We start from the raw sequence: 144179 nt of genomic DNA on the forward strand, positions 1-144179 counted from the left end.
GTGACAGCAGATGCCTCCGATGTTCTCATTTTCACTTCAGATCTCACTCCAGATGCTTTGGTTGCGCAGGATGAGGGTTATGCACATAATTGGATCCTTGATTCTAGTGCAAGTTTTCATGTCACACCGCATAGAGAGTGGTTTTCCTCTTATGCACTCATGCATGGAATAGTCAAGCTTGGTGATTCCTATGAGCTTGACATTATTGGCACTGGTGATGTGAAACTTCAGATGCATAATGGCACTACTTTTGTGCTGCAGAATGTCAGACATGTGCCCAAGCTTACGAAAAGCTTGCTTTCTATAGGGCAATTGGATGATCTTGGCTACACTACAGTTTTTGGTAATCGTTCTTGGATGATCCGCAAGAACAACCTTATCATGATGAAAGGCAATAAAAACGGATCCCTGTACTCTTTGTTTGTTTCGAGTGTCGACGAACACTCTATCTATGTTGCCGAGCTGCCGTCTCCTCAGTTGTGGCATAGCCGGCTAGGGCATATTAGCCAAAAGGGAATGAAAACACTTCAGCGTTTTGGCTACTTACCTGTGTTAGATTACACGGACTTTCCATTGTGTGAGCATTGTCTATATGGCAAACAGACTAGATTGACATCTTCGCCATTGAATAAGAAACTAGGTGAACCTCTAGACTTGGTACACAGTGATTTGTGTGGTCCAATGCCACATAAAACTCTAGGGGGGGCAAACTACTTTCTCACATTCATGGATGATTCTACCAGAAAGGTGTGGGTGTATCTCCTTAAGCGTAAGGAAGAAGTCTTTTCGACATTCCAAAAATTCCTCGCCATGGTTGAGAACCAATCAGGAACAAAGCTCAAAGCTTTTCGCACGGACAATGGTGGAGAATATGTCTCCACAGAGTTCAAGGATTTTTGCAATAGAAGAGGCATTCGGCGGCAGTTTACTGCTCCATACACACCTACACAAAATGGGATAACTGAAAGAATGAATCGTACGATTCAAGAGCGAGTTGTCTCTATGATGTCTATGGCGAAGCTTACTCCAGAGTTTTGGGGGGAAGCTGTTCTGACAGTAGTGCACATCATGAACAGGTCACCTAGTTCTCCTTTGAATTTCAAAATTCCAGAGGAATTATGGACTGGCAAAAAGCCCAGCTATGAGCATCTACGTGTATTTGGATGCGAGGCATATGCACATGTGCCCAAAGAACTTCGTCGAAAGTTAGATCCCAGATCACACAAATGCATCTTTATTGGCTATGGTGCAAACGGAGAGATGGGATATCGTCTCTGGCACCCAGAATCAAACAAAGTCATTCGTAGCTCACATGTGATTTTCAATGAATCAAAAATGCACAAGAAACCCATCAAAGATGTTGAGTACAGACGTGTTCGTTTTGAGGATGTAGCCTCCGAACCAAATAGGTTCAGTAGTGTTGCACCTACTCCTCAAGTGCAAGATACTACTATTGCTCCGGAGAGAGCAGAGTCCAGCAGTCAGGCACTTAGACTCTCTAAGAGAGTATCACGTGGGCCCGAGCGGTTTGAGCCGGGTATACACCACATTTTGGTCACTGACAGTGGAGAGCCAACCTGCTATAAAGAAGCTATACAAATGGAGGATAGCGTTAAGTGGGAGCAGGCTATGTAATCATAATACAATTCGATTGTGGCTAACGAGACATGGGATTTGGTTGAATTACCAAAAGGCAAAAATGCTTTACCTTGTAAGTGGGTATACAAGAAGAAGTATACAGCGGAAGATCCCGAGCCTAGATACAAGGCTCGTCTAGTTGCCAAGGGTTTCAAGCAGCAAAAAGGTGTGGATTTTGATGAGATTTTCTCTCCAGTAGTCAAGATGACTACACTTCGCACCGTGCTTGGCTTGGTTGCTATCCAGGACATGGAACTTGTCCAAATGGATGTGAATACAACATTTCTTCACGGGGATCTAGATGAAGATGTCTACATGAAACAACCAAAGGGATTCATATGTGAAACCCAAAAACCAACGAGGACAGAATTGGTTTGTAGACTTAAAAAGGCACTCTATAGCCTCAAGCAAGGTTCAAGGCAATGGTATCAAAAATTCGACAAATTCATGCAGTCTCAGGGTTACATTAGAAGTCAAGAGGATCACTGCTTATACACAAAAAAGTTGAACGATGGTTCTTTAATCATCTTGATCTTGTATGTAGATGATATACTTATCGCAGGCAAATCAATTGATGAAATCAATCAGTTAAAAAAGATGCTAAGCACTCAGTTTTCCATTAAGGATTTGGGAGATGCCAATCACTTTCTTGGTATGCACATCAAGAGAGACAGGCAACGTGGAATTCTTGAATTATCTCAAGAAAAGTACATTCACAAAGTCTTGCAACGTTTTAATATGCAGGGGGGGAAGTCACTGAGTACCCCAATGCAAGCATACTCCAAACTTAGCAAGGAAGACTCTCCCAAGACAGTGGCTGAGAAAGAGGAAATGGCGAAAGTACCATATTCTTCAGCAGTTGGCAGTTTGATGTACGCTATGGTAGCCACAAGACCAGACATTGCACATGCAGTGGGGGTTAGTAGGTACATGGCAAACCCTGGCAAGAAGCATTGGGAAGCAGTGAAGAAAATCCTCAGATATTTGAAAGGTACAGCTAGCAAGTGTTTACGCTTCGGAAACAGTGATGCATCTATTGTAGGTTACACGGATGCGGATTATGCGGGTTGCGTGGATCGTAGAAGATCCACATCTGGCTATGTGTTCATGTTTGCTGGAGCAGCTATCTCTTGGAGATCGTGTCTCCAAGATTGCACGTCTTCATCTACCACTGAGGCAGAATATGTTGCTGCGTCTGACGCCAGCAAGGAAGCCATATGGTTGGCTCGTTTAGTGGGAGATTTGGGCATTCACGAGGTTCCAGTACTACATTGTGATAGTCAGAGTGCCATTGCTTTGGCAAAGAATCCAATGTTTCACTCAAAGTCGAAACACATAGAGGTCAGACACCATGTCATACGAGATGCGTTGGCTGGCAAGCGTATCGAGCTTGTCAAGGTTCACACTGATGACAACCCCGCAAATGCTCTCACAAAGAGCCTAACCTCGGAGCGATTTACACATTGTATAGAACTTATGGGTGTAGGATGAAGCCTCGGCAATGCTTCATCAATTTTGTATAGACTAACTATACTAATGCCACTATTGGCCACCATGACCTTCAAGCGGGAGGTTGTTGGGGTGTAGGCCAGGTGGCCGTGGGAAACCACCCTTTTACACTTAAGTTCACCTATTCAATATAGGGAGAGAAAGAGGATGTGTTGACTCCACTCTTTCTTCTCCACTAACCCACACAGGCTGCCTGTGCATCTCCCCCTTCCCCATTTCTCTTCTTCCCCTCTCTTGCACACACTCTGTACGCGCTACACGCGCTCATCAAACACTTCCAAAAATCATAGACATGATTCCACTTGGGTCATGGAAGTTGACAAAGACATGTACATTTCCTACCAAGTAAAAACTCTAGAGCTATTAGCATTGCGTTTTGGAGATAATATTTACTGGATTTATGCATTGCCTAGTACTGTTCTTAGAGTTCATAATAAAGAATGGTAAGACATATCCAGTTTGAGTGCACTTTATCAACCATAGATAGACACTCGAACAAAGTGGGTAGTCCAAGCATTTGAAGATATGGTTTGAGCACATCTTAGCAAGAAATGAACTAACTATAAAGAGTATTTGCTCACATAAAAGGATTTTTGCAATAGTTCCAAGCATGTATTGGCATACTTTAGTCCCTTCATGTTAATGTTTGACTTTGTACCTAGGTCCATTATCAATGTGTTAGCCAATAGAGAAATCTAAGCAAGTTGAGGATTTTCTCCATAATCATACGGATATGCTAAAAATTTATCATCACAATGTGCAACAAGGATAAGATTGTTACAACAAGCGCTATGCAAATGTAAAGAGGTGACCTATCACCTTTAAGAAAGGTGACTAGGGTTTCCTATTAGTTGTAGAGCATTTGAAAAGTCTCCAAGTTGTCTCCTTGGTATTGCATACCTGTTGCAAAACTCAAGAAGCTAGATTAAGGAGAGCTAAAATTTCCTAGAAGTTATACTTACCTACTAATTCATGCGTCCGTTTGATGTTCCATGCGAGTCTTTGAAGAACTAGCTTAACACAATGGACAATGTGGTTGACACAAGCATGTCAGTATACTTTATCGAACCTCTAATTTGGCCTCATGAGTCATAATATATTTCGGATCACCACGAGCAATGTACATGACCTTATGTAAGAAAAGAATTAATCATCAAATGGAAAGACCAACCCTAGGAAGGTTTCACTTGCGAAACATTAATGTTCTCAAGAAGAGATTTCTCACAAAAAAAAATTGAGGACAAAATGTATTTTGCAAGGGGGGAGTATTGTCAAGACACGTGTCTTATTTCAGGACACTCTAAGGGGAATCAGTAGGCAAGGGGATATAGATAGGAGATGCCAATATACAAGATGATGGGGTGATGATTTACCCGCAAACTTTAGCCTACAAGTTACGAGATGTGGTCTTCAGAGATTTGGACCAAGGGAGATGCTTAGCCATGACATCACAAAATTAATCTTTAATTGCACAAGTTTGGTCATAGAGTATATGTTGAAAACTCTACAAGATGTCTAGCATACGTGCTTAATCATCGTTGGTTTTTAAAAAGAAAGCTAGTGTCAAAGCATGTAAGCCTCTTCCAATGGAGGAACCACAAGATCTTGACAATCCTCATTCCCTATTTTTTTTATTTTAATGGTGCTAATAAAAGAAAAGTGGATAAGTATGTGACATGGATTATGACGTGGCGGTCTTGGACAATGTCAATTCAAATACTAAGACTGGCGATCCAAAGATATAACGCTAGGAAATGTGTTAGGCTCCTAGGCTCTTGTGCTTGGAAGAGAACGATTCTTACTACTTGACTCGAAAGGCTACAAGAATGGGATAAAGAGGCTAGGCTCTTGGGCTTAGAAGAGAACGATCCTTACTACTTGACTCCAAAGGCTACAAGAATGGGATTAACGGTTTAAAGCCATAAAATGAAACATGTACCAATGGAAAGCAAAACAAAGGTTTGTAAAGGGGATCGCTCATTGGGCATCTTATGAAGAGTCAAAGGAAAGAGGTTCTCAAAGAAGGCCATCAATTTGATTTCTTCAATTTAATATCTCTATTGTCAAGTTAAGGTCACTTCATTAAAACAATTGAAGTATTTTAAAGTGTTAGCGCGCGCGCACACACACACACACACACTCTTCTAGACCTTAGGAAACATGGGGAAGATGTACAATTTCCCCTCTCCCTTAGACATAAAAAAATGTACGTATGAAAATGGGAGATGAACAAATGATTAGATGTGCAGAGGCTATCCCAACAAGTACAATTATAACCAAAGAAGTGGAGAAAGTTTGTACATTAATGAATTTCTTGCCTCTCGAGATCATCTCAACCATAGGCCCAACATTTAGAGCTAACTATCTGGGAGACTTAATGGAGCAATTCAACATTACGTGTTGCTACTCCTTTGCTTACTACCCTAAGGGCTAGTGGAAAAAACAATGGAACAATATGTAAAATAACAACCAAGCAAGTGGGTGACGAACCCAAGAATGGGGATAAGCATCTTTAGTGCTACAATATGTGCCTATGGGACCTATATGAGAATCTTTATGGTTTCACTCATTCCCACTGGCATAACGTCAAGAAGACCTTCCTCTAATTGAGCTTGAGTTGACCATTGAGTGCTAGTCAAAAAGAAGCTATCGACTGCTTCATAGTGCAAGCAGAGGCTAGAAGGAGATTCAACAAAGATCTTGAGAAGAAGGGCCATGAAGATGGTGCAAAATGAGAAGGTCCTTTCTCGATTTTGTGAAAGCGTTTGAATCGTAGCTATCACTTGTTAGATGTGGATGGAAGCTTTATGGGACACAAGAAAACGGTTGGAGCCTGAAGCTTGATATTGTAATGCACAAAATCCTTCGTGGTGAACCACATATTCTTGTCTCCTACCCATTATCATAAACGCACCATACACCTTAATATCTTCTCTTGTTTAGGGCCTCATAGACCCTTCCTTCTTACAATACAAGTAAGGCGCACTTTGACACTTGGTTGATTTCTTCCCTACCTAAAATGGGAGCATTTCTCTCGCTTCCTCCCATTCTCCCTCTCTTTCCCCATTACCTTGGTCCTACTAGTGGCTCAAGCAGGACTCTCATACATCCAATCCATGCCCATCTAGAGAGAAGTTGACTAATCCACACACACACACACACACACACACACACAAAATGCACTTCATTTGGCCGATAAAGATTCGAGGAGTATAGTGTAATGAGGGCATTTGGAGGCTTGAAACATGGAAGCAAGGCATAGCTAGACGTTGGTGGTTGGCTCTTCTTTGCTTCCTCCAATTAAGAAATGATAACACACTATAGTCTCGTATCGGATGAGAGACTCATTAATGATATTGTGCAAATCGACGCCCATCAATGAGAGTATCAAGTTATCAACTACTTCGTCAATAAGCTTTCAACTAGTCCGTGAGAGATACTACTCCAAAAATGCGGGCCGGACACATCTGTAAGTGCGGCCAAATGAAGGAGGTGGACAAGAAATTCTCCCGCCCACTTGGAACCCCAGCTCGTTGACACTACACACCTACTTCGCCACTAGCTCTCTGCAAGGTTTACTGACGTTTGTCATTACTGGCTCCTTCCCCTCGACCACCATCGCTTATCTACTCGACGGCGCTAGCTTACTCATCTGCAGGTATTCTGCAGACTCTGTGCGTGTAGCTCTATACAGACGTTGCTGTCTCGGGGGGTTTTTTCAGAGCCTCTTTGTCTCCTGCAAATTAAGCCCAGTTCATTGTTTGGTTTTCGACGAGGCTATTCGACGGTGGGGCGCTTCATTCTACGAAATGAGGGGCGCCATTGCCCTTAGTGCAGACAACGAGATGTCTTCCTCGAAGAAAGTTTCCTGGGAAAACCTACAAAGACTTTGCCAGGTTAGCCTCTTTTCCATTTCTCCAGGTTAAGGCTAGGAATGCTCAATCAACCAAAGCCCTCAGCTTTATGATCACGCGTTGGAGGAATGCTCAATTAGTTTCTAGCCCTCAGTCCTAAGATCACACTTTTTAGAAATGGACAGTTAGGCTAGCCGTCTTTTGTATTTTGACCAGCCATAAGATTTGTCTTTATGAGTTTTGGACATAACCTTTCATTGCTCTACCTGTTTTGTGTATCTCTTGTGATTTCTTAGTTGATGGATGTAACTTCATTCAAAGTTGTTAAAGGTAAGGCATACAACATTTTGTCTTATCTGATGCAATAAGATTCAACATTATGTTTTCTTTATCTCTTGTGATTTCTTAGTTGATGGATGTAACTTCATTCAAAGTTGTTAAAGGTAAGGCATACAACATTTAACCATCATTGACATAGCAAACAAAATCTGAGTAGCATTGTTACTTTTGGAGAAATATTGAGTGAGTCCTAAGTGCTTAGCTTAATGATCACACTTATCAGGCATGCTCAATGAACCTTAAGTGCTTACTTTTATGACCGCAGTGTGTATTTTTTGCTCAAATACTTTTAGAATGAATGTTGATTGTATGTTGGCTCCCCTCTGAGTTTTGAGCATTACACTGTCCATTGCTGTATTTGTTTTAAGCATTTTATTCTGTCATTTCTCAATTTAAGAAGATCCAAAATTGGATTACCTTTGTCTACTTTATTTTTATTGATTTCTTCATCGAAGGTTATAAGTTTAGGTGAAATTTGTCAAATGGTAAGAAAAAAGTGTAATTGGACGATGAACCAGGCTACAATTGGTGAAGAAGACTCTCGATTGTGGATAGCTGCAAGGACTCGAACACCGTGTCATGGATCTCGCTTCAAATGTGCCCCGCTTAGTAGATAGTGTCTTTGTTTGTAGATCTTTATTGAGGGCTAATTGGTCAGCAGTTCATATGCAGCCCAATGTAAGTCTACAGGCTGAGAATGCGTGTGTGGCTCCAAGCTCTTGGCTATCTCTACTTAAAATGCAGGAGGAGAGAAAGCCATTGATACAGAGATGTAGATTGGAGAGATAGAGGTGGTAAAAGGTGATTGAGAGAAAATGTTGGCCAAAGGGGATATATAAAGAGAGAGAGAGATTGTGATGGTCAAACGCTAGCTAACTTTACTCGTCAATGCATCAAAGGCAAGAGGTATAAGGGTTTCTATATAGGGACCCCATCTGCATGCCTGACTCACACCATAAGAGCCCACGACCTACAAATGTAGGGGTGTTTCATAAAAAACCTACAATAGCCACTAAAATGCCACGTAGGTACATTTATGCCATATAGACACATTTAATATTTATGCCACATCGTCTGAAAGCGACACATGGTTACACACTACAAAGACAGACTTTGACTCCACCAACACCGAGCAATGGGGTTCTTGCCTCAACATGCATGGCTTGACAGGCAAGAAACGTTATGTCTACTCTACATATGACGCGGGAGACACTTCATTTCGTAATCTGCTCATCTGAGCCACCATCGGATAGGAGATGAAACTCTAACCACTCCCTCTTAGCTCTTGGGCGGCAAATAGAGATCTAGGTTGAAGGGATAGTATCTTTTGCGAAAGAGGCTCGATGAAGATGTTAGCTAGGTTGTCAAAAACAATTTACAAGCGGAATGGTAGCATCTCTATGGTTGTCTCTCAAACAATGTGATATTATATTGTACTAAATAGCTATACAACTTTGGTTGTCTAAGTAGTTTGTTGTGGAAAAACTATCTTCAAAGTTGACCTCCTGAGCCAAATAGACTCTCGACTCTCATGTAGCACTACAAGTAATGTGGTAGTCTCTCTCTTTGGGAGATAAGGTAACAACAGGTGTGCCTCTTATTGCTTTAGAAATTGCTCTTGCTCCAAAGGTAATTGTCACGAGCACATCTAACCCTATGTGCATGTGGACAAGCTACTTCAGGTCCAGGGTTTAGGTCCGCTTAGGAAGTGTTCTGGCACCTTTGTGAGCCTGTTGGTAGGCCGTGCATGTCCAGGCACTTAGAGTAGTTGCATATCCTCTTGTTGCACACAACATGATCATCAGCATGACAGTCAGTACCCATCATGAGCATTTTTCAGTGCAAAGAACCCATTTTCCCTATTTTATTCATTTTCGCTCATTATTAATAAGTGACTTTGTTGGGAAACTGGGTAGGGCAATTTTGCCAAGACATTATATAAGAAAACCTAGCGCTAGCACTTTTGGTAGAAGAGGCAGCAGAAGTCCACCAACTTACAATGCACCTTCTCAGCAAGACCGGCAGGTGACCTAGCGTTTCCAGCCAACAACAGATCAAGACCAGCGTTTTTGGCTATAGTTTAGCCTAGCGTTTTCAACAGTAGCAGATCAGCCACGACGTTAGCAGAATCCAGATTCAACCGTAGCATTTTTGCAGATTGCAGATTGCTCTAGCGTTTTGCAGATTGCTGGCGACAAGTCAGCCCCTAGCATCAACATTGTCAGTTTTTAGCACTTAGACTCCACATAACCAATCCCTAGCTTCGTAGATCTCACCTACCGCAACAGATCTCACCTACCCACAACAGATTCTCACCGCACCGTCAGATCAGCCAGCGTTTTCAGGTTCAGTTTGCTATTCGCAGATTTCAGTATATGCGTTTTCAACGCATCTTCGCCGCGTGGTCGCCATCGTCGTCCTCGTCGACACAATGTCAGAATTCAACAGTTAACAGATTTGTAGATTTCAGGCCCTACCGTTTTAGATTTCAGCCCGTCTCGTCGTCATCATCATTGTCGTCGACATCGTCGGCAAGTCCATTGCATTTAGACCATGTACCAGATTTGTGCAATCAATAGCATAGACCTCTCTCACCATAGAGAGGGGGGCCCTTGGAGGAGGGTTTGACAACCGTCTGGTGTCATTCTTCTCTCTCTCTCTCTCTCTCTCTTTCTCTCTATCTCAGCACTTTTATTCATAGTGTCATTCACTTTGTTTGTGATCATTTCCACTCTCTCACTAGAGGAACGGAAGGCTCTCCCTTTCGTAAGTAAAAGGAACCCTTGAGCACAGTTCGAACTTCGGAGCACTCATCTTGAGCAAAGTTATTCACTTCCGTTGCACCTTACATTGGTATCAGCGCTTTGGCAGTGTTCCGTATCACTCAAGGAAAGAACCACAAATTTTCTTTTTGCTGCTTGTGGTCGCACGTAACCCAAGTCCATTTGGGCGTGTCGATTCCCAATCGTGTTTTTGAAGAGTGACAGGTAACCCAAGAAAGAAGGGCTTGTCCGGCCTCCCCTTGTTCCTCTTTTCACTCATTGAGAGCGGACCGTGCACTTAGCGGCCGGCCAATCAACGTGAGGTGGCATAAAGCAACCTTGGTGTGAGCGCAAGGCCGCTAAGGGGTGCACCGGCAAGGAAGAGTCGAGCTCGGGTAAGAGAAAAGCCTTCTCTAACATAAATTGCAAGCTAAATAAAGAACTCAAGAACCTCAAGAACTGCTAGAACTCAAGGACTCAAGAATCTCAAGAACCCAAGAAACTCAAGAACCCAAGTTCCTCGTGAACTTAAGTACCCAAGATCTTAGTGTATGGTCATCACTCGAAGCGGAATGGATACTTTGCGTGGAGGTGATGAGCATGGAGGTGGCGAAGAAGAATTTTCCCTACCAAGAGTTTTTTCCGATCCTCCCCCTTCCCCATCTACGCCACGGTTTGCACCAAATCCTATGGAGGCTTTGGTCAAGACGATGATGGACATGGTGTTACAACAAGAAGCGCAACGCACTGCCTTGGAGCGTGAGCGCGAAGAAAGAAAGGCAACCTTGGATCGCGAACGTGATCAAGCACGCTTGGCGGCCGAGGTAAGAAAGACAATCTTGGATTGCGAGCGCAAAGAAAGAAAGGCAATCTTTGATCGCGAGCGTGAAGAAAGAAAGGCTCAAGCAGAGATTCAGACTCCAACAACCCCGTCACAGAGAAGATCACATTCTGTAAGTTTGACGGTAGGATGGATGCTACTGTTATTCATTCTTGGTTGCATCAATTTAATGCTTACTTTGTGACAACTAAGAAGACATGAAATAGCAAGGTTTTAACAGTAGCCATGTATCTTGTCGGTGATGCAATTAATTGGTACCACGCATGGCAAGAGGCACAGTTTGACCGTGCACCTAGAGGAAGCCGAAGAAGGCGCGTCTCTTTCTTTCAATTGGGCCGACTTCCAAGACAAGCTCAAGGCGCGGTTTATGCCACCTCAGTACCTAGCATGGTTGAAAGACGATTGGCGCGGTCTCAAGCAAAATGGTATGCGAGTTATGTCTTTCTCTAATCGTGTTTTGCAGCTCGGCATCCAATTATGCAAATTGGATGATGAGCGCAAAGAGGCATTCCTTTATGGATTGGCGAGTATATCAAGTATGATGTCGAAGTACTCGATCCAATAGATCTCAATAATGTGGTAGCGATTGCTCTTGGACAGGAGATGAAGCACAATAAGGGAAAGCCTAAGGAGAACAAGTCTTCTCAAAGTACCCCTCAAACTCCTCAGAACCCACAGAACGGTAAGAACAATACTTCTCTAACCAATCTTCCACTAGTCTTTCGGAAAAGCACACTCAAAATGAAATTAAGGGTAAAGCTAACACACTTGCTAAACCTAAGCTCACCCCAGATGAAAAAGCAGAACAAGGAATCATAGGAGGATACATAACGGCAGACGAACAAGTCATTTATTTTAAGGAAGGTCGTTGTCATCAATGTCACGTCAAGGGCTATATAAAGAGAACATGTCCTAAGAATGAATCCAACGAACCTAAAGAACCCACAGAACCCACATCCTCTGTTAATGCCATAAATGAGAACACTCGTGTGTCCCAAGTTTCTCGTGATCCTCTCATTGATGAGTCTCTCATCAAGTGTTATGGTCACGTGAATGGTCAAGACATGGTGGTCTTGTTTGATTCTGGTAGTATGCATGATGTGATTGGTGACTCTTGTCGAAAGAGCCCGCTTGGAGGTTAGCAAGACATCTCCTCTCGAGGTGTCGGGCTTCACTCCCAATATGAACTCTCTCATTACACGAGAGTGCCTTGATGTGTTATTCACTGTTCAACAAGCGTCCTTCCGCAGAAAGTTTGTGGTTTCTCCTCTTTTAGGATGTGATGATTTTGGGCATTAGATGGTTTCTTGAGCATAACCCTCTCATTGACAATACTCTCACTCTAAATGCCAAAAGTGACTCTCCCGTCATCATTCGTGGAGGGAGGAGGTGCATTCTTTACCTCTCATTCTAATGTGCAGGCGAAGATTGAAAATATACAAGAGGAGGAGACTCTCTCAGTCTTTTCTTCTCCAAAGCACGACACACATGTGTTGCATGATACAAATGTGATTATTGTGAGAGTGCGTGTGCGGAAGCGTGAGAGGAGAGAGAGATAGTAGACACAAACACCAGAGATGGTGACGAGGGGGCGATCAGCCCCCCATCCCCATGACTACCATGAGCAGAAGACCCGTACAATGATTAGACGTGTGATCTCTGTGAGATGAGAGATGTGGAAGTGGGTACCCCTTGGCCCCATAAATAGGCGTCCAAGGGGAGGTAGGGCAAGGCCTGATGAAAATCCCCACGACCCAATAGAAAAATGATATATGGAAATATATGTGGGCGCTCGGACAAAAGTGGGTGGCCGGCCCCAAACTCGGAGGGTTGGACCAGGTACAACCTAGACTATGGGTGGCCAGCCCGAAGACATTCTAGCCGTACATGTATGGCCTAGACCTGTGAAGCAGCAGAGTGGTGTAAGTCTAACACCCCCTCTCAGCACCTGATGCTGAACAAACCACGTGAAGTCGAAGATGTGAGGCAAATGATGAAGACGTTTGTTGCGTGTCTGCAGCAGTCTTGGATGTCCCAATTGCCAGGAAATCTCCGTGGAAAGATGCAGTTGCGAGCAGTGTAGCAATTTGCTTTACTCCGTCGATACAGGATGAAGATACTACGTGAAGGTCCCGAATTGAGTGTGAAAACAACTCCTTGTTGTAAAAGAAGTGCCAATAGACCTGCAAGTGTCTTGCCCAATAGGATCAATGGTGTTTGTAGTCAAACCGTCTGGAGAAAATGGAGAAGCCTAGGAACCGTCATGAGAATGACCGGAAGCCTGTCAATGCATGAACCTATAACCCAGTGTGGCCAAGTGGCTAAGCTGTGAAAAACTCCAAGAAGGCCATATGTAGCAATCTGCGTCGTAAACGTCCTCCGAATCAAGGAAAGCCAGACTAAACAGTTTGCACTGTAGAAGCTACCGTAAGCTGTAGCAGTCATTGAGAGATTGCACAGACCACCACCGGATGGTGTCCTGTAAGTAGGGAGGGTAATGCAAGATGAGGGGAAAGCCAGACTCCACAGTTTGCACTGTGAAGGGCTTTCGAGAAGAGGTGTGGTTAGACCAAGCTGTTTGCACTTTAATCATCCTGTATGAAGAAGGGAAGTGATTGAGAAGTCTGCGCTGCAAAGAACCTCTGAGAAGAGGAAAGGCCAGTCCAATTTGTTTGCATCGTCTTGCCTGTATTTCCTGCCTCAAATCCTCTGATGTCAACCAAAACAGAATCCGCGTCAACAACACCACCAAACCACATCTCGGTGTGGCTCTTAATGTGAATGAGCTGGGAGTGGCCTACTCTCCAGGTTGGGGGATAAGTCTGTTGTAAGGTTACCGAGGATGAGTGTAAGCAACTCTGAAGGTAGCAATCCAACTGATCAAGAGTGTAGAAGAGCAAATGCACTACCATCCAAGCCAAGCTCCGGGTGACTCCGGATGTAGTTGTGGGATGCCTGATCTCCCGCATCTCACGGGTAAACTCTCTAAGAGAGTCCAAAGCACCGAAGTCCCTCTCCAGTATGTAGATCCAAGCAATGAACTTGTCCAAGAAAAGATCTAAGATCATCTCTCTGAAGTCCATGTAGATGCTCTTGTGTAAGCAAGTGATCTGACGAGTCGAGGTCAAGTGGTAAGTGTTTGTCCACCCAAGATGGTGGTGTCTTCTTTGGGAATGTCGTGATCCCATATGCCATGAGCATGGCCATATCTCGTGTGAACTCCTCTAATGAATGCATAGGTGTATCCATAGCAAACCACAAGTCACCACCCGCTTTGAAGTGGGCAGCGGCCGAATGATGGCTGGAATGAATGGATCTCCCAAAGATCGTACGCCCGTAGATGATCAAGCCGATCTCGAAGATACATGTACTGCAGCAGTCATAGAGAGACCGCATGGACCACCACTGGATGGTGTCATGGCAGGAGGTAACTTCATCCTCTGTGAAAAACACAAGCCAAGTGTCTATTGTCCACCCAAAAACGTTGCGAGGTGATGAAAACGCTGTTGTCCAGTGATTTTCAGCGTGAAGTGTATTGTCCACCCAAAAACGCAACTGTGAGGTGATGAAAATGCTGCTGTCCAGTGATTTTTAGCGTGCTCGTACGCTCCCGGCATGGTCCAGAGCAGTGCAGAGGGTCTGGGAAGGTGTAACAGACTTGGACACTCCAAGTCAAGAATCTACCACGACCACCAAATAACCACTTCAAAACAGTTCACAATTTATTCGACATTGGCTCGACGGAGTTCCGTGCCTAGAGATATTGGCCCCAAAGACTGGCGCCCCTTTCGGTATCTCTTTTTGTATTAATCTGGGTTCAAAGTACAAGAGTGCGGGCAGGGGCTCACACTCATACTCTGCGTCCAGATGCTCTGAGTTGTGAGAGGCTTTCTCACATATTTAAAGTTACAAGGGATGCCAAAAGCAGAGCCCCAAAAGCTGGAAATCAAAAGCTCAAAAGCTTTATAAAAATAAAGCAAGGGTTTTCTCTTTCTCTCTCTCTCTCTCTCTTGCTTAATTAGAAATAAAGCAAAGAGGCTTCTCTCTCTCTTTCTCAACTTGCCTAGGAAAAGCAAATCGAAAAGCTGAAATCAAAAACTGCCGGCCTGCTGCTAGAAAATCACGCTGCAATTCGCGGGGGTCCGTACAACTGCCACGTGTCAGGCCACCTCAGCAATTTTAGGGTTTTTGATTTTTAGGGTTAGGGGTTCAGCTAATTAGGGTTTTTGATTTTCTTGCAGAGCGGGCAGCCACGACAGAAGGATGGTGAATCCCTGGCACACCCCCCAAGGGGCTGAAAACAGAGAAAACAGCAAGGTGTGATGGTTGTAAACTTGTAGATTTGAAGAGGAACTTCATCGGCAAGGCACAGGATGCCAAGGCCGGGTAGGTGGTGGCAAGATCCGGGGACCAGAAGCTTAGCAATGTCCTCTTGCTGCAAAAACGCAGGTCAATTTGCAGCCCACTTTTGTTGCACTTTTTGGCACCAAAAACCTTCTGTTTGCTGAAAAAACAAAGGCCTGATGGGTACCCTAGGTGCCCAGCAGCTTGTGGAAGGTGTCAACGATACAAAGTGACCAAGAAAAGGGGTTGAAAACCCAAAAACGTAGATTTGTCTGAAAAACGCAGATGGAGCAGAGGAGGTTTCCGACGATGAAATGATCAAGGAAGTGAAGCGCTAGCAACCTGATGCAAAATGGTTGACTTGATCTGCAAAAACGCGGGTGGAGGGGGATCCTTCGCGAGAAAAAACGCTGATCTCATCGCGCGCCTGGTTGTTTACAAAATGCTGGCAGAATTTGCATGAAAACGTTGGTTATGCTGATCTTGGGAGGAGAACGTGATGCGAAGATGCGTTGTCCCAGGCCATGGAAAGCCTAAGCTGTTGATACCATGTGAGACGTGAGCCCTGATACCATGTGAACTGGTGACTGATACCATGTGAGGAGAGTGCGTGTGCGGAAGCGTGAGAGAGAGAGAGAGAGAGAGAGAGAGAGAGAGAGAGAGAGAGAGAGAGAGAGAGAGAGAGAGAGAGAGAGTAGACACAAACGCCAGAGATGGTTGAAGAGGGGACGATCAACCCCCCATGACTACCATGAGCAAAAGACCCGTATGATCTCTTTGAGATGAGAGATGTGGAAATGGGTACCCCCCTGCCCCCATAAATAGGTGCCTAAGGGGAGGTAGGGCAAGGCATGATGGAATATGTGGGCGCTCGGTCAAAAGTGGCCGGCCGGCTTCAAACTCGGGTGGCCGGAGCAGGTACAACCTAGACTATGGGTGGCCAACCCGGAGACATACTAGCCGTACATGTATGCCCTAGACCTGTGAAGCAACATAGTGGTGTAAGTCTAACAATTATTCACAAGGATGATGATTTGCATGATAAAGATGTGATTGTTTACAAGCATGATGGTTTAGATGATCGTTTTTCCAGTGAAGCTAACCTCATTGCAGATACGATCAATCACATAGAACCGATCTTGGCTCTGGAGTCGAGGTCCAAAGAACCCACTAAGGAAGTATTGTGTGTATGCATGATTAGTCAGCACGCATTGTTCGAGTGTTTCATTCGTGAAGGTTTCTTGTATTTTCGTCACTGTCTTTACGTGTTCCCTTTTCGTAGGCATGTCGTATTGTACGATGCACATGATTCACTCATGGATGAGCACGGATGTATGCGGATCACTCTCGAAAAGGAGAAAAGTTTGCATTCAAGGAATTCACATTCCATGTCTCTTCCTTGGCATGACACAGTCTCAGAAAGAGCACAAGAAAGATCGACCATCAAGCATCGGCATTTCCGTTGTCATTTGCCACAGTTGTTAGGCTTAGGTTGGAAAGACATGTTTCGATTCCATTTTTTGCGTGTATTTGGTGAACGATTTGACACTTCGTCACTTTGTTCATCTTCATTGCATGTACAATCATTTCGGAAGCATAGTTTTTTTCCAGTTACTCTACATGGAATGGGTATGTTCATGATTTTGTGTTGGAAGTGGGTTCATGAATTTTCCTCCTCGGAGATTCTTGAAGAAGGTGGACCTACGTCCATAGCCGAAGTTAGAGCATTGAAGCAGCGACAGATCCGTTTGTGTCGCTTTCGGCGCGGCTCAAAGAAGCAAGCGTTGCAAACCTTTATGAAGTTCAAGTATCGCACGACCCATGCATCAGAGTGGGCCGGCGAAGAGTCCTTCCCGGGATTCCAGACGTTGTTGGCGATCTCCCTCGACGCCATACAGTTCGGTACTAGTACCTCACTTTGAAAAGGAGGGGATGTCACGTGCACATCTAACCCTATGTGCATTTGGATAAGCTACTTCAGGTTTAGGGTTCAAGTTAGCTTAGGAAGTGTTCTGGCACCTTTGTGAGCCTGTGCATAGGCCGTGCATGTCCAGTCACTTAGAGTAGTTGCATATCCTCTGGTTGCTCACAACATGATTATCAGCATGACAGTCAGTATCCATCATGAGCATTTTACAGCGCACAAAACCAAATTTTCCTATTTTATCCATTTTTCACTTATTATTAATAAGTGACTTTGTTGGGAAACTGGGTAGGGCAATTTTGCCAAGACACTATATAAGAAAGCTAGCGCTAGCACTTTCTTGCAGAAGAGGCAGCAGAAGTTCCTATGCTTGCAGTGCACCTTCTCAGCAAGACCAACAGAACTCCCTAGCGTTTCAACCATCAAGACCTTCTGGCGTTTAGCAGATCCCCAGATCAGCCTGGTATTTTTGCATAGCCCAGATTCAGCCTGGCGTTTTTGCATTTTGCAGACTACCTTAGCGTTTTGCAGAATTACGGTAACAGATAGCCCCTAGCATCAGCGTTTTCTATTTTCAGTACTTAGACTCCGCAAGTACAGCCCCAAACCTCGCAGATCCCACCTTCCCGCAACAGATCCTCGCCCCACGGTCAGGTTAGCCAGCGTTTTCAATTTCAGCTGTTGTCCACAGATTTCAGCATTTGCGTTTCAGGCAAGGTTGTTTCCGTACGTACGTACGGTATGGTTCCGTACCGTACGGTACGTCCGTACGGTATCCGTACGCACCGTACGATTCCGTACGTATCCCCCCCCCCCCCCCAAAAAAAAAAAAAAAACCTCTGGAAAAAAAAAATCGCCAACCGTGCCTATTCCCCGTGGTCGGATTAGGTGGGCGAGGCCTTTAATAAGTCCACCTATCCTATACTGGTTATTATCACAACAGAGAATCAGAGAGTAGAACAGAGTCTCTGCACAGAGACCAAGGAAGGATTTGCTGCCACCGATAAGGTTCTTTCTCCCTCCCTCCCTCCCTCTCTTTGTGTTTGGAGTCTGCAAGGAGGCACTCTAGAGTCCTGACCTCGCGAAAGATTGTAAGTTTTGTATTCAACTTGGAAGTGTGCATTAATTGTGTTGCAGAGTTATCTAGCGGTTACTTAACTTGTGGGGTGATTTTAAGTGTTTTTTGAAAGTTGTGGCTATGTTTAAGTATTGTGCAGTGTTTTTAAACTAGATAGGTTGTATATAAATTTGAAATTCTTTGTATTTTTAGCTTTTAAAAAATATACTACGAATTTTACGTACCTTATGGCCCAATCCATACGGTACAACGTACAGTACGTATCGAACACGTACCGAATACTACGTACCTTACAACCTTGGTTTCAGGGCATTGTCGTCGCGTTGTCGCCATCGCTGTCCTCGTCGACACAATGTTAGAATTCAACAATTAGCAGATTTGTAGATTTCAATCTCTTGCGTCTTCAAATTTCAGCCTGTCTCGTCGTCGTTATCATTGTTGTCCACATCGTCGGCAAGTTCATTGCATCTAGACCATTGTACCAGATTGTGCAATCAATAGCATAGACCTCTCTCGCCATAGAGAGGGGGGCCCTTGGAGGAGGGTTTGACAACAGTTTGGTGTTGTATTCTCTTCTCTCTCTCTCTCTCAGTCTCAACACCTTCGTTCCTAGTGTCCTTCACTTTGTTTGTGATCATTTGCACTCTCTCACTAAAGGAACGGAAGGCTCTCCCTTCCGTAAGTAAAAGGAACCCTTGAGCACAGTTTGTAGCACTCATTTGGAGCAAAGTTCAACATTATCTTCCGTTGCACCTTACACGCAACGCACCACCTTGGATCGCGAGCGTGATCAAGCGCGCTTGGCGGCCGAGGAAAGAAAGGCAACCTTGGATCGTGAGCGTGATCAAGCGCGCTTGACTGCCGACAAAAGAAAGGCAATCTTGGATCGCGAGTGCGAAGAAAGAAAGACAGAATTGGATCGCGAGCGAGACGAAAGACGGTTAGCCTTGGAGCGTGAGCGTGAGAAAGCACGCTTGGCGGTTGAAGACAGAAGGGTAGTCGTGGAGCGTGAGCGTGAGCAAGCGCGCTTGGCGGCCGAAGAAAGACGAGCGGCCTTGGAGTTAGAGCCTGAGGCGCAGAGAGACGAACGCATGCAAGAGTTGGTCCTACAGGTACTCACCTTGAAGCTTGAGCCGGTCAAAGATGTTGGTAGTTCACTGTTCATCAAGTAGCTCAAGTAGAGATTCAGACTCCCAACAACCCCGTCACAGAGAAGATCACATTCAATAAGTATGATGGTAAGATGGATGCTACTATTATTCTTACTTGGTTGCATCAATTTAATGCTTACTTTGCGACAACTAAGAAGACATGAAATAGCAAGGTCTTGACGGCAGCCATGTATCTTGCCGGTGATGCCATTAATTGGTACCACGCATGGCAAGAGGCACAATTGATAGTGCACCTAGAGGAAGCCAAAGAAGGCGTGCCCCTTTCTATCAATTGGGCCGACTTCCAAGACAAGCTCAAGGCGCGGTTTATGCCACCTCACTACCTAGCACGATTGAAAGACGATTGGCGCGGTCTCAAGCAAAATGCGAGTTATGTCTTTCTCTAATCGTGTTTTGCAACTCGGCATCCAATTACGCAAATCGGATGATGAGCGCAAAGAGGCATTCCTTTACGGATTGGCGAGTATATCAAGTATGATATCGAAGTACTCGATCCAATAGATCTCAATAAGGCGGTAGCAATTGCTCTCGCACAGGAGACAAAGCACAATAAGGGAAAGCCTAAGGAGAACAAGTCTTCTCAAAGTACCCCTCAGACTCCTTAGAACCCACAGAACGGTAAGAACAGTAAGAATGGTAAGAACGGTAACTCTTCTAAGGAATCTTCCACTAGTCTTTCGGAAAAGAATACTCAAAATGTATCTAAGGGTAAAGCTAACACACTTGCTAAACCTAAGCTCACCCAGATCCAAAAGCCAAACAAGGAATCATAGGAGGATATATAACGGCAGACGAACAAATCATATATTCTAAGGAAGGTCATTGTTATCAATGTCATGTCAAGTGTCACGAGGACGTGGCAACTGCTAACCTTAGTTGTTGGTTTCTTTCCAATGATTTTAGTTTAATTTTTGAGACCCTCTTTTTGAAGTTGCAAATGGTCGGAGATTGTATGGCCAATGTGAACGGTCGTTTCATCCGCAGATGGGAAGGTGGTCGGCACTGGAATTCGTATAGTAAGAGGATATCTAGGCTCAGTCCAAGGTCATGTAGGTCCCCTCGTCGCACTTAGCAAGTTTGTGGATACTAGGAAGTGAACTCAATAAAGGCATAAAGTCAAGGTGGGATCACTAACAGAAAGTATCCGACAGTTGGGCCACATTGCACTTTTGGATGCGGTCCCAATGAGGATAGATGGTCTTAAGACCAATGGGAGCCCAACGGAAGCACGTCCTAAAATTTAGGGAACTGCTATTTTGGGCCATGAAATGTGTTCGCGTCATTACCTCCGGTATGACAATACTCTGCTGCAAAGTCAACTGATGCACCAATTGAGAGATTTTTAAGCAGGAAGCCCAATGCGGGGAAATTGCATGCATGAGTGCCAAGTGGCACTTTTAGACCAATTTACCAAGTTTGGGAGAACAGAACTCGTGACTGACTTTTTGGAGCAGTTTTGGAGGTTGATAACTTTGATTTTCAGCCATTTCTCTCCATTTTTGAGCTTCTCATGACTTTATCTAGGACCAAGGAGCTCATTTTTAGCATTGGAAGGCATCAGATGCGTGTTTACAAGCTGTTTTGCTGCGTTTTCAGCGATATGCAGGTCTTGGCAGCCATGGAAATCGTCCCCTTTTTGCATCTATTTGTTCACAGATGCATAACAGGTGAAGCGTAGAAGAGGGGGCGCTCGATTTATGCTGGGGGGATGCTTCATTGAGAACCTGTCACACAGGTTAAGAGCGATGGAGTGCTTGCTTTCCTCTCTATGTACAGTCTGGTGCTAGGAGTGATGACCTGACTGCTCTCTCTCTCTCTCCCCCCTACGTACAGTTATGTGATGCCCCACAAGAGGGCTCCTCATTTGACTGATGTACAGCTGTGAGGTTTCATGCTTTTGTGCTGAGGCAAGAGCCTCCTTGAGCAGGAACAGGGGTAGCTAATTGTTACTCTAAAGAAGGCATCGGTGAGGGTCATAACATCACTAAACAGGTGCATTTTTAACGCTATGTACGCGCTGTGTTTGGATTTTTTTGCAGCCGCAACGACATCAGAAGCATTGGGAACTGTGCCCCATTGTTAGAGGATAGTTCGGGGGACTGTTTAGGGCTGAAAACAGTTGAAAAACCAGTAAATACAGCCTGCTGAATTTACTGTTTTTGGGCAAGAATCAGAGGGTTTATGGAATTAGAAGCGAGTTTCAGGTGGGGCATTGGTTTCGGGCAAGTTTTGGGGTGGTTATGTTACCAAAATTTTGCCAGAATAGGTGGTATCTAGCGGGATACAGGTAAAGGATTCCCAGAACTCTTCTTTGTAATTTACCCTCCTAAAGAATAAAGAAATACCGAAAGGGGTGCCAATTTTGGGGCCTACAGGTTGTCGGCGTACACTCGGAGCATTCTAGCTTCTGAGCCGTGTGTGTGCTTAAGTGTTAATTCCCGTCGCATGTTACCTTTCGAAAGTGCTCTGTGTGTGTGTCTAATGTAAAGAATTTTGGGTGTGAGCCAAAGCCTACCGTCCCTCGGGCCGGTTTCATCAAGGGTCATATAAAGAGAACATGTCCTAAGAATGAATCAAACAAACCTAAAGAACCCACAGAACCCACATTCTTTTTTAATACCATAAATGAGAACACTCGTGTGTCCCACGTTTCTCATGATCCTCTCATTGATGAGTCTCTCATGAAGTGTTATGGTCACGTAAATGGTCAACACATGGTGGTCTTGTTTAATTTTGGTAGTGTGCATGATGTGATTGGTGACTCTCTTCTCGAAAGAGCCCGCTTGGAGGTTAGCAAGACATCTCCTCTCAAGGTGTCGGGCTTTGCTCCCGGTATGGACTCTCATTAACGAGAGGGCCTTGATGTGTTATTCACTGTTCAACAAGCGTCCTTCCGCAGAAAATTTGTAGTTTCTCCTCTTTTAGGATGTGATATGATTTTGGGCATTAGATGGTTTCGTGAGCATAACCCTCTCATTGATTGGGCGGACAATACTCTCAATCTAAATGCCAAAAGTGACTCTCCCGTCATCATTCGTGATGAGGAGGTTGTTCATTCTTTACCTCTCATTTCTAATGTGGGGACGAAGATTGAAAATAAACAAGAGAAGGAGACTCTCTCAATCTTTTCTTCTCCAAAGCACGACACATGTTTTGCATGATACAGGTGTGATTGTCCACAAGCATGATGGCTTAGATGATGATGTTTCTAGTGAAGCTAACCTTATTGGAGATACGATCGATCACGCAGGACTGATCTTGGCTCTCGAGTCGAGGTCCAAAGAACCCACTCAGGAAGTATTGTGTGTTCGCATGATGAGTCAGCAGGCATTGTTGGAGTGTTTTATTCGTGACAGTTTCTTGTATTTTCGTCACCGTATTTACGTGTTCCCTTTCCACAAGCGTGTCGTACTGTACGATGCTCATGATTTACTCATGGATGAGCACGGATGTATGCGGTTTTCTCTCGAAAAGAAGAAATGTTTGCATTCAAGGAATTCACATTCCATGTCTCTTTCTTGGCATGACACAGTCTCAGAACGAGCACAAGAAAGATTGACCATCAAGCATCGGCATTTCCAATGTGATTTGCCACAATTGATCAATTTAGATCTGAAAGTAAAGTTTCGACTCCATTTTTTGCGTATGTTTGGTGAACGGCTTGGCACTCCGTCACCTACATTGCATGCGCAGTCTTTTCGGAAGAATCGTATTTTTCCTTTCACTCTACATGGAATGGGTATGTTCATGATTTTGTGTTGGAAGTGGTTTCAAGAATTTTCCTCATCGGAGATTCTTGAAGAAGGTGGACCAACGTCAATAACCGAAGTTGGAGCATTGAAGCAGCCACATATCCTTATGTTGCTTTCGGCGCGGCCCACAGAAGCAAGCATTGCAGATCTTCATGAAGTTCAAGTATCGCACGACCCACGCATCAGAGTGTGTTGGCGAAGAGTCCTTCTCAGGATTCCAGACGTTGTTGGCGATCTCCCTTGACGCCATACAGTTCGGTACTAGTACCTCACTTTAAAAAGAAGGGGATGTCACGTGCACATCCAACCCTATGTGCATGTGGATAAGCTACTTTAGGTCCATGGTTCAGGTCAGCTTAGGAAGTGTTGTGGCACCTTTGTGAGCCTGTTCGCAGGCCGTGCATGTCCAGACACTTAGAGCAGTTGCATATCCTCTGGTTGCACACAACATGATGATCAACATGACAATCGGTACCCATCATGAGCATTTTTCAGTGCACATAACCCATTTTTCCTATTTTATTTATTTTCACTTATTATTAATAAGTGACTTTGTTGGGAAATTGGGTAGGGCAATTTTGCCAAGACAATACACAAGAAAACCTAGCGCTAGCACTTTTTGGCAAAAGAGGCACCAAAAGTCCACCAACTTACAATGCACCTTCTCAGCAAGACTAGTAGGTGACAACCCTGGCGTTAGCAGATTCCAGATTCCAGATTCAGGCCTAGCGTTTTTGCATATTACTCCAATGTTTTTGCAGATTGCAGATTCCTCTAGCGTTTTGTGGATTCTCGGATCTGATTCGAAAGATCTTCAAAAGCAGGTTCACTATGGATTGTTATTTTTTGGAATATATTGTGGTTTCTTTCTGCTAGATCTTGGAATAGCCTATTTGGAGCAGAAATTCTTGAAGTTGATTGATACAGGCTATGTATGCTCATGTGGATATTATGCTGCGCCACTATTGGGGCGATTTCTTATTATCCCATTTGATCCTGGGAGCTATTGAAGAGCAACTTGCAGATTCAAAGATATCATTTATTTTCCTCTAGCGTTACTTATGCACACGGCTTGACCATCAGCTCTCTTTAGGGAACCTCGTCAAGCTCAAGTATGCCTTACTCTGTCTGCACACGAATGGTCGTCAAGTCCTTTGCTTCAAGTTCTGGTAGTAGAACCTTCTCAAAAGATTTGAAGATATTATAACAATTGTCCAAAGATGTCAACTGGAAGCTAGCCATGTAAGCTTATTGATCACATAACCAAAAACACTTCTGTCTTAGCATACATCCAAAAATAAATCTATTGCCAAGTAATCTGCTACAAGAAAATAAATGATATCTTTGAATCTGCAAGTTGCTCTTCAATAGCTCCCAGGATCAAATGGGATAATAAGAAATCGCCCCAATAATGGCGCAGCATAATATCCACATGAGCATACATTGCCTATATCAATCAACTTCAAGCATTTCTGCTCCAAATATGCTATTCCAGGATCTAGCAGAAAGAAACCACAATATATTCCAAAAAATACCCATCCATAGTGAACCTGCTTTGGGAGTGCTACAAACTGCAACCAGTCTCCAAGGGTGTGGGTTGGATTCTTTGACATGGGACCCCAAGAGACATGGGGTCTAGTGCCAACCATGTGACCTCATTGTGTACCGATCAATGGGTTCTAGGTAAGAGGTTGCCTCAAGCGTATAGCATTCGAATTTGACATCTTTATCTCCAGCTTTGAACGTCTTCTTCTTCTTGTGGCGTTGAGACCGCTTCTTAAATATGGCTTTGGAATCTTTGTGCATCGGAATTCTGCATCGACTCTTCATGTGATCCTCGTCTTGCTTTTCAGCTTGGTTGTTCTACAACCTCGTCTGGATGCAATTGAAGTTCCTCATTAGGAATGATATTATCTAGACTCTTCATAAAAGAGTAATTTGGCGAGTAATTCAACGAAGGGATTGATTCTTCTTCGTGCTTTCGAGAGGTTCCCACTGCAGGATCTCTCTGAGGCTGTGTTGGAGCCGCAGTTTGAGGTACTCCCTGAGTTGGCATTGGGGGATTTTGAGGTGGCTCTTCCACCATCTTTGTTTTCGCTTTTTCAAGGGTCTTAAGCACTTTCTGCACTTCTGGTTGAGCAAGAGTTGCTTGGAATTTTGCCATTTGTTACCCGAGCCACTTGAGCTCTTTTGCTTGTCTTGCCATCTCGGGTCTTTTTCTGCCAAGGATCGTCTCTCATTAAGAAAGGAAACGAGAGGACCTTACCACTGACTCAGAAACGGAAGCGTGCACTTAATATTGTAAGGATAATTTACTATTTCACGTAGGATTTTGCATGACATAAAATTGAGAAAGCAATGCAGAAATACGACACGACACTAGGGATCAGAAGTTGCGTTGGTCTCCCCCTTGAAGAAGTTTTGTGTTATTTTTTGAATTGTTACAAGCACGAGAACTCGAAACAATATTCACTGTTTGTGTCCCAAACACTATTTGGATGTATAAAATACATAGATTTATAAGCCTATCGACTGAAATTCATCATGCATGTAGCCGAGGAAGGCTATGTCTGCTTCGTATTGGAATCTTTTGGGTGGAAGAAATTTCTACTGATATCTGCTCTCGTAAGGGATGCCCACACGAGTTCTCCTTGGCTGAAATCTGCTTGTGGAATGTGTCCGAGTGTTGAAACAGCCGGTAGTGCGCTTGTTTGAGTGCGGCTATATCATGCAGGGACACACACAAGCTCCTATGGTTGCACTTACCTTCGCCGCGCGCTTCGCAACCTTTGCACGGCCTTTATGGACGGCGCCAGGGCAAGAAATCGTGAGGAGAGAGAAAGTGGGCTGAATTGAGAGCTGAGAAAGGAGGCTTTGTGTGTGTGTGGAAATTGTTGCATAGCACTTCCAATTGGTAGCTTTAGTATCTTATAGGCCTAGTGCATGCTTTTACTTACTAGATGGCGCGAGAGAGAGAGAGAGAGAGAGAGAGAGAGAGAGAGAGAGAGAGAGAGAGAGAGAGAGAGAGAGAGAGAGAGAGAGAGAGTCTCATCAGGAGGTGTATTTTTCCTATTGTCTTCTTTAAACATGTACTACATAATATTTTTATTTATTTTATTTTTACTTGTTTTCCTCAGAACCCTTGAAAAATTGCAAGTGGACATTGCATGGCCATTGTGAAACGGCTGCGGATGAACGGGTTTCTCACATCGGGAATCTAGGTCGGTCAGTCTTGTCTTGGTCGGGTCAGTTAGCATTGAATTCTGATGAGTATGGAAGCTTGTGTACGCCAAATGAAATTTGGGCCAGTCGGCAAGTCACAACTTTATAAGTTGGTGGGTACTAGGAATTAAACCAAAAGGAGCAAACTGGACACATGGCAGTGTCACGATTGTGACTATGTTAACAGCATTACATCTACTCCTAGTTGCAGATACGCGAAGTGCCATGCCAAGGAGGACCCCTACGTTTGGATGGTCACACCTGTTTGCCCGAAAGACGTCTCTTCGCCAAAAGCCACACTCCTTCGACGACTGGTTACACCCCTTCGCTCTACAGGTGCGACTCTTCGCCCAATGGTTGCAGCTCTTCGCTGAAAAGGATGTGTCTTTACGTCTAAAGTCATGTCTCTTCACCAGCATACGTGTCTTTTCATTTGTCTCTCTTCGTCTCCTATATAAAGAGCCTATTGTACTTAGTTTCAAGCAATCATCAATCAATCAACACAGAGTCTTCTGAGTCTTGTTTTTGAGTTCAATTCAAGTTTCTTAAGTCTTAATCATGAGTTTAAGTACTTAATTAAGGATTAGTACCTAGAATCCTTACAGTGGTATCAGAGCAATATTTTGTCTCGAGACCCGAAGGTTGTGAGCCTCTCACCCTCGCCGCTACCCTCTCCCGGAGTTGCATGGAAGTAGAAGAAAGATGGTGCCCAATTGCCTACGTGTATGAGTAACTTAAATGTATTCTATTCCAATTAAATACATATAGAACAAAGGACAGAGATGCATATGTGGGTGTGTGGGAGTGCCACGTATTCGGCCTCTTCATCAGGTGGTGTCCCTGCGGGATTGCGCTTGCAGCTCTTCATGTGAAAGGACGACACCTCTTCACCTTGCTGGCACCCTTTCGCATACGGGTGCGCCTTTCTGCCTATGTACCCCTCTGTTGCAAATTTCCGAAACGCTGACTGCGTGTACCTTTTCGTTAGAGATTTCTAGCATCGCATCCTCTCCCAAGCGTCAACAAATTTCCCCAAGCGTTGCTTCACCAAAGCGGCAGCAAGTCGAAAACGCTACACTTTATTTTACGCTGGGCTGAAGTGCTGAAACGTTGGTTGAAAACATCCCAGGCTGGCACCTTTTCGCTCTTCGTTGGTGTTTTGCGTCAAAAAAGTCCCGGCAGCATACATTCTCAAAACCAGCTGCAAGGTTTTAATTAATTACACAAGCCCATGCTCTTGATTTTAGTTGGCCGCCCAAATCCAAATTTTTTAAAGCCCATGTGAACTCACTCACTTGATCAAAATAAACTCCAGCGAATGGCAATCCTTCATGCTCAACCAGCCAATCCGCATGTGCTACTTCGTTTCTCCAATGCTGAACTTTCTGGAACTCTCTCTTTATGTGCAACATGGCTGATGACGGACTTCTTGTACCCACTCTCTACATCAAGTACATAAAGCCTATTTTGGAAGAAATCTTATCCGAAAATTCTCCTGCACGAGGTGATCACCATTTCCGATTTTCCAGAGCCAGAGATCATAGTTATTCTCGATTTGGCAACATTGGAACCCGTTCCAGAGTCAGTTCTTGTTTCCAAAATACCAGTTCCAGAACTTGTTTCGAGAGTTCCCTTTGAGGTGTAACCATGCCGAATTCTTAGGACGGAGGTGGTCAATCTGACGATGCCATTACTCTTATCAAGGAGCAGATGGCCACACTTTCCACAAGCCTCGCATCACTATACACTCGCTTGGATGAGATGCAGACGCAAAATGCTTCTTGGAGTCGTCCTACGACTTCTCGGACAACTAATGATTCTTCTCCACCACCTTCTTCCGAAGCTTCAGTGGACGAATCAACCAGATCCAACTGAGAAGGTAGACAATCGCGAACTTCAATTATTTTATAAATTTTTTAATGCTGCATAGAAGAAGAAGCTTGATGTTAAACTGCCGGAACCGTACATTGGTCGCCGCGACAAACGCGTGCTGGACCAATGGCTATTCAAAATGGAGGTCTACTTGTCCAACATGGACTTGGTCGAGAGTAAAAAAGTTGCACTTTGCTAGTTCTCTGCTCAAGGACACATCATTTCTTTGGTGGCAACGACGAGTTGCTGATGGTAAACACACATCTTCTTGGGATAAATTCCGGCGTGCTATTCGCAAGGCGTTCGAGCTTGCCAATGCGGATTTTCATGCTCGATCCTCTCTTCGCAGCTTGAGCTAGACAGGTTCCTGGCTGCGTACATCACAGAGTTCCAAAGGCTAACTCTAGAGATAGAGACCCTTAGTCCCTCTGATAAACTTCACAACTTTATCGACGGACTCGAACCCAACTTGAAGGACTATGTACACAAATACAATCCTACCACCTTGGATGCTGCAATTGCCTATGTGGAGCGTCTTGGCGATAATCGACGCCCTACACAGAATTTTCTCCCTGGTGACAAATCTTCAAACAACGCTCGCTTTCCACAGTGCAATCGCAGAGAGCTATAGCCAAAGTCAACAACATTAGCCTCAGTTCAGGCAGCAAGCAATGCAACCTTATTCAACTTCAAGGTTCTATTCTCAAGATCGACAATCTCGAATCAGATCTTCTTCAAATGTTCCTCCACTTGATCGTGGTAAAGGACGTGATTTTTCTCAAGATTGGAATTCCAATACTCAGCAAGGCTCTTCGTCAAATGCTCCTTCGACTTCAAAGAAGGATGGTTTATGTACAATTTGCAGTGGTGACCATAGATGGTATCAATGTCCAAAGAGACCCAATCCGTCTAATTTGAAAAGAAATTCCAACGTGGAAACATCAATGAACTGAACAACTAGATTCTACTAAGGATAAATGAAAATCTATGGTCAATACGATTCGCGTCTCAGAGGGTACGACTATTCTTATGAAGCATGCTCAGTGTGGTTCTTTAGTTTTGGAGCCTCTCTCAAAGCAAGTTTTGATCCTTCTTGGAACTAACAATGGTCACTCCATCAACATTTTGGTGGCCAGCGGATGCTCGAATAATTTCTTCAGCACTCAAAAGTCCAACAGCTTGGCTTACCAACTCAGAAGACATCTCACTTATATGATGTGGAATTAGCAGATGGATCAATTTTGACTTGTGATCAGACAGTTCGATAGTTGCAATTCGAGATTCAAACTTATGCAGATCAATTAGATTTCGAAGTCATGCCTTTATCTTATTACGACATCGGCTCCAGGCGGGATGTATTTCCACTGTGTCTGGCGGGCCACTTTCTTGGGCAGCCACCACAAAAATATTAAATTATAGCTTTTCTAAGCGAACTTGGGACACCATCTTATTCATATACTTGTTCTAAACTATTCTGCACTGCGTCTAGCTACTGTTTTACTTATCGTACTATTTGGACATGGATAAATTTTCACATGCCACATTGCATTGGAAAATTCACCTGTTCCAAATTGGTACCAAAATTCATAAATTCATTCTGTGTGCACAAAAATCATTTTCATTTATACAGATGTGCCGGAAGATATGACAGTCATATGGAGATCAATGTGAAGTTGAGGAACTTAATGAGATCTTGGTACTCGAACAAGTTTTGGCACATAAAGAAAAGTCAAGGGAAAATTTGCAAGACATTATTTTGTCAGGTCCAGCGGTATTGAAATGGTGAAGATCTAGGTTTTACACTTCCGCAAATCATTTACTTCTTTTCCTTGCGTTAGTGATTGCTTTAGCATGAATGATGGTTTCTTTTACTTTTCCTAGAGAGAGAGAGAGAGAGAGAGAGAGAGAGAGAGAGAGAGAGAGAGAGAGAGAGAGAGAGAGAGAGAGAGAGAGAGAGAGAGAGAGAGAGAGAGAGAATGACACCTGATGGGGTCCCAACCAACCCTCTCAAGGGCCCCCCACACAGTTGCCGATGTGGTATTTGCTTTAGATTGGGTAAATGGAATGTGCACAAATCAAGTGCAGACTCTATTGACTCGAATGGTGAATGTTGCCGTGCTAGCTTCTCTAGACGATGCACCTTCGGGACTGATTTGATGTACCTTTGGATCTTTCTCAGTGTGGAATTGCGGATGGCCACCAAATGGTAGATCTGGGGTTGAATTGCGCTCCCGATGTGAGAGGAATGAAGGTCTGAAGAAGCAGATCTCAACGAGGAGTGCAAGTGAGAGGAATGAAGGTCTGAAAAAGCAGATCTCAACGATGCCGATGATGGACAACAATGGGAGCACTCGATGTGGCAAGGGAATGGCCAAGAAGAGGCTCAATGGGCTGCAGAAGTACCGAACCGCATCGGGATGGCTGGCGCTTACTGATCTCGCACGTCTCTTGTGAGGGAATGGGCTGAAAACTGAAAATGTTGGCTAATCTACAGCGAACAAGCTGGCGCTAGGGTTCAAAGGGCAAATTACTGGCGGATCTGTTATCGAAAATGCCAAGGTTGATGTGGACTCGAAAAATGCTAAGGCTAGTGTGCTATTGCAAGACGTTGAGGCTCTTCTCCAGCTATAGCGCTTCCAAATCCATCTTAAAACGCTGGCCTAGCTGCTCCTTATATATGACTTTTGGCTAGGTCGGGAAGTGTGGGTTAGGTCGGGAAAAATGTGCAAATGAGCGCACACGGGGACAACTCAATGCTCAATGAACCATTTGACAAATCGATCGGACCGACATGTTCCTCTAACTTAGACCTAATGCTCATCATGTTAGATGCCCATAGTATTGTCATAACATCTGTCAAAATGCGTGTATAAATCATTTATGCAACAGGGTTGCAAAACTCGAAAATTGTCTCTAGAAGTCAATGAAGCATGTCCACATGGCATATAGAGCCATGTGCACGTGACATCCCCTCTTGCTTAAGGTGAGGTATTGGTATTGAACTCCATGCACGCCATAAGATGGTCTCCCTTCTCTTTGGGCAACCTAACCATAACCAAACCTTTCTTTGCTTCTACCCAAGTGTTGATTTTTAGTGGATCCCCAAGGAAGGCTCCTGTGACTTGTAAGACCTTCCAATATGGGGTAGAACGGTGCACCTCAAGTGCATTCATTGCATCTGACATTGGTATGAAGGCTCTCTCTCTTGAAAAATTTCCCTTCATTGTTGTACTAACCATAACCGTAATTTCTTCTCTTGTATTTGAGTGTTGACTTGTGATGGATCCTCGAGGAAGGCTCCCCTCATTGTTGAAAGTACAAGATCTTTCACTTTGGGGTAGAATGGTGTGCCTCTAGCATTGTAAAAGGAAAAAATTCTACATCGGGTCTGAAATCAAGGTGCGCCTACGAAGGAGTAGATAGAGCCTTGGAGTAATGGCTATCACCACATTTCCTTGATTTTTCCATTGCATGGTTGTGACTTGTAGTGGCATGGATGCCTTAATAGAGAGATAATCTTCACAAGCAAAAACCTAGTCAAATAGAGAGCATCAAGGAGTACCCAACAATCCTACTAGCTCTCTCTCACCTTCACCAAGATCCCATGGAAGTTATGATGAGGATGATAATGGACATGATGATGAGCCAAGAGGAGGTGGCAATAATCATAGAGTTTTTGAGATAAAGAGCTTTGATACCAATATTAAGTGCATGGTGTAGTGAATGATAAAAGTGACAGAGATTTAGATATCAGACTAATGTAGACGCCCCTGCCTTATCCGGTGGTGCTACTACTTAGCTCTTTGGTTCTTCGCTTAGGAAACGTTCCTTAATCTTTAGAGAGAGGTAGAGAGAGGGAGGTTGAAGGTTAGGCTAGGAAGAGATAGAGAGATTTTTAGATCACAGAGGGTTCCCCACTATGTCACTAGAGCTTTATATGCTTCTAAATTACGCACATGATGTGGATAAGAATGGTACCTTGATGCCCATGCGATCACGATAATACCTTTAAGGCAGATCCAACAAAAGGACAACTTGGAACCGTCCACACACTCTCGCTTCAAACTCACCCTACCCTATGGTTGCAAGTTACTCAGGCGACGAGGCACCTCTTGTGGGCTCATTCGGAACAACTTTTAGGTGCTAGGTGCCAAACTGAAATTGGATGTAAAACTCTCTTGAATGTTTCTTCAAACTTTGTCACTTCAGGTTGCTCTTCAGGCTTCCCGTCAAGTAACACCTCACCCTTAAAGAGTTTCAAAAGACTCACATGAAAAGCATTGTGAATCTTCCAAGTGTCTGGCAACTTGAGTTTGATGGATACATAATTTATCTTTTCTTGAATATGGAAAGGGCAATAATACCTCATGCTAAGCTGTGGAAAAAGCCGCTCCTTTCCCTTTCGTTTCCTTAGGCGTGCCTTCTCAAAACGTAAGAGCACCCAATCATCTTCCTTCAACTACAAGTTGCGTCTATGTCTATCTGTTGCCTTCTTGTGCCGCGTTTGAGACTTCTCTAGAGCCTCACGAACCTTGGCAAAAGCATTGTCCAAATCCTCGTGTACTGATCTGCTTCAAACATCTTGTCCTTGGTGCTTAAGAATGGAGGGACCTTCTTAGCACCTTCGATTACCTCAAATGGCGCCTTCCCCGTCGAAGAGTGAACCGTGTTATTGTAGGCAAATTTCACCAAAGGCAAATGTTTTTCCCATTGAGTTTTTTGATCAGAGATATAAGACTTAAATGAATCCAAAACCATTGAATTGGCTATCTCAGAGTGCCCATCTTTCTGCAGGTGGAATGATGATGAGAACTGCAACCACGTGCCAATATTCTCAAATTGCCCTCCAAAACAAACTCGTGAATCGGGGATCTCTGTCCGACACTATCGTCTCAGGCATGCCTTGTAATCGAAAAATTTGAGCAATGAACAATCTCACTAACTGATCAGGCTTGACCGACTTCTTTACTGGAAAAAAGTGAGATTGCTCGCTAAATTTGTCAATGGACTATCCAAATGCTGGTGGGAATGGGTAAAGACTGTAGAAGTCCTTGTACCTAGTGCCTGTCAAACTTGACCTTTTGGCATTCTAAACAATTGCGAACAAAGTCATTCACATCCTTTTTAAGCCTCTGCCAATAGAAGTAACGCTCTACACCCTTCAATGTGGTATCTATGCCATGGTGGCTTGTAAAAGGTGGACAATGGCACTCTGTCAAGACCTTTTCCCTCAAAGGCTGTGTAACACACATCGTTTTCCGCATCAAATAGGTGTCCTATATGGAATAGCCTGAAATTGTCTCCCCATTTTGTATTCGGGTAAAAATGTTAGCAAAGTCAGAATCTGTGGCGTACTGGTCAACCATATCCTCGAAGCTTTTGTGATGAATCGCGGAAATAGCCAGAACCAAGGGCATTTTGAGACAATGCATCTGCCACTAAGTTCTTCTGTCCTTGAACGTCGACAATCTGAAAGTGAAACTGTTACCGGATGTTAGCCCATCGCATCTGCTTTTCTGAAAGTTGCTTCTCTGACAAGAGGGAGTGTAAACTCTGATGATCCGTAAAGACTATAAAATCAGCTCCGAGTAAATAGTGTCGCCACTGTGCAAGAGCATGGATGCGAATATCTCTTTCTTATAGATCTGTGCTACCAATTTTGACCGTGAAAACATCTTGCTTTCGTAATTAATGACATGGCCTTCTTGCATCAAAACTGCTCCCATACTATGATCATAAGTATCACAATAAACTTCGGGTGGCTTTTGCAAGTTTGGCAAATCCAACACTAGTCCGATGGTCAATTTTTCTTTGAGTGTGTGAAAAGCAGTCACCTCTGTCGGTCCCCACGTGAAAGGGACTCCTTTTTGAGTCAGTAAATGCAAAGGGGAAGCTATCTCTTCAAACTTCCGAATTAAGTCAGCCCAATCGTCGATAGTCTCAATTTTGGCCGGGTCCATCTGCACTTCTGTTGGGACGATGTGCCCCAAGAAATGTATCTCCGGTAAGAAAAACTCACTCTTTTGGCATTGATAACCAATCAATGCTTCCGCAATGCCCGAAAGACTTGTAGCAGATGATATTTGTACTCTGCTTCATTCTTGGAGAAAACTATTATGTCGTCAAAGAAAGTGCCTAAAAAAGCTCGATACTCTAGGAAAATCCTATCCATCATCTGATTAGACGTTGCTGAAGCATTCGTGAGTCCAAAAGGCATCACCAAATATTCATATAAACCAAAAGTTGTCCAAAAAGCTGTCTTGTAGACATCCCCCGAGCGATTCGGATATGATGATATCCACTTTTCAAATCAATTCTGATGAAGCAAGAGGGTGTCGAGAATATCATCGATCCTTGGAATAGGGAATCAGTTCTTGATGGTGATTTTATTGAGAGCTCTATAGTCAATGCACATTCTCCAAGATTTGTCTTTCTTTAGTACTAGCAGTGCCGGAGAACAAAAAGGTGATGTGCTAGGTTGGATGAGACCCTTTTCTAGAAGTTCTTTTACTTGGTTCATTATTTCTTCATTCTGGGCTTGGCTAACTCGATAAGGTGGCCGGTTCGGTGGTGTACTTCCAGGAATCAAATCAATCGTATGGTCCTCAGGACAAGGTGGAGGTAACTCGCTTGGTAGGCCTTCAGAGAAGCAATCAGCTTGTGTGCACAGAAATTCTTGTTGTTCCTTATCCAATTCAGACATATTGGTTTAATGTTCATCATTCAATTCTTTCACGTAGATCTAGTAAACGAAAAGATTGGATTTCATTAATTTGGAAATGGCCGAAGCCGATACAATAGGGACGGACTCGGCCTTCAATTTTACGTCAAGCACAATTTTCTTGCCCTTCTCATCAATCAAAGTCACTTTCTTAGCTCTATAATCAACCTTGGGGTTGTCCTTGTGGTACCAAGGGATTCTTAGGAGGACGTCACACCCTTCCAAAGGCACGATGTAAAAGTCCTCATGCCCTAAATACCCTGACAATGCAAACGAAGTCTACGAATGACAGGTGTCATGGCAACATCCCGTCCGAGTGTCGCTAGAACTGCCTCCGCCTGTGGCCCCATTCTTTTGTGCGTAATTCTAAGTCGAGCCGCCTATTCGGTAAAATGAAGTTGGCGTTGGCTCCTTTGTCAAAGAAGATGAGTGCTTCCTGATCTCGTACTTTGCTCCATGCGCGACAAAGCTTTGTGCTTTTGTCCATTTGATTTGGATCGGTTCCCATACAATCTGGTACCAGTCCTGCTTTCATCTTTCCTTTTCTGCCACGTTCTTCAATTGCTCTGGAGCTCTCTGGCCTATCTTTTGATTGTCATTGTTGTGCCTTTTTGGGGCACCTTGCAGAGATGTGTCCTTGCTCTCCGTAGTCAAAACACTTCCCCTCCTTGAGGTAGTTTGATCTCTGTTGCTTGGTCAATCGGGGCCGTGCATCCTTCTTTTTTTGAAACTTTCTTCTTCTTCTATTATCATTTGTTGAATTCTGTCCAGTCCTTGGTGTCGAAACTTGATCAGTGGGGTAAGTCAGGTTACCCGAATGCTTAGCAAATCGTTGATTAGCATGTCCCATCAATTGTTGTATGGACTCGAACTTCTGCTCAATGCAGCTATCTTGGATCTCTTTGAGAAGTCCTCAACAAAACTTCTCAATTTGTTGCTTAAAAGCGACTCTTCTTAAAAGAAAAGGCTGGTAGAAAAGCATCCCAAAATCTCTCACAATAAGCATCGAAAGTGTCAGCCTTGGTCATCCGAAGATGGTTCCAAGCGGTAATCACATCTCGTTCGTACTCCTGAGTCAGCCAAGAGGAAATAAAGAGCCGTTTGAACTTTAACCACTTAGTCGGGGTTTCTTTCCTTAAGAGAAGAGTGGACCACCACGTTCGTGCATTTCCTTTCAAGAATGATGTTGTCCTCGTAATTTTGGAGTGCTATGAGTAGCGCCCTCCAAAAAAAGCTATGTCAAATTGTTGAATAAAGGCTAAAGCCTTGGGAGCATTTCGAAACCTTGAAAAAGATCTAAACTTTACTGCCTGTCCACCCTCCTTAAATTCCTTGGTCTTTTTTCCCTTGTCTTCAAGAAAATCATATTGGTTGACTTCGTAAAAGTGCTTCTTCTTTGAATAGAACATGTGGTCATCAGAGTCTGAACTCTCAGAAGAGGATAAATCCATATCATAACTTTCAGAAACATGTCGAGATCTGCGGTATGATCTGCTCTCCTTTGCCTTCTTTTGTCACCCCTAGGTCCCCTGTGTTGTGTGAGAACTCTAAAGCGTGGACTTGAAATCAGTCAAAGACTGTGTGCAAAGTCCACTCTGTGTGATCCTTGCCACACAACGGGAAGGAAATGCCTATCGTTGTATCCAAAGCCTCAATGCCGCCGCTAGGAGGTTTCTTGAGGGACGATGTTATTGGTGTGTCATTGTCTTTCTGCCAATGCGTATGCACTTCGTCAATTGGGTGCCATGTCAAAAATTTGGCCTACCTGGATCCTTCGCAAACTCAAGTATTTGCTTTGCGCACTCATCAACTTGCTGTTGACGTTGCATCTCCATTAGCTGATACTGTGTAGGCCGAGGTGGCTTGTGGCAGGAGGAGTCGTCTGATTCTTGCTAGAATCCATGTGTGTCACGGGAAAAGGGATCGGATTTCCCGGTAGAAGAGAAATCAATTGAGCTGTGATACCACTGTAACAAACTTGGACACTGTCACCAGCGTGTGACTACTATCTATCCTTTTTGTTGATTTCTTTCTTATTATCTATTTACTTTCACTTTTTGGAAACACCCCTCGGGAAATCTAACTGCCCTGCATTGCATAGCTAGTGTGGAACTGTCCAGAGGGAGTCCAGGCCTGAGGGCAAGAGAGCACTAAGGTTGGACAAGGACTATGGTTAGCCAAGTGGGGTCATTGACTAGCCAAAGTGGAATCCTTTGCTACAGAGGCTACATTTCAGTTTTGGATGTGGCCGCAGTGTACAAAGAGGGTCGGATGACCTAGAAAGATACAATGGCAGCATCTCCTAAAATTTAGGGAACTGCTGTTTTGGGACTTGAAAATGTCTTCGCGTCATTACGTGCAGTTTGACATGGGGATCATTTTGTTACTCTGTGGCCAAGTCAACAGAGGCTGCAGGTGAGATATTTTTAGACCCGAGGGTCTAAAGCGGGAAAATGCACAAATGAGTGACACTTGGCACTTTGAGGCCAGTTTACTACTTATAGAGAAGGCAAAAACGTGATTTATAGTTGGGAGGCTCATTTTGCAAGTCTCTGTCACAGGTTAAGAGCTATGGAGTGCTTGCTTTCCCTCTTATGCACAGTGCGGTGCCAGGAGTGATGCCCTGCACGCTACGCACTGCCCTCTCTCTCCCCTTTGGCAGTATGTTATGCCCCTCTAGTGGGCTCTTCATTTGACCAATGTACAGTTGTGTGGGTTCATGCGCGATTGCCGAGGCAAGAGCCTCTTGCACAGGTACTGGATTAGCTAGCGGCTAATCCCCCCGCAGGTACAGGTGAATTCGGAGAGGTTTCACGCCAGAAATCTCGTCCGATTCAAAGGGCAAGTAGCCCTACAGGTGCGGGAGCTCGAGGACTTGCTAGGGATGTGACCGGCACGCAGAACGGAGCCCGAAACAGTGAATTACAGCCTGCTGTGTATTTTTGCAGGTTTAGGGTTTTGGCCCTAAACGGACCCTAATACCCCCAGGAGGTTCGGGGACGCAAGGGGACCGCTGTACAGGCGATCTGGAGCATTTTCAGGGCTGAAAACAGAGAATTCAGCGTGCTGCAGATTCTCGCCAGGTTTTGCAAAGTGCCCGTATGCGTCGGGAAAGTCAGTCAATGCGTGGGAATACTGACCGTGAAGGGTTCTAGTACAGTTATGTTGCCGAAATCGGGCTGGAACAGTGGAAATTCAGCCGAGTTTGTGCGGGGCAGCTTGTAGGAACCACAGCGTTTATTCCCTCTTTTGAACAATAAAGAAATACCGAAAGGGGCGCCTAAGTTAGGGGCCAATCTGGTGTCCGTCTACTCATACAGGTGCAATCTAGCAGCCTGTATCCCTCTCCCCTTTGTTGTGTCTTGAAAGTACAGGTAAAATAGACGACTAATAATGGGTGAAAGCTAAATCAAGGTTTAAAGTAAAGTCTACCGCCCTTTTTGGATTGAACAGGCCGGTTTCAGACACCCCAAGTCTGGAATATGGCACGATTCACGAGAGAGAATCACTTTAAAATACTTTACACTTAATTCACAGTTCAATTGAGTCGACACGGCCCGATGTAGTTCCGTGCCCAGAGAGATTGGCCCCAAAGATTGGTGCCCCTTTCGGTATTTCTTTTTGTATTAATGCTTGAGCAAAGTACAATTGCCAACGTGTTTCCTTTGCTCACCGGCTCGTCAGCGCTTGTGAGCTAGAGAGAGCCCATGGGACTTATTTGAAGGGCCTTGGCCATGGGAAAAGCAATACATGAAAATCTCCCCAACTCAAAAGCACTTGGCTTCCCAAAAGCAGTTAGCCCATAAGGTGGAATTTTGTACGGCCAGCCACGTCAACACAACCAGGGTGTTTTGCGAAAATCCGTACGGCCAGCCACGTCAGCATCCATCGCGATCTGCGGCTTACGTACAACCTGTTTGCCGGTCAGTCTTTTAAGTTTAGTGTCCCTAGGGCCCTGTCGGTAGGTGCCCTATAAGTTGGGACAACTTATGGACATGCCACGTCATTAGTTTATGACAATGGTGGGCGGTGGGACATATGGAGGAGATTTTTTGCTATAGATCCGAGATCTATTGGTTGCCCCGCAAGGAGATTTACTCGTGGTAGAACTTGCGGATTCACCTTCTCCGCCACACCTTTGACATGGTATAAAAGCCAAGGTAATTGTACTGTGCAGCGGAAGTGAATGTTGGTGAATGCTCAGGATGAGTGCTTAGTTCGTGCCCAAGGTTCCTTATATTGAAGGGGAGAGAGAGCCCCCCTTTACTTCAAGAGAGTTGTGCAAAGACCAAAACAAATGAGAGTGGAAACTGTGAGTGAAAGTATGAGAGAGAGAGAGAGAGAGAGAGAGAGAGAGAGAGAGAGAGAGAGAGAGAGAGAGAAGATTGACACCAGATGGGGTCCCAAACCCCCCTCCAAGGGCCCGCCTCTCTATTGCTAGAGAGGTATTTGCTTTAGATTGCACAAATGCTTGTACAACGGTACTAGATGCTGAGATGCTTGACAATGCTTGCGGAGGATGCTTGGTACTACGAGGCTAAAGGCTGAAAATGCAAAACGCTAAGGATGCTGCCTGCGACTGGGACGAGGCTATGGCTGATCTGCTATCGCCGGGGACGGCGATGGGCTGAAAACTGAAAATGCTGGTGATGCTTATGGGCTGAAATCCAAAAATGCTGATGGTGCTGCTACTGAACTGTGCCCACGACGAGGCTAGGGCTGAGTGCTGAAAGCATGATTGCTTTGGCTGAAAACACTGATGGCTGAGTCCAAAAACACTGATGTTGCTGATGCAAAAAACACTGGTACTGCTGGGAGAAAACGTTAAGAGATGATGCTGATGCTGCGGGTCCTGTGGGCACTGCGGGTACTTGGCCTCTTTTCCTGCCTCTTTTGCGCTTCACTAGTGCCCATAGGGCTGCCTAAATAGGCGCGCTTTTGCTTGGTCGAGCAATTCCAGATTCAGCCCCACGATTTATTAAAAGCCCAGAAGTCATTTAAAATAAAATGCACTTACAAGGGTGTGATTCCCACGTGGTAAGGCGAGGTTTGCATGCGGCTTAGAGGAGGTGCTTGGACATGCACGTCCTGCGTACAAGCTCACAAGGGTGCCGAACACTTCCTAAGCTGTCCTAAACCCTAGAATTAGGAGTTACAGCTTGTCCACATGCACATAGGGTTAGATGTCCACGTGACATCCCTCCCTTTTCAAGGTGAGGTACTGGTATCGAGTTGCATGGCTTCCATATAGTCCACCAACAACTCGGGGGAGTCTGCGAAGAATTCTTTGCCGGCCCACTCTACTGTGTGGGTCTCTGCGATATTTGAACTTCAAGGATGTCTGCAATGCTTGCTTCTTTGGGCCGTGCCGAAAGCGATGCAGAATAATCTGCTTCGCCTTCATGTCTTCCTCTTCGTCTACGATCTCGAGTTTGTCTTCTTCAAGAATCTCCTTTGGGAGATTTCCCTCAAACCACTTCAAACATAATATCATAGACACATCTGTTAGTTGTGCAGTGATTGGAAAAAGACTATGCTTCCTAAATGACTGCGGATGGAATGCAGATGGAAAATGTGACGGAGTGCCAAACTGTTCACCAAGTACATGCCAAAAATGCGATCTAAACTTGACTTTTTGACCTAAAACCATCAAGTGTGGCAAACCACAAAGGGAATACCAATGCTTGATGGAAAATCGTGCGAGTGTTTTGTCTTTGACTAGGTCTTGCCAAGGGATGAGTGTGCATAATTGATTGACAATCGTGAAACATTCTGATTTCCTTGCATGCAAACTTTCTACCTCTCCTAGAGTGCTATTTATGCTTCCGTGCTCATTCGTGAGTGAATGATGTGGACTGTGCTAGATGGCTTTCCTATGAAAAGGTAACACATAAAGATGGTGAAAATACATGAGACCGTCACGAATGAGAGACTCGGACAATGCATACTTGTTAGACTTACACCACTCTGCTGCTTCACAGGTCTAGGGCATACTTGTACGGCTAGTATGTCTCCGGGCTGGCCACCCATAGTCTAGGTTGTACTTGGTTTAGGCGCCCGAGTTTGGGGCCGACCACCCACCTTTGTCCGGGCGTCCACATATATTTCCATATATCATTTTTCTGTTGGGTCGTGGGGATTTTTATCAGGCCTTGCCCTACCTCCCCTTGGGGCACTTATTTATAGGGCCAAGGGGGTACCCACTTCCGTATCTCAGAGAGACTATACTGATTGTACTGAGGGTCTTCTGCTCATGGTAGTCATGGGGGGCTAATCGCCCCCTCTTCCTACATCTAGCGTTTGTGGTCTACTGTCTCTCCCTCTCTCTCTCTCTCTCTCTCTCTCTCTCTCTCTCTCTCTCTCTCTCTCACGTTCCGCACACGCGCACTCTCACATGGTATCAGCAGCTTCAGGCTCTACCTATTCTGAGGCGCTACATCGCATCAGGCTTTTCTCCTGAGGGCTGGATCAGCCAGCTTTTTTGCAACTGGAGCCAGATCTGCCAGTGTTTTTACATCAGCCTGGCAAGTGCAAAAATGGGAGCCATTTCTGTGGCGGAGGATCTCACCTCAACCTGCGTTTTTTGCAAGAAATATCAGATCTGCTGATTTTCCTGCTAGCGCTTCACTTCTGGGACAGTTTCGTCGTTGGAAATGCCCCTCCTTCATTTGCGTTTTTGATCTTCATCTGTGTTTTTGGACAGGTGCTGCGTTTTTGCAGCAGGAGGGCAGCGCTCAGCTTCTGGACCCTGGCTCTCGCCACCACCTACCCTGCCTTGGCATCCGATGCCTTGCCGGCGAAGTTCCCCTCTTCAAATCTACAGATTTCAACCATTCCCCACTGCTGTTTTTTCTCTATTCTTAGCCTGTTTTGGGTTGCTACATTGATTCCCCGCCCTCCCTACACGCTTCACACCCCTCTGGACACTGCCGGAGCGTACGAGCTCGCTGAAAATCGCTGGCCAGCAGCGTTTTCATCACCTCGCAGTTGTGTTTTTTTGGGTGGACATCAGCCACATGGCTTGTGTTTTTTACAGAGGATGAAGTTACCTCCTGCCAAGACACCATCTGATGGTGGTCCATGCGGTCTCTCAGTGGCTGTTGCAGTACACGGTATCTTCATCATCAGCTTGATCATCTACGGGCGTACAATCCTTGGGAGATCCATTCATTCCAGCCATCATTCAGCGGTTGCGCACTCCAGTGGGGGTGGTGACTTGTGGTTTGCTATGGATACACCTATGCACTCATCAGAGGAGTTCACATGAGATATGGCCATGCTCATGGTATATGGGATTCCAACATTCCCAGAGAAGACACCACCATCTTGGGTGGACAGACACTTACCACTTGACCTCGACTCGTCAGATCACTTCCTTACACAGGAGCATCTACATGGACTTAGGGAGAGAATCTTGGATCTCTTCTTGGACATGTTCTTTGCTTGGATCTTTAGATTGGAGTGGGACTTTAGTGCTTTTGACTCTCTTGGAGAGTTTACCCGCAAGATGCGAGAGATCAGGCATCACTACGCGACTACATCGGAAGTCACCCGGAGCTTGGCTTGGATGGTAGTGCAATTGCTCTTCGACACTCTTGATCATTTGGATTGCTACCTTCAGAGTTGCTTACACTCACCCTCCGGTAACCTTACAACAGACTTATCCCCTGACCTGGGCAGTAGGCCACTTCCAGCTCGTTTACATTGAGAGCCATACCGAGATGCGGTTTGGTGGCGTTGTTGGCGTGCACTGTGTTTTGGTTGACACCGGAGGATTGGAGGCAGGAGATACAAGCAAGTCGGCGTAGACAAATTGGTTTGGCCTTTCCTCTTCTCAGAGGCCCTCCACAGCGTAGACTGTTGAGTTTGGCTTTCCCCTCATCTTGGATTACCCTACCTACTGACAGATACCATCTGATGGTGGTCCGTGCGATCTCCCTGTGACTGCTGCAGCTTACGGTAGCTTCTACAGTACAGACTATTTAGTCTGGCTTTCCGTCATTCGGAGGACGTTTATGGTGCAGATTGCTACATCTGGCTTTCCTGGAGTTTACACAGCTTAGCCACCTAGCCACACTGGGTTGCAAGTTCATGCATTGACAGACTTCTGGTCATTCTCATGACGGTTCCTGGGCTTCCGCATTTTCTCCAAACAGTTTGACTACAGACACCACAAATCCTAATGGGCAGGACACTTGCAGGTCTATCGGCACTTCTTTCGCGACAAAGAGTTGTTTTCACACTCATTCAGGACCTTCACACAATATCTTCACCTTGCATCGGCGGAGTACAACAGTTTACTACACTGCTCTTTGTCACAGGTTGAGAGCTTCAATGGAGTGCTTGCTTACCTCTTATGTACAGTGCGGTGCCAGGAGTGATGCCCTGCACGCTACGCACTGCCCTCTCTCTCCCCTATGGCAGTATGTTATGCCCCTCTAGTGGGATTTTCAATTGACCAATGTACAGTTGTGTGGGTTCATGCACGATTGTCGAGGCAAGAGCCTCTTGCACAGGTACCGGATTAGCTAGCGGCTAATCCCCTGCAGGTACAAGTGAATTCGAAGAGGTTTCACGTTAGAAATCCCGTCCGATTCAAAGGGCAAGTAGCCCTACAGGTGCGGGAGCTCGAGGACTTGCTACGGATGCGACCGGCACGCAAAACGGAGCCCGAAACAGTGAATTACAGCCTGCTGTGTATTTTTGCAGGTTTAGGGTTTTGGCCCTAAACGGACCCTAATACCCCCAGGAGGTTCGGGGACGCAAGGGGACCGCTGTATAGGTGATTTGGCGCATTTTCGGGGCAGAAAACAGAGAATTCAGCGTGCTGCAGATTCTTGCCAGGTTTTGCAAAGTGTCCGTATGCATCGGGAAAGTCATCCAATGCGTGGGAATACTGACTGTGAAGGGTCCTAGTACAGTTATGCTGTTGAAATCTGGCCAGAACAGTTGAAATTCAGCCAAGATTGTGCAGGGTAGCTTGTTGGAACCACAACTTTTATTCCCTCTGTTAAAGAATAAAGAAATACCGAAAGGGGCGCCTAATTTAGGGGCCAGTCTGGTGTCGGTCTTCACATACAGGTGCAATCTAGCAGCCTGTATCCCTTTCCCCTTTGTTGTGTCTTGAAAGTACAGGTAAAGTGGGCGACAAATTAAATGGGTGAAAGCAAATAAAGTTTAAGTCTAAGGTCTACCGCCTTTTTTGTATTGAACAGGCCGGTTTCATGGTTCCATTGTCGGGATCAAATCACTTTTCCCCATAGAAGTGAGCCTTGGTTAGTTTGGGCTTGAAGACACAGGGGATCGTAGACCAGACATAGGAAATTGCAATTATGGCTGATAGACCAGATGATGTGACTGAAGAGGTTTCCTCTTCGCAGGGTCAACAGACACATGAAGTGGGTGAGTCCTCAAGACCACCACAGACGGATGATGATATATTCAGGACCCAATTGGCTACTGTTGTGGCTATGTTCACACAAGTAATGCAAAACCAGAGGCTTTTAGCCTTTTTGCAACCTTCTCTTCCGTCTCAGCAAGTTGGGTCACTGGATCATATTCAAAAGCCTATTAAAGCTCAAGCACAGGTGATTCATACTGCAGAGTCAATGGAAACACTTGTACACTTGACGGAGAACATGTAGTCTCCACAACCTGTGCCTAAGGTGCAAGAACAGGTGGTTGAAATGCCAGTCTTTCAAGCTGTACCAATTGAGCCAGCCACCTTTCAGCAGCCTATAGCTGGTTCTAATGGGCAGGGAAGCAATCTACTGGCTATGCAACAAGTCTTCCCACCACCTTCAGTACACCGTGGCTATTTTGGAGGTGGATCAGTATTCCAGAGCATGGCTGGTCATGCACCTGGAAATCAATTTTACACTCCAGGAACAATGTTCGGGGGTGCTCAAACAATGATGCCTAACCCCATGTATGGTGTCACGGGCATGCTACCAGGGTTTCAAAGCACTCAGGGCCAATTTGCGATGCCACAGACAAATTTTGGTATGGCTGGAATTACAAATCAACAGCCAAATATGGCATTTCCAAGTCAACTTAATAGCGGTCAAGGAACACAGATGAACCCTAACAATGTTCCCATGTTTCAGTCAATTCCATATGACAACTTAACGCCGTTGGAGAAGCCAACTCTGTACAAAGAAGGTGGCAAAGGTGTGGCATTCACGACCTTTACAGGGTTTGATGACAGGAAGAAGGCTCTCTCATTCCTCCAGCAGTTTGACAAGGCCTATGCAGGGGGAAACTTTAGAGAGGCTTCAAAGGTCCGCAAGGCAGCCACTTTCTTGATAGGGAATGCGGGACAGTGGTGGACAACTTTATTGCTTCAAGGGCATGCTCCGTCCACATGGATTTACTTCAAGCATATTTTTGCAGGAGCATGGTTATCTGATGACTTTGAAGCAGATGTCATGACAGAATGGCACCAGCTTAATGCTGCCACTTGCAAGAATCTGGATGACTAAAATCGGAAGTTTTGGAAAGCTCTACTTCCAGTAACTTCCTACAGGTTTGTGCCATTGACAGAACAGATTGAAAAATACTGTTGTGGCCTACCCAAAGGATTGAGAAAGTACTGCACGAAGACCAAAGTCACTACTTTGACGCAGCTCATCGAGGTAGCAAACACTGGCAATGGTTTGCTCAAGGGAGAAGATTGTGAATTTAATACTGGCGTCAAGGAAGGATCAGCCAAGAAAAATTCAGCGAAGAAGTACGTTGCCAATGAGGTTCCTAAAGCGACTCAGGAGCCAGCCAACGCACGGAAAGGCAAAGCTACGGCTGAATTAGAAAAGGGACCAGCAAAGAAATGGAAAAGACGTTTTCCTCGCAAGTCGGAAGAGCAAAAGAAGGTCCTGAAGGCAGAGAACAAATGCTTTATTTGTGAGCAGCCTGGCCACATTGCTTACAATTGTCCTCAAAAGAAAAGGCCAGCTGATTTTGAAGACAAGGAGGACAGGAAAGGAAAGAGGCCCATGGCTGGTCTAGTGCCAGATATGGTGGGCGACAAGCCAAATTCAGATGCAAGTGAGCTTTGCAAAGCATGGGGAAAGGTCAGGGATCAAACAATGCTTATCTTCTTTGATCCAGGTGCCAAAGCCAACTTCATTTCCCCAGAATTGGCTTCAAAGTTGGGAATCAGACCTGAAGAGATGGGGTATACAGCAGAGGCAGGTTTGGCATGTCCTGGCCATACAGAGGCTGTGACACCCATCATCGGAAAGTTGCGCCTACATATCCAGTCCTATGTAGATGCTGAAGAATTTTACATCATGCCACTGGATGGATGTGATGTGTTGCTAGGTATTCCTTGGTTGTTTCGTGTACAGGGAATCATGGATGCCTACAACAAAAAGATCACTGTACAGAGCAGGGGAAAGACTCACATTTTGGATGTAAAGCTTAAAGGGGAGTCTATTCCCACTTTATCAGCTTCTGCTATTACTTCTGTAATGAAAAAGCATCTTTTTGTGTACTTGGTTTTTGCACGTGAAGTGTCAGATTATGATGAATCAAATTTATCTGTGTTAGATAAACAAAGGTCAATGTTTTTACAACAGTATGGTGACTGTTTTTCCGATTCATTACCGTCTCAATTACCGCCAGAGAGACCCGAGGACCATGCGATAGATTTGGTGCCAGGCAGTAGCGCACCAAATAAGCCTCCGTACAGGGTTAGTGCGGCTCAGCAGAAATAGATAATGAGCCAAGTACAGGAGCTGTTAGAAAAGGGGTTGATTCAGCCCAGTTCATCTCCATTCTGTTCTCCAGTATTGTTGGTGTAGAAAAAGGATGGCTCATGGCGTATGTGCATCGACTACCGTGCACTGAACAAGAATACCATCAAGAATAGATTCCCTATACCTAGAATTGATTATATTCTGGACAAATTAGAAGGAGCAGCTATGTTTAGCAGGATAGATCTAAAGAGTGGGTACCATCAGATTCGCATTAGATCAGAGGATGTGCACAAGACTGCTTTTAGAACAACGTTTGTCCTTTACGAATTTTTAGTGATGCCCTTTGGTCTCACAAATGCTCATGCTACGTTCAATAGGATAATGGACAGAATTTTCAGTCCACACCAGCAGTTTGTTGGTACATTCTTTGATGACATGATAGTCTACTCAAAGAATGAAGAGGAGCATAGGCATCACTTGGCCATTGTGTTCAAAGAGCTACGCAGCCATAGGTTGCTCATCAATGCAAAGAAAAGTGAATTTTTTCTGGAGGAGATTCACTACTGGGACACATTGTCTCAAAGGATGGTGTCAGAATGGATCCTGCAAAAGTTGAAGTGATCAAGTCATGGCCAGATTTGAAGACGGTGCAGGATGTCCGAAGCTTCTTGGGACTATGCTCCTATTACAGAAGGGTTATCCGAAATTTCGCTGAGATTGCTTCACCTTTACATGCTCTTCAGAAGAAGGCGACTTCACCTTCAGATGGACACAAAAAGAGATTTCAGGTTTTAATCTCTTAAAGGAAAAGATGACTTCAGATCCAGTCATTGTCTTGCCAGATCTTAGGAAGTCATTTGTTGTCCAGTGTGACGCCTGCGGTAGTAGCATTGGTGCAGTGCCAATGCAAGATGCCATGGTAGTAGCCTATGAGAGTAGAATCTTGCAAGGGCTAGAAAAGACTATGCAAGTCTATGAAAAAGAATTGCAGGCCGTGATTCATGCGCTCTTAAGTTGGAAACACTACCTGCTAGGTGCAAATTTCGTTGTCCAAATGGATCATCAGACCTTGCGATACTGCTTGACACATGCAAAGTTATTTGAGAAGCATATGCGATGGGCAAATATCTTGTCCATGTTCCATTTTCAGATTGTGCATGTGGAAGGCAAGAAGAAGGTTGTGGCTGATGCCTTGTCAAGGAAGCCACAAATTTCAGCTGTGTCAATTCCTTATCATCATGAACTTGATGATATGAGGGAACATGCAAATGATGAAGATTTTGCAAGGCACTTTGAGCAGCTAATCGATGGACAACGTCATGAACACTATCTTCTCAAAGATGGGTTCGTGATGATGCATGGCAGATTGTGTGTCACAAAGCCATTGCGACGCAAAGTTATGGAAGAGAGTCATGTCCCACCATATGCAGGGCATCGTGGTATCGATGCTACAGTTAAAGCGGTTGCAAACATTCTTCTACTGGCCTACATTGAGAAGAGATATGGACGCCTTTGTGCGAGAATGCCTAATATGCCAGAAGGTCAAGTTTGACAGGCAAAAGGCACTAGGGTTATTGCAATGACTACCTATTCTAGATAAACCATGGGAAAGTATTGCTATGGATTTTATCTTTGATCTTCCGAGAACGCAGACAAGAAACGATGGTATTTGGACCATCGTTTGCAGATTCAGCAAGCAGGCTCATTTTATTCCTGTCAGGAAGAAGATAAAGCCAAATCAGATGGCACGCTTGTTTATGAGCAATATTTTCAAGTATCATGGCATGCCACAGTCGATTGTTAGCGACCGTGATCCACCCATGACAAGTTTGTTCTCGAGAGGCTTGTTTGAGAATATGGCCACAACGCTCAAATTCTCTTCGTCATTTCATCCCCAAACAGATGGGCAGTTAGAAGAGGCAAATTCTACTGTCCTAAATCTGCTTAAGTGCTACGTGTCAGAGCATAAAGGAAAGTGGGAGCAGTATTTGCCATTGGTGGAGTATGCATACAATAATACAGTGCATTTATCAACTGGCAAGGCACCTTTTGAGATAGTTGAAGGTGGCAAGAAAGTTCCTCCCATACTGCATACAAAGGACAAGATATTTGAAGCAGATAAGTATGTTCAGAACATGGATGAAATGTACAAGAAGGTCAAAGTGGCCTTAGAAAAGACTCAGGCAAAGCAAAAGAAAGCAGCTGATCGTCACCGTCGTGAAGTGGTATTTTCACTTGGTGATTGGGTGCTTCTGCGCTTTGAAAAGGCAAGGTTAAAGAAAATGAAGGGCAAGGAAAGACTGTTTCCAAAGCTCAGCATGCGTTACTATGGACCTTTTCAAGTATGCGACATAATCAGTGATGTTGCATATAGGCTGAAATTGCCTGAGAGTTGGAAGATTCACAATGCGTTTCATGTGAGTCTTCTCAGACCCTATGTGGGTGATGTGCCAGAAGATATGCCAGCTGAAGATGAGCTGGAAGTCGAGGAACTTTACGAGATCTTGGTCTCGGAATAGATTTTGGCACATAAAGAAAGAAAAGTGAAAGGCAAGGTTGGTAGGCGTTACTTGGTGAAGTTCAGAAACTATCCACCAATGGATGCTAAGTGGATGGAAGAAGGTGAACTTGCAGAGTCACCAACTGTGTTATCACTTTACCTTGAAGCCTTCGATTTGCAACCTACCTTGACCCCTTGACTTTCAAAGCTACATGGATTGTCAGTGTGACAATGGCTTCTGAAAGAAATGATGTACATGGTATTTAAAGTGAGCTCAAATCAAGTACATGTTACATGAATGTTAGAGCTGTACAGATTGTCAGTTTGGCAATTTCTCTTACGGAATGTCCAAAAGTGTGGTTAGTGCTATAGAAGTGAGTATTTCTTGTCAGTTTGTCAAGGATATAGTAATTGCTTCTATTAAAGGGTACATGTGTAACTGCATTCTTAAAGTGTCGGTTTGGGTATGCTCGAAAGTGTTACTGGATCCAACATGTGCTAAAAGACAGTGGCAAAATGCGTAGCTACCATTTTGTCATTGGAAAGTTAATGACTCAAAGCAATGGCACAGTGCGAAGCTACGAGTATGTCATTGGGACAAGGTTCACACGGAAGCAATACATGTGTCGACAAGGTGTTGAATACACCAGGGTTGACAATGAGCATGTATGTGTCGTACATGTGTCGACAGGTGTTGAATACATCAGTGTTGACTGTGAGCATGTACGACATAGATGCAAACGAGGACGTTTGAGATTTCAAGAGGGGGGTATGTCACCAGCGTGTGACTACTATCTATCCTTTTTGTTGATTTCTTTCTTATTATTTATTTATTTTCACTTTTTAGAAACACCCCTCGGAAAATCTAACTGCCCTGCATTGCATAGCTAGTGTGGAACTGTTCAGAGGGAGTCCAGGCCCGAGGGCAAGAGAGCACTAAGGTTCGACAAGGACTATGGTTAGCCAAAGTGGGGTCATTGACTAGCCAAAGTAGAATCCTTTGTTACAGAGGCTACATTTCAGTTCTTGGTGTGGCTGCAGTGTACAAAGGGGGTCAGATGACCTAGAACGATACAATGGCAACATCTTCTAAATTTAGGGAACTTGTATTTTGGGCCGAGAAATGTGTTCGCGTCATTATCTCCGGTATGACTAGGGGAACATTTTACAACTCTGCCGCGAAGTCAACTGGGCAACCGGTCAGGATATTTTTAAGCAGCTAACCCGAAACGGGAAAATGCTTGTAAATGCACCAAGTGGCAGTTTCTCATGAACTTGCCTCATGCATGAAGAGGGGGCGCTGATTTTAGAGAGGGGGGGGGGACTCATTTTCTCTCTGTCACAGGTTGAGAGCTTCAATGGAGTGCTTGCTTACCTCTTATGTACAGTGCGGTGCCAGGAGTGATGCCTTGCACGCTACGCATTGCCCTCTCTCTCCCCTATGGCAATATGTTATGTCCCTCTAGTGGGCTTTTCAATTGACCAATGTACAGTTGTGTGGGTTCATGCGCGATTGCCGAGGCAAGAGCCTCTTGCACAGGTACTGGATTAGCTAGCGGCTAATCTCTCGCAGGTACATGTGAATTCGGAGAGGTTTCACGTCAGAAATCTCGTCCGATTCAAAGGGCAAGTAGCCCTACAGGTGCGGGAGCTCGAGGACTTGCTACGGATGCGACCGGCACGCAAAACGGAGCCCGAAACAGTGAATTACAGCCTGCTGTGTATTTTTGCAGGTATGGGGTTTTGGCCCTAAACGGACCCTAATACCCCTAGGAGGTTTCGGGGACGCGAGGGGACCGTTGTACAGGTGATCTGGCGCATTTTCGGGGCAGAAAACAGAGAATTCAGCATGCTGCAGATTCTCGCCATGTTTTGCAAAGTGTCCGTATGCGTCGGGAAAGTCATCCAATGCGTGGGAATACCGACTGTGAAGGGTCCTAGTGTAGTTATACTGCCGAAATCAAGCCAGAACAGTTGAAATTCAGCCAAGATTGTGCGGTCAGCTTGTAGGGAACCACAGCTTTTATTCCCTCTGTTAAAGAATAAAGAAATACTGAAAGGGGCGCCTAATTTAGGGGCCAGTTTGGTGTCGGTCTTCACATACAGATGCAATCTAGCAGCCTGTATCCCTTTCCCCTTTGTTGTGTCTTGAAAGTACAGGTAAAGTGGGCGACAAATTAAATGGGTGAAAGCAAATAAAGTTTAAGTCTAAGGTCTACCGCCCTTTTTGGATTGAACAGGCCGGTTTCATTGTACCTGGTCCGTTGACTGCCCGAGTTTGGGGCCGGCTGCCTACCTTTGTCTGGGCGCCCACATATATTTCTATATGTCATTTTTCTGTTGGGTTGTGGGGATTTTTATGAGGCCTTACCCTACCTCCCCTTGGGCACCTATTTATAGGGCTTGGTGGCAAGGGGTAATCCACTGCCGTATCTCGCAGAGATCATACTGATTGTACTGAGGGTCTTCTGCTCATGGTAGTCATGGGGGGTGATCGTCCCCTCTTCCTACATCTAGCGTTTGTGCTCTCTCTCTCTCTCTCTCTCTCTCTCTCTCTCTCTCTCTCTCTCTCTCTCTCTCTCTCTCTCTCAACCAGCGTGACCTAGCCGGTAGCAACCTCTCTCTGCGTGCGCTCCCCACTAGGTTGCAGGGGAGCGCCTGGCTAGGGGGGGTGATCCTAGCCTGTCCCCCCCCTCCAACACAAGCAAGGCTCTGCCCTTCGTCCCCCACATTCACATCAAGGCCCGCCTGACAGACTGTCGCTTGCTGCGAGGAGACAGGCCTACGAGACACCCCGATTTCCACCCTCCTACAGACTGCGAGACAACTACCGATTGGCTTGCCTTGCAAAAACTACACCGGGGTTCCCACCCTCCTACACAGGTTGCCATTATGTCCAAGCTACCAAAAGAATCGCAACAAGCCTCACAGTCCACATGTGGCATGTCTACACCAACATCTCGCCCGCGGAGCTTCCTCGCTGTGGCCGTTGCCCCTCGAAAGGATTCCTCCGCCCGCCAAGAAACAAGGATCTCAGCTCTCGAAGCTCAGATCCGAGTCCTCATAGAGGAGAATGCATCACTCAAGCAACGGCTACACAAACTCTAGAGCTCGCAAGAAGCGGAGAGTCAAACTCTGCTCGCAAAGGCACAGGCGGTTGAAGCCTCCCTCGTCCAGGTCACAGTTGTTCAAAAGAAAGTCCATGAAGTATCACATGGAATTACAAAGAAGATCAACTACGAAATACAGTCGGCCTTTCAAGAACACCAACTACAAGAATCTCTTAGCTTCAAAGTGAGAATTGGGGGACTTCCCTCGCCTTGGTGCACTGATGAGGACACACTAGAAGACGCGATCGCCAAGCTCAACGGCATCCTCCAACCAATCACCATCGAGCCCAACACTGTCTCTTCGATCAACGACACAAACAGACGTGTGCCACTTGAATACTGCATCATCACCTGCAAGGCAAAAGAGGAGCAAATGAAGCTATTACGCCAATCGTGCCTCCTCAAGGGAACCAAGCTTTGGCTAGCAGAGGAATTGATGTTGGGTTAAAAGCCCTGAATGACCTTTTATTGTACATTTTTATACTTTGTCCAGGTTCACATTGAACCTGGACACATTTTTTAAAGTCACTTATAATAAAAGTGGGATGGCCACAAAAACCATTATTGTGGGTTTTCCCAAAAAACGAGCGTGTCCTCTCTCTCTCTCTCTCTCTCTCTCTCTCTCTCTCTCTCTCTGTTTTCGATTACTTGGGCTAGCTCTCTGTTGCACCTTGCCCCCTGCTTCTTGCTCCAATCCTGTGCTTCTTGCTCCAATCCTGCACTACATCGCCACCCGTATCTACCGGTACCCTCTGCTTCGCGCTTTCAAGTGGTATCAGAGCCCTAGGGTTTCAAAACAGCCTTGTGCAGTCTGCTAGACAACAAGTTAAACTTGCTCTTCCGCGATCAATTTCGCTTCCATCACGAAGTCCCTTGCTTTCAGGGTCGAAAAGGTCATCAAAACAGCCAAAACAGCCCAAAACAGGCTATTATTAGGTCAAAATAGGTGATTTACAGGTTATTGCAGGTCAAAACAGCAATATGCAGGTGTACCAAAGTTGTGGGATCACATGTATTGATGTTTGTCGCGACAAATTGAGTTAAAAGCTGAGTACAGGTGCTTGAAATTGCACATTTCAGCTGAAATTTCAGATTTGGATTGTTTCATGTAAAGAAAGTGTGGCTCTTTGTATGCAAAGTCTTGTGGTTGCTACTATTTGCTGAAATTTTTAGCCTATTGCATCTCTCTTGTATACACAATTGTGGTTGAATTAAGATGGCTTCTTCCTCTTCTGTATCTTACACTAAAAGTTTGATGGAAATCAAACGGTTCGATGGTCAAGGCTTCGATCTTTGGCAAGAACGCATGCAAGGTATCCTTTTCTTAAAGGATTGTGAAGATGTATTGAAACAGAATAAGCCACCAAGTTTGTCTGACGAAGAGTGGGCCAGGTTAAATAAGAAGGCTATGACCTACATCAAAATGGCTATCAATGATGACATTTTGACGGACATCAAGCGTTTAGACTCTGCTTATGCTATATGGCAAAAGCTAAAGTCCAATTATGAGAACACCACGCTTGTGAACCAGGTGCATTTCATGTGAAAGTTGGTGAATATGCAGCTTGATGACTTGAAGTTAGCTTCTGAGCATTTGAGTGCTTTTACAGGTGTGTTAGAGTCAGTTGCAAGACAGTGGGCTTCAACAATTCGATGATAAACTGAAAGCTATTATCTTGCTTATGACATTGCCAGATACTTGGTTGTCTCCTCGAGCAACAGTCCCACCCTCACGTATGACGGTGTGAGAGGGTCTATTCTCAATGAAGAGATTAGACGCAAGTCTAGTGGGGAAGGCGGCAGTTTTGCCTATACTGCCAAAGGTAGAAATCAAAAGCTTGATGCGAGCAACATGACTCAAAATAGAAGTAAGAGCAAGACAAAGGATAAGGATGTCACTTGTTATCCATGTGGTAGAAAGGGTCACAAGAAACCCGATTGCAAGTATTTCAAGAAAGAGTAGGAAAGGAAGAAGGAAATGCAAGATAAGAAAAAAGAAAGATGAGAAGAAAGGGGAAAACTCAGTAGGGGATTCCTCTAGGGATGCTAAGAATGCAAATGTATCCTCTAGTGTGGTCATTGAGGAGTTGTCAGACGTTGAGGAAATTTTGGTTGCGGCTTCATGCCTCTCAGATTTGGTGATAGCTAATGCAGAAGACATGCTTATCTCGAAGAAAGATGTCATTGATGTATTGCTTCGTACTAACGATGGCCTATTTCAATCATGGATAGTGGATTCTGGTGCTTCTTTCTATGTGACTCCATCTTTGGAGTGTTTTGCTACATAGGTTGCAGGCAATTATGGCAAGGTGTACTTTGGTGATAATTTTGCTTGCTATATTGAGGGAATGGGTACCATACGTTTGGCTCTTAACAAGGGTCAAGAGCTTGTATTGAATGATGTCAAGTTCGTACCAGGCATTAAGAAAAGTTTGCTACCTGTTGGCTAGTTAGATGCACATGGTTTTACTACCATCTTTGTTGGGAGTTCATGGAAGTTGCTTAAGGGCTCTATGCTTGTTGCAAAAGGGTCTAAAAGAGGTACTTTGTACTATCTTTGATGCAAAGCTTTGCCTGGCAAGTTTCTTGCTGTTGTTGAAGTTGCTTCATACACGGAATTTTGGCATAAGAGACTTTGCCATATGAGCCAAAGGGGTGGTGTCTCTCGTAAAGCTAATCCTCTTGATCTTATTCACTCCGATGTATGCACTATGCCTGTTAAGTCTTTTGGTGGTGCATTGTATTTTGTTACATTCATTGATGACTGTACTAGGAAAAGATGGGTGTATTTCATAGTCACAAGGGATGCATTTCGGGACGGGGAATGGGGGACGTGGCTCAAATGGATTTTTTAGTGTAAAAAAGAGGACGGGACGGCAAGTGGGGACGAGAAGCCCGAAAAAGAGCGTCCCCTGTTACTATGGTGCATTTGTTGAAAAGTAAAAGTGAGACTTTTAATTCTTTTAAGAAGTATCATGCTTTTGTCACTACGCAAAAGAGTACTAAGCTTAAATGTCTCAGATTTGATAATGGAGGAGAGTATGTATTTGTTGAATTTCAACGTTTTTGTGATGAAAATGGGATTAAAACGGAGTTGACAACCCCTTATAATCCGTCTTCTAATGGTGTGGCTGAGAGGTACAACCGTACTTTGTCTAAGAGAGTGCGTTGCATGTTGTCCACCACTAATCTTTCCCAAGAGTTTTGGGGGGAGGCATTGAAAACTGTAGTTCATATTTGCAATCGCTCTCCGAATAGTACGTTGAAAAATGACATTTCAGAGGAGGTTTGATCTGGCAAACCTGCCTCTTATGATCATTTGAGAGTATTTGGATGCGAAGCTTTTGTTCATGTACGCAATGACTTGAGAACAAAGCTTGATATGAAGTCCATTAAGGGAGTCTTCGTAGGTTATGGGGAAGCAGGTGAAATGGGCTATAGAGTTGGGTTACCACAGTTTAGAAAGGTAATACGCAGCCGAGATGTAGTGTTCAATGAGGCAAAATTGCTGAAGAATGCTACAAAATCTGATGCTGACAAGAAAACAGCCAGATTTCAGCCTTTCGTTCCACCCATTGATGTTGAAAAAGAGTCTAATGATGCATTACCGCAGGCTGAAATTGATAATCAATCGGTTAACCTTCAGTCAAAAGAGGTAGGACATGATATTTATCCGCCTAATGAGGATGGGCAGCCACCTGAATTGGCTGAAAATGATTTTCAGCAGCATGATAGAGCTTAAAATGAGTTGTCTCATGATGTAAAACGGTTGCCTGAGAATGTAGATCATTGGCTACGTAGGTCAACTCGTTTGAGAAGGAAACCGTAGAGATTTAATTCCTCTTTGCATCATGTAATGTTGACAGACGAGGGTGAATCTCTTACTTATAAAGAGGCTAAGTCATGTGAGTCAAGCAGTAAGTGAGAGCTTGCAATGCAAGAGGAAATGAAATCCTTGTATGCAAATGATACTTGGGATCTTGTGCCATTGCTTAAAGGGAGAAAGGCTCTTCCTAACAAATGGGTGTACAAGATTAAGATTGTGGATGAAAAACCCAAATACAAGGCAAGATTGGTTGCAAAAGGATATGCACAGAAAGAAGGAATTGATTTCAAGAAATTTTTCCCATGTTGTAAAGCTTTACAACTTTACGTGCCCTTTTTGCTCTCGTTGCGGTGCTTGATTTGGAATTGAATCAAATGGATGTAAAGACAACGTTTTTGCATGGTGACATTGAAGAGGATATATACATGAAACAACCTAAAGGTTTTGTAATTCCTATACGTGAGGAACTTGTATGCAAACTGAAAAGGGCTCTGTATGGTTTGAGACAATCATCACGGCAGTGGTATAAGAAGTTTGACACTTTTATGCTCTCTCAAGGCTTTAAACGCAGCCATGCAGATCATTGTTTGTATACAAAAAGGGATGAAGATGGTAGTCTCATCATACTTGTTCTCTATGTTGATGACATGCTGCTTGCCGGGAAACATAAGATTAGTCTTGATGCTCTGAAACGTAAGCTAAATTCAGCATTTTCTATGAAGGATTTGGGTGATGCAGAGCATATTTTGGGCATGCGTATTAAAAGAGATAGAAAGCTGAAATTGTTGTTTTTATCTCAAGAAAGGTACATTGAAAAAGTACTTGATAGATTTAATATGGTTGATGCTAAGCCTCTTGGAGTACCTTTACCTCCATACACTAAGCTTAGCAAAGCAGATTGCAAAGGATGAGATAGCATTGAAAGCAATGAAGGGAATCCCTTATGCATCAACTTGTGGTTCTCTTATGTATGCTATGATTGCCACTCGTCTCGACATTGCTTATGTAGTGGGAGTTGTTAGTTGATATATGTCGAATCCTGGCAAAGCGCATTGGGAAGCTGTCAAATGCATTCTGAGATATTTGAAAGGTTCACAATCAAAGTGTATTTGTTATGGCAAAAGTGACTTAAAGCTGCAGGGATATTGTGATGCAGACATGGCAGGTGACATGGATACGAGTACTACTGAGGTTGAATATATTTTAGCCACAGAGGCTTCAAAGGAGGCCATTTGGTTGGGCAGACTTGCAAAAGAACTTGGCATGCCTGCTCATACACTCGTGTTGGGTTGTGATAGCCAGAGTGTTGTCTACTTAGCCAAAAATGCTATGTTTCATGCGCGTACCAAACACATAGATGTGCAGTACCACTTCATACGACAAGTATTGGAGGATGGTCTAGTCACCTTGACTAAGATCCATACACACGATAACCTTGCAGATGTTCTCACCAAGAGTCTCGCGAAGGCTCCACATGAGCATTGCATACAAGTGGTGGGAGCTGGTTGATTTAAAGGCGTCATCTATGCCTTTAAGTGGGAGATTGTTGGGTTAAAGGTCCTAAATGACCTCTTATTGTACATTTTTAAACTTTGTCAATGTGAACCTGAACACATTTTTTTAAGTCACTTATAATAAAAGTGGGGTGGCCACAAACACCATTATTGTGGGTTTCCCCAAAAACGAGCGTGTCCTTTGTGTGTGTGTGTGTGTGTGTGTGTGTGTGTGTTTTCGATTGCTTGCGCTAGCTCTCTGCTACACCTTGCCCTCTGCTTCTTGTCCCAATCGTGCACTACATCGCGACGCGCACCTACCAGTACCCTCTGCTTCGCGCTTTCAATTGACTACCAACCAGCCGAAAGTCAAAGCAAGCGAGCTCAAGAAGATACACGAAGCTCGTAAGCAAGGCAAATGGGCGGTCTACCGGGGTGGTAAAGCGGTCATCCAAGAGTTTCGGACTCCTAAAATGACGCCTCCATCCCTTGACCCCTCTTAGTTTTCTGTTTCCCTTAGTTTTGAACTATTTTCTTTTACCCTATCGATGGTCCCTCAGACCTTAATTGATTTGTATCCCACCCCTTCACTTGAAGGAATCGTTGTACTGTTTTTTGTTTTGGTCCCATAGGTCATATCTGACCTCAGTGGACGATAGATCAATCTCTCTCTCTCTCTCTCTCTCTCTCTCTCTCTCTCTCTCTCTCTCTCTCACGCTTCCACACACGAGCACTTTCACAATAGTTACTTTTCATGCGAACAAAAGATACTTCTTGAATGGGTACTGTGAATCTCGACTCGAGAGCCAAGATCGGTCTTGCGTGATTGATCGTATCTGCAACTGGGTTAGCTTTCTAGGAACACAGTCAATCAAATTGCCAAATTGCTCACAAGATTGGAACCGTCTAGCTTGACGGTCACTCCAAGGTGTACTTGGTACAAAGTGGAGCAACTTGAAGGCTTGATCTCTATCACACACAAAATGCGTGTCGTGCTTAGGAGAATGAATGAAAGAGAGGGGTTCCTTTTCATGCAAGAACTGATTCTTTTCTGGACTGTGGGAGTGTGTACTAAGAAAGACTATGGGAGTGTGTGTTTTATCCTCGTTCAAAACATGAGAGAGAGATTAATGACAAAGACGGAATATTCTTATCACAACGAAGAACCACGAGAGTGGCACCTTCGATTGTGAGAGAGAAAGTGTTTTCTTTTCAACTAACTTGTGGATTATAATCTTTAAACTATTTGATGCCAAAAATCATATCACATCCTATGAGAGGAGAAACCACAAACTTGGGACGAAAACTGACATTTTGAACTAAGACTGTCACATTACGACATTCGTGTGCGAGCGAGGAGCGCATATCAGGAGCAAATCCAGAGATCACAATGGGATCTATTGGAAGAGCTTCTAAACGTGCGCTCTTCACAAGAGAGTTACTAATCACATGATGCATATTACCATAATTAAATAAGATCACCATGCGTTGACCATTCCAATGACCATAACACTGCATGAGAGACTCATCTACATGATCATTAGAAACTTGGGACACATTAGCGTTCTCATTTATGGCATTAACTGATGATGTAAATTCTGTTGGTTCTTTTGTGGGTGCTTTGGGTTCTTTCTTAGGACAAACTCGTTTCATGTGACCCTGAGTCTGATATTGAAAACATCTTCCTTCCTTGCCACACTCGTTCGTTCTTCAAGACTTAACCTCCTACTATTCCTTGAGCAGATTTTTCATGGGTGTCAACTTAGGGGTTCCCTGAGTTTTAGCCTTTCCTTTACTATCACTGTGAGGTGAAGAGTGCCGTGCTCTAGGTGTAGAGGAAGATTGAGAAGAGGAAGAACTATCGCTGTTCTTACCATTCTGTTGGTCCTGAGGGGTACTTGACTTGTTCTTCTTCGGCTTACCTTTGTTGTGATTCATTTCTTGCTCGAGAGCAATCTGGACGGCGTCATTGTAGTTGGTAGGTTGGAAGACTTTCACGTCGTACTTGATGTACTCGTCCAAACCAAACAGCAAAGCCTCCTTGCGATGCTTGTCCGACTTATGCAATCGATCGCCAATCCGCAAAATACGGTTAGAAAAAGACATAACAGGAGTTCCATTTTGCTTGAGGCCTCGCCAATTTTCTTTTAACTGATCAAGGTATTGTGGTGGCTTAAAATGAGCCTTGAGCTTGTCTTGGAAGTCGACCCAACTAACAAAGAGGGGCATGCCAGCCGCGGCATGCTCAAGATGCTCAACCAATTGTGCCTCTTGCTAGGCTTGATACCAATTAATGGCACCACCCGCTAGATACATGGCAACAATCAAACCTTTATTGTTGTTGGTTTTCTTGTTAGTCGCAAAGTAAGCATTAAATTGATGCAACCAAGGATGATTCATAGAAGCATCCATCTTACCTTTGTACTTACTGAATGTCAACTTCTCATTGATTGGATCGTTGGAGTTGTCGTCTCTACATGTGCTATGTGATGACTCGCCGATCTCCTTGAGTGGCTCGCTCTTCGGGGAGAGTACCCGCTCTTTTATGCGTTGGTCCGGTGTGCCTCTCGCTCTAACTTCATAGCTGTCCTCTTTTCTTCAGTCGCTATGCGTTGAGCTTCGCGTGCTTGCTCATGCTCAAGCTCCATAGCTACCCTCCATTATTCCCGTTCTCTTTCGATGGTGGCCGGCATAGTGTCTTGTTGTAGCATCATTTCCATCATGGACTTCATCAAGGCCTTTATAGCATTTGGTCATTGGTGTAATCCGTGGCGTAGATGGGGATGGAGGAGGATCTGGAAACAATCCTCCTGGTGTAGGGACTTCTTCTTCTCCAATTCCACTCTCATCACCTTCACATAAAGGATTCATTCCACTTTTGGTGATGACCATGCACTTAGTACTTGGGTACTTGGGACTTGGTATTGCTTGCAATTTGCGTTTAAGAAGGCTTTTCTCTTACCCAAGCTCGACTCCTTCTTGCAAGCACCTCTTGGCGGCCTTGCGCTCACACCAAGGTTGCTTTTTCCCACCTCACATCGATTGGCGTGCCGCTAAGTGCAAGGTCCGTTCTCAATGAGTGGAAAAGAGGAAGGAGGGGAGGTTGGACAAGCCCTTCTTTTATGGGTTACCTGCTACTCTTCAGAAACACAGATTAGGGATCGACACACCCAAGTGGTCTTGGGTTATGTGCGATCAGAAGAAGGGGATTTTTTTTGTGTGGTTCTTTATGATTCTTTCCTTGAGTGATGATATCGAACATTGCCAAAGAGCTCTGATACCAATGTAATGTGCAGTGGAAGTGAATGATGGTGAATACTCAGGATGAGTGCTCAGTTCGTGCCCAAGGTTCCTTTTACAAAGGAAAAAGAGAGCCCCCCCTTTACTTCACAAGATACCTGCAAAGACCAAAACAAAAGAGTGGAAACTGTGAGTGAAGTACTAAGAGAGAGAGAGAGAGAGAGAGAGAGAGAGAGAGAGAGAGAGAGAGAGAGAGAGAGAGAGAGAGAGAGCGAGCAAATGGGGGTTTTGGGGCCCGCCTCTCTATTGTTGGAGAGGTATTTGCTTTAGATTGCATAAATGCTGGTACAACGGTACTAGATGCTGAGATGCTTAACTATGCTTCGAGAGGATGCTTGGTATTGCGAGGCTCAATGTAACAGGAAACGGCAGCAGACAGCCGAAACGTTCTGAAACGGCGCTTCGGATGAGTCCCGTTCCTGAAACGGAGTCGAGAACGGAACGATGTCCCGGAACTGTGTTCCAGGAACGTGAGGCGGAACGTGCAAAAGTAGGCATTTGGGGGCAGATTTGGGCCTGTTTGGGAGACATATTTGGGGCAGTTTGAGGGCAGGTTTGAGGTTGTTTAGGAAGGTGATTTGGGACTAAGTTGAATGGAGGTAATTCAAGCCTTACTTTAGTCGACCGTTCTGGCCCTGTCCCCATCCCGTTCCAGATCCTCATGTTCGCGTTCCGTGTAACTATGGGGAGGCTCAAGGCCGAAACTGCAAAACGCTAAGGATGCTGCGTGGAAGCTGAGATTGGGACGTGGCTATGGCTGATCTGCTATCACCAGGGACGGTGATGGGCTGAAAACTGAAAACGCTGGTGATGCTTATGTGCTGAAATCTGAAAATGTTGATGGTGCTGCTACCAAACTGTGCTCACGACGAGGCTAGGGCTGAAAACGCTGATGGATGAGTCCAAAAACGCTGACGTTTCTGATGCAAAAAATGATGGTACTGCTTGGAGAAAAGGTTGGAGATGATGCTGATGTTGCAGGTACTTGGTCTCTTCTCCTGCCTCTTCTGCCCTTCAGTAGCGCCTGTAGGGCTGCCTAAATAGGTGCGCTTCAGCTTGGTCGAGTAGTTCCAGATTCAGCCCCACGATTAATTAGAAGCCCAAAAGTCATTTAAAATCAAATGCACTTATATGAGGTGGTTCCCACGTGGTAAGACGAGGTTCGCATGCGGCTAAGAGGAGGTTCACATGCGGTGGATTGCTTATGCTTGGTGCTAATTGCTTATGCTAGGTGCTAATGGGTTGTGCAATGAGGGTATGCAACTACTCTTAAGTGCGTGGACATGCATGTCCTGTGTACAAGCTCACAAGGGTGCCAGAACACTCCCTAGGCTTGTCCTAAACCCTAGAAGTAGGAGTTACAGCTTGTCCACATGCACATAGGATTGGATGTGCACGTGTCAGTGAGTGATTCAAATTGGGGTGGTGATCCTGGTGGACGATGGTCGACTACAAGTTACACCTTTTCATTTGGATCAAGAGAAATTCTCAAAAGGAGTAAGAAGCAACCCACAGTTGCCTTACTAGGCCGAGTATCCGGTTGTTTGTAGTGCTACATTCGAGTCAATGTGGTTATGAAAGCTACTGTTTAAGGTTGGCTTGCCGCAGTAAACAACCGCGATCTACTTTGACAATCAAAGTTGTATAGCCATTGCGAGGAACTTAATTTTTCATGCCCGACTAAGCATATAGAGATACGGCTCCATTTTTTTCATGAGAAGACCATGGATGGCTCGCTTCGACTAGAGTATTGTCCTATGTCAAATAACCTTGTTGATATCTTCACCAAACCTCTACTACAAGCGACATAACCTCTTTATGCCAGCTCCCTTGGCTTGGTTCCTTGTCTAGGAGCGAAGAGGGGGTGTGAGTTACATCTTTTATTTGATTGTGGCTCCACTATCTCGTAGGAGCGGTTTAGGGAGTGAGGGCTTTTCTGTGGCTGTGCCCGGCCATACCTGAGGTAGACGTACCTTCTTGGCAGTACTAGTTACGTGTTGTGCCCACCCGATAGGCTATGGATCCTTGTTCCTAGGTTTTTCGGGGGTCTCGAGTCTGAAAGTTGTTTGCATTTTCCCCTTCTATGCTCAATCGGGGACCAATTTTGGTCACTTGGGCCAGTTTATTATCAACTGACATCATGTGGCATATTTGTCGGGCGCCCGAGTGGTTTATTTGTAATTTTGTTTGGATGAGAGTAAGGAAAAATCTAGGAGTCCCTATATAGGAACCCCACCCCCTTGTACTTCATTCATTGTGTCACTTGCAGATCTAGCCAGCGTTTTGGGTCTACTGCTCTCTCTCCTCTCTCTAGCATTTTCAATCACTTACTATCTCTCCTTTCACTTGTGATCTCTCTCTCTCTCTCTCTCTCTCTCTCTCTCTCTCTTTCTAGCACTTCACTCTCCCGTACTCCCCTCCCCTTTCTGTACTATTGTACAGTACTGGACCTCAAATCTGAACTGAACGTATTTTATGGTTCAGATTTGAGGTCCAGTACTGTACAATGTTTTTTTTGTGCCATCTCTATCTACCTTTCACTACTTACAGTGAGCAGGGTGGAAGCATGAGTGTTCTCTAGGGGAGATATTTCCCTCTTGTTTTTGAGGACAAAAATCTTCATTGAGGGGCCAGCAATGTCAGGGCAAGTGTTCTATCCCAAGGGAGCTGGCAGGTAAGGGGCCATATAGGATGAACATATATGTAGGATGGTTGGGTGGTGCTAGCCTATGGGGTTGACGGACGAGGGCTAAGGGAGCCGCTCATCAAAGAGCTTGGCTATGGAAGTAGCCCAGCCACACTGCTCACACCGATATGCCCCTTCCTGTTGTGACATCCTTTGTATCAAATTCTTCAAGCTCATAAGACTCAAAGAAGTTTTCATGGTGTCACACCATGTGGCATACCTTCTTTTCGTGACTGTCGGAAATGTAAGGCATAGTTACCCGGAACGGGAAATTGGAACGGGGAACGGCAACATGCATGAAATACCATTCCCTGTTTCGGATACTCACGTTTGAAACACGGAATAGGAATCCGGAGCGGGACATAGGGATGGGAACGGGGAACAGAGACCTGAAAATGGCCATTCCCTGTAACTATGGTGTAGGGACCTTGACTGGCTTGTTTGCTGCATTGAAATATAATGGAGACCAGTTTTCTAGCGTGGAAGATGATCCAGATTTTCTTCAACTTTTTCTACACCCTTCTCCATTGGGTAATGAGAGATTTGGGCATGTGAAGGGGCCTAAACAACAGGTGGGATAACGCCAAACTTAGCCCGCAACAACAACGGATCAGCACCAAATGGATGATAGAGAGAATGGGGCATGTGAAGAGGCTGCAACAACAGGTAAAAATGAAGGGGTAACTGAAACTAGCCCACAACAGCAATTGGTCAGCAGCAAATGGGTCATAAACCTACCAGTAATACACTCCTTTTTATTCCTTTTTTCTTGGGTGAAAAGGGGTAGGCCTTCTTGAAACGGTTTGGAGTCAAAATTGAAATGCTTTCCAAACTAATGCTACAAATGAGTATCATTGTGAGTATGCTGCATATGATAAGAAATGAGCCATCATGTAGTGAAGTTAACCAAAAGTATGCTTATTTTTGCTGGTTGGCTAGTAGAGTTACAAGCTCAGTGTTAAGTGGTGTATGCCAAGCTGCCACTCATGCACGTCTGCTTCCCTAATGTCCCTAATGAATTTGGCTACCTAGTTGGCTACCTAGTTAGCAATAGACTTTAAAGCCAGCATGTGTACAGGCTCCTTTCAAAGACTTACTCAATTGATTGTCCCACCTCAATCTCTGGAGGGGCTGGTCCCTCGTCTTTGCAAAAGGACAAAGGCCAATTTGATTGTCCCACCTTAAAGGTGTCAAGCTCTGGAGGGGCTGGTCCCTCGTCTTTGCAAAAGGACAAAGGCCAATGCAGAGGTCCTTGTTAACATGCCATGCTTGTTGGAAGGAATGATTGGAAAGAATTCCTCATAATTGTGCTGCTCAAGTGTGTGGTGAAGTGGATGCATGACGGGGCTACTTTTGATGGGAGTGAAGTCTTGCTGTCCAGTCTGGTGGTCAGTGTGGACATTGTCTCAAGGGGATTTAACCCCGACCAAGCTATGGAATTCCAAGCTCTGTCATCTTTGTAATGCAAGTCAAGACTCATCAGGATGCTTCTGCTAGTGAGGGGAGTGAAGTTACTGTCCTATCTGGCGGTATATTCTTGAAAGGTGATATTTCCCCCACCAAACCCTGCAATTGTCCAGTGTGATGCTAAGTGAGCTGTAGAGCAAGATGTTTCTCTACCTGTAGGCTGTGAAGGTGATTGGCCAACAGGATGGATGAAATTAATGGGCTGAAGTGTTTGTAACAAAAGGGTGCTGTACTGGAGAGCACTCCTCAAGAATCATGCATAACTAGGATGAACTGGAACAGTTTGAGAGGAGGCTTGAAAAAGTTCTTAGGGGTGGGGGGGGGGGGGGGGGACTGCAGAGGTATGGACTGCAAGGATGATGGTTCAAGGTTGGAGAAGAAGGGATCAGGGTGAGCTTAAGACAGGATTGAGGGAGAGCCAATGGATGTTTTGGGAAGAAGCTTGGAGCGAGGAGTGAGCTGAAAGGCTGGGGAGCTGAGGGATTGGAGAGAGCTGTGATGGGATGGAGCTTGGGAGGTGGGGCGGAGGCTGTGGGCAGTGGAATCTTTTACATGGTCTTCAGCAGCTAGAAGGTTCTGGTTTTTAAGTACAACTTTTTAGCTAGCTGTTTCTCAGGAATAAACTCTACCACTGTTTCAACCAGTGAACAAGAATCAAAAGTGTTAGAGCTTGCACACACATACTAGTCAGTTGCACTAGGGCTGAATCCTTCTGATATGATTTGTTCTTTTGGAGCAGGTGCGCTTGTTTGCAGCAGAAGATGCTCCATCCTTATTGGGGACGAGTGTTCAAGAGCTTTACCAAGCAAAAGAGACAAAGTTTCTGCATGCTGCAAAACCCGTCTCTGAAAGTGATTTGCCGCCAGGATTTGTGAACTTTGCAGCTAGACAGACTGGAAGTGGTGCGGACCTTAGTCTAGGAATGGATTCACAAGTACAATGGTGCTGTCCTGAAAAGGCGAGTTTTATCAATGGCACCACATGCCTTTGCATAAGTGAACTCAAATCTAAGTGCTCAAGGTGTAGTTTTTCCTTGAGCCCCATTTTGATTCTTTCTTGTTTCATGCTCAGTTTCTCTTAAGGTTAGCATGGCAAGTTGCGACGGGTAGTCAAAGCATGGAGGTGTTTGCAGAACAGAGTCGACAGCTTGGGGTACCTGAAGCCACTTACCCACATCTTAATTTGATACCTGCCAGGTGAAATGGGTGTTAACTCTTGCCAGAATGTTGCAATGTTAAACCCTGCTCAGCATCTGCTTCAATAAACACAGTTTCACTTTTTGTTGATTTAATAGTCCTGGGGAGCCTCCAGAAACAGCTGCAGAGGCTAAAGTCACTGATGTTCCTGAGATACCAGTATTTTCTGTGGATGATGAAGATGAGCTTGAAGAAGGTTTTAATCCAGGTAGACTTTATTGTATTGAAGGGGCCTTTTTCTGGTTACCGCATCTTTATTGTCGAAGTTTGCATCTACTGCATTGGATGCGCTTCATGTGTTTTGTGATGGTTCTGTTGGAATAGGCGGAGATGTAGCTCAGAACCTGAGGAAAGGTGCCGTGAAGACGGAGAGGCCAGGCAGTGTATCTAGTGGCCCTTCAACTTCTTCGTTATCATGGTCAGCTGGCCAGGTCGACCAAGGAGCAAATAGCATTTGCATGAGCAATGCGGATCCAAATGTCGCGGCTGCAGCTGCCGCAGCATATGCGGTGTTGAAAGCAAAAGAAAGGGGTACATTGGTTGATCATGATCTACTTATAAAAATTCTGACCAACCCTATTCTTATAAAGACTCTTCTGGCATCCAAGCAAAGCGTAGGCCTCCAGCTTAGAGACCTTCCAAGGGCAGCTAGTGAAGGAGTGGACAAAGATATTGACCTTGGAAGGAGTGTAGGCAACACTTCTTTGGGATCAAATCTGTTTGGCTTGCCTGTCTCATTAGGAAGCAAGACAGTTATTTCGGCTAGTGAAAGCATGCCCGAATCTACGAACTTTCATGCTTGGAATGCATCCAGTCATATTGGGAGCTCAAGACCTTTCTTGGCCTCTAGAGCTGACGACAATTTTTTTGCCCGGACAGAGATGCAAGGGATGGGCTTCCCCCCAAGTCAAATGTTACCCAATCGACAAGATGCATTTAAGGATCTAATGCACCAACATGGATTGGAGAGAAGCAGGATTGAAGGTCTATCAAGAGGACTGACAGAAATGGATTTCATGGGTAGTATGAAGCCATTATCTGCAGGTGAAAGGCATCGACCTGTTATTGGGCCATTCTCACAGGTGGGACCTGGGAGCCAACACGGTGGTGTATCGGTACATGGGAGGGGTGATGGATTTCCAAGTGCTAGATATGGGGGGGAGCAATCACAGTCAAGGTTCCAGAAACCATGCATCTATTTCAACACACCTAAAGGCTGCCGTCGAGGAACGAGTTGCTTTTATCTGCATAATTCGGCTTCTGAGCAGCCGTATAATGAACAGCCAAGGACAGATTTTTTTCAGTTTCAAGCTGCCAAGAGGCAGAAATTTGGGGTGCCAGAGAGAGAATGATGCGTCTAGTGAGGGTTTGAGCACGGGACTATGTTGTATTTGTGTCGCAAAATGGTGTGGAGGGCTGTAAGATGCGCTGTACCAGATGTTTTTGAACTCATTCCCAGCTACTACATCAGGTGGGATTCTTTCGAGAGTGAGCCTTAACCATCAGCGCCCCCTTGACATTGATGAGCTGGCTGCTCTTAAATTGCTGTTGTGCTTATTCACACTGGCAGTTATTGTGAGCCCATCTAACATCAGGTGGTCCATGCTACACCTGCTATCAATGCTCATCAATGATGAAATGCAGCAGGTCTGGCTAGTTTGAAAACGAATCGGTTGGATTCAATATCCTCGTCTTTTTCAAAGCCTCGATGCTCGCATGGCGGGCAAAAATGTTTAATGACAATGTGTAAGGAACAAATGCTGACCAATTTTTATTCATGGAATGACCCATGGTGTCCCCACATTCTTTAATTTCACATAAGGATTCCTCCGGGACAACGTTTCTCGTAAGGTCTATTGCTGATAATTAGGCAAGCCCTATCTGCTGTTGCTTCTGAAATGAAAGCTTTGTATGAATTGGCAGAAGCAAAGAGCTTTTAGTAGGTAATTGCTTCATGGATGATTATGGGGTCTGCTGAAATGAGAGCTTTGCTTGATTTGAGCCTGGCTGGGCAGAGCCTTAATGTGCCATGGATAGGGTTGTCGTGCTCGCTAAAATGATTTGCAATGGTGTTCTCTTCAGGTTGTCACTGCTGCATACAAGTTGCTTGATGATCTTTAACAAATCCATGCTATCTTGTGATCTTACCTCTTGACCTTTGGCGATTTGCTTGAACTTCACATGCAAAGATTCTTGGATTCTAATTTTAGCCACAAATACAAGATGTTTGAGGAACTCCAAGGCAATGAAATTGTCCTCCAGTAATTTCTGTATGTAGACAACAAACTAACATTCATCTATGTCAAAACATATTGTTTTCACTGAGTTATTGTTATTGTTCTTTGCTTGCCTCTTTGGTAATGTCATAGGTGCATCACGATCATGCACATCATACTCACTTTGAACTTTAATTGGTGGTGATGTAGTGCATGGTCCTTGAGGCCATGGTATTAAAATGAGATGGAGTGAGAGAAAACTTTATATAGAAGCCGCTAACACTTTGGAAAGAGAACTTGCGTAGCTTGGTTGGGGGAGAGCCAACAACCTTAAAAGTAGAGATGCCACATGGGGAGAATGGTGGGCAAGTGTAAGTAGTATTTTTTGTCATCAAAATTGTTAAGTCACTTCTGTGAGCAAAATCCTTACATGAAAATTTTCTAGTCATTGTCTTTAAAGCCGTTTTTGCAAAATCCTTGCAAAAAAAGACTTGTGGAGTTGCATGCAATAGAGCTTGCAACTAGATGATTATGTTTTCCTTGAAACTATAAGCATATGCAACAAATAAGTCCCAAATTATTTGAACATTATTTCTTATAGCAAACAATAGTTGCTTTTTGTTAGTATACTTGCAAAGTATGTTGCACAATTTATAAGGGCTTGATATGAGGAGAAGTCAATAGTGCACATATATTTGGTGAATTTCAATTTGCACGTGGATGAGACCTTTATTTTTGATCATGAATTGTATAGAGAAAGTTCAGGACCACCTTCTCGTTGGAATACATTGGTCATAATATTCTTTCTTGTTGGAATACATTGGCCGGTCGGTGGCCGGAAGATAATAAAAAAACATTCAGTGGATGGTCGGCAAGTGAATGGCCGGTGGCCAATGTTCTTTGGTCGGTGGTCGGATTTCAATGGCCGGTGGTTGGGATTCAACGGTCGAGTTCTGCTTGGACTTGGCTACCTAAGGGTGGCTACACATGGGCATATAGAGGCTCCCTTACATCTATATAGGGAGGCCTTCTCTATGAGCAATTGTGTACACTAAACGTGCACACACACATCTTTATTGAAAGATAGGCAGCCCCTTGTATTTCCTACTTGCTCTAATTGTCTAAATCGCCATCTAAGCTTTACCTTGAGAGCGCATGGGTGGATGATGCCAAGTGCTAATCAAATTTTTGATTTATCACTAATCTACTTTGCATCGTAACTCTCTTTACTCTCGTTGCTAATAGATCCTATTGTATTTTGCATTTCTTACATTTTCAGAATCCAACAATTATGCTTAGGAGTCATTTTCATTTCACAACTAAACCGAGTTAGGTTTTAGTCTAAATAGTTTGATCAATACTTTGGAAATACCTAGGTTAGATAAAGAATCGATAGACTATAAGGGTGAGATCCTTGTAGTGTGTAGGACAAAACATTGCAGTATTCCACAATATGATAAAGTGTAATAGCTCTTTGCTAGAGCTGCAACAAAATCTTTCTATGATAAAGAGTCATGTATAATCTTCATAAGGCCAAGGTGAGCATGACGAGTCTATACTGAGGAATGCATAGTTGAGAAGAACAAAGTATCCTTCTCTAAGACATCAATGATGTGATTGCTTATGTCTGCAACCTCGAACTGCTCGTGAATGCCAATAATTCTCTTCAGTGCCATCACGAAACTTTGGACATACAATTGCTATTGCAACACCAAATTGAGGGTAACTGAAGAACGCTCCCCATGTGGGGGGCACCAAAGAGTTTGAGGAGTACCCCACTACCTCCATATAGCTTTCCTGCCACAAACCTTGCAACAACTCCAACACAATAAGCTACACCAAACATAGGAAATCATACACCCTTTTGCTAAAGTCCATGAATTGTCATTTAAGGTTGATATACTAATACATAGCTAACGGATATATTAAGGAGTTAAACAAAATATTAGATGGTGATGCCACGAACAACAAACTCCCATATGCAATTTCCTAAAATGGTAAGAAAACACAAAAAACACGATAAAAAACCCAAAAAGGTATAGAGAAAGCTTTTGTTTATTACTTACGATGTTGCAAAAATTCTACAATTAGAATTTGGGGAATCTACTCAAAGCATGAGAAGCTCCTAGTTGTACTAAAACCCCCAAAGAGACTCGTAAGTTGTGCAATTCTACGCCATATGAGAAAACTATGATCAATATTGTGACTTTTGACTCCCAAACTCAATCTTGACTTCTTCTATTCCTTTTCCTCTCTCATGCAACCACTAGAATATAGCTTCTCTTCTTCTTTCACTTAGATCATCACTTTTTTTTTTGAAAAGTGGTCGCTTGTTCTCAAGGATTTCATTAACGTGATCACGAGCTTGTGAACACGTTAATATCGTTGAGTGATCACACATGAAAATTACATGATCACGTTAAATATTCTCTTGGTAACTTGTAAAAACCACTTGTGCGAGTAAACCTGTTGGGATTTTTTATATTCCCGGCAAGCTCGCCGGAAAAAAGAAAAAGCCTGACAGACCCTTCTGTATATAGTAAAAACTTTACCATGTTTGGTATTTTGACTAGGCAAATCCCCAGGGAGTGTATCCTAACGCGGAGTACAATTATTTCTCCTTGTAAGATGACCTAAAGTTTCTGAATCACATGTCCTGTTTCTGAGATAAGCGGGATTCTTAAATACGGTAACCACTTCTTTAAAAATTAAAATCCTTTACCGAAAACAAAGGCACAATTCCAAAAAAAAGGAATTTCTTAAAAGTCATGCTCATTGCGACGAAGCTACTGGTCCATAAAGGGGCTAAAGTTGATTTTAGAAGATGAGCATATTTCAAAAATAAGTCGTTAGCCAAGGGTTGGATGCCGTGTACTAGTGTACTGGGTATGTAGAGATCCTTCAAGTCTTGCATTTCACACCATCATAGGTTTTAATTGATGTATATTATTTGTCATTGCATGATACAAGAGCTTCAATCCTTAATCGTGTGTAAAAAACTTTTATATATTCAATTGAATGTATAAGGAGGCTACAATCCTGGATTGGGTAACATTAGTCCTCAATGTGTAATTGTATTGAAAAGTTCATAGTTTTGTTTGCTGCATAATGTTAGATACAGAGTGCATTGTGTATTGTGAAAGAGTATTGGTGCATGAGGTTGAAATCATACATTACTTTTGTTTGTGTTTTGCAAATGATTATCATTGTTCCAATGTCTAAGTTAATTATCCTTTGTTGCATGTGAAAATAAGTGAAAAAAATCACTACATATAGACAATGTGATGTTTTTAAATATGGCTTATTGGCTACAAATCAAAGAGTACATAAAAGTAATCCTCAAGTGTGTAATTGCATTAACAAATTCATAGTTATGATTTATAAAAAAGTAAGATAATTGTTTTTATAGCTGAATATAAAGTTCTTTTGCCTTCAACTATTAATGCAAGCAATGGACCAAAATGTCGGGACAAGTGGTACGAAGTCAAGAAAGAAAAAAAAGTAAAAAAAAGTCCCTCGGCAAAGAGTGGGAATTTGCTCACAACATATGTGGTTGATATCAGGAGTGGCAATGTAAATTTTACTTCACCATAAAAACAGGCGGAGCTCCATGCATTAACAAACCATTTTTTGGGTAACATTAAAAAGAGTTGTCGCAAATGCGATCCTCCTGAGGCACCTACACTTGCAAAACGTTTGAGAGAAGAGATTGCAAAGAAGGATAACAAGACAGAGAGGGTAGAGAAATCTGTCATGGATGCATGCCAAGAGCAGCCATAGCCAACTACCAATTATAATGATCCTATGGTGACACCAATGAACACTACACAACAACATGTGCAAGGGAACACAATACCAAACAATGTTACTTTTAAGCGCAATGAGGTTGGGCTTGGACAAATGCGACAAATATCATTGCACCAAAGCTTTCGAACGTAGATGCTAGAAGTGGCACAAAATTAATTTATTTTACTAGGAGTGCATTAGTCATGGTTGACAGCCATCATTGAAAACATGCATGGAAGAAAATTAGTGAATACGGTCTATGATTTTCAATTCCTTCGTATCATATGATACAGAATGATCTCTTGGACAAATGTTATGCCGAAGTAAAAGAGCGTGTTTCCAAAATAATTCTTGGGAATATATCGCTTTCAGGATGCACAATTGTGAGTGACGGTTGGTCAAATATTCACATAAGACCACTGATCAATGTTATGCTGGTTTGTTTAAAGGGAGAGACATTCGTAAAATCTATTGACAATTTCATGCTATTAAAAGCGGCAAATATATTGCTAAGGTTTTGATTAATGTAAGTAAAGAAATCGACACTGAACATGTCCTTCAAGTAGTCATGGACAATGCAAAGAAATGTAAAAATGCTGGTAACATAATCAGAAAGTGCTTTCCACACATTTATGCCAATGATTGCAATACGCACAATTTGAACTTGGTGCTAAAAGATTGGTATAGTAGTGAAGAAACTACACGGTTTGCCAAAATAATTGATTGAGCATGGTAAGTTGTGAAATTCATCTTATAACGACAAAGAGGCTTGATTTGTATAGGATGCGCATGTCAGTTATGTTGAATTGCCTGCTAATACTCAGTTTTGCATGCACTATTACACATTGGAATCACTCCTATGCAATAAGTGTGATGGAATTAGGCCTGCAGGAAAACACAAACAGCTTGGAGAAGACAAAGGAAGCCATAGAATGATGGGTGTCTATACAATGCACGGGGGAAAAAACCTCATAGTGAGAGAAAACAATACCCCGTTGGTCCTAAGTGTGTTTACACACAGCACTACCACATGTATATGGTAACAAATCCCCCCTCAGAGTGATGCAGTGAACAAGAGCTAGCACATAGAGTATAGGGATGTGCCATGCCCTGAGGACATGATCAGTTCACAAAGAGGAGTAAGCCCAAAGCTTTGCAAAAATCTTCAAACTTCTCACAAAACAATGCGTTTGTGAAAATATCTGCAAGGTTGTCCTGTGTTAGAACATAAGACAAGCTGATAGTGGCTGAGAGCCTTTCCTTGACATAGTGGTAATGCACATGAAAAATTGGGTTTCTCGCAACTACCAATGCACTTTGACTGTCAGTGTAGATAGTGTTGGAAGTATACTGTCCAACACCCAAATCAACTATAAGCTGTCTGAGCCATACACACTCAACCGTACTTTTGAAGACTGCCTTGTACAACTCAATTTCAAACCTGTTTCTATGGGAGTGGCAATAGGTTTGCAATCCTCAAGTCCAAACTTACATAGCAATGTCTCTATGTAACTTGTCTGACACAAGGTAAACCACCATCACACTGCTTAAACTATATACCCAAGTAATGATACAACAGCCCTAAATCTTCATCTTGAAAGTAGCATTCAAATCAACTTCAAATTCAACAGTATGTCTCTCATTTGGTCCAATGATCAACACATCATCCACATAGAGAACCACAATGAGAAGTACATCAACCTCACACTTTACATACGATGTGCTTTCTGTTGGACTGTTTACAAAAGCCTCGTTTGACCAAATGAGTGTCAGCCTTCTCATACCAAGCAAGGAGATTTTACAAAGCTTTCTTACATTTACACACTTTATCATCCTGCCATTTAATGACAAAACCGCGAGGCTAGGTTACATTAACTTTCTCAAATATGTCACCATTCAAGAAAGATGTAACAATGTCTAACTGATGTAGATCCCAATCAAAATGAACTGCCAATGCACATAGAAAACGTACAATAGTCATACGATAAGAGGGTGCAAAAGTCTCTTCATAATCTATGCCTTTTTGTTGTGCATAACCCTTTGCAACAAGTCGAGACTTATAGCAATCAATCTCACCATCCGACTTGCGTTTCAACTTGTAACCCACTTTGTACCAATGGCCTTTTTCCCAGGAGGCAAATCACACAAGTCCATGTGTCATTTTCTGTAAGTGCATCATATTCTGATTGCATGGCAGCCATCCGATTTTTTGAATTTTTTGCTTCATCAAAAGACAGAGGTTCCTCAACATCACATAAGCTAGACACAGCCAAAGCATAACAATATGATATATAAGATGCATGGCGTGAACTAGAACGAGTACAAACTAGACAAAGATGCATCCAATTTACTGTCACGTAAAGTATGCAACAACCATTTTGGCATACCTGTAGCCTGGTCATTCTCAACCGTTTCCTCATCAAGTACATCATATACATCTGCATAAAGATAGGCTGATCTGTAACATTTTTAGAAACCCCCATAGGTTGTACATTTGCCTCATTTGAATTTACATTCGAACTTCCACCACTGAAAAGAGGCAACAAAGTGTCATAAATGTCTTGTGAGCCTACATTATTGTCTCTTATACATGATAGTAAGGGCTGAACAGAATCTTCCACAAACACAATATCCCATGAGACCAAGATACGCTTTGTTGCAAATGATACAACATGTAATCTTTTCTTTCAGAACTGTAACCAACAGAAATACATTTGACAGCCCTATCATTCCCAATTTTTTGCATTGTGTTTATGGCACCAAAGCATATGCCAAACAACCAAAAACGCGTACGGGCTCAATAGAAGGCTCTCTATCATGCCATGCTTCATAAGGAGTCATAGATTTTAAAGCTTTTGTAGGACATCTGTTGAGTACATAAGTGGCACACATGATGGCCTCAAGCCAAAACAAATGTGACAAAGCTTGACTTTTGACCATACATCTTGCTATCTGCGTAAGTGACCTGTCGTTCTTTTGAGCAACACCATTTCGCTGAGGCATATACGACACTATAGATTGGTGTATTATCCCACAAAAATGAATTAAATTCATGAGACATATACTTCCCCCCCTATCAGAACGGAGGGTTCCCATAGTACGTTAAGAGACATTTTCAGCCATAGCCAAAAATTTCTTGAAGCACATAAACACTTCGGACTCTGTCTTAAGTAGACACACCCATGAATGCCTAGAGTAATCGAAGTAAAGGTAACTGCCCAAGGATGGAGTTTACATGGGTCCACAAACATCATTATGCACAAGCTACCACCTGCATGTGGCCCTAACCGAACCATCCTTTGGAAACTTTGAACACTGCATCTTACCCAAAAAGATCCTTCACAAACATGTTTGACAAGTGCTTCAAGAGGTGGAAAAGAAGCAACCATATCAGATTTTTGCAAATGAAACAAACTCACAAAATTCAAATGACCAAAACTTGCATGCCAAAGTTTTGCATTTGAAATAGCCTTAGAAACCACAACAACATTTGCAAAATCCTTCCCACACTTGTCATACAAAGTGAGCTTATACAACCCACGACATAAAATGCTAGATGCAACAATTTCATCACCAAAATTGAGATCATGTTCTGTACATCTGTCATCCACAAATTTGACTACAAGACCAAGTCTAGCAAGTGTCGATAGAGACAAAAGATTCTTCTTGATCCAGGTACATACAATGCATCAAAAAGTGTAAAAGGAAAGAACTACCATTTGCAGTAGTAAGCACATACTTTCCAACTCCCTGACCTAAATAAGAGGCGTTGTTGGAACAAGTGACTCAATTCCCATGAGAGACAAACCCAAGAGAGGTAAAAAAATCATGACGTGAGGTAATGTGCTTTGTAGCACCACTATCAAAGTACCACACATGAGAATCTGCAGCAAACTGACATGCATGCATCATGGTTAGTAGGATCATAAGTACACTCTACACTAAAAGACCACTTTGCATCTACATTAGCATCACAATCTCCTTCCGCAGAAGACTCCACAATAGCTGCAGTTGTATTGGACCCTGTAGTTGATCCACCCTCTTTCTTCTTAGCCTCTTTTGCCTTCAATTTCAGACACTGCTTGATCAAGTAATCATTAGCTTTACAATAATGACAACACAGCTTTTTTTTGCCTTTATCATCAGAATTCCCAGACGAATTGCTCCCAATAGAAGCATTAGAAACATGTGATTTTCCACTCGCAGAAGAACAATGAGAAGTGGCTATATTGTTGTTACCACTTTTTCTTTGAGCAACAATAAAGGCTTGTTCAATTACATGCTGTCTAATCCTATTTTTTTAAAAAATAAAGTGACTCTTTTAGTAGCAATGTGCATAATGCATCAAACTTGACAACTTCTAGATTTCCTTGGGTCATAAGTCTCCAAGTACTAGCAAAATTTTGGTAAGAAACCCACATAGCATCAAGGACAGTCTGCATAAGGGAAATGTCCGAAATAACCACCTGCAGAAATAAGTTGTTCATTGATATCCTTGACACCAGCAAGGAAAGTGTCCATATCAGCTTCCTCATGCATAATCTTTAACTCCAGCTCTTTATGTAGCAATGCAATTTTTGCCTCATTGCCACTTGCATAAAGACCAACTAGAATATCCCAGGCCCGTATTGCATATTTTGCTATGAGGAGTAATCATGCGCATAATAGAAAATGCAATCAATACATGAGCCTGCACATCTTTTACATCCCAACGAGCTTGCTTAACTGTAGGAAAAACAGCTCTGGTAGCAGCAATCCTGCCACCAAAACCTGCAACATCCTCAACATGGCCTACTTCCTCAGAACTAAAACATACATCAATGCCCTGCACAATATTCTAGACACCCTTTCACACAAGGACATGCTGCATCATATAAGACCACGTAGGATAATTGTCCCCATCCACAATCTATCCTCAACAACAAACATCTTGAACACATCTGTGTTGTTGTCAGCCATGGTAAATGCTGCACCTGATGTGAAAGCTGCCAAGAAGAGGAGAAACACATCTGTGTTGTTGTCAGCCATGGTAAATGCTGCACCTGATGTGAAAGCTGCCAAGAAGAGGAGAAACAAAGCCTAAACAACACATGCTATATAGCTCAAACCATAGAAGTTTGTAAGGAACTATTATGCAAAAAACGACATTGATAGAAATTTTGCACAAAATGACAAAATAGCATGTGCAGTACTGCCAATAGTGGAAACGGAGGCGGAAATGATCCCAAATAAAAAATCCGAGAAGACACAGCTCTATGAGTTTTCCCAAAGTATTTTTCAACCTGTTGACACTCTCCAAAGCTCACTAAAATCGAAGAAAGTGAGCAAGCGTGTGCTGGAGTTGCTGGCAACTAAGCCCGGGAGGATGCAACCTGCTCTGAAACCAATTGTTGGAATTAGGGTTGCACAAAAATACACACAGCTTGGAGAAGATGAAGGAAGCTCAAGGCATACCATAGAGAGTGTATTACTTAGCTTGCAATGGAAATATAAAATAGCCCTAGAGTGATGGGTGTATATACAATGCACGAGGAAAAAAACCTCCTCGTGAGGGAAAAAATGCCGCGACGGTCCTAAGTGTGTTCACACATATCACTACCACATGTAGATGGTAACAAAGTGTTATGTTATTGATATATTTAGCTGCACGACTTTTGAAGAATGATAGCTTGACCAATTTGAGCGAGTGAAAAAGAATATTACGAGTTTATGTGGATCCACAAATAAGCCTGCTTGGTGGAGGAGTGTAAATGGATGCATACCACGTAATGATACGCATTATGTTTGGGATTTGCAACCTTGATCAAAAGACGCCAAATCTGGGCAAAGTGTGGATGACTTGGTGGATAGTCCAACAAAGTTTAGAAAATCCTGAGGAGTTTTAAAGATTTTGTAGTAGAGAAGGAGTGGCGAAAACCATTCTCTGCAAAAGAACAATATCTTTTGTCTAAGTACTTTCATGCAAGGTGGAAGAGTGCTCATAGTCCACTACATGATGTGTCTTACATGTTGGACCTTGGGTATTGGAATTTAGATTTGTTGTCAAATACAGAGGTGGTCCACGATTTCTATCAGGCAATTAATATGTTCTACTCCAATGTTCACGATCGGATTCATTGCATCAAAGAGATGAGTGCATTCAGACTAAAGGAAGGAACTTTTTTGAATGAATTTTTCCAATCGATGGCAAAAGAGCAACCTGCATGGAAGTGGTGGATGATGAACGGTGGGGAGTATTACTTGACTCTACGTCCTCTTGCAAGGAAAGGTTGGTGTAATGTGTAGCATATTCGAGCTCTGAGAGAAATAGGAGTATGTACAAGTATTTTAATAACACAATCCACAAGAGATTATTAGCAGACAGAGCTAAAAGTTTAGTTTACATGTTCTGCAATGAAAAGATATAGCATCATATCAAAAGTGCTCATGACAAGGAAGAAATGCCTCGTTGGGTCTATGATTGTCAAATTGAATATGAAGGTGAGTTCAATGTTAGTGTATCACAGTACACGATAAAAGAAATAGAAGAGAATCTTGTGATAGATTAGACGATTGAACCGAGTAGAACAGACTCAGAACAAAACATTGACTACACATATTCACCATAAGATGAACTGAGATTGTAAATATGGAATGTAATTGGAGCTTATATTCTTCAACATGTTTTGATTGTACACAATGGTTCTTTGAGGCAAAATTACAATATTTGTTGTTGTCGAGTGTGGCCTTCAGAGTGTGCTTCTTAGAACCGAATAGATTTCTAATTGCACTAGGGGTGTCTTGTCTGGCTTGCTTGAATTTATACTCATTTTCCATTCCGAATATATAATATACTCCTTGTGGAATTCCTTGAGAACAAATTCCACATCAACTATTTTTTTGCATTAATTGAACTAATCAAATTAGGTGATAATAATGTCCACACGTCAATGTGTAGTATCCACTCCATCCATCAAAAGTATTATAGCATATTGAGTATGGATTTAATGAAAACGCATCTGAGTGTGATGCGAGGACAATAGGAAGTTTTTTGGAAAAGTTTGGTGTGAAGGACCCTTCGACACAAATTCAAGAGGGAATCCAAGAACTAAAAAAGCCTCATTTTGCTACTAGGCCGGTACCGCTAAACAAAGTCGAAGAATATTGTGAAGGAGAAGATGGAAACATGACTCTTCTTGTGGAATTTCAAGGTGTCACCACAATGGAAATTCTTAACAGTGGAGTTGGGGTAGCCATTGCTACAAAAGAAACATGAAAAAAAAAGGAAAAACCGGCTTTAAGAGCAACACGAATGAAATTGCAGCTTGCAGATGGGTTTATGGAGAAACCCCTAGGGCTTCTAGAGAAAGTAATTCTCACCTCTTGCAGAATTGAATATGAGTATACATTTGCTATTGTTGATTTTGGCAAGAAGAAAAACTATGACATCATACTTGGAAGATCATTCATGAGACAATTAAAATGGTCCAGGATTGGGGTTATGACCATATATACCTGAGAAACTTGGAGACAACAACCAAGATTAACCTAAAAGACCATAGTTACAAGGATGTAACAAGAACACTAATTGAGGAGTTTGATTCAACTACATTATCTGGATCTAAACTCCGAGCATGGTTAGTTAAGTCCAAACAGCTATAGATGTGCGGAGGTTCAGATTGAGGAATCTTAAAGCGCGATGAGTGCATCTTAGAAAGGGTTTTAGAAGACAAAGACTACATCTGAGAGCCCTTTCCAGAAGAAGAACTAGAGCCCTTAGGATGGGAACACATTTTGGCTACTTTAGATGTGTGCGTAGTGGATGAAGGTCCCACAAAAAAGTTATGTGACAAGGATAGCTATGACGTGATCCCATATTATATGTTCATTGTAGTTGAAGAACAAGGTGAGAGTCAAGCCTCAAATGAACCCAAAATAGGAAAACATGACGAGGATGAAGAGGAAGAGTTGTTTTACGACTCTCTGGAGAATTTCAAGTATGATGACGATGTGGATGACAAATGCTCTAACAACTCGAGCAACCAAGAAGAAACCATAGCAAATGTTAGGTTTTATGAATTTCCAAATTGAAAACCTAGGCGACAACAACGCTACACAAAGAAAAGAACCTTAAATGTGGCCAGAGAAAATCCGATGCCAAGAGTAAAAGGTAAAACACGATTCTGGGTGCTTGTAAAGGCATAATATTGTGTAAAAGATAAAATCTCGGGTCAAATAAAAAAAACATAGGACGCTAAAACAAAAGAGAGTATTAGGAGCTTGAGAAAGCAAGCTCAAAAGACTGAAAAAGAAGCAAAAAAAAAGAAACCAAAAGAACTAGGAATGGATGAGTTTGGAGAACCAAAATGGACGAAGGTCAAGTGTAAAAAGAAATACCAAGAACTCAAGAGAACATTCAAGAAAGTATAAACAATGGAGATAGAGAGTGAGCAAGGAGAGAGCTCTAGAAAGGAAGAAATGGATATCCCTTTCAACGTGAAAATTTTAGAAATACACATGGATGAACTTTGTGTTTACTCTCTCCTTAAGGCAGAGCACATTGTGCATCTCAAAAAAGTATTCGAGAAGTGCATAACTTATAAAATCTGCCTAAACCCTGAAAAATGTGTCTCCAAGATAGGGCAAAATCTTGGGACATATTGTCTCTGAAAATGGTATCTCTGTGGATCTTGACAAGATCAAGGTGATTGCCCATAAGCGACAAACAATCAGGCAAGCTAAAAACTTTCAGCTTATAGGACGACGCTTGTACCACCTAGGCTCCGAAGGAATACTGCGACTATGCATTAGTCTAGAAGAATATGAGTGCTATCTCATGGAAGCTCATGTACAAGACATAGCCTTCCATTGTTCCGAAAAGAAGGCACACTAGCGCTTAAAGAAACTAGGTCCAGTATATTGGCCTAATATGCATGTGGATGTATATAATTATGTTCTAAATTGTGCTACATGTAGGAACAATCTACATGTGGATTATGTCACATTCTTTCAGGTAGCAATTGCACCTCAATGGAGTCAATATAAGGTTGATTACCTGACAACAAGGACACTTCCTGAAAATGTCACAAGATCTAGACAAAGAGCCATTGAATTGGAAGTTCAAGATTTCACACTAATTGAAAATCAACTCTATGAGAGAGGGAATGATAACCAACTCAGAATATGTTCTACGGAAAATATTTGTCTATTTTAGAGCAAGTATATGGAGGAATCAGCAGAGGCCATTTCTAAGGAGATAAGATAACTAAAATTGTATTAACTGCGGGAATATGGTGACCTACATTGCACATAGATGCGGATGAATATGTTAAACGATGCGACGATTTCCAGCATACCAAGGTATCTATAAAAAGAGATGAGATGCTATTAGAGCGGATGATGGGTGCAAGGGCATTTGCAAAGTGGGTTCTAGATTTTGTGGGACCAATCTCACTACCTGCTTAGAAATCCCATGGCTAATGTATCATCGTCACCACGGACTATCTCACCAAATGGGTTGAAGCAAAATCCACACAAAAGGCAAATGCCAGAACCACTACACAGTTTCTATATGAAAATATCTTTGTAAGATATGGATTACCCATAGAAATTATCAATGATAGAGGCACACATTTCATAAAGGAAGTTATTAAAAATCTTCTAGGCAAGTTCATGATTACTAATAAGAAGTCTGCCCCATACCACCCACAAGCCAATGGGCAGGCAAAAGCTACTAATAAAACACTTTGCATAGTACTAACAAAAAATGTGAGGGAATCACGAATAGATTGGGACCAAAAGTTACATTCTGGTTTATGGGCATATAGAGTGGCCTATAAGACATCCATTGGGACAACACCCTACAATATGGTGTTTGGTCTTAATGCCGTTCTACCCATTGAATTCTTAATCCCAACTTTGAGAGTAGCTAAACAACTAGAGTGGACATGTCATGAATTGTCATCAAGATTAGATGATTTGGAAAAGCTAACTTATATTTCCATTGCACACTAAGTAATACACTCTCTGTTGTGTACCTTGAGTTTCCTTTGTGTTCTCTAACCTGTGTGTGTTTTCCTGCAATCCTAATTCCAACAATTGGTATTAGAGCTGGTTATGTCCTCTCGGGCTTAGTTGCTAGTAGCTCCAACACACGCCTCCTCACTTTATTTGATCTCTGTGAGCTTTGGCGTAGCATCAACAAGTCGACAAATACGTCAAAATTTTCATTTGGCTCATTTCGGCCTCCGTTTCCACTACAAGCAGTATTGCATGTGCTATTTCATCATTTTGTGCATGATTTTTGTCAGTGCTGTTTTTTGCATAACAGGTTCCTTACAATCTTCTACAGTTTGTGCCATACAACACGTGTTGTTACTGATTTTCTTCTCCTCTTTTCGGAAAGTTTCCACATCGGGTGCAGACATGCGCCATGGCTGACAACAATTGCCATGGCTGACAACACAGATGTGTTCAAGATGTTTGCTGCCGAGGACAGATTGGATGGGGACAATTACCCTACGTGGGCTTATATGATGCAACATGTTCTTGTGTCAAAGGGAGTTTGGAATATTGTGCAGGTCATTGATCTACGTCATGGTTTTGAGGATGTAGGTGATGTTGAGGATGTTGCAGGTTTTGGTGGCATGATTGTTGCTGTCAGAGCTATTTTACCTACGGTTGAGCAAGCTTGTTGGGATGTAAAAGATGCGTAGTCTCATGCTTTGATTGTGTTGTCTGTGAAGCACACTATTACTCCTCAAATTCATTCAACAAAATTTTCAAAATAGGCTTGGGATATTCTGGCTGGTCTTTATGCAAGTTGCAACAATGAGCCAAAAATTCCATTGCTCCATAAAGAGCTGGGGTCGAAGATTATGCATGAGGAAGATGAAATGGACACTTTCCTTGTTGCTGGTGTCAAGGATATAAATGAGCAACTTATTTCTGCAAACAAAGTAATTTTAGACAGTTCCCTTGTGCAGACTGTTCTTGATGCTTTCCACATTCTTATGAGACTTTTGCTAGTACTTGGAGACTTATGACCTAAGGAAATCCTAAATTTGTCAAGTTTCATACATTATGCACATTGTTGTTGCAAGAGTCACTTTCCAAAAAAAAAGGGCTAAACAATAAAAGCCTGTGCAGTTGCACAGGCTTTTATTGTTGCTCAAAGAAAAGGTGGTAACAACAATATAACCACTTCTCACGATTCTTCTACGAGTAGAAAATCTTTTGTTCCTAATGATTTTTCTGGCAGCACTTCGTCTGGGAATTCTGGTGATAAGGGCAAAAGAAAGATGCATTGTCATTATTGTAAAGCTAATGATCACTTGATCAAGCAGTGTCCAAAATTGAAGAAAAAAGAAACTAAGAAGAAAGAGGTTGGATCAACTACAGAGTCCAATATAAGTGCAACTATTGTAGAGCCTTCTATAAAAGGAGATTGCAATGTTGATGTAGATGTAGAGTGGGCTTTTAGTGTAGAGTGTACTTATGATACTACTATCATTGATGCATGCATGCAAGTTGCTGCAGATTCACATGTGTGGTATTTTGACAATGGTGCTTTACCTCACATGGTGATTTGTTTACCTCTTGTGAGTCTGTCCCTCATGGGAATACTGACACTTACGCCAACAATGCCTCTTATCCGATTCAGGGAGTTGAAAAGATTGTGCTTACTGCTGCAAATGGCAGTTCTTTCACACTTGTTGATGCATTGTATGTACCTGGGATCAGTAGGATCCTTTGTCTGTATCTGCACTTGCTAGACTTGGACTTGTAGTCAAATTTGTGGATGATAGATGTACAATACAATTTTGGTGATGAAATTACTGCATCTGGCATTTTATGTTGTGGGTTGTATAAGATCACTTTGTATGACACGTGTGAGTAGAATTTGCAAGTGTTGTTGTGGATTCAAAGGCTATTTCAGATGCAAAACTTTGGCATGCACCTTTTGGTCATCTGAATTTTTTCAGTTTTGCTGCGTTTACAAAAATTTGATATGGTTGCTTCTTTGCTGCCTCTTGAAGCACCTGTCAAACATGTTTGTGAAGGCTATATTTTGGGCAAGATGCAACGCTTGAAGTTTCCAAAGGATGGTTCAATTAGGGCCACATGAAAGTTGCAGCTTGTGCATAGTGATGTTTGTGGGCCCATGCAAACTCCGTCCTTGGGAAATTACCTTTACCTCATGACTTTCATCCATGATTACTCAAGGCATGCATAGGTGTATCCGCTTAAAGTGAGGTCCAGAGTGTTTATGTGCTTCAATTTTTTTTTAGCTATGGTTGAAAATGTCTCGAAATGTACTATGGGCTCTCTCCGTTCCGATCCAGGGGGGGAGTATGTGTCTCATGAATTGAATGCATTTTTGGCTAGTCGTGAGATAAAACACCAATGTATAGTGCCGTATACACCTCAACAAAATGGTGTTACTAAGAGGAAAAATAGGTCACTTATGGAAATGGTACGATGTATGGTCAAAAGTCAAGCTTTTCCGCATTTGTTTTGGCTTGAGACCATCATGTGTGCCACTTATGTACTTACAGGTGTCCTACGAAAGATTTGCAGTCTATGACTCTTGATGAAGAATGGCATGATAGAAAGCCTTCTATTGAGCACATGCGCGTTTTTTGTTTTTTGGCTTATGCTTTGGTGCCACAAATGCACCACAAAAAACTGTATGACAAGGCTGTCAAATGCATTTTTGTTGGTTATAGTGCTGAAAGAAAAGGTTACAGGTTGTATCATCCGCAAATAAAGCGTATATTGGTTTCACGAGATGTTGTGTTTGTGGAAGATTCTGTTCAGCCCTTGCTATCATGTACTAGAGACAATAATATAAGCTCACAGGACATTTATTACAATTTTCTTCCTCTTTTCAATGTGGTGGAATTTCGAATGTAAATTCAAATGAGGCAAATGTATAGCCTAGACGGGTTTCAAAAAATGTTATAGATCAACCTATTACTGATGCAGATGTACATGATATACTTGATGAGGAAAGGATTGAGAATGAGCAGGCTAGAGGTATGCCAAAATGACTAGTGCATACTTTGTGTGACAGTAAATTGGATGCACCTTTGTCTAGTCGTGCTTGTTCATGTTCTCGCCATGCATCTTTTGCATCATATTTTTATGCTTTGGCTGTGTCTAGCTTATGTGATGTTGAGGAACATCTATCTTTTGATGAAGCACAAAATTCAAAAAATTGGATGGCTGTCATGCAATTAGAATATGATGGACTTATAAAAAATGACACATGGACTTTATGTGATTTTTCTCTTGGCAAAAAGTCCATTAGTAGTCCATCCCCAAAACCACTACAGAAACAACACAAGCTGTTGTTCAAGGGCCACTCATCCAAGAGACATTGGCTAGTATGGCCAAGGCAACATTGATATCCAAGCTAGCTAAGGATCTGAACAAGGAAATCATGTAGATAACTCTCAAGTACAAGAGAGAAGAAGAAAACAATGCCGATCTCAGCTTAGGGGTGGTTAGTATATAGCTAGAAATGGATAGAACAAGGAGTGAAAAACAAAGACTTGGTCAAGACCAACACCCTTTTAGTAGAAGACCTTCAGAGAAGGGATGCCCAATTAGAGCATGTCAGCGGAGAGCTGGTAAAGTACAAGGAGATGTATGAGAAAGAGAAGATGACTAGGCAAGTGCAAGAGGGTATAGCTCAGAGCAGTAAACTTGCCTTGGACCAGAACGAGAAGCAATATCAACAAGCCCACCAAAGTGCCAAAGAATCATCAGTACTTGCTCAGAAGCAAAGGATATCACTAGAAATGCTTAAAGGCCGGATAGCTGATTAGAACAGATAGCTAGAGGCATTTATTCCTTGCTCATCCCAACAAGTAGTTTTGAGCAAACCGACATTTACAAGAAGCAGATTACATAATTGCAACAAGCCTTAGAAGTTTCTTGAATAACGAGAATCACATTGGAAGAAGCTCTACACACCAAGAGCAAGGCCATGATCGAAGAAGTAAAGGCAAAAGATGAAAGCATCGAGATGCTTATGAAGGAGGTGGAGGATTTAAGAAAGCAACTAACCCCACAATAGAGTAGTTCTAGAACCTCCCACCTAGAGAGAAAGGAACCTTGGAAACAGGGCATGATTTTGAGCAAACAGAAGAAGAGATAGAGCAGGAGGATAGACACTTTGAAGGCCTGGTAGATGTGGGTACTTCAAATGAACCCCACATTACCTCAAGAGTACTCGCATCTATCGAAGGGAAGTGACTAGGGAAGTCGTGGCAAGGAACCTCCGCTACGAGCATCATTTATTGAAATTAGATTTACTAAAGTAAATCACTCTAGAGCAGCTACGAGAGGAGGTTCATAAGCAGGAACTTCCCTATCCACTACTCAAATGGCCGACAATAGAAAAAAAGAAAGAGATGCTACGAGCAATTCTACCAGATGCCGAAGGAAGTTACAAAGAAGCTGATCTTTTAGAGTGGACCATGGAACAAATTAAAGAAGCCACGCCAGAATGGAAATTGAAATTGATGGGGGAGAACAAGCATGCAATCACTGTAAACTCCTTTGCTCCAACCCACCTTCAAATTGACCCAACATACTGCCCAATCATCAGAAGGAGAAGATGGGTTGACTTCAAGCAACTGCTTATCTCTCACCCCACATGGCTAAATTACCTAGTTTTCTTTGAACCAAGAGAGGCACCTTCACTCGCTTACAGGAGGAAGGCCATCAAACAAATGATCAACCTAGTTCAAGGAAAGCCACATATAGCATGGAAGATGATACTGAAGATATGCTACATGCTCTTCGCATGAATCAACACTTTCAGGAATACGGAGGCCACTAAAGTAAAATGGACTTCATTCTTGGAGGGCTACAAAGGACTAATGTTCAACCTGAATGATACCCCCAAGATGAAGGTAATTTATGGCTTATTCTTCAGAATCATGTTCCTCCCTAGCCACTTCATGCATACATTCAAGGAAGTCTTATATACAGGCTACTTTGAGATGGATTCCACAATATTCATGCCCATCTGCAAGGATCTCAGACTCAGGTTTGTGGCATACTCCCTCCAAAAATGAGAAAACCCCTTAACCAGAATCTACAAGCCACAGGAAGAAGACCAAGTACAACAAATAATGCTGTCTTTTCAGAAGTTTGTCGATGAACAAAAGAAAAGAAAACACCTCCTCAAAGATTAAGTCTTGTCAGGGACGACAAGAAGCTGGGAGGGGAGAGTGTTGAAGCAAGGAGCCCAATCACGTTGATTTGGACGGACCTGCAAAAACTTTTTTTCTTTTAATCATTTATTTTTGCCTAGTTGGCATTGTAAACCCTGAACCCAAAAGAGTCTTATTATTTTTCAACAATTTTGTACTTAATGAAGAGGGTAGATACCACATTTTTGAAGCAATTATCCTTTTCTAGCCGATACCCAATTGTATACCTTGAGCTATACAAGCCAAAATTTGTAATTAATGAAGATCTTTTTACTTTGTAGCTTACGTAGTGAAGAGTACGCCTACGCTTGTGCGCTCACTACTCTTTGTACGGGTAAGCATTACTAATGAAAGTTCATGTGTTTCTTCCTCATACTCTTGACATTGTATACATGTTGAATGTGCTATGTTTGAGTGTGTATGTGCGACACAATGAGCAGTTCTAACTCTAGGTTGACTTGGTAGTAGTACCTTGGTTGATAAGCACATCGACGTTGCTTGCACTAGTCGGTTCGGCTACATCCTCGGATTAACATATTTATGTTAGTTTGAGTTCTCGCTAGGTTGGATCATCCAATTGTGGTGGTCTGTTAGCAAAAACCCATTGTTAAGAATTTTTTGTGCTTTCATAAAAGCATCACATATGGCATACATATCAATCCAATCACCACCAAACATAATATTTTGACTTACATATCAACCAAGGTAGTATCAAGCACAACATACGGCACGCCTACCAGTCAAAGCATGGCTAAGCACATCATATATCTCCAGTAGCCCTTGTCTGGCAAAAGGATCAGATGGCAATCTACACCAGATCTGGCAAAGTGTGCAATGGCTCTCTAATTCTTGATTTTCCATCCGTGCTTGCAAAGCGACACGATAGCGTTGCTGTCCTTGAGCCACTCATGTATGGATTACCATAATGTACCCTTGGTTTTACCACAATTGAGATTGTGATGGTATTTAAAGAGGTGCCACTAGACTATTGGTACTACTAGACTTTGCTAGGTCTAATAGTATGGTCCAAGTCTATGTATTTGATTATAGGTGTATATACTTACGTTCTATATGTGTCAATATGTAAGTGTATAGATATGTATATATGTATCTATACGAGTGTGTTTATAAATGGATGTATATAGGAGGCACTAAGTAAGGAAGCATAACACCCAATGGTTGAAAACTTTCTCTCATATATAGTCCCTTTTAATTGTGGTGTTGTGATCCTTGATCTACTCATGTATGGATTACCACAACATACCCTTGGTTTTACCACGATTGAGATTGTGATGATATCTAAAGAGATACTGGACCTTTGGGAATACTATCCCCTACTTAGGTCTAAAAGTATAGTCCAGGTCTATGTATATAATTATAAGTGTATATACTTACCTTGTACATGTATATACATATTTATACGACTGTGTTTATATATACATGTATGTAGACACTAAGAAAGGGAGTTGAACACTTCTTCTCAAGTATAATTCTTTTTTAATTGTGGCATTCGGTCTTTGATCCAATCATGCATGTATTACTACAACGTACTCTTGGTTTTACCATTATTGAGATTGTGATGATATCTAAAGAGGTGCCACTAGACCTTTGGCACTACTAGTCCCTGCTTAGGTCTAATAGTATATATGTAAGCACACATATATGATATGAGTGTGTATATATGTATGCATGTATGTACGTATCTATCTACCTCTCTCTCTATGCTCTCTCTAACTATAAACCTACTTCTATTTTCTCTCTCTCTCTCTATGTGGTGTAGATGGCCCTCACACTAGAGTGGTCATCACCTCCTATGGACTTGACTCTTGAGGCGGTAAGTCCAAGAAATGGATTTAGGTTTATCTATAGTTAGTTAAAGGCAAGCTTGGGTGTATCTTTCTTTTGTAGACATGGCCCTCTTACAGTTATGGTGGGGCCGATCAATCTACTCAGATTCCTTAGTCAGTGGTAGTTTTGGACCTCTAGTGTGTACTCACTCTACGATAGTACCTACATTCGACGCAAGGTTCGTTTGGTCGCTACCCTCCATAGCAGCTGGCAGCCTATCATCTTTCACACCATACTACACCATGGGGGAGGTAAGGAGGGACTTCATACATCTAGAGCCTCTCACTAATAGCATCTCTTTCTACTGAACCTTCTTATTGACCCATCCCCCTTCCATTGCAAGGACCCACAACATTTCAATCTACTCCTCCTTCATCTGAGCCTCATCAAAAGTCCAAAGGTGGTCGATAAATGTCTTCTAGCATCGCATGAGGGCGTTCGTCTCAGGGTAGTGAGCGCCGTGATAGGTGAAGCGGCAAGGGCTCCTATCGAGATGCCTGTTTTGGTGGTGACAGGGAGACAAAGTTTTGTGTTTTGGAGCGTGCTGCTCTAACATAAAGGACGAGGACTGATGCATCCATGTCAAATACACATGCGTGCTACTATAGGGTTAAGTATGATGGCGAGGTAAATTTTGGTACTCCACAGGAGGGTAAGGCATTTCGGTGCCACTTGTAGATTCTTATACACTCTACCTATACGAATTGTTATTTTAGGTGCAAAGACCAACTCCACGATCATGCACGCTATGTCAAGGAAGCGTTGCATGCTGGATTTTTGAATGCCTAGTCCAATGAGCATTTCTTGATGCAATGGTTGAAGGGGGCATATAAATTTTTTTATAAAAAAAAACAATCAAGTAAACGGCACGTCGCAGTCAACTAGGTCTCAAATTCAGAGAGGAGCTATCATGGGGACAACATGAAAAATGAAGAGTGGGAGTGGACAATACCAGAAAAGAGCGAGGAAACGACAATGGACTCATCTTACAAATATATAGTGCGAAGCTGAGGTTAGACAAACTCCCATGCACTATGGTTATAGAGGCAAAGCACCCTGGAAAGATAAATATATAAGCAATTTTTAATTATGCAAGTTATGTATAGAAGATGTTCTAGTTTATGAAACCTTTTTGGTTATGGTCAAGTATCGAGACAGACACATAGAGTTCGATACTTGATGATGGTTGTTGAAAAACCATCATATCTCTCATGAGAAATTTGACTCAGCAATTGGATCCCTATAAGTGATAAGAATGCTTAATGAATATTGTATTAATTATTTTGGGTCATTGATCTATCTAATTTGGTTTTGGTTATGAGTCAAAGCGATCAAACTGATGTACCTCTAGACGAGGATGAAGAAGCCTAGGACTTAGATTGTCTTTTTTTGTTTTTTGGTAGTCCTCTTTTACAAGTGAAAAAATGGCAAAGCAAACCCTCATGATCTGTACATAAAACTCATTTGAAATCTTGGCTTTATTTGTAACCAAAATTAAGTATTGTTCTTTTGTGCTTCAAATTATGCAATTATGCATGTAAGGTGTGACATGTAATTTCTGATGCTTTTCAAAATGCAATTGATATTTAATATGTTTTATGAAGGTAAAAAATAAAGATGCTCATTTGCACCATCCAAAATTGGATGGCCCAAATGAGCATCTTTACTTTTGAAAAGCCGTGTAGCGACAATATACGCGATAATACTGACGGTAACACTCACAGTAATAGACGTGGATATATATGCGTGTCTATTACTGCATATATTATTGTTGTTGGACCAGTACCATGCTCTTTGGCGCTGTATTTTTGCTCATGCAAGTTTTTTTCTTTCTATTTTTCTTTTGTTGATTCGTGGCAATACTGGCGATTCTATACGTTTCCTCTTATTATGCAAGCGAAGGTATTCCTCTCCCATTTCTAAAGACATTAGGGAAAATATGAACCCCAAAGGGACCTTGTAAGAGCAACCAATCATATTTCAGTGAACAATAGGATATATAAGAGGGGCAATGGATAGCCCATATCTATGTACCTCAAAACTATATCATGTAACATATCTACGGAAAGATCTCGGCAAGGTGCTCCAAATGCACTATTGCTCGACAAATTTGAAGTTAAAATGCTCAAGTTATGGCCATTCAAAAAAAAAAAAGAAGAAAATAGCAAAAACTAGTCGGACTGTGATCACAAGTCCATTCTCATTGGTGTAGAGAATATATTTCAAAAGCATCTTTGACCCTAAAGGGCCCTTTTGGGGTTCATATTTTCTCTAATGGATTGCGTGTGCGTTCTTGTTACATAACCTAATGTAAATGTCCCATACTAAGGACAACGAGATCGTGTGGATGCAAACAGTGCCCATGCTTTGCTTTTCTAGGCTTAGAGTAGCTCATCTGGAAGCTCAAGAGGTGGACATCATGCAAGAGAAGCATGATGTCTTTTCATGGAGATCCCGTCACTTGCACAACAACATTTCAATATCTAGTTTAAAAAAAATGCACCCTTGAAGGCGGACACAACCTAGGACAAAAGAAGTATAGTTTGTCGAGAGGGCTTGATGCATGGATGTGACGGTCTAAAAAGCTCTAAGGTTACGTTCCCCTGAAGGCGGATACAACTTGGGGCAAAAGATGTATAGTTTGCCAAAGAAGGCTTGATCTGTGGATGTGACGGTCTATAAAGCTCTACAAGTGGCTAAGATAACTAGACGCATTCGTTAATTGGTGCTTTGCTTTATTCCTTCTATTGGGGTAGGGACATCCTTTAAAAAGGGGGTTGTCCGGTAATTGCCTCCTTTATACTAGGAGATGAGTCTCCTCTAAAAAAATAGAAGAATAAAGACCGGGCAAAGAATTCTAGAATGTAGAATCTAGATGGTTAGGTTTTCAACAAGTCAACAAATGTGACAAAAGTATACATTGGATGAATAATGGGCGTCCAATTTTGTTTAGTGTGGAGAGTGTGGACGATTGAGGTTCACATGATCATTAAGATAAAATATGTAAGAGGCATTTCGCACAGAGTGGGGGTTAACCCTTGCTGCCCACGTCACCCAAAATTCTCTCTACCCTTGCTCTCTCTCTCTCTCTCTCTCTCTCTCTCTCTCTCTAACTTTGCCAAAAGAGGCGGAGTTACACAAACCGCTGCCGTAGGAAGGAGTTTCCTCGGCAAGAAGACAAATATGATGCCGTCATCTCTACCCCCACCATGTTGTGTGCTGGCCTGTTGTGTGTGAAAGTCTTCTAAGGTAATGGGCAAGACTTGCCAAAATCTGTTTCTCTAACTATAGAGGAAAAGGAAACACCAAATTTGGAGGAAAATTTTGAAACTATAAGTCGGAGACACTATTTAGATGATGGTCCTCATGACTGATGAGCATAGAAAATGTCGGGAAAAAGTTGTAAAAAGTTTCAAAAAGGTGACCGTGTGGGATTCAAGTGGGAATCAATGTTCAAATGCTTCAACTGTTTGAAACAAAAGGGGAGACCGTCAAAGCCCGCGTTATATGTTGACATTCAATCACACGGAAAACCTTAAGAGCAAGGTCAATATATAATTAAGTACTCCTCCCCACACACACACACACACACACACACACACACACAATTCTTTCAAGTCTTCCATTAAACCTGCAGCTTGGTTACCATAAGAACATAGTGCACACCTTGCATCCGTCGACAATATGCCTTCCCTTATCAGAAAATCTTACACAGCCGTCCTGGGTCTCCTTTCCATCAGGATTATATCACCCTCTTCCTCTCATGCCCAGGAAGCATCCCTGCCCCCAGCTAGAGCCAATCCTACAGACCTGGCGTCACCTGCTGTCAAATTGCCCCTTCATCCCCACCGCGTCGAGGGTTCCACAGGCAGCATTGAAGATCGAACTCTATGCCAACATCACAACATTAAATTCAGCTCCATTGCTGATAGAGGTGCAGATGATAAGACGGCCGCGCACATGCTTACATCGTCCGATTCCTCCTCCTGCTTGATATCTACTGCTAACAAGTCGCTTGATATCTTCCGCCAACAGATGCCCCATCTGAATGACATCCAGGATCGCATCAGCTTCCTCGACACAACATGCAATGCCTGCTCTGCAGCGGCGGCAAAACCGATCACGATCGACCAATGTATTGCAACTGCTTGCATTGAAGTCATCGTCAACCTTCTCAGTCATGAATCCCCCCTCGCTCCTCCCATGGCAATGCAAACAGAGAAGGCACTCCTGCTGCTAGATCTCATAACTACTCAATCGGAAGCCGCTTGCACAGCTGCTCTTCAACAGTACTCCTCCTCGGTCATAAATACCCTGGGAAGAAAACTCTTGCGCATCTCCGAAGCCTGCACGGCATCCGCCATGGCAATCCTCATCACTCTCTGCAGCAAGTCTCATGGGGCGCCTTTTCGCCAGGCCATCTTAAAGACGGCCATCCCCAGCAAGTTGGTGGTGGTCCTGCAAGTGGCCTCCAAGAAGTCTTCCAAGCAGAGCGCAGGCAAGCTCTTGCAGCTGCTGCACGCGCATAATAAGCAAGCATAAATTAGAACTTTAATGGCATCCATGCCACTCCTCTTGATGTTCAAAAGAATTGAGGGGGGTTGTGCTGATGTGCATGCATTTGATTTGTACATTGTACACGTAAGCACCCATATAAGAGGAGTTTCACACTAGGCAGGACACAAAATCCCACCACATTATTGCGTTTCATGCGCAAGAAGATACCCCGCCCTGTTGTGTGCGAAACACCTCTAACTTTGTAATTGCTTCACTATTTGGGAAAATCATTTTTTCAACCATACATAATTCCAGGAGGAACTCATGCAAAATTGAGCCAAATTTTGCTAATTTTCACACTATTTTTCTTAAAATCTAGGGAGGATTTATCCTTATCCTCTTAATCATCTCAACCATCATTTTTTATTTTCAAAGCATTTGGGAATAATCATTTTTGCAACCTTACAATGCCTTTATAAAGAACTTCCAAGTGGAAATTTTGCAAATTGAGCTAATTCTCGAAACCAAGTTTGGCTGTGGAGGTCCATTGAGGTCCCAACTATACCACTTTTGATTTTGTTGTCACATGTTCTTTAAGTTCATTAATGAACAGATTGTTTGGCACTAAAGCACTGTTCCCAAAAGGTCTGCCTCAACTTAGCCTAGAGCCAGCTCAAATTTGAGATTAGCTGGTTTGAAACCAGGAAAAAGGGAAGAAAATCCCGGCAAAAATTACAAGAAAATAGTTCAAAAATCTTGCAAACTTGCAAGATTTTATTAGTAGTGCGGTTTGCATCTTAAGGAGGAGGAAACAAGGCCGCCTAGGGAAAAGACTTTCCCGAACATTGCACTCTCCAATTCTCATCATCATGATCTTGGAGCATTGAGAATCACTTATTAGCCCCATACATAGTACATCACATGTATCTTTGGTCCCATAGGTCATATTTGACCTTTGAGGATGCTAATCTCTCTCTCTCTCTCTCTCTCTCTCTCTCTCTCACGCGCGCACACACACACACACACACACACACACACACACACACACACACACACACACACACACACACACACACACACACACACACGCGTGCGCGCGCGCGCGCACACACACACACATAAGTACTTATACAACTGGTATTTAACCTAGTACAAAAGCCGACTCTATACCGGGTTTGGTTTAGGACTAATTTTTAAACCCTCACAACCCCTTAAAACAACCCCCCCCCTCCCCCTTTTGGGACCGGTCCCTCAAGCATCACTTTGATAAATTTTTAGCCTCTAAAGGGCGCATGAAGTATGGGACACTACCCCAAAATAAGGGTAACTGGCGGGCATTTCTTGATACCGAGTTAAATGACTGTGTATATATCGAGTAGGAAGTTCACGCTTGTCGCTTACAATATCCACCTCGCGACCTTACTGCCACATGATCTCTATGCACCTGTATGCTGCATGATGATGTTTTTTCTCTCTTCTCTCCCACTCGATCCCCTATGGCGCCATGGCAGCTACCGTTTGTAGCCATACGCTTTGGAAGACGAGCAAATTCAAATACGCAGGTTTGCATCATCACTCCTTCCACTGATGGAGTACTAAATAAGATGAGGATGGCCCTGAGCCCCTCACTTAGTCTTTTGCGTGGTGTTTGTGTTGGAGTAAAGAGAGATTTGAGGCTTTCTTGAAGGCTTGCCTACTATCTGACCATGGAGCTTGTAGAAAAAGATGGTGCTTCTCAGGTCCGCATTCTATAAAAGTAATTTTTCTACTGGTTTTTTCGCACTAGATGTTTTGGTTTTATATGGTTTGCAAGAAAAAATTCTAAACTAATTTAAGAGAGATGGCGTGGCTTGAGATTTTATCAGCTATGAGCATTAAAATAAGCTAGTCCAGTTACTTACGTGCTTTCTCTCGTCGTTTTACACGTGCAGTTATACTTGTTTTTGTAAAAAAACAGCTATCAAAAGATTTTCTTGATTTGTTTTGACTTTGGGCATGATAGTCATTTGGCATGAGCAGAGGAATGAGGATTGGAGGGTTAAACCATTGCCGATGGCAAACTTAAACATAGTTATAGGCTAACCTAGAAACTGTTGGCAAAAAAAGGGGGACGCACATTTAAGTTGCACCGTATTTTGTTTCATGCTTGGGTGGGGCATGTACTCTGTAAAAACTGGGATTGTGGCCATCTTTTGATACATAAGAATATTTCGCACTGGTCGTTCCCATGCATTTCACATGTAATCTTGGTAAAGCTTCTGAGGCCTAAGCATTTGTTAGGAAATAAGACGTAGCTAAATAGATAATTGAGTAGATTACTTAATGGAGAGAGACAGATTTATATACATGAGATTATAGAGTAGAGTAGAGAGAGAGAGAGTACACACGATATACGTGGTTCACCCAATGTGGGCTACGTCCACGGGAAAGCAGCCACTCAATGGCTTTAGTACTTCAAAACAAGAAGTAGTTTACAAAGGGATTATACCCTTAATGGAGCTCCTGCCTTGCTTCACTCTCACCACCTCACACTCACCTTGTTGCATCAACTTCACACTATGAAATGTGTGTAGAAATGGCCTCCTTTTATAGGCCAAAAGGGTTGCCCTCTCTTATGAGAGACAGCCATGTGTAGCCGCCCTTGTGCGAATAAGTCCAAATCGGACCCTCCAATCCGCCCATGTGTGGCCGCCCTTGAGAAGACAAGTCCGCTTTTGAATTCGGCCACCGGCCACCGGCCATTGACTTCCGACCACCGGCCATCGGCCATTGACTACCGACCACCGGCCAACCGACCGGTTGTTTTCCGACCACTTTCCGGCCGCTGTCCGACCATAATATTCCGGCGAAAAAGAATATTCCGGCGAAAAAAAAAGTCTCGGGGGCCTCCGCCCCCGAGGCCTTTAAAGTTGCCCCTGATTCTTGTCCATGAAAATTTTTGTTTCCAGTGAGTGATTTTCCTTCACGCACAATGGCTTCTCCTCATAATGGGGGCCTTACAAATGTGCGCTTTTACCACAGAAAATTACAAGGGTAAATCAGGCTCCATACTTAACAATCTCCCACTTGGAGACTGATCTCCAAACCAAACCTGTGACTGCTTTCCATTCTGGCTTCTTATCCTTGAATGCCGATTGAAGATGAGCAAAAGCTCAACTTCTCCTTGTTGACCACCTTTGTAAACATGTCTGCAAGATTTTCACTTGTATGCACCTTTCCTAGCTTTAGTTGTCCCTCTTCCAAAAGAGTGCGTATGAAGTGATATCTCACCTCAATGTGCTTTGTCCTTGAATGAAAGGCTGAGTTCTTCGCAAGATGGATAGCGCTTTGGCTATCACTGTACAAGACACAATTGTCTTGTTTGAATCCAAGCTCTTCTAAGAATCTGTGAAGCCACATAATTTCTTTGCTTGCCTCCGTCATTGCTACATACTTTGCTTCCGTGGTAGAAAGTGAAACCACTTTCTGCAGCTTTGAAGCCCAGCTTACTGCTGTGCCTCCAACCGTGAACACATAGCCAGTAGTGCTCCTTCGAGTATCTTTGTCACCTGCCATATCTGCATCAGCATACCCTTCTAGAAAAATATCAGTTCCTCCAAAATACAAAGCATTTGTTGTTGTCCCTTTTAGATACCTAAGTATCCACTTCACAGCTTGCCAATGCTCTTTACCCCGGTTGTCCATGAACCTACTCACAACTCCCACTTCATGTGCAATGTCTGGCCTTGTCCAGACCATAGCATACATTAGAGAACCTACTGCTGCAGCATATGGAACTTTAGACATATAGGCTATCTCCTCTTGTGTCTTTGGACACATATCCTTCGTTAATTTAAAATGACCAGCCAAAGGTGTAGAAACTGGTTTTGCATTTTGCATTGCAAACCTTTCTAGTACCTTCTTGATGTAATCTTCTTGAGATAGCTTTATTGTCTTCTTCGTCCTGTCCCTTGATATTTTCATACCAAGTATCCTCTTTGCAGCACCTAAATCTTTCATTGAAAAAGATTTGGACAGCTCCTCTTTTAGGTCTTTGATGTCCTGCATGTTAGCACTTGCAATCAACATGTCATCAACATACAACATTAGGATGATGAATTTTCCATCTCCCAAATTCTCTGTGTAGACGCAGTGATCCGAGTTGCATCTTGTGAATCCATGATCCAACATCCATCGATCAAACTTCAAGTACCATTGTCTTGATGCTTGCTTTAAACCATACAAGCTCTTCTTTAATCTACAAACCATTTTCTTCTTACCTTTTACTTCATACCCCTTTGGTTGAAGCATATAGATTTCCTCCTCTAAGTCACCGTGAGGGAATGCCGTATTTACATCCATTTGCTCGAGATTTAGATCATGAGCAGCCACAAGGCTTAAGACAAGCCTAATTGAGTTCATTTTTACAACAGGAGAAAATATTTCATTGAAGTCAATACCTTTCTTTTGAGAAAAACCTTTTACCACAAGCCTAGACTTGTACCTTTTCTTCCCACCTTCTTCTTCCTTTAGCTTGTACACCCATTTGTTTTGAAGTGCCCGCTTACCTTTAGGCAACTCAACCAACTCCCATGTTTGGTTGCGATGTAGTGAGTCCATCTCCAGTTGCATGCTCTTCGTCCATTCTTCTTTGGATTCATGTTGCATAGCTTCTTCATATGATTCCGGCTCTCCAGAATCTGAGATCAAGAGATGGTTGAAGGAAGGAACAAACCTTTCTGGAGGTCTACTTGCTCTTGTAGATCTTCGGGGAATAGGTTGAGGCTCCTCATTTGGTTGACGTTGTTGCACATTGTCACCGTTTGCAGTCCTTGAGTCTTCACCGTCCTCAAGCTCCATGTACTCATCACCTGTTTCTTTTATTTGTTTTCTTTCCAAGTAATCTTTGTACATATTTTGTTCGTTAAAAATTACATCCCTACTCCTTAAGATTTTACCATCTTCAGGATTCCATAGGCGATACCCAAAGTCTCCTTCTCCATAGCCAATGAAGAAACACTTTTTGGACTTTGCATCTAACTTTGATCTTAGGCTTCTATCTATGTGTATGAAAGCCTCACACCCAAACACTTTGAGAAATGCATAATTCACCGGTTTACCTGTCCATGCCTCTTCTGGAACTCCCCCATCCAATGCCGTTGAGGGTGACCGATTGATTAAGTACACAGACGTACTTACAGCTTCCGCCCAAAGCTCAAGCGGTAGGCTTGCATGTAGCCGCATGCTTCGTGCTCGTTCCATGATTGTCCTGTTCATCCTTTCCAAAATCCCATTTTGTTGAGGTGTCCTTGGGGTTGTCCTTTGCCTCCGAATGCCATTGCTAGCACAAAAGCTTTCAAAAGCTTGGATACAATATTCGCCTCCATTGTCGGATCTGAGGCATTTAACCTTGGTACCTGTTTCATTCTCCACAAATGCTTTTCACCTTTGAAATATGGAAAATACATCGGATTTATTCTTCATGACATAAACCCATGTTTTTCTAGTCGCATCGTCTATGAATGTTACATAGTACAATGAGCCACCAAGTGATGGTGTACTTGCAGGACCCCAAACATCAGAATGAACCAACTCAAGTTTTTAATTTTTTCTTTCATTTCCTGATTTTTAAAATTTTACCCTTTTTTGTTTACCATAAAGACAATCTTCACAGAACTCTAAGTCCACTTCTTTCAAACCTGGTAGAAGCTTCTTTGTTTGAAGGATTTGCATTCCTTTGGCACTCATATGCCCAAGTCGGTAGTGCCACACCGCACTGTCAACTTCTGTAGTTGCTGCACAAGCTGAAGGCTGCGTGCTAACAGTACACAAGTAAAGTGTACCAACTTTTTCACCCTTGGCAACCACCAAAGATCCCTTTGAGATCTTCCACTGTTTGTTTTCGAATGCAATGTTGTGACCTTCATCGTCCAATTGTCCTGTACAGATCAAATTTTTGCGAAGAGAAGGAACATGCCTAACATCTTTAAGCTTCCATTCATTTCCGTTAGCAGTTTTGACAGAAACTGTACCTTTGCCGACAATCTCACAAGCTTCATCATCTCCCAAGTATACATACCCAAAATTACCTTTGGTGTAGTCTTGGAAATGTTGCTTGTGTGGTGTCGCATGGAATGAAGCCCCGGAATCTACTATCCAGGATTTAGACACATTGTCTAATGAGAGAATTAGAGCATCTTGCTCTACTTTACCTGCCACATTGGCCTCCGATGTTGGCTTGTTGTCTTGAGACTTTGTCTCCTTCTTCTTCTTGGACCAGAAATCCTTCTTGACGTGGCCCTTCTTGCCGCAGTTCCAACATTCAAGAACTGACTTTGTGCGTGACTTGCTCCGCCTTGAGCGATCACGACCCTTTTGGTTTTTGAACCTCTCCTTAAGCCTTCCTCTTGTTTCCATTGATAGTGCAGCACTTGATGATTCTCCTGTGCTTCTCCTTCGCATTTCCTCGCTTAGGAGAACACCCACAACATCATCAAACTTAAGAGTATTTGTGCCAGAGATAGAATTACTTACAGCCATCACAAGGCTGTCCCAACTATCCACCGATAGAGATGATAGTATAAGGAGAGCTCACACTTCGTCATCGAAATTGATTTTCACTGATCGAAGTTGACTTATGTTTGTGTTAAAGTCATTTAGGTGTTCTGCAACTGAACCATTCTGTGCCATCTTTAGATTGAACAAGCGCTTCATAGGAAATACCTTATTGGATGCCGATGGTTTCTCGTAGAAGTCGTCAAGTGACTTCATCAAGTCCTCCGTGGTCTTCATCTCCGAAACATTGAAGGCCACCGTTGACGCCAAGCTTAACCGGATTGTTCCCAGTGTGTTTCGATCAAGGACAATCCATGCTTCATCTGCCATTGTTGCAGGCTTCTTCGCAAGACCGCCTAGTGGCAAATAGAGGTCCTTCTGGTAGAGATAGTCTTCAATCTGCATCTTCCAATGTTGGTAGTTTTTGCCGTTGAACTTCTCAATCTTGAGCTTCCCTTCCTCCGCCATAACTCCCACTCAATTCAAGGAATCCTTTCCTTGAGATAATTTAGCTACGAGCAAACCTTGCTGTGATACCAGTTGTTAGGAAATAAGACGTAGCTAAATAGATAATTGAGTAGATTACTTAATGGAGAGAGACAGATTTATATACACGAGATTATAGAGTAGAGTAGAGAGAGAGAGAGTACACACGATATACGTGGTTCACCCAATGTGGGCTACGTCCACGGGAAAGCAGCCACTCAATGTCTTTAGTAATTCAAAACAAGAAGTAGTTTACAAAGGGATTATACCCTTAATGGAGCTCCTGCCTTGCTTCACTCTCACCACCTCACACTCACCTTGTTGCATCAACTTCACACTATGAAATGTGTGTAGAAATGGCCTCCTTTTATAGGCCAAAAGGGTTGCCCTCTCTTATGAGAGACAGCCATGTGTAGCCGCCCTTGTGCGAATAAGTCCAAATCGGACCCTCCAATCAGCCCATGTGTGACCGCCCTTGAGAAGACAAGTCCGCTTTTGAATTCGGCCACCGGCCACCGGCCATTGACTTCCGACCACCAGCCATTGGCCATTGTGCCTTTAAAGTTGCCCCTGATTCTTGTCCGTGAAAATTTTGGTTTCCGGTGAGTGATTTTCCTTCACGCACAATGGCTTCTCCTCATAATGGGGGCCTTACAAATGTGCGCTTTTACCACAGAAAATTACAAGGGTAAATCAGGCTGCATACTTAATAGCATTGGCTCGTTTTTTTGCATACTGATTCACCATTGTAGGCAATAGACTATGGCTTGAGCTGCAGATGCCTTTGAAAGGTAGGATACAACGGGGATTCATCTACTTACTGACTGATTTGATACATTAAGAAGAGAGGGGGTGCAAGTCTGATTTACCCCTTGTGTCTTTGGGCTATACAATAGAGTTTGACGCTGAAATTTTTGTGGTAAAGGTGTATTGGAGTCATTGTATAAAAGGGGACCCGGTCTGATGGGCTTTTGTTGCATTTGATATTTGCTACTTACTATTGGGCTACTAGCGTAATGATCCTATCGCTTTTTAAGTGTTGTACTGCGTACTATGGTTTGGGTTGTACTGCATACGATGGTGGAGGTTTTGAATAAACGCTTGCTAGTGGATGTTGTGGCTGAGCAGACTGAATATAGTTGGTTTTTTTAAAACTAGTGGTTGTACTCCATACGATGGTGGACGTTTTGAATAAACGCTTGCTAGTGGATGTTGTGGCTGAGCAGACTGAATATAGTTGGTTTTTTTTTAACACATAAGGTATGGCATCATTACACTTGTTGATACAGTTTTTGTTTTTTTTTGGGGTTTTTTTCAAAAAATAGGAGGGATTGGTACCTCGTACACAATCTAGTCTTGGTGATTTGTTTTGGCTTGATATACTTAGTTGAGTGGATGCCCAATCCAAACATGAGATAATTGTTTGATGTATAACACAATGTTGTTTTCTTTGGGGGTCATATCTGATGCTGAAGATAAGGCTTTTGCTTGATGGTTTTAGGGATAGAGGCAATGAGAGGGATACCACGTACACTTGCTTCGTCTAGATGAAAGTGTTTGACTGATTTTGCTACATTAAGAAAGAGCATGAAAACCTTGCAATGTAATATATGGCATCGTATGGATGAGGAGTCGGTGCAAAATAACTTTGGGCTGAAATTGGTATTAAGATACTTGGATTGAAAGGGGTGGTGCCAATTACTGTGTGTGTGTGTGTGTGTGTATTACGTATGTATACACACACATATACATGTATATATATGTATGTATTATACACACACACACATAATGTATTTATATGTATACATACATACATATACATGTGTGTGTGCATGTGTGTATGTTTGTGTGTACGTTTGCCACCTTCCCACTAATGATATCGCGAATGGGGAATTTGGTGAAGAGAGAGTATGCAGGGGGGGAAGGGGAGGAATATGGGGTGGGAGGGGTCCAAAGAGAGAGAGAGAGGATAGTGGGCAGGAGGGGGCTAGAGAGAGAGAGAGAGAGAGAGAGAGAGAGAGAGAGAGAGAGAGAGAGAGAGAGAGATTTCATTATTTTCATGGGAGGTCAAATATGACCTATGGGACCAAAGTTACATGTGATTTAGTATGTGTGTGACTGATGAGTGATTCTCGATGTTCCAAAATTGTGGTGATGAGAGTCGTAATGGAGATCCCACACTGGCTGGGAGAGGAAAGTGTTTAGGTATAAGTCATGGCTAAAAATGTGAGGGAAGCAAGTTCGGATGTGACAAAAAATGAGTACTCTAGTAGTGTGCAGTACTTAGACTCTCGAACTTCTAGTGAGCATAATGTGCACAATCGATTTGACTCTTCTTCACTTCCCCAACACCCTATGTTGCATTGAAGGGACTGGGAGCTAAGCCGAATGGCTGCGATAGTGTATCACTGACAAAGGGATAGGCTCAAGCATGTAAGGGTGAGTACCGTTTTCTCTTTTAGCAAAGAACATGGTTTTGTGGCTGGGAGCAATATGGGTGGTGTAATGTATGAAGCATGCCCGCCTAGATTTCTCTCGTGCCGTAATACATTGGCGTTGTAGAAAAGCTTCATTCACTTGGGAATCTATTGAGGCATCATGTAGCAAGTGTAATGCATCCCATCTTCCAAACCACTTCTTATATCTTGCATCCCTCCCTTGCTCAAGATCTTTCTTTTATGCGTCTTTTGAAATTTTTTACTTGCTTCCCATGCAATTGTGGGAAGTCTATGTTAGGGGTTTTGACGCATCTTTATCATGTACTCCACAACCATTTCCATGCCCATAACCTCAATTGGAAGAGATCTTGACTCAAGAAGTAGGAGCATATATGGTGTTTGTGTCTTAACTTGGAGAAAGTTTGTAAGAAAATGCATTTGCACATTCTCACAGTGTTTCCAAGTAGACTTTGAGATGCTCCCGCCCCACACTTCAACTCCATAAAGAAGAAACGGTGTTACCAATTTTTTTCAAAAAGGTACTTGAGAATCCAACATTTGATGTTTCCCGCATTACACATGTTCATATAACACATCCGCTCATGTGTAAAATCTCCCATCCATTTACTCATTTTTGGCTCGATACCTTTTAGATCTCCTGCTTTGTGAGTGGCCAACTTTTCAAGCCCACCATACACATTCTCAATAGTAAAGAAAGAGGGTATACATGGAGTGAACCATAAAATGGCATTTTCCCAGCATACGGTTGCTCATATAGTTTCCTACAATGTGTGTACATATCCACACGACTCAAGTTACCAAAACTCTCAACTCACTTTCCCCACAAGTTTCTCCAAAATCTTCTACATGCACATGCCTGTTCTTGGACTTGAAAAAATTGATGCTTTACTTCCCATCTTCTTCTCTTCTTTTGAATCAATGCCTTGTATGTATGCAAATGACTTTAATAGTTATCTTTGTCAATAGTTGCATCAAGCTTTATCAAGGACTTTTGAGTGTCTTGAAATTCTTTATCACAAACCACCTTTTGTGTGATGTATATTTGTTGAAACCATGGACATGCTTTATGGCAAATCATACTTCAGCACAAAGAACAAATAACTTTCTTGAAAGCTTCCCATTTAATTTTCGATGGTGCATCATGTTGAAGCTTTGTTATCCATAACTTTTGCTCAACCATTTCAATGTTCATTGGTGCCTGTTTGAAATTTATACATAGTGATAACTTATCTTCCCTTGGCTGAGATTATCATGCTTAGTTGCTTCTCCACATGCAAGCTCAATACATAAGGTCCAATGGTTTGATACTGGGGTCCATTGTCCAAGCTTAAAACTCTTTATGCAATATATGACGATGGCTTCAGAGAGTAGCATATAGTTAAACACACTATCCCCATTATGTTTTCTACATGTAAATCCATTGGTTTCACTCCACAAAGATACACCATTGCAATGAGCATACCCATGCTATTGCACATGTTTAAAAGTAACTTTCCATAGTGATCCAGCTCTTTCTCATCCATTGAAGTACGATCATACAAGTTAACTTCCTCCAACTCCCTTGAAATGTATGGCATATTAAATTGTTGAGTATCATGTTGCAATGTTTTTGTGCGAGCATTCATATCTCCAAAGACAATAGCATCACCTTTGCCTTTAAAAAAAGTAATGTCCTCCTTAAATAAAAAAATAGCTGATCTCTATCCATGCAAGTATAAAAAGGGGAATCATGATGAGGAATGTAGCAATCGGCTACAAAAATGGGTGCTCTTTTTGGTGTCATAATTTTCAACCATACATAATGTTTGGGCTTGTCATCTTTCACAATTGATACAAAACCTTCCAATCCTTTCTTAACCATGCATGCTACCCCTCCTTGTCCTCTTCGTTGCTTGAGATTTTTTAACCACATTAACGAATGCACATTGTAATCCTCCAAGCAATTAATCATTTGTGTAGCATGCTCCCAAGTTTCAACAAGAAGTACAACATCATATTTGTTTGTTAGTTCATCTATGCCAACTCCTGCATTCATGGGTATCCATTGCAATTCCAAAATCATACTTTCAATTGTAACTTGGCATCATAGGTTGTGCATTCCTATTTGCTTGATGGGACTTGCCTCCTCCTTGGGTACATTTTCTTCATGAGAGATCTCCTTGTTTTTCTTATCTCTCTCCTCATATGCCTTGCGATGGATATTTTGTTGCTTAATAGTGTGATCTTTACATACAAAACATTTTGTATCCCTCAAATAGATCTAACTATTATCAAGGATAATCTTTCATTTAGTCTCATCTGACATGGTGCATACAATTGGCCGTTCTCCCGAGCAAGGAGCTCCTGGCTTACCCACTCTATTTGCTCCATAAACCATAACTCTTGACATGCCAAATTGGGCTTTGAAGAAATCTTTTATAACAATGGCAAGATAAGGAGAGGTGTATTTGAGTTCTCTTCGGGAATTCCACAAATAATAATGTTCTTGAAGCGTCGCTCCCGTTCCTTGAACTCCTCTACATCCACATTCTCTTATTGTTTGAGCCACAACTTGCATGAGGAAGGAATTATAAATCATATTGTTACCACCATATACATCAGCCCAAGACTTGTTTGTACATACATGTTCCATGTCATATACGTCCTGGCTTATGGTGTCAAATTTCTCCTCTTTCAATACATGATCATGCTCTACTTTATCCTTCAAAGCAATCAAGTCCACAAGAGAGCATTTACATTCCTTGACTTCCTCTTCAACGTGTTGTTTGCATATCAAGTATCCGCTTGATATTCTCATTCTCAACCACAAGAACCCTTAACGTGTCATTCTTCATTGAAAGTGCCCGTAAGTCTTCACCTTGTTTCTTTAAGGTCTCTTGCAACGATACTAAGTATGCCATGATCATGGCTTCTGATGTCGTTGGTTGAGTGTTTGTGTTGATATCTCCACACTTAGGAGCTTTTGGATCATTTTCTATAATGGTTGTGGAACTTGTTGAAGAAGAAGAACCCTTGCGAGTTCCAGAAGACATTATATGAAAAATAAGAGATGAGTGTCAACTTTTCCGAACTTGTTCACTTCAAAAATTCCTCTACAAAAAAGGCTTCCATAAATTTGAAATTTTTTGTTTTTACATTAATGTGTTGAGGGTGTTGTGCTCTTCAATTGAGGCTATAGATTACCCAAATTGGAGTTTGGATGAACAAGTTATGATCAAAATAGTGAAATGATGTCTATTAGGTCAAAAATGGATGCAAGCGAGAGAGAGAGAGAGGACCGCATGACAATTTACATATTTTCTTCAAGGCAAGGTTGGAATCTATCCAAAATTTGGCAATTTTACTCTGTGTGTAGCTATTTTTACTTATATAATAAGACATAAATGAACTTTAACGTTCAAAAGATAGTTGGGTTTAGAGAAAAGGAAATGACTAGTACAAAAACAACTCGGTCTTAGAATTATCTTTGTACGTGGCTTATGAGAATGAGGCCTCATTCTAATATACAATGATAATGACTCATTATAGAAGTACTATCCAAATAATAGGAGCAAGTGAAATCATGGACAGACATTTGCTTCAAGTCAAAAAAATTCCAAGAAAGGATAGAGTCCTCACCTGCATCCATTCAAACAAGACAACATATATGTTAGACTTGAATACATTTTACAAGTGTCAAGAGACTATATTAATTGTTATCCATGTTTAACTTACAACTTTTTTAACTTAGCGCCATCGTTCAAAGTACACATGTATTACAATTTTGTAAGGTACAAGGTGTGTGTTTTTTTATGGTTCATTTCAATGCTTGTGAAAAAAGGCCATTACCTCTTTAAGACACAAGCAAATTATAACAGGAGTTATATGTATGGTTTCTATATAGCCCAATTTTTATTAGACCTTAAATAGATGATAAGGTATCAAATTATAGATTTTTTCACTCTTTCTCTCTCTCTGTAAGATTGACTCTCGGATAGACAATGAACCTGAAATCATCAAGCGTGAAGTCCTAAAATTTCAAGTTAGAATTTTTTCACAACGGACCTGTTTTGGAATTTTAGACTACAAAACCTATCTTCAAAAAATTTCTTACGTATGGATAACATGTCTACAGGCATTAGGAAATGCACCGAAATTGAAAACGCCAAAAAATGTCAAATATGACTAATATCACGCGACTAAAATATTGCTCTCAATATATTTTTTTCCTTGACAGTTTGGATCTCCACATGTTCATGAGTGTGTTCCCCAAGTCTTAAGTGATTTGGATAACTAAAAGTAGGTGTTAAGCTCACTGACACAAAATTTGACTCTAAAATTTGCTTTCATTGAGGTTTTACATACATATCATTCCGATCAAAATGCCACCACCCCTTTTGATCCAAGTGTCTTAATACCAATATCAGCCCAAAGTTATTTTGCACCTACTCCTCATTCATACATCACCATATATTACATTGCAAGGTTTTCATGCTCTTTCTTAATGTAGAAAAAACAGTCAAACAATTTCATCTGGACAAAGCAAGTGTATGTGGTATCCCTCTTATTGCCTCTATCCCTAAAACCATCAGACAAAAGCCTTATCTTCAACATCAAATACCACCCTCAAAGAAAACAACACTATGTCATGCGGGTGGATGCATGAATAGGTGGACCAAAAACCTTGTCCCGGACAGAGGTTTTATAACCGGTACATAAAACCATCTATATTAGTTCAATTCGATATATTCTTTTAAACAGATTTTTAATTAAATATAGAATTTCCACAGGTTTTTGTTAAATATAGAAGACGGCTTTGTACCTCTTAACTATGCACGTCAGCCAGCTCTTTACACCATTACTATTTCCACACCTCTCTTTCAAATATAGAAGACGGCTCTGTAGCTCTTAACTATGCACGTCAGCCAGCTCTTTGTCTTCCCACTCTCTTGTTTTCCTGTCTCTCTCTAACTCTCTGTATAGGAGCACATATTGCTTGTAGGCCTATCACACATCTATTGCTGTCATATATTGCTCTTGCTCTCTGTAGGCCTATCACCTCGCTCAATCTCTCCCTCTCTAGCATGGAGCAAGAATCTCACACTGTATGTGACTGCTCTCAGCCTCACTGCGAACTGTGTGCTAGGTATGCTGTTGATGCGGTCAAGGAATATCATGCTAGGAGAAAGAGGGAGCAGCGTGCTAAGAACAAGCTTGAGCAGGTAGCACGTGAGGAAGATAATGATCAAAATGGTGCTGATGATGCAAAGCGTCAAAGACTTTGCAATGAACTTGTTATGCTCTTCAATCGACGTACAAAGACCCTCGATGTTGCATCACACTCACATATTTTGTGCAAGTTTGTCAATAATCCTTCTCTTCGAGACCTTGAAATGCCCATGGCACAAACAACCTTCATTGAAGCCATACGCAACACAATAGATGCAATCAAATTTGTTGGAATTAGGGTTGCAAAGAAACACACACAGCTTGGAGAAGACGAAGAAAGCTCAAGGCACACAATGGAGAGAGTATAACTTAGTGTGCAATGGAAAGATAGATAGACCTAGAGTGATGGGCGTATATACAATGCTCGGGGGAAAAAACCTCCTAAAGAGGGGAAAAATGCACCGGCGGTCCTAGTGTGTTCACACACATCACTACCACATGTATATGGTAACAAATCCCCCCTAGAGTGATGCGGTGAACGAGAGCTGGCACATGAGTAAAGGGAAGTGCCATGCCCTAAGGACATGATCAGTCCACAAAGGGGAGTAAGCCCAAAGCTTTGCGGAAAGCTTCAAGCTTCTCACGAGACAATGCCTTTGTGAAAAGATCTGCAAGGTTTTCCTGTGTTGGCACATAAGCCAAGCTGATCTCTCCTACTGAGAGCCTCTCCCTGACATAGTGGTAATGCACCTCAATGTGCTTTGTGCGAGCATGAAAAACTGGGTTCCTCACAACTGCCAATGTACTTTGACTGTCAGTGTAGATAGTGTTGGTTGTGTCTTGTTGAACACCCAAATCAGCCATAAGGCATCTGAGCCATACACACTCAACCGTAGCTGTGAAGACTGCCCTGTACTGAGCCTCACAACTCGAAGTGTCCACAGTAGGTTGCTCCTTGCTCAAGCATGATATACATGAACTGCCAAGCATGAAACAAAAACCACTTGTGGACACTCGCATGTCAAAACAACCAGCCCAATCTGAGTCCAAAAAGCATGTAAGTCTGGCGGCAGTGATCCCCCCTTGGGATAAAACAAGCCAAGATGTAAAGTGCCACTAAGGTAGCGGAAAATCCTCTTGATAGCCTGCCAATGCTTAGACCCTGGGCTATGCATAAATCTGCTGACCTGTGAGACTGCAAACTGAATATCTGGCCTCGTGCTGCATACATAAATGAGGCAGCCAACAGTAGTTTGGTAAAGAGTGAAATCAGCAAGATCGCCAACATCATGTAGACTCAACTTCAAACCTGTTTCCATGGGAGTGGCAATAGGTTTGCAATCCTCAAGTCCAAACTTACATAGCAATGTCTCTATGTAACTTTTCAGACACAAGGCAATACCACCATCACACTGCTTAAATTGTATACCCAAGTAATGATGCAACAACCACAAATCTTTCATCTTGAAAGTAGCATTCAAATCAGCTTTAAATTCAGCAATATGTCTCTCATTTGGTCTAGTGATCAGCAAATCATCTACATAAAGAACTACAATGAGAAGTACATCACCCTCACACTTTACATACAATGTGCTTTCTGTTGGACTGTTACGAAAGCATTGTTTGACCAAATGAGTGTCAGCTTTCTCATACCGAGCACGAGGAGATTTCTGCAACCCATACAAAGCCTTCTTACATTTGCACACTTTGTCCCCTTGTCCTTTTATGACAAAACCGCGAGGCTGCGTTACATAAACTTCCTCAAATATGTCACCATTCAAGAAAGCAGTAACAATGTCTGATTGATGTACATCCCAACCAAAATGAGCTGCCAATGCACATAGAAAACGCACAGTAGTCATACGACAAGTGGGAGCAAAAGTCTCTTCATAATCTATGCCTTTTTGCTGTGCATAACCCTTTGCAACAAGTCGAGCCTTATGGCGATCGATCTCACCATCCGGCTTGCGTTTCAACTTGTAAACCCACTTCGTACCAATGGCCTTTTTGCCAGGAGGCAAATCACATAAAGTCCATGTGTCATTTTGTATAAGTGCAATCAAAATTCTTATTGCATGGTACCAATCCAATTTTTCGGAAGTGCATCCAATTTAACTGTCACGCAAAGTGTGCACCAGCCATTTTGGCATACCTCTAGCCTGCTCATTTTCAGCCCTTTCCTCATCAAGTACATCATGTACATTGCATCAGTAATAGGCTGATCTGTAACATTTTCAGAAACCCCATAGGCTGTACATTTGCCTCATTGGAACTTACATTCGTATTTCCACCACTGAAAAGAGGCAACAAAGTGTCATAAATGTCCTGTGAGCTTACATTACTGTCTCTCTAGTACATGACAGCAAGGTTGAACAGAATCTTCCACAAACACTACATCCCGTGAAACCAGAATACGCTTTGTTTGCGGATGATACAACCTGTAACCTTTGCTTTCAGCACTATAACCAACAAAAATACATTTGACAGCCTTATCATCCAATTTTCTGCGCTGCACTTGTGGCACCAAAGCATATGCCAAATAGCCAAAAACACGCATTTGCTCAATAGAAGGCTCTCTATCATGCCATGCTTCATATGGATTAATAGACTGCAAAGCTTTAGTAGGACACCTGTTAAGTACATAAGTGGAACACATGATGGCCTCAAGCCAAAACGAATACGACAAAGCTTGACTCTTGACCATACATCGTGCCATTTCCGTCAGTGACCTGTTTTTCCTCTCAGCCACACCATTTTGCTGAGGTGTATAAGGCACTGTACATTGCTTTTTTAATCCCACGACTAGCTAGAAATGCATTAAATTCATGAGACATATACTCCCCCCCTCGATCGGAACGGAGGGTGCCCATAGTACATTTCGAGACATTTTCAGCCATAGCCAGAAATTGTTTGAAGCACATGAAAACTTCGGACTTCTCTTTAAGCAAAAATACCCATGCATGCCTGGAGTAATCATCAATGAAAGTCATGAAGTAAAGGTAATTGCCCAAGGACGGAGTTTGCATGGGTCCACAAACATCACTATGCACAAGCTGCAACCTGCATGTGGCCCGAACTGAACCATCCTTTGGAAACTTAGAACGCTACATCTTACCCAAAATACAGCTTTCACAAACTTGTTTGACAGGTGCTTCAAGAGGCGGCAATGAAGCAATCATATCAGATTTGTGCAAACGCAGCAAATTGGCAAAATTCAGATGATCAAAACGTGCATGCCAAAGTTTTGCATCTGAAATAGCCCTTGAATCTGCATTAGCATTTGCAAAATTTTGTCCACAGTTGTCATACAAAGTAAGCTTATACAGCCCACGACACAAAAGGCCAGATGCAACAATTTCATCACCAAAACTGAGATCATGAACTGTACATCTGGCATCCACAAATTTGACTACAAGTCCCAGTCTAGCAAGTGCACATACAGACAAGAGATTCTTCTTGATCCCAGGTACATAAAGTGCATCAACAAGTGTGAAAGAACTGCCATTTGCAGCAGTAAGCACAATCTTTCCAACTCCCTGAACTGGATAAGAGGCATTGTTGGCACAAGTGACTGAATTCCCATGAGGGACAGATTTGAGAGAGGTAAACAATTCACGATGTGAGGTAATGTGCTTTGTAGCACCACTGTCGAAATACCACACATGTGAATCTGTAGCAACTGACAAGCATGCATCATGGACAGCAGGATTGTAAGTGCACTCTGCGCTAAAAGCCCATTCTGCATCAACATCAGCATTACAGTCTCCTTTCACAGAAGACTCAACAATGGCTGCATTTGTAGTGAAACCAGCATTTGCAGTGGAACCATCCTCTTTCTTCTTAGCTTCTTTGGCCTTCAACTTAGGACACGACTTGATCTAGTGATCATTAGCTTTACAATAATGGCAACGCATCTTCTTTTTGCCCTTATCACTAGAATTTCCAGATGAATTGCTGCCAGCAGAAGCATTAGGAACATAATTTTTGCCACTCGCAGCAGAACCATAAGAAGTGGCTGCATTACTGTTACCACCCTTTCTTTGAGAAGCAATAAAAGCCTGTTCAACTGCATGCTGTCTAGTCCTGTTTTTTCTAGAAAGTGACTCTTGCAACAGCAATGTGCATAATGCATCAAACTTGACAACTTCAGGATTTCCTTGGGTCATTAGTCTCCAAGTACTAGCAAAAGTCTGGTAGGAATCTGGTAAGACATCAAGAACAGTCTGCACAAGGGAACTGTCTGAAATGACTTCACCTGTAGAAATAAGTTGCTCATGGATATCCTTGACACTAGCAAGGAAAGTGTCCATGTCATCTTCCTCATGCACAATCTTCGACTCTAGCTCTTTACGCAGCAAAGCAATTTTAGCCTCATTGCGACTTTGCATAAAAACCAACCAAAATATCCCAAGCCTGTTTTGCAGATTTTGCTGAACGGATGTGAGGAACAATGGTATGCTTCACAAACAATGAAATCAATGCATGAGCCTGCGCATCATTTACATCCCAACGAGCTTGTTCTGCCGTAGGCAAAACAACTCTAATAGCAGCAATCCTTACAGCAAGACCTGCAACGTCCTCAACATCGCCTACATCCTCAGAACCAGGACGTACATCAATGCCCTGCACAATATTCCAGACTCCCTTTGACACAAGAACATGTTGCATTATATAAGCCCACATAGGGTAATTGTCCCTATCCAACCTGTCCTCAGCACCAAACATCTTGAACACATTTGTGTTGTTGTTGTCAGCCGTGGTAAATGATGCACCTGATGTGAAAACTGCCCGAAAATAGGAGAAATGGAGCGGGAACAACCTGTGCTATATAGCACAAACCGTGGAAGACTATAAGGCACCTGTTATGCAAAAAACGACACTGACAGAAACTTTGCACAAAATGACAAAATAGCCTGTGCAGCACTGCCTGTAGTGGAAACGAAGGCCGAAATGAGCCCAAATCAAAAATCTGAGCAAACCGCTTTGATATTACAATACCGGTCTACATAACCAGTAAATAGATTTAAAACCGTTTACACATTTTATGCCAGTAAACATCTTGGTCGAGTGTTCACATGTACTGTTTGTCATACCAGTTAGGTAAAAAACTAGTTTACATAACCAGTGAAAAACTTTTAACACTTATTTCTCACTGGTATACATCGTGGTTAAGTGTTCACATGTACTGGTCGAGTGTTCACATGTAGTGTTTGTCATGTCAGATAGGTAAAAAACATATCGGTTTGAAAGGAAAATACTTGTTTACATATCCAGTAAATTTTTTTTAACACTTATTTCTCACTGGTATACATCGTGGTTAAGTGCTCACATGTACTGGTTACGTAAATAACATACCAGTTTTAAATGAAAAGACTGGTTTACATCAGCAGTAAGATAATTTGAACTGGTTGACACTTATATACCACTGGTACGTACCAAGGACATGTGTTCATATGTATTGGTTTGCCTAACCAATTAAGTGAAAAAACATATTGGTTTGAAATAAAAATACTGGTTTATAGTAATGTAACAGTTTTCTTCAAAGATGATAAAAACCTGCAGTTTTCTTCAATGTTCTTTAACCATATATGCTTTTCATTGTAGGTGGAGCTCTTTCTCAACTTCAAAGAACAATACCTTGAAATTGTAATAAGGCAGTGTGCGTTTGAGTACATGAAGCCATATTTTGTGCGGAAATTGAGAGACCGATCATATACTTGCTGCCTCATTTCACATGTTCAAATGTACTTCCTAAAGGATGCCATAAATCACATGCGAAGTTCTGTATTCGGTCTGCATGGAAAAGCTTGCCAATGTCAATGCAACATATGCAAAGACAATGGTGGATGCAAGGCACCAAACCTTATCAAGAGTGTAACAGCCTTATTGGACTCTATACTGTGTCCAAAATCAGATACGTCCACCTTCCATACCCTTTCCTGCTTGAGTGGTCAATGTAAAAGGTGTGGCCCGGCTAAGTTAGATTTTTGTGCTGCAGAGGCTGCATTTATTGCTAAAAAGATTGTGGTGAAGATTTTTGAGGACCTAGAAGTAGGAACTGCGTGTGACGATAAGAAGAAGAAAAAGAAAGTCTTGTCGCATAAGGAAATATCATGCCAGGATCTCTCAGTCATGTTCAAAGACCATCTTAAGAAATATATAATGCATAATTTTTTGTATAGATGGCAAGCAAAACAATATAAGGAATGTATACAAAGCTTTCCAGAAGATGTTGTTGTGTCAGTTGTTGACTTTGCTGAAAATTATAGTTTCAAAGAACAAAATGAGATTCAGTCCATGCACTGGTATTCAAGCCAAGTAACTATTTTTGTGCACATAACATATTTTCGAATTGCAGATAACGACATCACCCTAGATCAGTATTATTTCTTTTTTATCAAGCCTTCAATAATTTATGATTTTTATATTATGCAGGTGACATCGACAAGAAAATTCACTTCTTCATTTTAGATGACAAGCAACATGACACACATTTTGTTCAACACTGCTTTCTAAAACATGTAGACTGGCTAAAGCAATTTGGTCTAAACATAAGGCATTATTGGGTATGGTCTGATGGAGCAGCTTCACAATTCAAAGCAAGAAGACCATTATATTTCCTTGCCAGGTATACCATGTTCTAACAAACATTATCTGAAGGTGGTTTCAACATAGAGACCTATAATATTGGCATTAAAGTTGTAATAAAATGCTTGTGTAACATCAATAGTATTATAATATGTGTTTTTTTTGGTAATTTTATCGTGCCAAGAGTATATTAATCTTCTTCTATCCATTGAATAAAATGCAGATACAGTGTCTTTACGGGATGGAAAATGTCTTGGAACGTTTTTGGATCCGGCCATGGTAAGGGAGAACATGACGGTGCGAGAACATTGATAAAAAGGTCTTTAAATCAATACCAATTGCAGCCAAACTGCCCAAAGATAGACTGTGCTGCAGATGTTGTGGCATTATTGAGACGGACCTTGTCAGATGGTGCTACAGCCACCTATGCATCCCACGCCCGTTATGTAAGCAGGATTTTTTGGGTGATTGAATTGGTGGATGTCGAAAGGGGAAAAAATTGGGATGTGAAGGCTGTAAAAAATACCCGCTCAATGCACTCTGTTTCTGCATATTCAGAGCATGATACAACTGCTTTGAGAACACGTTCACTATCTTGTTTCTGTAGTGCATGTAAACAGGAAAAGTGGAGGAGATGTGTGAGCAAGTCACACGTTCCTTTCTGGACATACCTTATTTTGGAGCCTACAGAAGAAGGGGAAGACGATGACGATGAAATAAATGAGGATGCAGCGTATGAAGGACACTATGACACCCTCAGTCAAGCTCTTATTGTTGGTGATAATTTTACTGTTCACTCACCAAATGACAATGAAGAAAAAGTGGATTTCTATATTGTGAAATGCATTGCAGCTATTGAGGAGTTTCATTCAGACGCTGAAGATGACTGTGGCAATATCATTGGGTGAGGATCCTATGCTATCAAAGGGTTTTACTATTGTATGATAAATGAGAAGACCTACCCGATAAAGTATACCAAAAATTAGTTTGAACATCTTGCAAACTTTGGAAATTTCTATTGGTGTGTCTAGTTTGCACCTATATAAGGAGAAAACTTTCCGCTTATGCAAAAAGACTTTCCCAAACACTGTATGAGGTATTAATAAAGGGTCCTTCCATTGAACAATTTTAAAAAATAATCATTTCACTAAATTGTTTTATTATTTTCTATGCTTATTAAATCTATCTTTTTTAATAAAATGAAAGCATTGAAATATTCTTTTGTTTCAACTTTTAATGTGTCTTTTTATATTACTTTGTTTTAAAATGCTAATATGCATTAAGCAACTTTTAGCTTATTATTTAAGAGGGGCCCTTTATAATATATAAACCATTTGTAATGAGTAGGGATATCAACTGGAAGAAAATACAAAATGGCCCATTAGTGGACATGACGAGAAGATTCTTGAGGAGATTTAGAGGTAGAGGAGTGACAAGGGAGGCAGGTCATGCCTCCCAATTAGGGATCTCTCTCTCTCTCTCTCTCTCTCTCTCTCTCTCTCTCTCATTGCAGAGTAGAGATAGCAATGTTTCACAAGACATATGAAAATAGAACCCCTCCCCCCCACACCCTCCCCTCTCTACAGCTCTTACGTCCTTCCTCAACACATGCATAATAGAGATGACATGGGGTGATTGCTCCGTAAGTGCAAGTCCATGAATGGTGAGGGAAGCTTAGGTGCAAGCTCGCATGGAAGATGGATTTGGAGGCTCGCAAGGACGCATCAAGAGGTAGGGAAGGGTAGAACGCAAGCGGGAGAAGGTTTTGGAAACACGAGTGAGAGGTCCATGCTAGACGATGAGGCAGAGGGGATCTTGAAAGAATCTATTAATTAATGTATTTTATTTTAGGCAAGCTAGTAGGAGCCACTTTTTAAAAATAGATAATACAATTTTATATTAAAACACAACAAAACTTTCATATGATTGTAGGAACTTATTTCAACTTACTCTCCCTCAACCACCTTAAATTAGCCGGCCTTCGTGCCTCTTCACCTTGTTCTTTATAATTATGACATATAGATGTAATCCTCATGAAATATATGTCATTCAATATATATGTTATTAACACACTTCATAGAGAGAATATATGTTCCTCTCTATCTCTTCTCCTTCCCCTTACCCCTCCCCCCTCCAATGAGACGTATATCCCATCCCCACTTATAATCTCTCTCTCTCTCTCTCTCTCTCTCCGCCCCCCCCCCCCCCCCCCCCCCCCCCACACACACACACACACACACACACACACACACACACAAACATTGCTCTTTCTTGCCCTTGCGATTATTATTTTTGCAAAACTCACAATAGTGAGTGAAAAATTCTAGTAACATCTCTCAGCAATCATTGCTACATTGGTTGACGGGAGAGCCAGCCCACGACATTGTAAAGGATTCACTAACTCATGGAGCAAACCTTGCATACTACCTGGACAATATGGCGTCAATGGCCTTATTCTATTCTTTTGAGTTCATCCATTTTCCCATGGCAACCATTGCTACCCTGCTTTCTTGAATTTCTCTAAGATCTTAGCTGTTTCAAGGGTGTTCTTGAGAACTTGACAATTCCTGGCCTTCCGCACTTGTTCTAAGTAGCAATATCTTATAATTTGCATGCCGATGAGAAGTGCTTGACTCTTGAACACCTTCCCATTTAAAGACCATATTAGGTATTTTGGTAAAAATCTCACATTATGGGAATCTCCAAATCGACCGAATTCATGTAATTTGGGAATTTTCCACTTAAAGTGGGAAAAATTGAGGTGTGTGGCTAGTAAATAAAGTGAAAATCTCATAGGATTGTGGTGTTGATAAACACCAAAAGTCAAGAGGATGTACAACACATGGATTTGAATAATAACTATAAATTACATAAAACAAAGGAAGATACAAAAAAGATTTTGTTTACAAATTGACTAGTATAGTCACAATAGAAGCTCCACATAATTCTACTCCACATTTGATACCATATCTGAACTTTGATCCAAGTGTGGCTGATGTGCACGAGTGAGGCCTTCTTTGGCTTTTAGAGCATGTCTTTCTGGAATCTTTATTCTAGAAAATGGTCTTTCTTTGTTGGGTCTCCAGGACCAAACAATTGCATCTATAGTTTCCCACACTTGTGGGTCCTTATAGTTGACAGCCCAATAACCCTTCCAACAATTACTGTAAGCTTGAGTATCTGTCATCCCACTTTTTCTCGCGCAAGGTGCCCAATATTGAATCAAGAGTTTTCTGTAGTTTGGTGATGTAGGCTCATTATCAATGTCAGATAAAGCCATTGCAAGCCACACTGGATAGATTTCTGTGTCACTCGGAACAAGCATAAGAAAGTCACCTTGGTGCACATCAGACATAGGGTCAAACTCTTCCCTTGGCCTATCTCGTTGAGGCCCACAAAAATGATCGTTCAACTCTTCAAGGCCTAGGAATCTTTCTGCTCCTTGTTGCAAATTCATTGTAGTGCTTTGTAGGTGAGAATATTCTTGAGTTTTTGGCCAAAACATTTCATACAAGACTCCCTCTGATATGATTGCTTTTCCAATCTCTTCAATTACCTTACTCCAATAATCTATCACGGGTCTATAATATCGCGGAATACTTGAACCATTCCCTAAATTTTTCCAAAATTTTATATAGTTCTTTAGCCCCAAAATGACTTCTTCGTGGGCCTTGACATACTCCGCCATTTGTACTAGAGGTGGATCTCCATGTGGTAACATTGGCTTGCCTTCTGTGTCTGTTTTCCAAAGGCGAATACTTCCACTCCAACTTGATACACCTACATGTGCCTTATATTGCATCATTGGTGTCTCATCCTGCATAAAGAACCTGAACTGAAGCGGTTTGGAATGTCCAACAAGTATGTCTTGTCCATCACAAAGATAGCCATCACAATATTGCTTGAAATCGGGGATCTTTGTGAGAAAAAATGGAGCTGGAGATGAAGATGAGCTGTTTCGTAATGTATCCATCAAATGTGGCAAAGTATAGGTTTGTGTAACTCTCAACTTCTCTGAAAACCTACTAAACATGGCGTCTATGTCCTCATGTGTATGCCCAACCATTAAAAATCCCAGCTGGATGGTTTTGAAAACACCCCTTGCAACAAGCATTGACAAATAGGCAAATAAGTATCGATTTTTGTTTTCCCCTGCACAATTATCCAATTGTAGCAACAAGTTCTCTGGCAATCTGCGAAATGTTGACCCCAATTCCTCTTCTGCAATTTCTGACGACTGCACAATGGGCTCTTTTCCATCACTCAAGTTATGGTAGTCCAAAGCATCCCTTGAGTTCAAAGCATGTAGTAGTGAAATATTGCTCCTTGGAAGTCCATTTGTTACTAGATCACCAAGAGGATGCTTATCTATCCTCTCGAGGTTATGTAAACAATTAGCAATTGAGCCAATTGTAAGATTTGGATCAGCTGGCCACAAACCATTCAAGACAAAGTGTCCGTAATGACCTTCTCCATGTCCATGAGTGATCATGCCAATCAATGCCACCTGCAGATTATATCCTGAATCCACACCCTTGGGAACAATGCGTAATCTAGGAATGGCAGTCTTCTTTTGATCCATCTTATCATGGATTATGCATACATATTTTTGTGGTTGAGTTTCTGAATACGTGCGCCATGCATAATATAGGCTTCTGCAACTCTTTTGTTGTGCCATGTGAACTTCTCTCTCCCTCAAGAGAAGAGCTCTCTCTTCAAGAGAAGGTTTAGCTTCTAACCTTGCCTTGATTGAGCTACAAATATTGCACTTAGAGAACTCACTCGTCTTTGTTAAAGTGACATGTGGGTACTCTTTGTTCCAAATTCTACCAAAAGAAGATTGGGATAGCTTCTTCTCATAGCCCATTTGGTCAAGTGTCGTGTTGATTTCACATAAAATATCCACTTGTTTGTATGTTGATGGAATCACCAATTGAGTCTCTCTTGAGCCATCTAGCAGTGTTCTACTTCTATGTGGCATCTTCTCAGAGTTGTTTTCCACAAACTCATTTAGTAGTGCTCTTGCTAAACTAGTATGTTGAAGTCCCCTTCTCAATGTACATGTGTTCCCATGTACATATTGGCGCACACCATTTTCAAAGTTCTCCTTGTATCGATAAAATGATGTCTTTGGTATTCCATGTAGCTCATACCATGCTCTACAACAAACAATAGAGCCATTTAGCCTGAATTGGTATCGTGACTTCTCATCTTTCTGATAACATATAGAAAGAACATCATAAACATAATTAGTGCGTGATTTTTGAGACTCTCCCCAAAATTGTTGTCGTAACCTTGTCACCATATCACGATCTGCAAATTGGCAGCATTTTTGTGCACAACAATCAATGCATGATACCCTTTGAATTGATTTGTTTGAAAGGTAAAAAGTCGAAGCTGGTGCTGCTTTTGATTTTTGAGTCCTGTTCATGAAAGTGTATCGTCTCTTCCTTGACAACTGGACAACATTACTCCCATCAAGTTTTTTTCCAACATTGCCATCGTTGGATACATCCTCATATGTAGCATGCATGCCATCAACAGGAACAAAGCGTTGTAATGGGCTCCCATTCAACATTGTTGTCTGCTTGATGGGCCACTTTAGCAAAGTGATGCTACCCACTTCAACCACATCATCAATGCTTGCATTTTCTCTTTCAATACCCACACCCACACAATCAGGACCAAGTTCCTGAAAGTTGACATAATCATGTGGAAATACATATAAGATGGTCCCTTCATTCATGGTTTGCATCATTGTGTCATCTTTTAAAAGGACCCTCTGATTTCTCCAAGACTCTCGAATCATTGCTTCAAATTCTGGGCTTGTCATAGGTATTGCATCTGTAACTAGAGGATCAGAATGATCATGTTCTTCATCACCATTGTAGCTTTCGTGTGGATCAATTAAGTTCCCATTTAATACAAAAGATTGCAAAAGAAGCTTTGACCATCGAACAGCACTCCATAATGAGCCTTGGAGAGATGAAGTATCCATTGTAGGAAAAGGTAGGACCACATCCTTCAAGCATTCCTCCACTAGTATGGAGACATTTCCCAGCCCTATCTTTGTACCACCACAAGTGGAATCTGGATCTGTTCTACACACACAACCAATACCAACGATTTCATTGTCAAGTATCATATGTACTTTCTCCCCAGATTCGAAGTCCATCCTGTAAGTAAAAAGATTACATTGTTAAATCCATAGTTATAGAAAAATACTCTTCAAACAAAAAATCATCCTACAACATGAAAAAGGTTTGCATAGGTTGGACAAGTGGTGAACCTTGAGACCAAATCCTCCTTGCTATATTAATGGAAGCAAGGTTGGAAAAGTGGTGGACCTTGAAACCAAAGCCTCTTTTCTATATGAGAGCATAGGTTGGACAAGTGGTGGACATAGTTGTAATACCCACTGCCACCTATCAACTACTATAGGACTATGCTTTCCAATGTCCAAGTATCCCTTGAGTCTTTCAAGGTTGAACACGTGGTGGACCTTGAAACAAAAATCCCCTTCTATATCAGAGCATAGCTTGGACAAGTGGTGGACCTAGTTATAATGCCCAATATCCAAGGTGAAATACCTTAGACCTTGCTTGCCAATGTTTACGTAGCCCCTCATTTCTTTAATGGAAGTAAGGTTGGACAAGTGGTGGACGTTGAAACCAAAGCCTCTTTGCTATATTAGAGCATAGGTTGGACCTAGTTTTAATACCCACTGCCACCTATCAACTACTATAGGACTATGCTTTCCAATGTCCAAGTATCCCTTGAGTCTTTCAAGGTTGAACACGTGGTGGACCTTGAAACGAAAATCCCCTTTCTATATTAGAAAGGTTGAACACATGGTGGACCTTGAAACGAAAATCCCCTTTCTTTATCAGAGCATAGCTTGGACAAGTGGTGGACCTAGTTATAATGCCCAATATCCAAGGTGAAACACCTTAGGACCTTGCTACCTTGCTTGCCAATGTTTACGTAGCCCCTCATTTCTTTAATGGAAGCAAGGTTGGACAAGTGGTGGACCTTGAAAGCAAAGCCTCTTGCTATATGAGAGCATAGGTTGGACCTAGTTGTAATACCCACTGCCACCTATCAACTACTATAGGACTATGCTTTCCAATGTCCAAGTATCCCTTGAGTCTTGCAAGGTTGAACACGTGGTGGACCTTGAAACCAAAATCCCCTTTCTATATCAGAGCATAGCTTGGACAAGTGGTGGACCTAGTTATAATGCCCCTCCTTTCTTTAATGGAAGAAAGGTTGGAAAAGTGGTGAATCTTGAAACCCAAACCCTTTGGCTATATATAGAGGATATCTTGGACAAGTGGTGGGCTTAGTTGTAGTATCCAATGTCCAAGGTCCAAGGTGAACTATGTAAAGACCTTACTTCCAAAAACAAAGTCGTACAAGTGGTTCTCCTTGAAACCAAAACCTCCTTAGTGTATTAGAACATAGCTTGGAGAAGTGGTGGACTTAGTTGTAATGGTGAATGTCCAAAGCAAACTATTATAGGACCTTGCTTCCCAAATCAAGTTTGGACAAGTGGTGGATCTTGAAACCAAAACCCCCTTACTCTATTAGAGCATAGCTTAGATAAGTGGTGGACCTAGCTGCCATGGAAAATGTTCAATCTGAACTGCTGCAGGACCTTGCTATTAAATGTCTAAGTAGAGCTAGCTTCTTTAATGGAATCAAGGTTGGGAAAGTGGTGCATCTTGAAACCAAAAGCCCTTTATTGTATTAGAGCATAGCTTGGACAAGTGAGGGACCTAGTTTTAATGTGTGATGTCCAAAGAAAAGTATTACAAGACCTTGCTTTCCAATATTTGAATTGGTCAAGTGGTTAAAACTAAGTATAAAACTTTGACCATTTTCTTCTCGAATTGCCAAAAAGCTAGTTTTAGACACCCCTAAATGAAAATGGTTTAGGGTGGCCTTAAACATGTTTTTTCAAAGACTTGAACAAAAGGGTTGCCGAAGAGTAATGACAATTTATTGTGGCTTGAAGTGCCTGAGTATGTGAAAACAAGCCTAGGTTTTCCACGAGGCAAAAGGTGACATAATAAGAACATTGGAAACTTAGGATTGACCATGTGGCCTAAACTTTGGCAAGTGAAGTGGTGGCCAAGTTTTGTGGCACAGTGTGCACTTGGTCCTATATGTGTTGACCACTTGGCTAAATCTAGGACCATAAGGCCAAACCTTTGGCACCTTAAATATAGTATGGGACATAATCTAGAACTGCTATAGTAAATTAGTAGTATAGCTAATATGTTAATATTTGTATTATATTTAAGTATATGCTAATATAATTTATGTTCAAAATTTCACTAATGAAGAATGTTCCCATTTAGCACTCCAGATGCGGGGTCTTAGGGCAATGCCACAATGGGGTGACAAGGCAGCGCTTCCACGTGAGGTTTGGGGTAGCGCTCTTGATGGGGATGTGGAATATAGCGCTCTCGATGGCGGGGCTTGGGAGGTTGATTTTGGGATATTGTTCTGGGCGGGGTCCTGGGGCAGCGCCCCGGGCGGGTCAAGGGCGCAGGTGTTGCGAGCCGGTCGAGGGACAGCAGCGGTAGTTTTTTTTATAAAAGTGAATTCCTAGTATAGAGTTACGCATGTTTTTCATATTTTCAACCATGATTTCTTTAATTTTGGCCGTGTGAATTGGTTAATTTTTTATATTGCTTTTGTTTTTTTTAATCCTATGATAAAACATGGACTTGTAGCATACGTGGCATTCTAATAAACCCTATCAAGATTAGGCACACAGAGAGCGCACGAGAAACGCACACAGAGAAAGCAGGCGAGCAGCAAACACACAGAAAGCGCACACGGATCGCACACAGTTGGAGTATACGCGCGCGTAGAGGAGCAAGCTCGGCATCGTACACAACACACAGGTGGAGTGCACAGGATTGAAAGTTCGCGCACAAGATAAAGAAACAGCAGCGTACACAACGCTTTCCAGAAGGGCAGGATCGGGCAGTCTTCTTCAGGAGACATTGCACACCTCACGAATAGAGAAAAAACAGGTATTTCTCTCTCTCTCTCACTCTCTGTCTTTCTCCATATAGAGAAGATGGTTCTCTGTAACTCTTCTTGCACACACACTCTCTCGTCAAAAGACAGAGATACATAGTTTAAAAAGTATCCCCGCACACATACACATATTCCCACACATCGTCTTCCTCTCTTCCACATACATAACCACAGTGAAATCTGTTATCTTGCTGTCTCTCTCTTGAAAATACATGCACATATTCCCACACATCGTCTTCCTCACTTCCACATACATAACCACAATGAAATCTGTTATCTTGTTGTCTCTCTCTTGAAAATACGTGCACATATTCCCATACATCGTCTTCCTCTCTTCCACATACATAAACACAGTGAAATCTGTTATCTTTCTCTCTCCTCTCTCTAAAAAACAGGTATTTATCTCTCTCTCTCTCTCTCTATCTATCTATCTGTATCTTGCTATCTCTCTCTTGAAAATACATGCTCATGTATGTGTGCGTCTGTGTTATCTATGTGTATGTATGTATATTTGTGTTATTTCATTGTAATACTCATACATAATGCAGATACACAATTACACTTAATTACGATATGCACACATAGTATATATACATACATAAATATCACAAATAACTAACACATTGTAATACTAGTAAAATTGAATGGAAGACTTACTTGCGTGATCTGTTAAAGTCGATTCTTGTAGCGAGTTCTGGATGTATGCTGAGCTGATTTTCCTCTAATCCATTTGTAGATATGATTGTAACTTCTGTTTCTCAAAAATAGTAGTGTTGTTTAGTGATACACCTAATGGACATAAATGGTTTAAACTAGGACATGTAGACCAAAATACGTGTATTTCTTTGGATGAATATATACACTTTTTGGTGACCCTTACCACAAGTGGTGGACCTTGAGACCAGTGGACTATAAGGACCTCCAAACAATACCTTGTACACTCAATCCTTCTTGGTATCTAGGTTGGACAAGTGGTGGACCTTGTTCAAATTCTCTAACCACTCTCTCTAACATGGTGACATAATTTAGGTGTGATAAATTCATATCTATGCAAACTAATATCAGTTTAGGCTTGTTAATTTGAATTTGTTTGAATTTATGTACAATATAATGATTTGAGGTTTGCATATTTGAATTTAGGTGGTATAATGATATCTTTTTGTGGTAAACTTGAATTTAAAATCAATTTCGCGTGGAATATTTTAAATTTAAGTAGTAAATTTAAATTTTATAAAAAAGTTTGAATTTTAAAATTTGGGCGGGATATTTAAAATTTAGGCGGGATATTTAAGATTTTGGAGGGATATTTTAAATTTAGGCGGGAAGGTTTTGAATTTATAGCGAGATCTCCCTTACATAAGAGAGTATAGGTTGGACAAGTGGTGGACCTTCAAGCTAGAGCATCCATGCTACTGGACATGATAGGTAGGGAATCTAGTTGAATATTGTATGTATAATATATATGTAATAGATCTAGCTTGGACAAGTGGTGGACCTTGGAACAAAACCCCATGTAAAACATATCATGCACATTCCAAGTGGTCAAAAAAAATATCATTTAAGATATAGCCTTATAGGTTGGACAAGTGGTGGACCTTAACACCCAGATATTCTTCATATAATGACATAGAGTGGAAAACTGGTGAATCTTGAGACCAAACCATGCTACTAGCGATAATAGCTTGGACAAGTGGTGGACCTTGAAAGTAAACCCCCCATCTACGAAATATCGTGGGTTTAAGGTATTTCGATGGAGCCTAGCATCTTGGAGACATCGTGCATCTTGCTTCTCTTCATGTTTCAATGGAGCCTATCTTGGACAAATGGTGGAGCATCCTTCTCTCCATGTTTCAATGGACCCTAGCTTGGACAAGTGGTGGACCTTTGCTTCTCTCTATTATTCAATAGAGTTAGCTTGGACAAGTGGTGGACCTTGGAACCAAACCCCCATGTAAAACCTATCATGGTCACTCCAAGTGTGAGAAAGAATAACCTTTAAGATATAGCCTTATAGGTTGGACAAGTGGTGGACCTTAACACCCTAATATTCTTAATATAATGACATAGAGTGAAAAAGTGGTGAATCTTGAGACAAAACCACTCATGCTACTAGCACTAATAGCTTGGACAAGTGGTGGACCTTGAACGTAAACCCCCCATGTTTCAATAGAGTTAGCTTCGACAAATGGTGGAGCATCCTTCTCTCCATGTTTCAATGGAGCCTAGCTTAGACAAGTGGTGGACCTTTGCTTCTCTCTATGTTTCAATAGAGTTAGCTTGGACAAGTGGTGGACCTTGGAACCAAAGCCCATGTAAAACCTATCATGGTCACTCCAAGTGGTAATAAAGAATAACCTTTAAGATGTAGCCTTATAGGTTGGACAAGTGGTGGACCTTAACACACGCATATTCTTATATAATGACATAGAGTGGAAAAAGTGGTGAATCTTGAGACCAAACCACTCAGGCTACTACCAATAATAGCTTGGACAAGTGTTGGACCTTGAACTAAACCCCTCATCTACGACATATCGTGGGTTTAATGTTTTTCGATGGACCTAGCATCTTGAGACTGGTGCACCTTGTTGTAAACCCCTCATCTACGACATATCGTGGGTTTAATGTTTTTCGATGGAGCCTAGCATCTTGGAGACATGGTGCACCTTGCTTCTCCTCATGTTTCAATGGAGCCTACCTTGGACAAATGGGAGGCATCCTTCTCTCCATGTTTCAATGGACCCTAGCTTAGACAAGGGGTGGACCTTTGCTTCTCTCTATGTTTCAATAGAGTTAGCTTGGACAAGTGGTGGACCTTGGAACCAAACCCCCATGTAAAACCTATCATGGTCACTCCAAGTGGTAAGAAAGAATAACCTTTAAGATGTAGCCTTATAGGTTGGACAAGTGGTGGACCTTAACACCCACATAATTCTTAATAAAAGTGGTGAATCTTGAGACCAAACCACTCAGGCTACTAACCAATAATAGCTTGGACAAGTGGTGGACCTTGAATGTAAACCCTCATCTACGAAATATCGTGGGTTTAATGTTTTTCGATGGAGCCTAGCATCTTGGAGACATGGTGCAGCTTGCTTCTCGTCATGTTTCAATGGAGCCTATCTTGGACAAATGGTGGAGCATCCTTCTCTCCATGTTTCAATGGACCCTAGCTTGACAAGTGGTGGACCTTTGCTTCTCTCTATGTTTCAATAGAGTTAGCTTGGACAAGTGGTGGACCTTGGAACCAAACCCCCATGTAAAACCTATCATGGTCACTCCAAGTGGTAAGAAAGAATAACCTTTAAGATGTAGCCTTATAGGTTGGACAAGTGGTGGACCTTAACACACGCATATTCTTAATATAATGACATAGAGGGGAAAAGTGGTGAATCTTGAGACCAAACCACTCAGGCTACTACCAATAATAGCTTGGACAAGTGGTGGACCTTGAATGTAAACCCCTCATCTACGACAAATCGTGGGTTTAATGTTTTTCGATGGAGCCTAGCATCTTGGAGACATGGTGCAGCTTGCTTCTCGTCATGTTTCAATGGAGCCTACCTTGGACAAATGGTGGAGCATCCTTCTCTCCATGTTTCAATGGACCCTAGCTTGGACAAGGGTGGACCTTTGCTTCTCTCTATGTTTCAATAGAGTTAGCTTGGACAAGTGGTGGACCTTGGAACCAAACCCCCATGTAAAACCTATCATGGTCACTCCAAGTGGTAAGAAAGAATAACCTTTAAGATAGTAGCCTTATAGGTTGGACAAGTGGTGGACCTTAACAACACTTCTTACATATATGACATAGATAAAAGTGGTGAATCTTGAGACCAAACCACTCAGGCTACTAGCAATAATAGCTTGGACAAGTGTGGACCTTGAATGTAAACCCCTCATCTACGAAATATCGTGGGTTTAATGTATTTCAATGGAGCCAAGCATCTTGGAGACATGGTGCAACTTGCTTCTCGTCATGTTTCAATGGAGCCTATCTTGGACAAATGGTGGAGCATCCTTCTCTCCATGTTTCAATGGACCCTAGCTTGGACAAGTGGTGGACCTTTGTTTCTCTCTATGTTTCAATAGAGTTAGCTTGGACAAGTGGTGGACCTTGGAACCAAACCCCCATGTTAAAACCTATCATGGTCACTCCAAGTGGTAAGAAAGATAACCTTTAAGATGTAAGCTTATAGGTTGGACAAGTGGTGGACCTGAACACCCGCATATTCTTAATATAATGAGTAGAGTGGAAAAGTGGTGAATCCTTGAGACCAAACCACTCAGGCTACTACCAAAATAGCTTGGACAAGTGGTGGACCTTGAATGTAAACCCCTCATCTACGACATATCGTGGTTTAATTGTTTCTCGATGGAGCCTAGCATCTTGGAGACATGGTTGCAGCTTGCTTCTCCTCATTTACACTGGAGCCTACTTGGACAAATGGTTGAGCATCCTCTCTCGTGGTTTCAATGGACCCTAGCTTAGACAAGGGGTCCACCTTTTTTTTTAGCTTCTCTCTATGTTTCATTAGAGTTAGCTTGGACAAGTGGTGGACCTTGGAACCAAACCCCCATGTAAACCTATCATAATCACTCAAGTAGTAAGAAAGAATAACCTTTAAGATGTAGCCTTATATAGGTTGGACAAGTGGTGGACCTTAACACCCACATATTATTAATAAAAGTGGTGAATCTTGAGACCAAACCACTCAGGCTACTAACCAATAATAGCTTGGACAAGTGGTGGACCTTGAATGTAAACCCCTCATCTACGAAATATCGTGGGTTTAATGTATTTCGATGGAGCCTAGCATCTTGGAGACATGGTGCAGCTTGCTCTCGTCATGTTTCAATGGAGCCTATCTTGGACAAATGGTGGAGCATCCTTCTCTCCATGTTTCAATGGACCCTAGCTTGGACAAGTGGTGGACCTTGCTTTTCTCTATGTTTCAATAGAGTTAGCTTGGACAAGTGGTGGACCTTGGAACCAAACCCCCATGTAAAACCTATCATGGTCACTCCAAGTGGTAAGAAAGAATAACCTTTAAGATGTAGCCTATAGGTTGGACAAGTGGTGGACCTTAACCGGCATATTCTTAATATAATGACATAGAGTGGAAAAAGTGGTGAATCTTGAGACCAAAACCACTCAGGCTACTAGCAATAATAGCTTGGACAAGTGTTGGACCTTGAATGTAAACCCCCCATCTACGAAATATCGTGGGTTTAAGGTATTTCGATGGAGCTAGCATCTTGGAGACATGGTCCCTTTTGCTTCTCTTTTTGTTTCAATGGAGCCTATTGGACAAATGGTGGAGCATCCTTCTCTCCATGTTTCAATGGACCCTAGCTTGGACAAGTGGTGGACCTTTGCTTCTCTCTATTATTCAATAGAGTTAGCTTGGACAAGTGGTGGACCTTGGAACCAAACCCCATGTAAAACCTATCATGGTCACTCCAAGTGGTTAGAAAGAATAACCTTTAAGATATAGCCTTATAGGTTGGACAAGTGGTGGACCTTAACACCCAATATTCTTAATATAAGACATAGAGTGAAAAGTGGTGAATCTTGAGACAAAACCACTCATGCTACTAGCATAATAGCTTGGACAAGTGGTGGAACTTGAACGTAAACCCCCATGTTTCAATAGAGTTAGCTTCGACAAATGGTGGAGCATCCTTCTCTCCATGTTTCAATGGAGCTAGCTTGGACAAGTGGTGGACCTTTGCTTCTCTCTATGTTTCAATAGAGTTAGCTTGGACAAGTGGTGGATCTTGGAACCAAACCCCATGTAAAAACCTATCATGGTCACTCCAAGTGGTAATAAGAATAACCTTTAAGATGTAGACTTATAGGTGGGACAAGTGGTGGACCTTAACACACGCATATTCTTAATATAATGACATAGAGTGGAAAAGTGGTGAATCTTGAAACCAAACCACTCAGGCTACTACAATAATAGCTTGGACAAGTGTGGACCTTGAACGTAACCCATCTACGACATATGTGGGTTTAATGTTTTTCGATGGAGCCTAGCATCTTGGAGACAGGTGCACCTTGAATGTAAACCCCTCATCTCGACATATCGTGGGTTTAATGTTTTTCGATGGAGCCTAGCATCTTGGAGACATGGTGCACCTTGCTTCTCCTCATGTTTCAATGGAGCCTACCTTGGACAAATGGTGGAGCATCCTTCTCTCCATGTTTCAATGGACCCTAGCTTGGACAAGTGGTGGACCTTTGCTTCTCTCTATGTTTCAATAGAGTTAGCTTGGACAAGTGGTGGACCTTGGAACCAAACCCCCATGTAAAACCTATCATGGTCACTCCAAGTAGTAAGAAAGAATAACCTTTAAGATGTAGCCTTATAGGTTGGACAAGTGGTGGACCTTAACACCCACATATTCTTAATAAAAGTGGTGAATCTTGAGACCAAACCACTCAGGCTATAAGCAATAATAGCTTGGACAAGTGGTGGACCTTGAATGTAAACCCCTCATCTACGAAATATCGTGGGTTTAATGTATTTCGATGGAGCCTAGCATCTTGGAGACATGGTGCAGCTTGCTTCTCGTCATGTTTCAATGTAGCCTATCTTGGACAAATGGTGGAGCATCCTTCTCTCCATGTTTCATGGACCCTAGCTTGGACAAGTGGTGGACCTTTGTTTCTCTCTATGTTTCAATAGAGTTAGCTTGGACAAGTGGTGGACCTTGGAACCAAACCCCCATGTAAAACCTATCATGGTCACTCCAAGTGGTAATAAAGAATAACCTTTAAGATGTAGCCTTATAGGTTGGACAAGTGGTGGACCTTAACACACGCATATTCTTAATATAATGACATAGAGTGGAAAAGTGGTGAATCTTGAGACCAAACCACTCAGGCTACTACCAATAATAGCTTGGACAAGTGTTGGACCTTGAATGTAACCCCTCATCTACGACATATCGTGGGTTTAATGGTTTTCGATGGAGCCTAGCATCTTGTAGACATGGTGCACCTTGCTTCTCCTCATGTTTCAATGGAGCCTACCTTGGACAAATGGTGGAGCATCCTTCTCTCCATGTTTCAATGGACCCTAGCTTAGACAAGGGGTGGACCTTTGCTTCTCTCTATGTTTCAATAGAGTTAGCTTGGACAAGTGGTGGACCTTGGAACCAAACCCCCATGTAAAACCTATCATGGTCACTCCAAGTAGTAAGAAAGAATAACCTTTAAGATGTAGCCTTATAGGTTGGACAAGTGGTGGACCTTAACACCCACATATTCTTAATAAAAGTGGTGAATCTTGAGACCAAACCACTCAGGCTACTAGCAATAATAGCTTGGACAAGTGGTGGACCTTGAATGTAAACCCCTCATCTACGAAATATCGTGGGTTTAATGTATTTCGATGGAGCCTAGCATCTTGGAGACATGGTGCAGCTTGCTTCTCGTCATGTTTCAATGGAGCCTATCTTGGACAAATGGTGGAGCATCCTTCTCTCCATGTTTCAATGGACCCTAGCTTGGACAAGTGGTGGACCTTTGTTTCTCTCTATGTTTCAATAGAGTTAGCTTGGACAAGTGGTGGACCTTGGAACCAAACCCCCATGTAAAACTATCATGGTCACTCCAAGTGGTAATAAAGAATAACCTTTAAGATGTAGCCTTATAGGTTGGACAAGTGGTGGACCTTAACACGCGCATATTCTTAATATAATGACATAGAGTGGAAAAGTGGTGAATCTTGAGACCAACCACTCAGGCTACTAGCAATAATAGCTTGGACAAGTGTGGACCTTGAATGTAAACCCCTCATCTACGACATATCGTGGGTTTAATGTTTTTCGATGGAGCCTAGCATCTTGGAGACATGGTGCACCTTGCTTCTCCTCATGTTTCAATGGAGCCTACCTTGGACAAATGGTGGAGCATCCTTCTCTCATGTTTCAATGGACCTAGCTTAGACAAGGGGTGGACCTTTGCTTCTCTCTATGTTTCAATAGAGTTAGCTTGGACAAGTGGTGGACCTTGGAACCAAACCCCCATGTAAAACCTATCATGGTCACTCCAAGTAGTAAGAAAGAATAACCTTTAAGATGTAGCCTTATAGGTTGGACAAGTGGTGGACCTTAACACCCATATATCTTAATAAAAGTGGTGAATCTTTGAGACCAAACCACTCAGGCTACTAGCAATAATAGCTTGGACAAGTGGTGGACCTTGAATGTAAACCCCTCATCTACGAAATATCGTGGGTTTAATGTATTTCGATGGAGCCTAGCATCTTGGAGACATGGTGCAGCTTGCTTCTCGTCATGTTTCAATGGAGCCTATCTTGGACAAATGGTGGAGCATCCTTCTCTCCATGTTTCAATGGACCCTAGCTTGGACAAGTGGTGGACCTTTGTTTCTCTCTATGTTTCAATAGAGTTAGCTTGGACAAGTGGTGGACCTTGGAACCAAACCCCCATGTAAAACCTATCATGGTCACTCCAAGTGGTAATAAAGAATAACCTTTAAGATGTAGCCTTATAGGTTGGACAAGTGGTGGACCTTAACACGCGCATATTCTTAATATAATGACATAGAGTGGAAAAGTGGTGAATCTTGAGACCAAACCACTCAGGCTACTACCAATAATAGCTTGGACAAGTGTTGGACCTTGAATGTAAACCCCTCATCTACGACATATCGTGGGTTTAATGTTTTTCGATGGAGCCTAGCATCTTGGAGACATGGTGCACCTTGCTTCTCCTCATGTTTCAATGGAGCCTACCTTGGACAAATGGTGGAGCATCCTTCTCTCCATGTTTCAATGGACCCTAGCTTAGACAAGGGGTGGACCTTTGCTTCTCTCTATGTTTCAATAGAGTTAGCTTGGACAAGTGGTGGACCTTGGAACCAAACCCCCATGTAAAACCTATCATGGTCACTCCAAGTAGTAAGAAAGAATAACCTTTAAGATGTAGCCTTATAGGTTGGACAAGTGGTGGACCTAACACCCACATATTCTTAATAAAAGTGGTGAATCTTGAGACCAAACCACTCAGGCTACTAGCAATAATAGCTAGGGATAACCATTAAGATATAGTCTTTCAAGGGGTGAGAAAGAAAAATTAAGATATAGTAATATAGTTTGGACAAGTGGTGGACCTTAACACCCAAATATTCTTAATATAATGATATAGAGAGGGAAAAGTGGTGAATCTTGAGAGCAAACCACTCATGCTACTAGCGATAATAGGTTGGACAAATTGTTGATCTTGAATGTAAACTCCCCATGTACAAAATAACGTGGGTTTAAGGTATTTCGATGGAGGCTAGCATCTTGGAGATATGGTGCAGCTTGCTTCTCTTCATGTTTCAATGGAGTCTATCTTGGACAAATGGTGGAGCATCCTTCTCCCATGTTTCAATAGACCTAGCTTAGACAAGTGGTGGACCTTTGCTTCTCTCTATGTTTCAATAGAGTTAGCTTGGACAAGTGGTGGACCTTGGAACCAAACCCCCATGTAAAACCCTTCATGGTCACTCCAAGTGGTCAGAAAGAATAACCATTAAGATATAGTCTTATAGGTTGGACAAGTGGTGGACCTTAATACCAAATATTCTTAATATAATGACACAGAGTGAAAAAGTGGTGAATCTTGAGACCAAACCCCTCATGCTACTAGCGTTAATAGGTTGGACAACTGGTGGACCTTGAATGTAAACCTTCCATGTTTCAATAGAGTTAGCTTCGACAAATGGTGGAGCATCCTTCTCTCCATGTTTCAATGGAGCCTAGCTTGGACAAGTGGTGGACCTTTTGCTTCTCTTATGAGAAGAATAAAGTTAGCTTGGATAAGTGGTGGACCTTGGAACCAAACCCCTATGTAAAACATATCATGGACATTTCAAGTGGTGAGAAAGAATACCCTTTAAGATATACCCTTATAGGTTGGACAATGTGGTCGACCTTAACACCTAGATCTTCTTTATATAATGACATAGAGTGGAAAAGTGGTGAATCTTGAGACCAAACCACTCATGCTACTAGGGATAATAGCTTGGAAAAGTGACTGACCTTGACGTTAAACCCCACATGTAAACAATATCGTGGGTTTAAGGTATTTCAATGGATCCTAGAATCTTGGAGACATGGTGCAACTTGCTTCTTTTCATGTTTCAATGAAGCCTATCTTCCACCAATGGGGGATCATCCTTCTCTAAATGTCTCAGTGGAGCCTAGCTTGGACAAGTGGTGGACCTTTGCTTCTCTCTATGTTTCCATAGAGTTAGCTTGGACAAGTGGTGGACCTTGAAACCAAACCCCATGTAAAACATAATGGTCATTCCAAGTGGTGAGAAATAATACCCTTTAAGATCTAGCCTTATAGGTTGGACAAGTGGTCGACCTTAAAACCTAGATCTTCATAATATAACGACATAGAGTGGAAAAGTGGTAAATCTTGAGACCAAACCACTCATGCTATAGGGATAATAGCTTGGAAAGTGACTGACCTTGACGTTAACCCCACATGTAAACAATATCGTGGGTTTAAGGTATTTCAATGGATCCTAGAATCTTGGAGACATGGTGCAGATTGCTTCCCTTCATGTTTCAATGGAGCCTATCTTGGACAAATGGTGGAGCATCCTTCTCTCCATGTTTCAATGGAGCCTAGCTTGGACAAGTGGTGGACCTTTGCTTCTCTCTATGTTTCAATAGAGTTAGCTTGGACAAGTGGTGGGCCTTGGAACCAAACTCCCATGTAAAACCTATCTTGGTAACTCCAAGTGGTGAGAAAGAATAAAGTTTAAGATATAGCCTTATAGGTTGGACAAGTGGTGGACCTTAGCACCCAGATATTCTTAATAGAATGACATAGAGTGGAAAAATGGTGAATCTTGAGACCAAACCACTCATGCTACTAGAGATAATAGGTTGGACAAGTGGTGGACCTTGAATGTAAACCCCCCATGTAAAAAATATCATGGGTTTGAGGTATTTCAATGGAGCCTAGCATCTTGGAGACATGGTGTAGCTTGCTTCTCTTCATGTTTCAATGGAGCGTATCTTGGACAAATGGTGGAGCATCCTTCTCTCCATGTTTCAATGGACCTAGCTTGGACAAGTGGTGGACCTTTGATTCTCTCTATGTTTCAATAGAGTTAGCTTGGACAAGTGGTGGACCTTGAAACAAAACCCCCATGTAAAACCTATGCTGGTCACTCCAAGTGGTGAGAAAAGAATAACCTTAAGATATAGCCTTATAGGTTGGACAAGTGGTGGACCTTAACACCAAATATTCTTAATATAATGACATAGAGTGAAAAAGTGGTGAATCTTGAGACCAAACCACTCATGCTACTAGCGTTAATAGGTTGGACAAGTGGTGGACCTTGAATGTAAACCCCCATGTTTCAATAGAGTTAGCTTCGACAAATGGTAGAGGATCCTTCTCTCCATGTTTCAATGGAGCCTAGCTTGGACAAGTGGTGGACCTTTGTTTCTCTCTATGTTTCAATAGAGTTAGCTTGGACAAGTGGTGGACCTTGGAGCCAAACCCCCATGTAAAACATATCATGGACATTTCAAGTGGTGAGAAAGAATACCCTTTAAGATATACCCTTATAGGTTGGACAAGTGGTCGACCTTAACACCCAGATCTTCTTAACGTAATGACATAGAGTGGAAAAGTGGTGAATCTTGAGACCAAACCACTCATGCTACTAGAGATAATAGGTTGGACAAGTGGTGGACCTTGAATGTAAACTCCCCATGTACAAAATATCATGGGTTTAAGGTATTTCAATGGATCTTAGCATCTTGGAGACATGGTGCAGCTTGCTTCTCTTCATGTTTCAATGGAGCCTATCTTGGACAAATGGTGGAGCATCCTTCTCTCCATGTTTCAATGGACCCTAGCTTAGAACAAGTGGTGGACCTTTGCTTCTCTCTATGTTTCAATAGAGTTAGCTTGGACAAGTGGTGGAACTTGGAACCAAACCCCCATGTAAAACCTATCATGGTCATTCCAAGTGGTGAGAAAGAATACCCTTTAAGATATAGCCTTATAGGTTGGACAAGTGGTGGACCTTAACACCCAGATCTTCTTAATATAATGACATAGAGTAGAAAAGTGGTGAATCTTGACATCAACCACTCATGCTACTAGTGATAATAGGTTGGACAAGTGGTGGACCTTGAATGTAAAACCCCCATGTACGAAATATCATGGGTTTAAGATATTTCAATGGAGCCTAGCATTTTGGAGACATGGTGCAGCTTGCTTCTCTTCATGTTTCAATCAAACCTGGCTTGGACAAATGGTGGAGCATCCTTCTCTCCATGTTTCAATGGAGCCTAGCTTGGACAAGTGGTGGACCTTTGATTCTCTCTATGTTTCAATAGAGTTAGCTTGGACAAGTGGTGGACCTTGGAACCATACCCCTATGTAAAACCATCATGTGCATTCCAAGTGGTGGTAAATAATACCATTTAAGATATAGCCTTATAGGTGGACAAGTGGTGGACCTTAACACCCAGATCTTCTTAATATAATGACATAGAGTGGAAAAGTGGTGAATCTTGAGACCAAACCACTCATGCTACTAGGGATAATAGGTTGGACAAGTGGTGGACCTTGAATTTAAACCCCACATATACAAAATATCATGGGTTTAAGGTATTTCAATGGAGCCTAGCATCTCAAAGACATGGTGCATCTTGCTTCTCTTCATGTTTCAATGGAGCCTATTTTGGACAAATGGTGGAGCATCCTTCTCTCCATGTTTCAATGGACCTAGATTGGACAAGTGGTGGACCTTTGCTTCTCTCTATGTTTCAATATAGTTAGCCTATATTAGACAATTAGTAGACCTCAATCTCTCCATGTTGTCTAGAGCTGAGCTTGGACAAGTGGTGGACCTTACTTTCCCTTCCCTTAGTTTACTAGCTTAAATGATCACTATGTATACTTGCTTAGATCTAGCTTGAACAAGTGGTGGAACTTGTATTCACACAAACTTAATCCATTACAAAAAAGTATATGTTAAAATAACATTTGGTTTTTTTTTTGTTTCAGGAAAGATGGCTCCAAAAAAACAGGTTGCAAGGGTGCTGTCTCAGTTGACTATACTTGCAATGATCTTAGGAAATGGTATTTGGACATACATGGTATAGAGGGTGCACAATTTCATAAGGTGCATCTATTTATTGCCAAAAAGGAGAATGACAGCTTGTTTGAAGATGTTGGACAAGTTGTGGAAGCATCTGTCTCTGTAGTTGATAGTCATCCAGAGGTGGAATGCATTGACATTCTAGTTCCAATGAATCTAGAATTTCAACTATCTCCAGGAGCATATGCATTGGAGCGCATGTCTAGAAACAAAGAAGAGACAATGTTTTCTCGAGGATGGAAGTTTGCAGAATCAAATCCAAATATCACAGCAGATCAACTTCAAAGCTCCATCATTGCCACACTACAACGAAAAAAGGTGAAAGCTTCACGACCACCATCCACAAAGAAGCAAGCAAAAGTGCAGAAAGTAGAAGCTAAGCGAACTAGTTCCATTTTGGATGTAGACAAGGCATCTTTGGCATCCTCATCAACAGAGGGTTCAATGTCAAAGATGAGAATTGTGGATCCAGATGTTTTAGAAGCTGAGGCCATGAAAGGACAAGAAAAAGATACAGGTGGAATGAATAAGTACATAAATTATTTTCCTTTCCAATATAGGGAATTTGATATCCCTATTCAAAATTGTTGGCTTGCTCCTGATCACTATAATGCACGTATTATGGATAAAAAAAACACGCTGAAAGTGTGTTATTTGGATTTTCACGGAGTACGACCAAGCCTGCAGCATGTGCATATTTGATGCCTGTTCGAAATGCAAAATCAAAGAAGGGGACTCCTTTGGCAGTAGAAGAGGTAGAGGAGCAAAAATTAAAGATTATCATTATTGGATTCTTGATGGGCAGCATTCAATCTATGCTGCAAAAGTTTTGCTTCACAATGAACAAAACAACAAAGAGATCTTTGAAAGACTGATTAGCGTGTATAAATTTAGAAAGGCTCGCATTGTTGTGAATGCTCCTCCATTTGTTGCAACTGCTATATCTGCCATTGCAAATGAGGAGGCTCAGGCATTGTATGTCAAGCAACCTTACAGCCAAATATTGAGACATTTACGGAGTCAATGGATCTTCTCAGGACGACCACCAAAGGCAGCAAGTGGAATTGCAGAGGGACATGCATCTCGTGCCGGATGGGATGTAAGTTATTTTCTTTGTCTTTTTGATAGTGTTTAATTAACAAATCTTGCTCAATAGTTTTATTATTTCTCTATTTCTTTTTAGGCTTTTCTTCGATTGGCAAGAATGAGTGCAGCAGCAAGTTGGATTGCTAAACAGGCACACATGGTCACGTACTACTGATTTAGTTTATGATTGCTGGATAGAAATCATTGAAAATCTAGAAGAGGAGAATAAGAAACCCCCAACAACTGTATTTAGATACCTTTGTGGCCTTGAGGAATCAGAGGTAAAGACTATTCAAGAAGAGATTAGAGATGAGAAGATTTTACTGTCAAAGAGTGCAAAGGATGGTGATGCAACTGACATGTATGATCGAATCAAGCAGTTGAAGCAAGACAAATTGATTCAAGATGCACTTCTTGAAGGCTTCAACAATTTGAATGAGTCTTCACCATGTAAAGACTGGGAGGAGGTGGTCAAAATGTATAACATCAATGATGTTGTTTATAAAACAATTTTAATGCTATGCGAGGAATGGATCAGATCTAGTTTGACGCGTGGAACAAAGAAAATGGCTTTTCCAGATGGAGCAATAAAATACATGCAATGGGCAATTCACCTTCAAAAGGAGAAAACTGAGCCTAGAGATTTGCCATGGTCAATCTATGTGGTGAGCTACAAATGGAAGGCAATCTCTACTTGATGCGCCACTTCAATAATAAAGTGCCTATTGGCTTATGTGTTTTAGATATGACAAAAAACGTTGGGAGCAATTTGAAGTGGAGTGAGGAGACATTTAACAATGCTTTGGATGGGATCTTGGCTATTGCTGGAGGGTCAACAGATCCTGGATTTGTCTTTCTTGCATTTGTGGATTTCACTAACTTCACAAAATTGCAATGTGCCTTTCACGCCATGGGAGATAATCTGAGCTACCATTGTTGTGGTGCATTGCATCACTTTCCATCAGCTCCTTGCAAAGGAGCAATTCAATTCCTAACAGTTATTGCCTTCTTGGGACAAGGCAATGCATTTGAAGACCTGAGAAGAAGATCAGAGGAACATCCCATGCCAATTGATTGTTCTCTTCTTCAAGTAGCAGATAACGATATGTCAGATTTGCAATATTTGGAGGCCAAAAAAAGAGCTTTGGTCAAGCACTACATTCGTACATATTGTTTTGAAGACCGCAAGCTTGTTGATGTTTTTGGTGATGGCTCCTTGGTTGCACAAGAAGGAATACAACAGAAAAAAGAAGTTATCTGCTTAATTGATAGTGTGGAGGAGGCAAAAAGCATGGAGACCATGCTGCTAGACTTTGTTAAGTCTCTTGAAGATATAGAAAAAATGGGCTGGACTTCAACAATCCACTTCGCAATCAGGCGACATTGTGCCTGTTACAAGAGGAGTGCTCTCCACAAAGAGAAGAAGAACAACAACAACACCATCCTCTGTCAATGGAGGACTTTTTGGAAATGGAGACACGTATGTTTTGAGTTTCTTGTGCATGTTAGTGTTTCTTGTTACTGATTTGATACTCTTAATGTTAGATTTTGCTTTATATAGTATTGATTGAGTTTGTATTTTTTATCTCAAGCATTCAAGGTTTGAATGTAAATAGTAAATTACTTGAGTTTTTGAATGGTGGATCTGTAGACTAAAACTATAACATTTAATACTCACAAAGACTTAATTACTAAGAGCTTGAACTCAATAAGTTTTGGACCTTTTATCAATACCCCCTTGATATGATACATTAGATCGTAGCATGGTTAAATGGTGATGCTTCATAAATTGAACCTAGCTTAGACAGGTGCTGGAGCCTAAATTTAAACTAACCTTGCTAGAAGGGAGCTTATGTTTGGACTTTGAGAACTAGCATAAGTAAATCAATTAGAGCATAGATTAGACATGTGGTGGTGGCGGCCTTAGAGACCAAAATCTTAATGAGCTTGGAAAGGTATTTAAGTACTGCAATTTACTTAGTTTTAGTACTCATTAAATGCATAGCTTGACAAAAGGTGGACCTTACATGGATCTAATTTCAAGAGGTGTGGTAGACCTTCAAACAAGCTCATATAGCTTGGACATGTGGGTAGACCTTGCATGAAGACTAGTTTAGACAAGTGTGGTACACCTTGTAACCAACACCCATTTGTTATATTAGCTTGGACAAGTGGTGGACCTTGCTTTTATGTTTCAATGGAGCATATTTTGGACAGGTGGTAGACCTTGTTTCTCTCCATGCTTCAATGGAGAGAAAACTTTAGCTTGGACAAGTGGTGGACCTTGTTTTTATGTTTTTAAAAGGAGCATATTTCGGACAAGTGGTAGACATAGTTTCTCTCCATGGTTCAATGGAACCACCTTAGACAAGTGAAGTACCTTGAAACCAAACCCCATAATACAAACCTTACTAAATAGGTTGGAAAAAATTGGTGGGATATGAAACCATCCATGATAGAGATGTATAGGTGAAACGTCTAGTGGGCCTTATATCAATTACCCATGCATAGTAGTTGGAAAGTGGTGGACCTTGATTCTCCTTATGTTTCAATGGATTCCTATCTTGGCTAGAGATATATCTTACTTAGTTCCATGCTTCATGGATTGTAGCTTGGATAAGGAGTGGAACTTCAAACAAAATCCACAGCATAGCATATATTAACAATTCATGGGTTTATAGAGCTTGTCTTGCCCTTATTTTGGGAGTGGTACACCTTTATTCTCCATTATTCAATGGAACTGAGATGGGACAAGCGGAGCTGGAGAAGTGGTCAACCTTAAAATGAAATAGATGTATTTCACACTTGATTGGCATGAAGATCTTTTGGGACACCAACTTTTTCCTATTCCCAAAGATGTAAATTTCCATATTACGGTGTGGATTTTGAAGTGCGACTTTCATGTATTGAAGGAGCTGGTTATGGGCTATTTGTGCATACTACCTGGGAAAGTGGTTTGACTATTCTAAACTATGGAGGGCATAAGTATAGATTTCAAGACTGGAAAAAGATATGCAAAATATTTCCAAGAGCTTATAAATATTTCTTCTAGAGGATCCAAACATAGAAGAAGAGGAAGATCAATCATACATTATTGGTTGTGTAGAAGAAGGAAACGTGTCGGGCTATATAAATAGTTCTCACAGTACAAATGTCTGTCCCAACGTACGCTATACATTTGATCCAAATTTGCCACCTTGGCATAAATGCACCTCTTCACACATCAAGTCAGAAGAATATGGCCATGTATGCATTGAGACTATTTGTCAAGTTGAAGCAGGAGAAGAGTTGTTTGCTGACTATAACTTTACTTGACATTGTAAAGTATTGTACATGGATGGAAATCTCAAGTACATGCATCATTTTCATTTTTCATGGATGAAATCTCAAGTGAAAATAACATTTGATTATTGTTTAGTTTATGCTCAACGAGAATCTAGAGTGCTCTTATGCTTTGTGTGTTGTCTAACATATTTGACTACCTTGGCCATAGAATCTTGATTCTACTCTAGATTTGTGATAAATCTTACCAAAATTTAATCAATGTCTAGGTTGGACAAGTGGTGGGGCTTCAAACATTACTGTCTTAAACAAGTGGAGTTATCTTACTTGAATAAGTGGTGGCCTTTGAATCCAAATCTAAGCCAAATCTCTAATTATTTTCTTGTAGTCTAGGTTGGACATTTGGTGGACCTTGTATCCATGTTTCCTCAACAAGGGTGGCTTTTAGTTTTCACTTTAAGTACTCATCTTTAATAAAGTGTAGGATGGAAAATGTTGAGTTAGTAGATTGTATTTTAGACAAGTGGTGTTTGGTGTACGAATGCTGAAAATGGTTGCAAGGATTCTAACAACGACTTTACCTTAAATAAATTTCTTACTAGGAGTTCTACATATAAATATGGTGAATAAAATTCTAGTGGTTTTGAGATACCATTTGTGTGTGTGTTTTCTTAGATTCACAAACTGGGATGGATAATGCTCCTATGGTTCAGTCAACAACTATAGAATCCATAGATTCTATGGTTTCTAAAGTGCCCAAGATGGATGATATTTCTATACTAGAGTCTAGTGTTGTGCAACTTGAGCAAGCTTCCAATAATGAGAACCAAGAAATCGATGCTTCAAAAATGCAACATACATCAAAAGAGACTGAAAAGTCCACTCACGAGCTATTGCCAATTGGTACTACGTCATGTAGCGTAGATGTTGAGAAATCCATGCTTACAATTATATTGGATTTAAATGGTCTATTGTTGAAACGTTCCCCTCAACCATCCTCACACCACAACTCAGTGCAAATGGATTCAAAAAGATATATTATACTCAGGCCAGGTTGCATCCAATTCTTGAAGACTATTTTACAAAGGTTTAATGTTGCAATTTGGTCGACAGCTACTAGGAATAATGTGTATCAAATCCTTGCAGCACTAAACAACTTAGCTGAGGATACATTGCCTTTCTTTGCAATTTGGTCGCAAGATGTTTGCTACACCGCTCAAACTCAAAAATTGTTTAGACCCGACAATCCAAACGTTGAGGCAATGTTCAAGCCTCTAGCCAAAATTGCCATGGGGTTGAATGTGATCCACAAAGAACAGTGCTTATTGATGACTCTCCTTACAAGGGATGTATTTCACCAGCAAACAATTGCATTTTTCCACCACAATTTGATGCTGAGAAGATGGTTGACAATATGCTCTTGGAGGAGCTACTTCCATACTTGATTCAGCTTGATGAGAGAAGGGATGTGCGTGATTTAATTTCTTCTAATCGTTATGGACAACCTATAGTGACAAATGATAGTGAATACAAACAAATCATGGAGTATTGGAAGCAGAAAAATGATGTTTGGTCAGCTAAGGTGTTCTTTACAAGAAGAATACCACCTGCAAAAGGTGACAGAGATGAAACTATCATTGAAGATGCAAGTGACACAAGCCACCGCAATGAAATGAGAAGAGCCCAAATACAAGAGATCTTGGCAAAGGAGCGTACACCCATTGAAAGCATGAAGGCGTCACAATTGACCACTTTAGCTAGGCAATTGGGTTGTAACGCAGCAAAGGCTTATATAAATAAGGTGAAAGCTGAGAACAATCTTCTAAGGCTGGATAGAAAGCAACCCTAAGGTACTAGTGACATGTCATATATTCTTGATACATATGCTTGAACACTCATGTGCATGGTATCTAACAAATCTTTTTTTTATTCCTTCTTGCAGGATCTTACAAAGGATACTACTAGATGGAGCTCAATCAATAGAGATTTTGATATTTTTGCTCAAAATAATGAAGTAGTCACCTACATTTTTTGTTTATCAATTTCTTGAGAGACTTTATTTTAGTTTGTAATCATCAAATGAAATGAAAAGTATCCTTCTTATTAAGATTGTTGATCTTTTTCTTGTTCAAACCTTTCAATTGTGATTTATAGTTTTGTTAGCATGAGATTGTGCTTTTTTAGTTTGAAAAAAACTGTCAAAGATCCAAGTCTTTTTGGCTTTACTTAAGTTATTAATTGTGAAAGATCCAAGTCTTTTTGCTTTACTTAAGTTATTGATTGCCTATGTAATAGTCCTTAAAACAATATCGGATGGCTTTCTTGCTCCCATGTCTCACATTGGTCTTTAGGTAAGACAAGTGGTGACCTTGAAAGTATGGTCTCATATCTCGATCAAGTGAAGAGACATGAAGCTTAAATATCACTACTATGTATCTAGTGTTTAAACTCCATCGAGACAAAGACTAGATAGCCAAATTGCAGTCGAGTTTAAGTGAAAAATCCATTTGAGCTAAGGTAAAACTTATAGT

General features: G+C 42.2%; 2 protein-coding genes across 3 annotated transcripts; both read left to right on the forward strand.

Moving 5' to 3' along the window:
• The first annotated feature begins 6656 nt into the window (after window positions 1–6656).
• LOC147430065 (zinc finger CCCH domain-containing protein 6-like) lies at window positions 6657–68378 on the forward strand. Of its 2 annotated transcripts, XM_086496249.1 has the most exons (6): window positions 6658–6805; window positions 6924–7043; window positions 65846–66064; window positions 66178–66302; window positions 66401–66510; window positions 66627–68378. In XM_086496249.1, the coding sequence occupies exons 2-6, from the start codon at window positions 6957–6959 to the stop codon at window positions 67652–67654; spliced, it is 1569 nt and encodes a 522-aa protein (XP_086352375.1). In that variant the 5' UTR covers window positions 6658–6805; window positions 6924–6956; the 3' UTR covers window positions 67655–68378. The 2 variants fall into 2 exon arrangements, with proteins under 2 accessions (XP_086352374.1, XP_086352375.1); XM_086496248.1 differs by having other exon boundaries at window positions 6657–7043.
• Window positions 68379–92921: 24543 nt separating this feature from the next.
• Window positions 92922–94206, forward strand: LOC147430066 (uncharacterized). The gene has a single exon (XM_086495438.1). The coding sequence runs from the start codon at window positions 93043–93045 to the stop codon at window positions 93898–93900; it is 858 nt and encodes a 285-aa protein (XP_086351564.1). The 5' UTR covers window positions 92922–93042; the 3' UTR covers window positions 93901–94206.
• Window positions 94207–144179: the final 49973 nt, after the last annotated feature.

Source organism: Adiantum capillus-veneris, chromosome 22, assembly GCF_014529385.1.
Source record: "Adiantum capillus-veneris isolate H3 chromosome 22, ASM1452938v2, whole genome shotgun sequence".
Taxonomy (NCBI): Eukaryota; Viridiplantae; Streptophyta; class Polypodiopsida; order Polypodiales; family Pteridaceae; genus Adiantum; species Adiantum capillus-veneris.

Coding starts and splice junctions, on each gene's coding strand:
- LOC147430066 (XM_086495438.1), top strand. CDS start 93,043: ATGCCTTCCCTTATCAGAAAATCTTACACAGCCGTCCTGGGTCTCCTT.
- LOC147430065 (XM_086496248.1), top strand. CDS start 6,957: ATGAGGGGCGCCATTGCCCTTAGTGCAGACAACGAGATGTCTTCCTCG. Junction 66,303..66,400: donor CTTAATTTGATACCTGCCAG/GTGAAATGGGTG, acceptor TTGATTTAATAG/TCCTGGGGAGCCTCCAGAAA. Junction 66,511..66,626: donor TGAAGAAGGTTTTAATCCAG/GTAGACTTTATT, acceptor CTGTTGGAATAG/GCGGAGATGTAGCTCAGAAC.